Source organism: Falco punctatus, assembly GCF_963210335.1.
Source record: "Falco punctatus genome assembly, chromosome: 3".
In the NCBI taxonomy this organism is placed as follows: Eukaryota; Metazoa; Chordata; class Aves; order Falconiformes; family Falconidae; genus Falco; species Falco punctatus.
The window spans coordinates 12,689,194-12,829,359 of record NC_137582.1 but is presented as its reverse complement, the minus strand read 5'-3'; the positions used below and the strand labels follow the sequence as shown (position 1 = coordinate 12,829,359).

Sequence of the window (140,166 nt, the reverse complement as noted above, 5' to 3'; positions counted from 1 at the left end):
TTGTTCTTGACAGGTGATCTTTAAGAAACCAACTGGGCTGCTCTGACAGCTTACAACAAGCATCCTGGTGCCCTAGAAAGGGTGTGCTTGGTGAGGGGACCCCAAGGTGCTGCACCCACCCAAGCATTGCTCTTTGCTACCATAGCATGGTGTTGGGGCTCAATCAATATCTCTGGATATAAAGAGCCGCAGCATCAGCATCAGCGTGGGCTTGGGCAGGGTAATGGATGGGAAAAGCCAGTTCAGTGAGAGGGGAAAAAAAAAAAAGAAGAAAAAAAAATCAATTGGCAGGATTGAGATGACATCATATCGCCATTATTATATCATCAGCTCCTCGCTGCTGATTTATCGCTTGGGCAATCACTCTCTTTCTACACCCTCCAGCCTCAGCTCAGCATCTCCTGCCCTACTTACACCAGAGCTCTCAAAAATCAGCTCTTGGGTTAAAAATCAGAGACCAGGGCCATTACGTGACCTGTGACATCCCTCTGGCCTCCTCATCCTCTGCAGGTGTCCCCAGAGGGATTTGGGGAAAACAATGCTGCTGATTCTTCACTATTTGTCTTTTCTCCCGGGCGTGCTGGTGCTTCCTTTAGGGATGAGCCTCTGCCTGAAGGCTTCCTGAGCCTGTGTTGATCTCTTTGCCCTAATCATGTGTTCACCCTTTGCCTTTCTTTCTGTGGAGGGTAACACAGAAAGAAGAGCCCAGCCCCCTTTGAATGGCCAGATCTTTGGTGGTGGGATCAAAAACCTTCTTTCAGATCTTCTGATGCATCATCTGTTACACCTGTCCTGGTACCAGGACAGAAATTCAGCTTGTTGGCTTCCCCAGCCTCCTTTCCCATCCCCTTCTATTGAGTGTTGGTGGAGGTGACATCAGCACAGAACACCACCTGCAACATTTCACTGTGTATATCATAAAAACAAAGAATCATAGAGTGGTTTTTGTTGGAAGGGACCTTTAAGATTACCCAGTTCCAACCCCCTGCCATGGCCAGGGACACCTTCCACTAGACCAGGTTGCTCAAAGACACATCCAATATGAATGGGAATATGGAAGGAAAAAGGCCACGGTGCAGATGCCACCTCTAGCTACAGTTTTCTCTTAAATCACATAAATAATCACCAGTGTGATTTAAATAAAAGGGGGAAAAAAAAAACCCAACACACCCACCACCCTCAGGAGAAAATAAACATGCCTCAAATCAGGTAATTAAGAAGTTCAAGTCTCTGTACAAACATTAGCTCAGTAGCATGACACGTGTGGCAATTTTTAATGCTGTTCAAGCAATTTAATACGCATTTTAATATATCTGTGTTCTGTACAATATGGGGCCTGGGCAGGGAGGCTGATTTCGGCTCAGCAAGGATTAAATGATTTGGTTATATCGCATAAGCAGCTGAGGAAATGCCACCTCCCATCCCTCAGCCTGGCGATTAGAGAAGATAAGGGCCAGCAGCAGACCCAACCCAGCCATCTGACCCCACGTGCCTCAGTTTCCCCTCTCTGGAGAACAGACCGCTCCAAGAAAACAACAGCACGAGAGATCTGGGGGGCCTGTCTGCAGGGCCAAGCCAACTTGACGTGGGAAAATTCAAATTTTCATGCAGGGCTGAACTGAGTCCGAGCAAAGTCCCCTTAGCCCCAGGTCCTTGCAAGCCATGTAACCCTCCTCCCTGTATTTTGCAGAGCTCAGAGGCACCCTCCCAGCCTGACTGGCTGTTCCCTCTGTGGGGACAGGCACTGAAACCCCCAACCCTCCCAGTCCTGCCACTTGCTATTAATTTTTGAGCTTTGCCAGGCAGTGACTCACGGGGTTTTGCTCACGTCCCACTGTAGCCTTGGTGCAGCCATCACTTTCCCTCTGCTGCTAATTTTGTTGCTTTGTTCACAATAAAAACAAAAGGGTAGCAGTCGTGTTTGTTTTGGCAGGACTGATTTCCCTGTGAAGTCCCTCGGCCGTTTTTATTGCGGTGACTGCGCTGCAGGAACAGCCCCCCTGCCTCACCACTAAACCCAGGTTCCTTATCCCATCCCCAGAGCTCAGCACTTCCAGGCTGCAGCGGCGCTGAGGCTGCACAATCTCATTGCACCTGTCTTCCTCCCAGGTTGTGCAGCATCCAGATGTGCAGGGCTCAGTTTTCAGCTGTGCTGTATTCGGTATACAGCTGTGCCAGGCTCCGAGTTCTCATAGAGAGCTCAGCATCCGGGTGTGCTGGATTCACTATCCAGCTGTGCCAGGCTCCTTGTGCCTGTGTGGGGCTCCGCACCAGCTCACACAGAGCTCAGAATCAGTCCTCAGAACATCCAGATGTGCACACCTCAGCATCCAGCTGTGCCAGGGTCATATCCAGCTGTGCAAGGCTCCTCATCTCTGTATAGGACACATCACCAGCCTAGCACAGCTCAGCATCCAGCTGTGCAGAGTATCAGAGCACAGCAAGCAGCGAGTAGGATTCAGCATCCAGCTGTGCGGGGCTCAGTGCTGGGCTGCCCTGGGGCATCCTGGCCCTGGCGATGAAACAGGCTCGGCCACACGCTGGACATCCCCACAAAAGGCAGGAGTTCAGGGAGAGGCAGAGACAGTTCATAGCCAGCAGCTGACAACAGGGACTTGCCACAGGGAAAGGGCAGGGAAAGTTTGGGCAGAATGGAAATTTCATCAAATTCAGTTTCATCACTGAAATATCATCAGGCTGAGATCTTTCCTCAGGGATTTTTAATTTTTTTTTTAACAAAACATTTCCAGTGAGTGTTTCCATGACTGAAAGAGCTACCTGTGTGTTATTGGGGGTTGCAGTTTGGTTTTCTTTCAAAAGTCAAGGACCTTACAATCCTGGATCTTATGGCACGGGAAGTGCTGCACATCAGTGTATTCACTAACCATGGTTGCAGCATCCGTGTGTCTCCTCTTGGCACCTTGCAGCATCATCAAGGGGTTAATGAGGGATGCAGGGGAGGCAGAGGGGGCCTTTGAGACCCCACCAACTTGCTGGCTGTGTGCCAGCAGCCTGGACCATGCTCCTCAGCTGAGCTGGTGGCTGGAGGTGGCAGATGCCACCACCCTGCCCTGCCACACGGCTCTGGAGGCAGCCGTTTCCCCAGGGCTTGGCAGCGCAAGGTTATGGACTCTCCGATTTTTAATTAATGTGATTGACTCAGTGCATGTTGAGAAAGGGGAGGGTTGGGGACGGGAAATTGTCCCTTTGAGGGACAAACCCTGACAACCTTGTCATCCCCAATTAGCAGGTAATTACCTCAATGACGTACATCTTTATTAATCCAATTAATAGAGCGGGTGGCGTGACCTCAGCAGATCTGCTGACTCAGGGTGATGCTCGCCAGGAGGGGATGCAGGAAGGGGGTGAAGGAAGGAGTGAATTCCTACTCTTCTGACCCCTCTTCTTCATCACTAATTAGACTGGCTATTTGCAAGCCCACATGCTGGCGTGGTTCAAGCAGACAGGGATGTCTCCCAGCCTGATCCCAACCGTTTCTTCTTTCATTCCCCCTTTCCCTACCTGCCATCCATCTGCCTTCTTGTGTTTGTCCCTTCATCCATCCACCTTCCAACAGACACTTCTCTGGGGAGAAATAACCGTATTTCAGGGTGTCTAGCCCCAAATAGTGGTGATCCAAGACATGGGGATATCTCCCAGTCTGGAGTGTTGAGCTCATCCCTGGTGACTTCTTTAAAGGGCTGCAAAGGCCTCAATGTACAAAGCTTCCCTTGATGGAGAAAAGCTCAGTGCTGGATGACAGGATAGATGGAGAAACAGATGGATGGACAGATGGATCAATGGAAGGATAGAGGTGGGTAGATATATGGATAGATAGAGTGATAGGTAGATAGATGGGTAGATAGGTGGATAGATGGACTGGTAGATAGATGAATGGATAGATGGATGGAGAGATAGACAGAGAGATGGATAGGCTGACACGGGTAGGTGGATGGATAGATAGACAGATGGATAAATAGGTAGGTAGATAGGCGAAGAGTCAGTCTGATAGAGGTGAACGAATAGATGGATGGATGTGTGGATGGATATTGATGGGGCTGAAGCAAATGGATTGATGATGCCAGTGTGTATGTATATTTACATGGGACCAGGTGTCTAGGAACCTATGGGAATAGCTGGACAGACTGATGGGTCACTGGAGGGCCACTTGCAGGCTGGACGGGTGGGGAGACACTCAGATCAATTGCCCAGGCCATACCTCTGGTGAGGCCACCGTGGAGTGCAGGCAGCTGATGCCGCTCAGTATAGATGGCAGTGCAGCCTGCACGTGCTGATGGACTTTGTGGACCGTAGCCACTTGTCCTGGCCAATTGTAAAGGGGACACCTTTGCAAAGCCAGCGGAGGTACACCACAAATGGGGATGCCCCCTCTCATGCAAGGGATAGTCCCAGGGATCTGGTGGTCTCACCCAGGGAGGAAACACTGTGACAGTCCCATGTCCCTAGGGTCACCAGCTAGGGTGGGATTTGCTGCTGGGCACTAACCAGGCAGGGCAGGGGCAGGGGAAGGCAGAGTGAGCTCTTTTTTTTTCATAGCTCTCTTGTGGAGCGACCTCTCCTCTGTCTTTCCCCACAGATGGAGCCTCAATTAAATTCGGAAATACATTTTTTAATAGGACTTTCACCTCAGCTCCCTCCCGGGCTATTAAAGCCATTATGGCAGAGTTAAGTAAAGAACTAGCGGCCAGGCAATAAGCTTGAGAGCCTCTGTTGCTGTCATCATATGTTTATGGCCCAGGCAATGTTTGCTTTATTAAAGATTCAGGAGCCATTTCCGAACGGCTCAGTTCTGTCCTTCCCATTAAAGACTGGGCCTAGGTGAAGGAGGCTTTTTGTGACTGCAGGGAAAAAGAGGACTGTTCCTGAGACGGGGAAAAAACCAAGATGAGTTTGTTGGGAGAGTCTAGGGACATGGCAGGAGTTGCTCCGTGACAGGAGAGAAAGAGGGAAGAGGCAGAGCAGAGAGATGCACCCCACAGCACTGCTTTACATTTATTGCCTCAGGGTGCTGCGGATACTGGACCCTCCATATGCTGCAGGGTTTATTTGCCCCTGGCCCCCAGGAGCTGAGCAGGACCCACAGGTCTTGCAGGGTCATGCAGGCTGCTGGCTTTGCTCAAAGCAAGGGCAAATCCCTGCCTGGCCCAGCCACTGCCTCCAGCCATGCAGAGGGAGGTCACACCAGCTGGGCTTGCTCCAGGCTGTTGAGGGATCCCCACTGAGTACCAGGACCCTGAAAGCCCCCTTTCCTCACACCATGACCATCTTGCTCCATAGCGCAACACCCCTGACCTGCAGCATGATCCTCTTTCTCAATAGCATAACTCCATTGTGCTATAGCATGATCTCCTTGCCCCACAGCATGGCCCTCTTGCCCTTGGTGCTTGGTGTAGACCTGGACTTTCTCCCAGTGTATCCCAGAGCCCGTGAAAGCCCCACATCTCTGGTCCAGCCTCCGTCTCCTACACCAGTGGAGTTTGTGCCACAGTGGCAACTTGTCCATGTCTTGTTGCTGCTATTGCAAAAAGATGGTCAGAGGCAGCTCCTCAAGTTGGGATGCAAATCCTGAAGTGGAGCAGCTTTGTACTAGGTCTAGAGTAAAAATTTTGCAGATTAAAATAAGAAATGGGAGCTGTGTGGAAGCTATCAACGTGGAAAAGGTGACCCATAATGCCACAGGACAAGTTCCGGGGATGACTCCAGTAGAGGACCAGAATCCTCCCCCACCCTCTTTTGGACTACAGAGTACAGACTCTTCAGAAACATTCATGTCCCACAGAAAACAGGGCACAAGGGATCAAAGGAGGTTCCTCCTCTACTCCTGTCCTGCTGCCAGACCATGTCCACCTGGGCCAGGTATGAACTTCCTCTGTGCACAGAAAGGTGGTCAAGCACGCAGGGATGGGGAGGTTTCCCCAGCCACTGCTTTTGTCCCTGGTAGGAAGCAGTTGAGGATGACAGGGCCTGGGGACAGGCAGGTACCTGGCAGGTCCCTGCTCATGGCAGCTTGCTTTCCCTCCTCTCCCAGCAGCACTTTGCCCACCGGGCAGATGCAAGAAGACTTGCTGTCCGGCAGCATTAAGGCAATTGCTAAAGCAAGAGCTGACTTGGGTGCAAGTGCGTAGATCACTTTGCGCAGTCATGTGCACGGAGCTACATGCGTGGGAGTATGGGGCAATCTGGGACTCAAGCACCGTTCCACCCTGTGCTGGGCTGGCTTGGGATGATGATGGGCTGGCTGGGCTGTGGGGAGCAGGATTCAGCGTGTACTGACTCTGCCCTCTAGTGCAGCGCTGCCAGTTTACAGAATCACAGACTGGTCAGGGTTGGAAGAGATCTCTGGAGATCATCTAGTCCAACCCCCTGCTAAAGCAGGTTCTCCCAGAGCAGGTTGCACAGTCACGTCCAGGCGGGTTTGGAATGTCTCCGGAGGAGACCCCACGGACTCTCGGGGCAGCCTGCTCCCGTGCTTTGTCACCCTCAAAGGAAAAAAGTTCTTCCTCATATTCAGATGGAACCTCCTGTGTTGCAGTTTGTGCCTGTTGCTCCCTGTCCTGTCAGCGGGCACCACTGGAAAGAGCCTGGCCCCATCCTCCTGATGCTCACCATTAAGGTATTTGTATGCATGGATGAGGTCCCCTCTCAATCTTCTCCAGGATGAACAGGCCCAGCTCTCCCAGCCTTTCCTCATAAGGGAAAGATATCTGCTCCATCCCCTCACTGTCTTTGTAGCCCCTCCACTGGACCCTCCTCAGCAGTTCCCTGTCTCTCTTGAACTGGGGAGCCCAGAACTGGATACAGAATTCCAGGTGCTCCACCAGCTCCTGAACCTGCTGGTCTCTCCCCTGCAGCCTCCAGTGCCTTGACCTGAAGTCCAGCCTTGACCTACCTGGCTCTGCTACCCTGCTGGTGGCTTCGCACCCCTGTGGCACAGCCCCTCTCCTTTGACCTCATGCCTGATGAGCCTCCCAGTGCTGTTCGCTGCCAAAGCTTTAGCACCTCCAGGCTGCTGGGGAGCCCCGGCCAAAACGGGACCTTGTAAATCTCAGACAGCACCTTGAAAAAGCTTTTAGGATCGGCCAGGGGAGCAAGGCCCACACTTCAGCCCCAGCAGGGCCCAAGGGCCAGCTTGTAGGAGCAGGATGGGTGCTCCTAGTACTCCCAGAAAAATTTCACCCTTTCCTTTACAGGATGAATGGAGCTTGCTATGAATTCAGGGTGCTCTACCAGAGGATGCTGCACTGCAATACTTGGCTTTATTTCTTGCATACTTCCCCTGTAAGGACTTCACAGGATATATGGTTTAAAACTACTTTTTTTATGCCATGCTTCGCAATGCCCTGGTTTCCAAAGCGCCCCAGGGACACCCCTACTCACCCTCGGGTGGCAGGTGTGGGGTGCGGGTGCTGCGAGGAGCGGGCGCGTTGGACAGGGTGCTGCTGCCCTCCAGCGGGCTCGGGCTGGAGAGGAGGGTGGCAGCGGGCACCCCGCTCCGCACCCAGCACAGGGTGCTCGGGACGGCCAAGGTGGGATGTGGGGCTGAGGATGACACCTTCCATGGAATGGAGTGAGGGCCGGACAAGGGACCAAGTGGGCACAGCGTCTCTCCTCTTCCTAGGAGCTGGAGAAAGCATGCTCTGCCCAGTCCTTCTGAGATGACCCCGCTGATGCGTTCCTGGCCCAGCACTGTTTGAAAGCAGCACCAGATGCTGCTGAAGGGCCTGATCCCACTAGAAAAATTGCAAATTCAGTGTAGCAAGTAGCGAGAGCACCTTGTATGGCTGCAGCATCCCAGCACCAAACCACTCTGGACTGGGGGCTGCCAGCCCAGTAGCTGCTTTCGCTCTGTTACGCCCAGGAACATTCATTTGTAGCCAGTGACAGCTCCAGAGGAGCCATTATGGGTTATGGTGCCAACAAGCCATGAAGCGAGGAGGCAGAGGCCACAGCTCCAGACACTGCAGGTACCTTCTCTTCTATTAAGAGAGCTGTTGCATACTTACTGGAGGGGAAAATCAAAACACCTTCCCACTACTCTGGAAGGGCTGATATATGGGCTGGGAGATTTTTATTGTTGAGTGTGAAGCTCCAAGAGGAGGAAAATTCAATCTGAAAGGCAGTGAACTCTGCCAAATCCCCGTGGATTTGCTGAGCTCTCCCTGATGGGATTTCCAGGGTGGTGGGCACCAGTGTTTTCTGTCTCAAGGGCTCCAGAAATCAACAAGGGATAAAAACCAAACCAAACCCCTCTTTGCATCCTCTTTCTGGTCATAAGATGCCCCTAAGATTTACATTAATTGGTACCAGCCCAGGATGCCCAGACGGAGGAGCATTGCACATGGCCTCAGCTCCCAAGCTCCCCTGGAGCTCCTCTCTGCAGGGACAGAGGTTGAAGAAACCTCAAGTTTTGGTTACTGTAAAGCTGTTTTTGCAACGGTTCTTGTGCTTTCTACCCATGTTGCCCCCCACCCTGCCCGGATCCTACAGGACCCCTTCACCAGGTCCAGGATGGTCAAGATGGAGAAGACAAGCACTGAAAGATCTAGTTCCACAGTCTCTTGGCAAAGAGGGAGGGAGCAACAGGCTCTTGCTGATGGAACACACATCTCATCTGAAAGCATGTCATCAGAGGGGGAGGCAATCTCGGCTGTGGAGTCATGAGTTTCCCACATCCACTGAATGTAGGTGGGAAAAGGATCTACTGCAGCAGAAGAACTTACTGTGGGTGGCTTGAAAATCTTAGTAGTGCTTTGAGGTTGGTGCTGGGTACAGGAGCTCTGAGGAAAGGGGAAACACTTTAAATTACAAAATTATGTCATAAAAAGTCAGATGCTGTTTTAACCCTGGCTTGGTAGGCAGGAGAAATACAGGCTCCCCACCACCCTTTTAATACACTAACCCGATGCTGAAAGCATTGGCCCTGGTTTATTCCCATCTAAGGGTGTTTAAACCCACCTCTGTGTCTCTGAAGACGAGCTACTCACTCCTTTCACCTCCTGTGGGGTGCACGTTCCCTGAGCGAGCAACTTGTCTGGCTGCCAGGACCTATAGTCCAGCCCCACAGCCATGGGCTTGGTCATCCTCCCAGGATGGCAGGGGGGTGGCATCCAGTGAAACACAGATCCCCAAGGGAAAGTAGAGGGAGTTGTCCCATGTCAAGTCTTTGCTGCTTACCACACCAATGAGCTCCTCCAGCACGAGTGATGCCTTCATTCCCATTGATGGCCTCTTCCAAAAACAAAGGGTTTGGAAACTCTTTTAGAAATCCAAAACCAGCAGATCAAAATATGCTGTCTGAAGCCAAGATGACTTTCTTGAATGATTTCCTTCTTTTTTCCCCACAGGATCCAGCCTGAGCCTTGCTCCTCACCTCCCACATTACTTCCGTGAAATAACTCCTGCGACAAAGCCACCAACTCCTGTTACACCACACTGGAGATGGGGACAATTGGCTCACCAAGGGTTTAATCTGGATGCTTAGGAGCTTGGTTTGCCTTGCGTCAGGCTGAACTAAAGCCAAATGATCTCCCCCAACCTCAACAGCTCCAGGTTTATGTAAAAATGACCCAAAACTGACCCATTCTGGAGCTCAACCAGGGCTTGTTTCCCACCACAGCTGGTGCACCCAGTCCATCTGTAATCTGAAACAGAGATGCTACGCTAGAGTGTTTTCGCATCAGTGCTTTTTAATCCATAAAAGGTGAGTCCATGTACAAATTAAAAAAAAAAAGAAAAAAAAACAAAACAACAAACCAAACCACCGGTGTTAGGGAAATTATCCAACTTGCACAGAACACAACCCCTCCCTCCGCCAGTGCCAACAGAGGAGTTGGGTGACGCAGGTGGAAATGCGACACGCAGGCTCACCGCTTGTGCAGGCTTCTAAATAAATACATCTCCAGCTCGGAGACGTCCATGTTGGCAACACGTTTAGGACCGGGGGAAGATGCTGCTGGGATGCTTTAATGGCAAGGTGGCCTTTTCTGTGAACCTACCCCCTTTCCTTAGCACTCCCGCGCCAAGCAGCTGGCAAGATTACGTAGAAAATCTGACTGCACCAGATGGCCTCGGGGTGGCAGCCAGATCTGTAATCCGGTTTGGTGATGTCTCTGTCTATGGAGAGACCTCTCAGTCAATACTGCAGAGCTAGAAGCTCTCCTTTAGTTCTCCTTAAATAAAACTAGGGCCAAAAGCCTGGCATGTGGGCATTGAACCACCTAGAAGTACTCACAGTACAACCCTGGGGGGATGCTTTTGTGATGATATCCCGCTGCCAGTACATGTTTGCTTCTTTAAACTACTGCTACAAATTTGTCACGACTTAAAAAGTACAAAAATACAATTGCATCTCTGAAGGGTATTTTATACCTACCAAGATCATCCAAGCACTGAAGACCAGACAGCTCTTTAGCCTTCAGAAAAATAATGCACAAGGAAGAAATGGGATTGAGAAAATTTTGCCAATATATCTAAGTGTGTATTTGGAGTCTCCCAGCATTTCCAGTACAATTACCAAGATGCATGTATCCATCAGCCCAGCTCGGGTATGAATGCTGACAGCATAGTGTTAGGGTATTAGCAACGTGTGCAAGATCCAATACTAGCACAAATTTAGTAGTTTAATAATCTGGAGGAGCTATCTTCCTGGAATTTTAATCTCATACCAAGAAAGAAACAAGGCTCTTAGCTATTAATCTACTCACATATTTAGGGCAATCCACCTCTACTGATTAAAAACAGCGAGACAACAAATGCACATTAGAGTCTTTCCCTTTTCTTCCAAAGAAGCAGGCTGTGCAGCTGGGCTGTATTTGCTGGGACAACCTGGGCGTTCATTTAAAAAAAAGAAAAAGCACTAAAAAAATGGTCAAACCCATTCTAACTTCAACCCCTTTCACTGGGACACCCCTAATTGGTACCACGGCAGAGATGCACAGCCCGGTGCTGTCTGGGCTGGGCTAGACCCCATGATGGGATCACCATAGGTCGTCGATGCCAATGCTATCCTCTCTCCCAAAAAAAGGGGCATTGAAGGTAGAGCTGCTGAATGATTTGGCTCTGCCAGCAGCTCTTGGTGAGCAGTAGCAGTGGTGCCGCCTTCTACCTTGCAGAGAAAGCCTAGGAGATGCTAAAGAGGGTTACAGCTTTTGCTTTAATGGCTGGGGTTTGGTTTGGCTGCTCCTCGACCTGAGCAGAAGACACAAACCAGTCCCTGCTTTACATCGAAGCACAGCTCCCCCCAAACCCCTTAAGAGCAGAAAGAAAAACAACAAACCCTTAAGAATAAATCAGTGTTTCCCCATATTGTTTAGCTGAGGATCGTTTAACGCAGGAGCTGGGAGATGGAGGAGTCCGGTGCTGTGCATCACTTGCCTCTTCGGAGAGGATCCGACCAGCGGCATGTCCCCGGGGCAGGGGGGTCCCTGCAGCACTGACACCAGCGCAGCCTGGACAGGCCACTGGTGCTTGCGAAGGTTCACAGACAGCGAGCCCCAGAGCTCGCGGGACACAACCTAGCCCAGAGGCCAATTCAGTACATGGCCTCATTGTCTCCCACCGCAGTGAAGGGGACACCATAGGTGCTCTTCTTGCTCCGCTTGCTCTTCTTGCTCCAGACCAGCAGTGTGCTAGCACTCTTGCTGTTCATCAGGCTCTTTCGGCTGTTCTCCTTGTTGCTCTTCAACATCCCGCTGCCCGAGGACATTGCTGCTGCCTTCTTGTCTGCCTGTATGGGAAGGGGAGCGGAGAGGGGTGTGAAGCCAGGGCAGCACCTGGGCTGCAAGTGTGATGCCCGGCTTCAGCCCTGCACCTCCAGCCTGGGAGCAAGACACTTGGGAACCTCTTCTGCAGTTTCCCACCTGAGGCTTGGGATGTGACTTACGGCTTTTGGTCCCTCCGAACCCTGCAGGGTTATCACACCAATCTCCACTCCCTCCTCCCCGGTGCTCTTCAGCAACTGCACCACCTCAGCGTGCTTGGACCACCTGCAGTCCTTGCCATTCACCAAGATGATGTAGTCTCCCTCCTTCAGCCCTGCTTCCTGCAGGGGAAGAGATAAGATGCACATGTGTGAGCTCATGGATACCACTGCACAGGGTCTGCTCGCTGTCCCCCCCCACTCCTTAGGTACCATTCCTTCAGAGATATGGGCCACAGGGAGGGGAGGGGTTCACCCTTCACCTACAGCACAAGACAGATGATGCCCTCACCATCCTAAAGATTTTACATCTGCTTTGCAGTGTGCACACAAAAGTAGGATGCTTTAAAGACTAAGCATCTCTTTTGCAGCTGCTGGAGATGGCCATGCTGGACATCCAGCATGTTATAAAATCCCAGCCCCGTGACTTGTTGCAGCCTTGCAAGAAGTGCATCTAGCTCTGACTCTTTAATAAAGGTTAAATGCTACAGGTCTCCAGAAAAGAAAAAAAAAAATTAAAATACTGCCTGCTAGCCTTGATCCTAGAGAAAACAGAGCAAGATCAGCAAGGTTCTTTGTATATCCTTCGCCCATATCAACACATCAACAAGACTCTTGACATGCTTAAAGGAAAGCACGTGCCAGCTCAGGGCTGTGGGCACAGCATCAGAGGTAGGAGAAACTCGGCCAGCACATGCAGGTTTAAAACCTTGTCCACACAGGGACACCTGCATTTCTGTGGCTGTCTGGAGTCCAATCCCACCCCAGCTGAGTGCAGTGACGCCCAGGGGACACAACTGTGGTCTAGATATGAACCATAAACAGTCTTGGAGAAGATTTTAGTCTCCCAAAAAGGGATTTGATTCTGCTGCTAAGGAGCATGTTGTTACAGAGATGCTGGGCTCTGGATGGTAGGGTTGATGCTGAATAGTGCTGAAGGAGGGGGATCACTTGCAGGCATCCCACCAGGATGCTCCAGCAAGCTTCTGCTGGAAAAGAGTTGCCTCTGATACATCAGAAAGCTCACACAGTGAGTTTTCACTGAGATAACTTGTGTTTCAGACTTTCCATCTTGTTCCATCCACTGTCACGCCCCAAAAATGGGGAAGAAGGGAGCTGGGTGCTTGCCAAAAAGAGGCTGCTAGCGTTTAAAAACTAAGCTAACCTCCATTTTTTTTCTTAGCTGTCTCCTAAAACAAACAAACAAACAAAAAAGCACCTCAATTCTTTTGTGACACCCACCCGCAAAGCCCTGGGCTGAGGTCTGGCAGGGATAAGTCTCCACCTGAGGATACCAATGCAATTACCAACTGAGCGTTAAGACCTAAAACCACCTGGGTACCCCTCTCAAGGCAACCCCTGACACCTCACTTCCAGCATCCCCATGGGGACAGCAAGAGCCTGGGGTACTCACGGCTGCGCAGCCCCCCGGGATGACACCAGCAATGAGGACGGGGGAGTCTCCTCGCAGTGTGAACCCAAAACCATTCTCTCCTCTCATCAGGTGGACTCGCCGCACTGGGTACCACTTGTTTTTGGCCGAGAAGACCGAAAGGGGCCCCTGGGGTAAGGCAGAAACACAGAAAGCACCTTTCTGTGCAAGAACAACTCCCTGGGGATGTGCAACCTTGCAAATGCCTGCTGATAGGGAGGAGGCACAGCAAGAAAGCCCGTCTTGCATTTCTTTAGGGATGTGATTTTGAGCCTGCTCTGTGATTTACCCTGCCTGCATACCCAAAAATGCAATTTATGCACCATAAAGCTAGCAGTACTTAAAAGCCCATGTCAGATGTTGACTTTTATGAGATGCAGCAGCAGTCTTGTGCAGGTTAGGAAGGACCTCGGGAGGTCTCTGGTCCAACTCTCTGCCCAGAGCTTAGGTCTGGACATCCTCCTGGCACTGCCCCACTCCTATAATGCAGGAGGAGGTGGTCTCGGCACAGTCAGTGAGCCGGCATCAGTTTAGACACTATAATCCTGGAGCAAACAAAACAGAAAGCCCTGGTGGGCAAGAGCTGGCTCCTTAATTCCCCACTTCAGGGGAAAAACCCCATCACCCAAGGAGGGGCGATGGGGGTTCAGGTTTTTCCCTGCTGCCGCAGAGATACCCTATTTCTCCCTGGAGTGCTATGCAGCCCTTGGGGTGCCTGGGGGACAGGGACAGCACAGCCAGGTCTCACAGCAGCCCCAAAGCTCAGCCCTTCTCCCTGGGACCCTGTCAGCCTAAAGACGGTAGGGATAAAGATTCTTTGGGATTTTCCTGGTGCCTCCCAGCTGGCATCATCCTGTCCCCAAAAAGCTTCCTCTAAAAGGTCCCTTCGGTCCTTGCCCACCCAAAACACCTGTGCCCACTCCCTCGTGCCCTGGAGGAGATTTGCAACCCATTTAGGTCTTGCACCGACAGATCTGCACCCTCCCAGCCCCCCTCCGGCACAGGTCCCTGCCTGCAAGAAGACAACTCATCCTCCTTGGAAAGCCGCCTGCAAGTGCAGCGGCTGCACCAGGAGAGGGAGAGGAGGCTGTGGGGAGGAAGGAAATCAGGCAAGCAGAGCATGCAGGGGAGGAGGAGATGTCTGCTCCCTTGGGGCAACCTCCATCCCGTAGCTGTACGTACCAGCCTGTGGAAGATGTCAGTCACCTTCACCTGGGAGAAGTTGGGGGATTTTATCTCTGGTTTCTGGTGCGTTTTGGCTAGTGGTAGGGAGACAAAAGCACATGCACAGGGGTCAGGTAGTTGCAGCAGCTGCTGCATCTATATTGTGCTCCCTGATGAGGGGTGGTATGACCCACAAGAGCCAGGACCTGCTCAGGTAGCTGCCAGACATGCAAACCAGAGCCCTTACTCCCACCTGTGACACTCCACCACTCTGTGCAGGTAGCTCTGGTCCACAGCGACATGCCATGAACTCCCCGTGGAGTTTGCCTACCCCATGCAACCTGCCACAAATCCCCTTCCCAGCTGCACCCCCAAAAAACCACTTACGGTGAACGTCCGGAGCATCTCCAGTTTCAAAGAAGTCCTCTTCGTGGTCAATTTCTGAGTATTTGCTCAGTGAGCGTTTGTGGGCAAAGGAGAGGACCTCCTGGAGAATATCCATCTTCCGCAGGATCTTGCACAAGCCGTGAATCCTCATGGCTTCCTCGTGCTTCATGATGGCTTTCTTCAGATGAGCCTTGCCTGCAAGGGAGCAGAAAGATCGCAGCCCAAGTGGAGCGGAGCAGCCCCGCCGCCGTTCCCTCTCCTCCCGCTCGGCTGCCCACGGATGACAGCAGCCCTGCGGCTGTATCACCCGATGTGACTCAGGGACAGCCCAGTCACATTCGCAGCCTGCCAGGCATTCAACACTCGCTAAATGGAGTAGGTCCCAGTCGTCAGCTCGAGCCCTCGAAGTAGGGCTGGGAAGGGACCTTGAAGGGTGACCTACTTCACTCCCCCGGCGCCAGTGGCAGAGCTGGCAGATGTTCCCAAAAAGCGCCAGCGAGGGAGCTGCCACCACGTTGCGCTGCCCCCGAAGTCCCTCCTAATGCTTAACCTCAATCTCCTCCACAAATTAACTTCTCTCCATTGCTTTGCATCCCCCGGGGGGACGCACAGAGAGGACAATCGAGCCCTGTCCTCCTAGTGACAGCCTTTTAGCTTCAGAAAGATGCAACACGTCTCCCTCTTTTCTGGGCTACGCAAAGCCTTCTCCTTGCCCCGCAGGTCCTGCTTTCCATCTTCAGCATCCCTTCTTGCTTTGCTCCTCTCAACTTGCCTTCAACGTGTTTCCACCCTCGTGAAAACGGAGCAGATGAAAAATGGCCAGAAGAGACGAAATCACGATGACCCACGGATATCAATGCGAACATCTCCTTTGCGAGAGACTGCAACCAAGATACCCGTATCCAATGCTAAACTACCGAAAAAGCTCGCTCTATATATGTACACGTCTCATAGAAACACGTGTGCCTGTAGCATTTCCAATTTTAGGACACACGGTGGCAACCTAACCCAGGGAGATGATCGGGATTCGCTCCAGACTTGGGAGGACCACAGCCAGCGGCCTGAAGGCCCTCCACTTTGCCCTGTGAGAAGTTGCAATCCAGGAAAGATTTTGAGGCTGGATGGAAAACAGAGAGGAAGAGACTCCTCCACAAAAACCGTATCAAATGCATCAACTATATTTTATCAAAGCACCCACTGTCAGCAGGAAAAAAAAAACAAACAACTAGATTTTAACGACTGTCAACGACTCCTGCTATTTCCAAGAGATTATGGGGAACACAGATTGGGCATGGAAATTGTGCAAGCTTATGTCTCCTCTGTTGAAGGTGGTGGAATATATTATGTCTGATAAAACGATGCTGTAAGACAAATAAGGAGACAAGGGAAGGGGGAAAAAACACCCTTCCAGGGGGATAATTTTATTGCTGCAAGCTTCTTCCCTTCCTGTAAGCCAAAACCACAGCTTCAGCTGGCATTTGCATGTTCATTTATCACCAGCAGACGCTGAATGGATCCCACTCCCCAAGAAGAGCAGGCAGAGCTCTGGGCTGATGCAAATTGTGAAACCAGATGACTGCAGCTGAGTGTGTCAGGGTGGTGTTACTGGTTCTGGGGCTTATTTAAGGAGTCTCCTCATGCACATCCTCCACCTCCTGTCACCAGCAGTGAAACCTGACCGAGCAGCTAGGACTTCGCTGGGGCCAGTGATACTACAAACTCATTCCTGGTGGGACCTGTCTCCTTTCACATGTGTGCAATGAGGGGAAAGAGCACCAGGAGGCAGCTCGTGGGGGAGGCAAATGGGAGACAACACCCCAAAATCAGGGTGCTGAGTCTGCTCTCACTTGGGGAGAGGCTGCCAAAACATGATTTCAGCTGAATAAGCAACGCTTTGTTTTTCCCCTGAAGCTGAAAATCCACATGGGAGGAAGTTCTCATTTCCCAAGCATTTTGATACAGCTAAAAATGCCACCCCCTGGCATCTGCTGTGTCTTCTTGTTATCAAGCCAAGTCAGGGACAAGCCCAAGCCAAAGAGCTTTCAGGATCTCTGCGTCCCTACGGATTTCTCCATGCTGCATTGGGTGATGCTACCTGGCTCAGGAAGCCTCATCGCCTGAGGTTTTACTGTCAAATTTGGCTGGACAGGTTGGTGCAAGCTGTGAGTTGGTCCTCAACATGCTAATAGGGAACTGTGATGTTTTCCTGCCTTCCTAAGAGAGGCTCTTTTCAAAGAAAGCCCCCCAAAAAGGTGTCTTTGCATGGTGGAGAACCTCCCCCAGCAGCTCATCATACATCTTCATGGAGACCATGCCTACAAGGCTACGGTTACAATGGGGCTCGCTGCCTGCGCATTGAGGTTTCATTCCAAGAACTGGGGGCTTTGCCCCCACTGATGTGCTTACCCAGCTTCCTCCTCTCCTCGGGGTCCTGCAGCAGGACATGGAGCGATGGCCCCTCTGGCATGGTGACGTGGAACTGGATAAAAGCCTTCTCCTGCTCTGGCAGTTCAGCATCAGATGCCACTGTGTAAAACAAACGGGTGGGGATGGGCTTTGAGAGAAGTCAGGGCGCTGCTTGGCCACCCAGACCCCCATGGCAGTGGGGACAAGGGGACCAGGAAGCCACATCCACATTCCCATGGCCCCAGTAACTTTAGCAGCAGCTTCCTCTCACCCAATCACACCCTGCAACAACCAAGACCTCACTGATGGGGAAAGGGATGAGTGATCACATTCAAGGCTGCACCAGGCTTTGAAACTAAGTGCAGGATTTGTTCTGTGCACAAGCAGAGGTATCCAGTTCTTGCTTCCTTCCCTCTGTTGCTCCGGTCTGGAAGCAGCATTGGAAATAAAGAGCTCTGGGGTTTCCCCACCTGGAGGGTAGTGACACAGAGCCAAGTCAGACAACTAAAACACAAGAGCAGAGCAGATTAAAGCGTAATTTGGGAGATGAGCCCTCCTTGCTGTGCCTGGGACCCCTGCGTGGGCAGGGAGCTTGCAGTACAATCAAGTGGGTCCTTCAACGGAGAAACCAAGATGAATACAGCTTGCACAGGTGCTCCAAGCACCATGCTGGGCTCTGTACATGTGCTTTTTACACCTTTATTTCCAGCCAAAGTTGTTCCTAATCCCCTTTCGCTCACAGGGAGCTCAGGGTTGCTTGGTAGCCTCCTTCTCTGGGTGCAGAATGCAGTAAGAAGCAACTCAGAGGGTTCCAGGGAGCTCTGTGGACTTGTTGGTCCAAATGGAAGATCCCAAAGCCTGGTAAGCACCCTGGCATTAGCATCCAGTGCGCTGGGAACCTGGCAGCTCCAGGGCTGGCTCTCCCCATGCCAGCCCTGTCTGTGCCAGCATCCCTAAGGGATTAAACTGCAGCATAAGGAATTTATTGCCGGCTGGTTACAAGAGCAAAAGATTTGTTATTCTGAACAAGGTGGTCAGGGAGAGGCAGCAAGCAGAAATGTGGGTTCTCAACAGTATGCTCTGGATAGAGCAAAAAAAAAAAAAAAAACACCTGAACACCTAAATCAGGCATCTCTTGAAGATTTGTTTCCTTCAGCACCTAAGGTTACCAGGACAAACAGCCTCAAAACATTAGGGGAAAAGTTTGTCCTGTCCCCTGTAACCGCATTCAAACACAGCTGCATCCCCATCCTCTGCTGTTTTCTGTCTTTAAGCTGCTCCAGCCCCATGACACCCTACTCTCTCCTGTCACAGCCCCAGCAGCTCTCCTTGCTCAATCCTGCTTCTGCAACGCCCACACAGCACAAGCCTGGCAGCAAGATTTAGGGCAGGCTCCGGAGTCGGGGGAGGATGCTGGGACAGTCTGGCAGCCATCACCGTCGGTGGCACAGCACTGCTTTCAGCAGCCATCCCCCAGAAAGGCTCCCAGCCTGTCCTCAGCCACCCCACCAAGCGACGGGTCAGCACCGCAGGACACAGCACGCATTGGCTGCCTGCCCCCAGATCCTCTGCCTGACCCGAAATTGCTTGCATGGGTGCCAGTGATGGCACAGATCGAGATCACAGGTCACATCCCACATCCACACTCCAGCTGGCTCCACAGATTCACGTCAGCCAGGCTCTGGCACAGCCACGTGTACCCTGCTGCAAGCACCCCACCACCCTGGGATTCCCAGAGCAGCCAGCCACAAGGCTGGCAATTAAATTTGAGGGGGTTGGGGTTTTTTTGTTTTTGTTTTTTTTTAAGCCCCCAGCTGGCCCACCTGCATTGGAGGATGCCTGGCTGAGGACATCAGCGCATGCATGGCCAGCAGGTAGCTGACCTTCTGTTTACCCTCCCAGTCTCAAAAGGGGACAGCAGATGACATCCCTACAGCACCTTTTTGCTAACCTTCTTAAAAGGACTTTGCTACCACTGTGCAAACCAGAAATATGGGGGAAATATGCCCTGTGCATGAATCACTGAGTCAATAAGCAAGATCAGCAGCTCAGAGAGTCCCCAAAACTTTAGGGTTTATATCCATCTACCCTATGGAAGCCTCCCTTCTCTTTTTTTGCAGTCCCTCCCAAACACCAGGCTACCATGTGCAGCCAGCACTTATCTGAGCAAGCAGCTGCCTCTGAGGCACTACACTCACCAGGACAGTCACAAAGAGCAATGGCAGCGAAGTAGTGAGAGAGGGCTTTGAAATGCTCTGACTTGACGTGGACCATGGTGGTCCAAGAGAAAGGAACGTAATCCTTCACATGGGCTTGGGTCATCGTCTGGTGCACCAGCGAGTAGACATCTTCCACCTGTGTGGCATCAAGAGACAAACTTCTAAGCCATGGGTTGAGATGTAGGACACCCATCAGGAGACAGTGATGGCAGGCTGTCCTTTCCTGGGCAGTTTGGCTGACCACAGAAGGAGCCTCTCCAGTGGTAACAGCCCCACAAAGTCTTCTCCTCCCCAAGGTGCTCACCCTTGCTGCCTCCTGGGCGAGCTGCAGCCGGGCAAGGAAGTCATGTTGGGCACGCAGCAAGGTCATCTTCTCAAAGACACACTCCTGGACCTGGGCAACCATCAGTCGCACCAGCATGTTCAAGGAGGCGGCACTCATATCCAGGCTGGGAGCGTTGGAGAAGTTTTCCTTCAAGTAGTTAAAGGCACCTGCACACGGGAGAAGCTCCTGGTAGCCACTGGGCTTGTAAGCACGAGGGTCAGACTTTTGGACCACCAGTGGTGCAAGAGGAAAAGAGCTGGCAACACAGCTTGCACATCAAACATCTCACCATACCTGGTGGGTACACAGGTCAGGGCTCCCTCCCTTGCTATCTGAACCATCCTTGTGCCCACAGCTTTCTTCTCCAAAGCCCTTGGATGACTGCAGTGCCAGGGTCCCTTTTTAGCTCAGCTGCTCACAGGGTCTCTCCTCAGATGAGATGCTCACAGCATCTCTCCTCTCCCCAGCTAGGACACCCCTACTGCTGTGTACCAACAGAGAGCCCTCTGGGTGTCTGTTGGGTCGTCCCAGCTCCTCTTCATAACCTACAGGAGCAGCACAGTGCCAACTTGCACTTAGTTTGGGGGCCCCTTGGAGATGACCTGTATTCATCCCTCTTTGCACAACTGCTCCCTCGCCTTCTTGCACTGGTGTGGACTATTCCCACCCCAGGGAAATGCTGCCTGCATGCCCCCGGGAAGCTGGAGAAGGGGGGAACCCACGTACCGGCCGCCTTCTGAAAGGCATCGATGGCCTGGTTGAGCCCCGGCAGGGATGCACGGTCCTGCCGCGCTCCGATCTGGGTGTGCAAGGCTCCGATGTTGAAGAGCACGCTGCCCTTCTCAAAGGCCAGTGCCCGCTGGTGGGATGGGACCCCCGTCAGGGAGTCATACCTGGGGAAGGGAAGAGTCAAGAGCTGCCCATGCCCGGTCCTCACCCACAGATGCAGGAGGATCCTGAAGGGTTTTCAGCGCTCCACATGGGCTTGCGGCTACTGTCTCCGTCATGACTCAACCCCATGGGGTAATTGCTTTCCCCTGACTCCCTTAATTAACCCACCCAGGGCAACAGCAAACCCAACTCCTCTTGTCTACCAGCCCCAACTTCGCTGCAGAGGGAGTGAACCCACTCGTGGAGGCTTGGTCCCAACTCCCTCCCAACTCATGATGCCCCAGGTGGGACAGGGAAAGCTGCACCAACCAGTGGAAGAAGACACCCAGGCTTTTGGTGGGAGGGAAGAAACGGCTATCAAGGAAGTACAGCTGGTTGTAATACTCCATCAAGAGCTCGAGCCCAGCTTCATTGCGGCTCGGGGTGCGCATCGCCTGCAGGGATGGGAGAGGAGACACATGGGTAGGAAGAGGGGGAAAACAGAAGGGGAAATGACAGATTTATGGAGCTGCACATGCTGGGCAACCCAGGGGAGAGAAATCCACCTGAGTTATTAGATCAATAGGATCGGATCAGTAGTAGACGAGATGCTGTGCAGCAGTGGGAGGCAGCCCCCTGGCACCAGTTCAGCCACAGAAAAGGTTGGGGAGGCACCAATTTGGTGCTGGGGCACCCAAATCCAGAGCCAGCAGCTTGGTAACCATGCTGGAGGCAATGCTCATCTAAACCAAGCTGGAATATTTATTTTATTTTATGGTTTTTTTTAAGAAAAACTCATGCAAAGTCTGATGAAAGAAATGCTAGGGAAGAAATAAGATTTTTTGCTCTTAATAAAAAAGTTCTTGAGCTTCTGACCTGGCACAGTGAGGAGGGTCAGAGCTCTCCTAATGCCTAATTTTAACCACGAGCCTTTTCCCATCTTCTGGCTTTGCAGGGCTCCTTTCCCACAGCCTGAAAAGCAGGATCAGGCCCTTCACAAGGGCTTGAGGAAGCTTCTTTCTTTCCGCTCTCCTGGATCAAAGCTTCGCAGCAAGGCAAAACATGAAGTTACTTATGAGAGCTGTTTTGTAGGAGAGGAGAAAATTCACCTTTACTGGACTGCTTTATATTTCCTCTTCTCCAAGCGCTAGCTGGAGCGAGAGCAGTTATTTAGCTTTGCTGGAGGTGAACTAATATTCATAAACCGGCAATAGATAACAACTTTTACTGCTGTTATTGTTCAGTTCTAGGTCAGCAGGGACAAGCACAGGGAAAAAGAACAATTACTGAATTGTCTGTAATATTTTGCAACCTATGAACCAAATTCCTAGTGTGGGAATCCCGCATCCTGAGACACAAGCATAAGGGTGCAGTTTGGAGACAGGATGAGGGAACCCCCAAAGCAAGACGCGGCACCTCCAATGAGTGTTTCTGGACAAGCCAAAGCCAGACTTTGCAATCAAGAGACACATACCTGCCGCAGCTCCATGAACTCTTTGATTTCTTTTTCAAATAAGATGCCCTCCTCTCCATAGTGTTCGCTGATGAAATCCTGGATGCAGAAACAAGAAAAGAAAAACCCAAGTAACGCTTCAAGACAGATTTTCACAATTTAAAGGGTGATTTTAAGTGACTCTGTTCAAGCAACTTGCCAGCTCTCACCACAAGGAAAGCTGCACCAGGGAAAACCATCTCCCCATTGCCCAGCTCTTGCTCTCCAGCATCTCCAGACCCTCATCTCTTGCTTTCCCCATGTTTTAAGTCCAGCTCCTCCCCATAAATTTATGTTTTGCAGTTCTTCCAAAACAGAAGGTGTTTCGCAGTTGCTGCAGCACCCAACCATACCCACCGGCTGAAAATCTCCCACAGTGCCTGGTCCCTTCCCTCCATTGATCACACCAAGTGTGCAAAACCCCAATGCTCACCTTCAGTGGTGCCAGCAAATCCAGCTCCTTTGTCTCCTTCAAGCCCAAAGGGATCATGGGGACGCTGATGGACTCACTGGAAGAAGACAGCAACCTATTTGGTGGTTGGTTTAAAAGCCTTGGAAAGACCCTGTGTGTCAGGGACTAAAATGAAGCAGCTTTTTACCCTGGGCTTGTGCTGCCCCTATTAAAGGGTAAAACTAGAACAGGACCGAAGCACACACAGCAGAAGGATGCTCTTTCCAATGTGATGTTGGGAATGGCAGTGCAAAAGAAAAGGTGCAAAGAAAATAACCTGAAACCTTCACCCATATTCCATGGGCTTCTGTTTTTCTCTCCATAACAAATTCAGTAGTAACAAAATAAGCTCCAGCAACGAAATTACTTTAATTACCCTTGCGAACTGGGCGTGATATGTGCACAGGTCATGGATTCACCCACTTCCTATGTGCTAATCTGGGCTTTGGTGCTGACAAGGACTTCCTTGGGCTGCAGCGCTGCACCTGATATTGAAATTCTCTACCTCTATGAAAAGCAGTTATCTAATAATAGCTCCTATCGCAGAACCCGTTTGATATTGTAACAAGCTCATGATGACTCTGGGAACGCCCAGCTGGGAGTGGTTTGTTTTTCAACATTAAAACCAGGGCAGTTGTGCAGCACTGAGGAAGAAGTGCTGCAGGATGACAGCCAGGAAAGACCACCTTTTGGGGGATTTAGCAGGCAATTTAATTATCTGCTGCCAAGAAGTAAAGAAACTGTCTGTATAAGCAGTAGAGCCTGGAGCATGCAGAAAATTACAGCCCTGCGAAGAACCCCAAAGCTGGACCCATCATCCAGCTCCTGTATACAGAGATGGGGAACACGAACCGGCCGTGGCACCTGCAGGTCACATCAGCTCTGCAAACGCTTTCCCTGATACCCAGCTATCCCTCGGGGAAGTCCCCAGCCCTGGCACAGAGCCATGTGATCATGTCCTTGGACACTTGGCCTCCCAGGGGACTGGTTTAAAGAGACAAGAAAGTTTGGCAGTGAGCGAGATGGAAGGCTGATCAGGCAGGACCAAGCCAGGTTTGCAAAACAGCCACCGCTTGTTACCCTCCAGAAACCGCTGATAGCGCACCACTCATTACTCCAAGGATGCAAAGAGGCAAAGAAAGTTGCAGGAACCTGGGGAGCAGGGCAGAGAGGTTGCACCCACATTTTCATCTGTTCATACTGAATAAACAGCTTCAAGAACTATAATTGGTGCAGAAAAGCCATTACTGCTCGTTCCCTAACAAGATTTCTGCTTGAATCCAATGCCTAGAGCAAACAAAGGGGCTTTTGTGTGGCCTGGGCAGGGTTTTGGGGTTTCTGCTGCTGCTGTTTTCTTTTTTAAACCAGGGCAAACAAGTGGCAGGTTAGAAAAGCCGAGCCACCCTGACAGGGAAAAACTTGGGGAGGATGCACACAACACAGGAAATGTTGCATGCATCCCTACTTCTAGCACAGAAGGATCAACACCCAGGATTACATTCAGAGACTGTAACAGGCCCTCTGAATGCAGCAAACACCCAAGGGTGGTGGAGATATGGGCTCCCTTAGCTTTCTCCCCATAGGGGATGCCACAAACCTATACCCACATCATCTTGCTCTGACATTTAATATTGAAGCAACCCACAGGATGGAGTCACTGATGCTCTCCTGGTCTTCGCATATCTGTGCGCCCCCAACAGCACAGCAATCCTCCCTCAAGGAGAACCATGCGCTAGGAAAAGCATGTGGATGGACATAGAACCACAGAATCTAGTCTGACCCCCCATCATAGGCAGGGACATCTCCCACCAGACCACGTTGCTCGGAGCCTGGTCCAGCCTGGCCTTGAATGTTTTCAGGGACTGGGCTTCTACAACTTCTCTGGGCAACCTGGCCCAGTGTCTCACAGCCCTCATTGTAACAGATTTCTTCCTCACATCCAGTCTGGATCTACCATCTTTTACTTGAAAACCATCACCCCTTGTCCTGTCACTACAGGCCCTGCTGAAGAGTCTGTCCCCATCTTTCTTATAAGCCCCTTTAAGTATTGAAAGGCTGCAAGAAGGTATCCCCTGAGCCTTCTCTTCTCCAGCCTGAACAATCCCCAACTCTTTCAGCATTTCTTCACAGGAGAGGTGTTCCAGCCCTTCCGTGGCCGCCTCTGGCCCCACTCCAACAGGTCACTGTCTGTCTTGTGTTGAGGACCCCAAAGTTCAAGGACGGGACATGCTCCAATGCAGTGCTCCACGGGGGAACACTCCCAGAGTGAAGCAGAAGGGCAGAATCTCCTCCCTCGCCCTGCTGGCCACACTGCTCAGGATGCAGCCCAGGACACAACTGGCTTTCTGGGCTGTAAGTTCACATTGCCAGCTCGTGTCCAGCTTCTCCTCCACCAGTACCCTCAAGTCCTTCTCCACAGGGCTGCTCTCAATCCCTTCATCCCCCAGCCTGTATTGATACCAGGGGTTGCCCTGACCCAAGCACAGGGCTTTGCACTTGGCCTTGCTGAATCTCATGAGGTTCACGTGGGCCCACTTCTCCAGCTTTTCAGGTCCCTCTGGATAGCATCCCATCCCTCAGGCATGGCAACCGCACCACTCTGCTTGGTGTCATCCACCCATCCATCTCAGGAAGGCAAGGAGAGGCACTGGCTCCCACGTTGCTGCAGCATCCCGGGTATGTTCTGCCTCAGGGATTTCTGCTTTTCTCACCCAGCAAAATGGCATGGCTGAGCCAGTCTGGCATACTGGTTTGCTGCTGGTGAGCATGCTAGGATTATTGCACCAGTGAGTCAAGATCAAGGTGACTGGGTAAGCATTTCAAAGCAACACAGCATTTCAATTAACAAAAGGTCTAACCTCAGAAAGAGAGAAAAATAACCCAATACCCTCGATGCGAAAATAATTCAGGGAGTAGCCTGCTCTGAGAACAGCCAAAGCAGAAGGCTGGGCACCTGAGCAGCCACACTTTCAATTTCTTCCACGAAATACCTTATTTTACCTCCTGGAAAAAACTCATGCTCCGGTGGGATGCTCAGGAAAGGGGGGTGATGCAAGTGAAGATGATTCCTGCTATTCCTCCTGCTTTGGGACACCAGTGTCCAAAGGGTGTACCCATTCATTCCCAAATATCTAAGTATCTGCTAGGAAAAGCTGTTGAGTTAGCTCTCCTTGCAGCTCTATAAATGAAACACCGATGTTCCCAGAATGAAAAACTTTTTCCAGCAAGCCTAGCCCATGCCCAAGTCCTCTCCTATTCTCCAGCCACCACCTTGTGGTCCCTGCCAGAGGCCAAACCCTCTGCAGAGCAGGAAGGCAAAACAACGGGTGCAAGTTGAAAGGCTGCCTTGCTCTCAGAAAGAGCAAAAAAGTAGTAATAACGACAACAACAGTACTAATAATCAAATCCCAACCGAGCAAGCTGCTCTTCCAACACCACAAGCAGCTGCCTGCCTGGCTTGGCTGCCTGGTGTACCTGTCATTCTGGTACACATCCATGCTGCTGTTCAGCTCCTCCAGCTCCTCCTTCAGCAGCTGCAGGTTGGAGTTCACGTAGCTCAGCTCCAGGGCAACAGTCTCTTTGACCTTGTTGTTACTGGTGGCCCTGCAAGACGAAACCATGGGGATCAAACCTCTCCCATTTCATCAATGCCTTTATTTATCACCACTTGATTGCACCGATAGAGATTAAGTTATCCAGCAGCGCAATACCGTGTGCATCTATCCAAATCTTCCCACAGAACCATGCTTCTTGCTCTGCACTTGATCATAGAATGGTTTGGGTTGGAAAGGAGCTTTGAAGGTCATCTAGTCCAAAACTTCTGCCATGGGCAGGGACATCTCCCACTAGACCAGGTTGCTCAGAGCCCCACCCAACCTGACCTTGAACATTTCCAGGGATGGGGCACCTACCACCTCTCTGGGCAACCAGGTCCAGTGTCTCACAGCCCTCATTGTAACAGATTTCTCCCTTATATCTAGTCTGAATCTACCCTCTTTTAGTTTAAAGCCATTAGCCCTTGTCCTACCACTAAAGGCCCTGCTAAAAGGCCTGTCCCTGTCTTTCTTGTAAGTGCCCTTTAGGTACTGGAAGGCTGCAAGGTCTCTCTGGAGCCTTCTCTTCTCCAGCCTGAACCACCCCATCTCTCTCAGACTTTTAGGATCGGGGAATTCAGAGCATCCAGATCACTGTGCCGTGGAGGTCAAGGCCAGGCAAATCTCATTACAGTGCTGCACCCTGCTCAGATGAGCCTGTTATTTCTGCCCCAGAGCGGCCTTCCCCTTGCCCATCCATGCACCCACCCTCCAGTGCAGCTTCAGATTTGGCTATGAGCACTCAAGGTCCTCACCCACATCAAATAAAAGTGGTTTATAGTTGGGTCTGAGGAAGAAAAAAAAAACCCAACTTATTTTGGGTGCAAACAACCCCTCTGCAAGAGAGGTTTCTGGTGCTCACCCATTGGTAGAGCTGGACCCTTCCGGGCTCATGCATGTCAGGAGATGTAAACATCAAGGATTGATTTCAGCTGCCTGCTGGAGCAAGACAAGCTCCCAGGCTGATTATACCCCTCTTATCTGCTCTGAAGGAAAGTAGGGAGAGATAACCCAGAGCTGAAAGGGGCTTTGGCTGCTCATGCTAAATCACATCAGGCTCCAGGAAAAACACCACATGCACAAGGTCTGCTTGGCCAGGGCACCACTTTCCCCCAGCTTTTGCAGAGGATGTTGCCTTGGACTTTTTTTTTTTTTTTTTTGTGGATAGCATCCCATCAGGGCTTTGCCCTGACCTGGCTCAGGGTAGTAGAAGGAGCTATGCTGTTTTCTTTTTAAGATGCTGGTCCTTCAGCATCAACTGTCCTGAGTACCCTTTGCTGGGATTTCCCAAGACCAATGCTTTTTTTTATTTATTCTAAACAACAAAAGCAAAACCACAGCAGGTCCCAAGATCTCTGCGGCTGCTTCCAATGAAACATCCTTCAGCACTTTTGCTATTCTGCTATCAGCACAGTAATCACCTTCTTTCCACATAAACCAATGTTTAGTTGCTATTCTAGTCCTCCACACATCACAACACCTCCAAGACATGGGTGCATCACTACTGTTGCTACAATTTTCCTTCAACATGAACTAAAGAATTTCCCTGTCTTGCCCCTAGCTGGCAACAGTAATTTTTTAATTTCTTATATTACTGAAAGCTGATTTGTGCTGATTTGCAACCCAGCAACACCAAGGCAACACTTGCACATACATGATATGTTTCTGACCAGTGTTTTCACCCCTGCTCTGCAGTAGAAAGGACATAGCACTTAGTCAAGCCCAATTTTGCTCTGCAGGATTTTGCATGCACATGCAAGTGTTTCCACGACTTGCCACCAGGTTAAGGCTGTAAAGCCCAAAGTCACATTGGGGCACTCAGTTTGCACTGTACAAGAGCCACACGCAGCAATTAAGAGCATAGTACCTCTCAGAGAGGTAATTTAGGGAATCACTCAATTGTTTCTGTGAGCAAACCTGCAGTGAGGCTTTCACGGCCCGGCCCGTGCCCGGAGCAAGGAGCAAGAGCTGAGGCTACGTGTCTCCATCAGCCTCCTCGGTGAAGTTATCAGCTGTTTGCTTAGTTAACACCAAAGAGATTTCTGATCTATTTTTTTGCTTTCTTTTAAAGAAACTGGTTAGTTGGCAACACCTTTATCTCCCAGATTGCTTTGCTCAGCACCAGTATTTGAACAAGAAAGGAAAAGGTTTCCGCTGCCTCTACCCATTTATTTATCCAGCAAACAAACCCTCTTAACTGAGCAAACACCACATGCGTTTTTTCCAACACACCATTCACGACAACCTCTCCAGGAAAGGAGACTGATACGCTGAACAGAACAGTTTGGGAGATTATTTTTTTAAAGCATTCAGAGTTGGGTTTGGGGTTTGTTTTTTTGTGGGTTTTTTTGGTTGTTTTTTTTTTTTTTTTCAGAGGCAAAGAAACCAACAAGTTCAGCTGCAAACACTACTCCAGGCTGGACAACCCGCAGCTTTTATCCCCCTGTTTGCATTTAGCACTAGCCTAGAGAGACATAAAGGAAGTTTCTCCTTGCAACTCAAGTCTTTAATTTTTAAGCAATAACCTTTAGACTTACAACATACCATCCCCCCCAACCTTTAATCTCATGCACAAGCTTGATTCCTGCCTCCCCCCCAGATTTCCTGTTTCATAAGCTCTGAGAACCATAGCGCCCAGAAACCCACATTATTACTTTACCCAGCTGCAAAGTGGACTTGTGGGAGGGAGGAAAATTGGCTGCTATGAAAGGACATTCAAACTGCTCATCCAACAACAACAAGAAAAAAAAGCCCCATCAGTGCATTTCCCTGGCCGAGTAATTAAGATGTGTTTTGCATCACATTTTTGCTCACTCCCCTGCACGTGGCTCTGATTCCCGCTGTTCACACTAAAACTGCAGCCGGGCACATTTCTGCTGAGCCAGCACATTTTCTCCTAATTTTTTATAATAAAAGGGAGTCACATGGAGCAGCAGACATTGGGATTTCATGACTTTTTTTAAATTAGATGAGGCACGGCAGCCTGGTTGAAGCAGTAGAGTATGGGAGTTGTAACATTGCCTCCCCTAGGAAGCCACACTGTCCTCACCCACCAGTAAAATACCATTTCTTCCTATAGTTTGGTGGAGCAACTATTACTCCCTTCTTCCAGGTGCAACATGAACATGCAACTGATTAAAACATTCACATTCAGAAGTAAAATATCAATTTTATTTTATTGGGGAAAAACAAAAATATCAAACAGGCAAAACAGGCCAAAAAACTATTTTAGGGAAGCCTTATATGTTCTTATATTAACAGACCTGCCCACTCTGCACGTGTTCCAGTATCCTACAGGAACATGAGATACACACAAGAGCTACAAAAGAAAGATCATCCTTGGGTTAACAAGAAAATAAAATAGCACACAATTGCATGCAAAAAATGTAAATAATAATGCAATTGCATCATGAACACCCTGCTGGGGAAGACAGTAATGCACTGGCTCCATTTCGGCTGGACCAGCTGCTATCTAAAAGCCATGCAAAGGTGCCATCCCATAAATGCATCTTTCAACAGGGTGAAGACCCACTGGACTGTGCCCATCTGCAAAGACATACTTGAATTTTCAGATTCTGCTCCAGTGGAAGCACTGCAACTGTGCTTTTTTATAGATTTTTAGAACTAAAGCTGGATTTGATCTACTTGCTGGGGTTATCAGACAGGAGCTCAGGTGTCTAAACTCAATCCTAGTTAAACATTTATTTCCGTTATTCCACCTGCTCACATCCTGCTTTGTACCAGTCTTTCAGGGCATTGAAGTCATCATTTTTCATGAAAATGCAGAGCATTAGCATTGCACCAGATGGAGAGCAGGCATTTCTAGCATGAATACTGCAAAGTCAAGAGAGGGCTCAGCAAACCCCAACCATAGCCAAGGGAGTACCAGCATCACCTGCCTCCTAGACATCAAGGCCATATTTTCACCTCCAGCCAGATCCCTGGGCCAGAGGGATGCTCTGGGGACCAGGACTCACCGGAAGAGGTTTTCTGCCCCCGCTCGCATCCTCATCTCCTTGTTGATCTGCTGGTTAATCCGTGCCCGGCGATGCTGCAGTTTGCTGCGCTGGGTCTGGGCAAAGGGATCACAGCCCTGCTGAGAGAGAGGGGCAGGGTCTCACCAACGAATTAAAAAAAAAAGCAAACAACCACCATTTGGGGATTAAAACTGGCACTTTCAGCATTTCGTTTGAAATAAAGGGTTTACTATCTAATACCACATGTTGCTTACAGCGATTTATTTTCTAAGCAAGGCTTCCCAAACGCAGCTGTGAACAGGAACTAAGCATCTCCTTCCCAGGGTCTCGCCATCCAGACACAAGATAAGACCCAAGGGGCTGCAGATGAGCTCAATATAACCCTCAAGCTCAGGAACAGATGTGACCCTATGTCTATATGTGCTCACATCTCCTGCTGGCTCTAGGGGATTGAGTGCAGGCAGCAAGTCAAGAGTTCATGGGGGTGGAGAAATGAGTTGTACAAAGCAGTAAATTAATTCCATCCCTGCCTCCCTCCTTGGCTTTGGCTTGGACTTTCTGCAGACAGGGAAACATTTAATCTCCGACTTCAGGAAATAACAGACAGCAATATCCCTCTGTCTCACAAGGGCAAGAGGTTATTATGGGATGCCCAAAGCAGTGAGGTTGCCACAAGGAGGGTCTCCGAATCCAGGGCCACAAAAGCTCTGTCCAAGAAGATGTGCGAGGAGAGGTTCAAATGGATGAAATGAGCCTCTAAAAGACCCCTGGATAAAAAAAAAAAAAAACCAAAACAACAACACAGCACCTGTTTGGGATGGCACAAGGTTGGGTAGTTTAAGAGGATGAAGACCTCCAAGCCTGCTCTTCATACACCAGTGCAAAGCACAGGCAGATCCCTCCAAGAACGTATCAAGATCCACTGTAGCACTAAAAGAAATCCCTCAAAGCCACTATTTCACACTCTTGCTTCCCTTAGAAAACCTGTTAGCTAAGCATATCAGTCTTACCCTTCTCCCCAGTGCTTTCCCTCCACTGCTACTGGTGGGCCTCTTGCCTCCACAGCAAGAAAGGGTTTCACCACTCAAGAGACTCTACAGAGCTCCAACAGTGCCTGCTCTCATTCTGTCCAAAACACCTTCTCAGCTAATTTCATCCATGTAGAGATCTGTGGGCTTCACCAGGTATCACCTCATCCTCCAAGATGGGTCACAAAAGTCTCAAATCCAACAAGCCATGGCAACACTTGGTTACCTCTTCAGAGGACACTGTAGAGTCCCAGTGTTACTCTGGGAAAATTTGCTTTTAGCAGATTATTTGATTTTTCTGAGGAAGTACGAATGGGAAAAAAAACCCTTTTTTTTTTTTTCCTCTGTTTGCATTTAGCACTAGCCTAGAGAGACGCAAAGGAAGTTTCTCCTTGCAACTCAAGTCTAATTTTTAAGCAACAACCTTTAGACTTACAACAAAAGAAAAAAAATCCTTGCTCAAAAAAGTATGCAACTAGCTTTGATTAGCAAGTAGGGAATGGAAAATTTTGTATTTTCATGGACTTCAGCTTTCTGAAAATTAATTTCTCATATTTGAAGACCACTAAGTGGTGCCCCCTTTAAAAAGGGTCTGGGATTAACATTAGCATTTTCATTTAAGTGAAAGATTTGAGGTCTTAATTGGTACATTGGAGACTGAGGAATCAGGGTCACTTCATCTGGTCCATAAATCTGCAGGCTTAGTGCTTTACAGTAATCCATAATTTGTTTAAATTACTGAAGGAAGAAGCTGGAAGCATGAGACTGACTATTCTGGAAATGCAATTAAGTGGGATGTTAATGAAAACACTCCAACAGCTGCACAAATCTTGTGTCTGAGACACTCAGGAGCAAATACATGAAAGGCTGATCCAGAAGCGCCGCTTCTGGATTTGTGTTGGGGTAACACACCCATCCCGCACACATTGTTGGCTTGCCAGGGAAAAAATCCAGAAGTTGGAAGAAAAAGGGAAAGGATGAGGAATCCCACACCTTGACGCCCAAGAAGGGACCATGCCAGGTTTTCTCTAGCAAGAAAGAGCTGGGTCATCACTGTAAACGGTCCTTGAAAAAAACCCAACCCAACCACATCTGCACTATTCAAATCTGAGCACCCAGAGGCTCTCAAAGCAAAGATGACAGCATCAAATTCTTGTTTAGAAAGGAGCTTCTTGTGTAGATGTAGTTTAAGGTACTACACAAGTATTTCTTTTATTGAAGGCTGATTACAAACATTGTGCCTTCAATGATGTTTCTTCATACAGTGCAGGACATTAACCTACACATGGGAGTTAAAGCTTAAGGAAGGAGAAGGAGCAGTAAAGAAAAAAAATGGAGTTTATTAAAATTTCAACAGCCTCTCAGGTTTACAGACAAAAGCTGTGTGTGCTTGTCAGCTCGAGAGACATGTGAGCCGAATGCTTATGCAAATATGTCCAAATACATGTAAGCAAGCAGGATCGAGGCCCCCTCTTTCTGCCTCCAGAGCCACAAAAACCCATCCAAAACTCAACAACCCTGGTAGCAACTGCTGGAGGTGGAAAGCACCTTTTCTCTGCCTCCAGCTCTTCCTACGGGAGCTTTCATCACCTTTGAGACCTTCACACTTCCTGCAAAGGTTTGCTTGAAAGCAGTCAGAGGATTTGAAGATAGTTTGTTGGTTTTTTTTTTTTGTTTGTTTGGTTTGTTGGTTGTTTTTTTTTTTGTTTTGGGGTGGTGTTTTTTTGTTGGTTTTGGTGGGGTTTTTTTTGTGGTTTTTTTTTTTTTTTTGGGGGGGGGGGGGGGGCGGAGCAGGGGCAGCAGGTGGCAAAGACTACCTGAATACATGGGCAGGAGGCCAGAGGAAGCTGCAGGTAAGAGATGATGGAAGAGGCACATGGATGGAAAGACTATCTAAAGCCATAGAGAAGGTCCATGAATACTGCCTTGTTGGGTGACAAGACAAGAAGAAATTAAGAAAGAAGATGCAGAGTGGTATGAAAAGATGCTAGGATGGCTCCTCAAGATATTCAGTGTTAAAACCTCTTCACTGCAAAACCAATTCTGGGGTTTATTTAATTGACTTGGCCGCTCCCCACTTCTCCCATGCCTAGCTTCAGACAACACCAAGAGGCAAAATTCAAGGCACCACCAGCGTCAAAGCTAATGAACACGAACCCTCTCAAGCATGCAAACAGAGCAGCTTTGATAACTGTTAATCACCTCATCTTTCTTCAGGGCCACAGAGGAGCTACCTTCCAGGAACACTTGCAAGCCCTGAGGTAGCTGGGGACCAAACATGATTTGACAACATCCAGGCCGTCATGGCATTTGGATTTGCCTAAACATCTTCCTCTAGGAGACACTAAGCCATCTGTAAAGCTGCAAGGTTCCCCCCTGCCCCCACCCCATTCTGAACAGTGTTTTCTCAATCTGATTTAATGAGATAGTTATCAATTCCCATGCAGGCTCCTAAGCCAACAGCAAAAAGGTACCAGAAAGTCAGGTATTAGAGCACCTAATGTAATACCAAAGCCTCGTGAGGATGTCAAGTCAGGATCTTGAGACTTGCTGCCCTTAGGGACTTCATGTGATCTCCCCGCACCTTGCTTTGCTCCTCACCCCTTATGAAGTTGGGGAAGTGCAGTAACCCATGGGACTGCAGCATATCTCTCCAAAAGAAGATCTGCCATCAGTCCCAAAGCATCATCCCTGGCTGCCATGGACCAATGCCAAGGCCACCATGGGGAACAATCAAGCCTAGGCTGCACCTGCTCCTGAAGCATTGCAGAAATGATGTTATTTCACAAATATAGGAGCAAGAAGAAAATTCAGCTCCAGAATAACATGCTTAGCCAAGGCTAACTTACATATGAAAGTAAACACCACCACAAGCAAAAAAAGAGCCATATTTAAATCAAAAGGTAGACAGGGGAGATGGAGTCAAGAGGCAAGCATGCCCATCCTCCAACAGCTTATGTTTAAAGGAAGCCAACACTTGGCCTGTACCCATACTCTCCAAGTTGCACTCAAAAGCTAAAAACTACAGCACAGTTTCTAAAGTGGTGACAGATATAAGCATGCCTTACGTAGGGGGTGCGAAGGGAAAAAGCCCCACCAAAACCTAGTGTTCATTTTTAAAAGGCATCTTCCTTGCTTAACTCTTCTTTGCACAAGTTTTTGAGGTCAACCCATTGAGAGCTGACCTCAAAGAGGTGTTATTTCAACAGCCTCTTGGGCTTTGGGGTGCGCATAGGGAAATCAGCGGAAGAGTAGAGTTGGGTGCTTAAGGAGCTGGCAGGTCAAACATGAGATTTCTTAACCTTCCTAGTTTAAAGCTTTTACAAAAGGAAAGCAAGGACCTAAGTCTTCCAGTAAGGGGCCATAAATTGTGCAGCAGACAGGGAACAGCACAACTTGTATGTACACAGAGGACAGCATATGTTAAGAAAGCCATGAAAATGAATGAGGTGTGCATCATTAAGTTATACGAGTTGTGTCCGGTTCTGAAGTTTATTGCCTCTGACAAAGCAGGATTACAGCCAGTATTATTGTAGCAAGGCCATTTTATGCTCAAAGACATTTGCCAAATAACCTTGTGTTCAACCCTCTGCACAGGCAGATGAGAGAGTTACAGAAAGTGCTCAGCCAATGCTTCCACATAAGGAAGAAAAGGGAAAAGGCCAGAAGACCCTTTCCGGAGGAGGCCAAGACAAACAGATCCCCTTTAAGGGATGTCAAGGCTTCTGCCAACTCAAAGTCTATCTTCGCAGAGAACACAATGACGTAATGGTGGTGCCAGCTCCCCAACACCTCTTCCAGTTCAAGAGCACCCATCTGTGCTGTTAAATAGGGCAATTACATGGTTACATTTCCTTCTATAAGCAAGTCCTCAGGCAGCAAGTGTTTAGAGATGATCACCAAGTGTACTTTGCACTTCACATCTCCAGGAAATGAAGCCTGGATATGTCTTGGGAGACAAGGCACACCTATACCATTATTTGTGACCCTGGTGCCAAAACAAGGCCACTGCCTCCCAGCCCTAGTGACAGAAAAACCTAATCACCTGTCAGGAGAGGTGTATGCCAGCAAGTCCAAAGGGCAAAGCCATGCATAAAGGGACTGATTTCTGCTCTTTGGTTTCTGCTAGAACTGCAGTTGCTTCCAGCAACTGAGCAAAAGCAAAACTTAAGTGTATGAAGCAATCTAAGGATGACTGTGAGCTGTTACTGTGATAAGGGAAAACACAATCCTAGAACATGCTGGTAAAGCCATAAGCAAGAGAGAAACAGAGATGCAGATCCAATTGCTTAAGGGGCTCCTGCATCCCTGCCCAGAGGAACAGGCATAGACCAGGAGCGTGCTGGTAGGAGCCAGGCATAGCTCTCTTCAGAGAAATGAGAAAGGGGTCTGTAGCTGGGAGTTAAATTATAGCCTCAATGGGCATTGCAGCAAAAGCTCCTATATACTTGCAGGGCTTGGCTGGATCACAGGAGGTGCTCCACAGCCCACCTGCTGTAGCACAGACCAAGCTGCGTCATCTCCAAGACCAGCTTTAGCCACAAAACAGTCACCAGAACTCCTGCCAATTAGAGCAGCTGGAAAGTGCCCACAGAATAGCAGGAGAAACGAAAGAAGTTTAATTTACACAGAGACTGGAGACACCCATAATACGGCAGTGGTGAGATGAATCATCACCTGGTGCTGACACAGGCTCTACAGCCAGCCTCACCACCAAGGAGACAACCTTCACATCCCCAAGTACAGGGAAGTTCAAGGAGAAAGTTGCAAAGGGAACAGGGCACCAGCCAGCCCTGCATCACTGCCATGTGCATATACAAACACGCAGACTCCTGGTGCCAGGCAATGCAATATGTAAGGGATGAGCTGCTGCTTTGGACAGTCAGGCATTTTTACACACAATTCCCTCTTTCTCAGTGAGGGTATAACTTTATTTCCATCACAGCAGGTTATCTGCCCCAAGATTTGTCATTAAGACCATTCACTGCACACGGGCAGCAGCACATCTGCACCGCAGTCCTGGTACCTCGTGTCAGACAACACAGGCTCAGACCCAGTCTCACAACACAGAGCGACGTGCTAGATACCAGACAACCAGAGCTCATGGATATAGCTGAGGTCTCATGGCAGGATTAGGCCCATCACAGCTTTCACTGCTCAGACCAACTTGGAGGATGGTGGACACCACAAACATGTTAAGTGTAGCCCAGCTGCATTTGGCAAAGGTGCCCAGACTGCTGCGTATGTTCCGTAAAGCCTTAAGGATCATTTTGTTTTAATTTTATGTTATGCCTCCTAGGGAATTGACAGCTTACTGCTTTTTAAGGGAAGGGAGTCAAAAGACATCAAAAGTACTACTATTTAACGCTTTCCCAGGGAAGGAAGATGATATTGTTCAAGCCTTTTGTTGGACAACCCATTGGGATTTCTCTCATCTGACCTCTCCAGTGCTGCCTTGTTCCCTCCTCACAGCAATCAGTTGCTGGTGTTGGTTTATCAGGGCATAAATACACTCCTCAAGAGGAAGTGGCAGGAGCTCTGCTGGAGCCTGGCTCCCTATGTCTCTCACCTCCACTTCATCTCCTCCTACCCCAGCAGTTCCCAGAAAAGACACCCCAGGTGCTGCTTCCATGCACAGAGAGAACTGACAGAATGAATAATAAAAATCCTCTGAAGCCAAAGACAAAGCCAAGCAAGGCTACAAGAGAAGCCCAAGATCTCAGTTTGACACCTGATAGCCACAAGGGCCACACTTGCAGACAGAGCCACAGCAACCTTTGGACATCAGGACTCATCTCATCTGCAAACTGTTTTCTCATTCAGAGGACAATTCCTCTAGGTAGGACCAGGATTCACAAGCACTGTTAAAATCCACACCAGTGCTAGATACGGTTTCTTGTTAACCCTAAAGGCGCCCAGTCTTCAGAGCTGTCTGCTAAGTGGGTTCTGGGTGATGAGCTCCTGCACCAAGTCAGGGATCAACCAACCTGTCCAGCACTACCCGTCTACACTCACAATGCAATGAAAGAAAACAGCACACTAAGGAGTATGAGGTGCTAAAGTGCAAGGAAATCATACGGCTTGCACCCAGGAAGCCTTCAACCCCAGCAGGGATGGTGAATGAAGAGCCAAAGATCAGTGCTTGGGAGGGTCAAGGACCAACCATCAAGCACAATTCAAGCAGAGGTGGGCAACTGCATAAAAGCTGGTCAAGTCCAAGCTGTGTTTAGCCACTCAAGTCTGCATCAAGGCATGCACCGGAATATCAAGATTTTCTCAATAGTAAAAGCTAGGGCAAAATTCTTGCACCAGAACAAAGAACAGATGAAGATTACAACAATTTCCACAGCTCTAGGAAGCGCTGACACTGCTTTTAACAGAGATACCCTTGATCCATGGTCCCAACTCTATGCATTGAGTACATGGTCTCTAGGTACAACCTCAGCCCTGCAGGTTTTACCTGGTAAATGTTTACACCTCCCACTCAAAAAAAAAAAAAAAAAAAAAAAAGCAAGTGCCTATTTTCATCCACACTCAGGCTCAGTATTTCCTAACACAGCTTTGTCCCCAAAAAGGGATGTTTCCCAGTGCACAGATGATCCAGCACCTGGAAAAAAAAAAATCACTGTAGAAATAAGGTAACTGAAACATCAAGCTCTCAGCACCCGTTTTATTTCCAGAACCATGCTGGTCTATAAGCTATTTTGATAGAATCAGAGCTGTCGACTGGGATTATTATTCCTCTTCGCAACCTACAAGTTTGAGTCAGGCCAGCACAGGACAAGTGGCCAAGTGACCCTCGTTTAGCTGCATTAGCCTGTGGGATAGAGAGCAAAACAAAAGCTGGAGAACTACCCCACACACAAAAGCAGGCTTTAACATTCTCCTTCATAAAAGATTATCAACAATTTCCTTCTCCTCCCAAACAAGGGCATTTCAGAAAGTAATATGGGCTGTTACTGGAAGACAACCAGTAGGTCACAACAAACATTTTTGCTCCCTGAACATCTATTTATATATAAAGTCCCTATCATGAAACTAATCTCATGAAGCACTCCGGCTGCAAGCTGTTTTTCTGTGGGAGACATTACCAGCTAAAACCTCTAAAACCTTTTATTGAGAATATGGTTACATCACACAGCCTTTTAACAAATGAGTGGAGGATTAAGGTTTTAAATTTCCCAGCGAAGTGCCCTCACTGTTGGCTAATGCACTCAGTAAGAGGAAGGAAAAATAAAATGGGGGGGGTGAGAAATAAAAATATGGGGGATTGGGGGTTTTAAGCAGCAAAACCTGCATCTATAGCTTGAATTTTAGTAGTGTGAAACTGCTCCAGGGAGCTGGGGGAGGCATAGGGCATCATGAAAGCTGGGGCAGGGCGCCAGCCGGAAACAGATGTATTAAATCTTCAGCCCCGGTACATGAACCTTGGCAAAAAAAAAAATAAAGAATCACTATTGCAGCAGCATTCAGGATCCCCTGCGAGGGAGCAAACATACAGTGGTCCCATCCACAGCCCCTGATGCTCTCGGGGTAAAACAAAAAAACCCACAAACCAAAACCACAAAACCAAACCCACAACTAGAAGGCTATATTGATAGTTTCTTTTAAATTAAAAACTGATCTCATTAATAGGAAGTCTAATCAGGTGCTTTTTTTAATTAAAAAATAACCATGTTATGACAGATGCTACATATCCCCTGCCAGCCCCCCTCCCACCCCCCGCCAAAAGTTTTGCAATATTTTCCTATGTTATTCTCTGTGCTAGAGATCCATCAGACAGGGTAAACCAATTGCTTATATAAGGGAACAGTTCATCCATAAAATATATAAACTTTATGTTCATATAAAGCAGAAGAGAACTCCAGCTAATCTTCCTTTACAAGCAGCACCTGCTATTTAGACAAGACCCTGAGTAAACTCCAACCTGGTTTAAGGTTGCAACCTCTTTAGCTGCAGTCAGAGGCCAGGCTCAAGTGACTCAAGATCAGATTGATCCTTGTTCAGCCAGGGCTGCAATCTCAGCCCTCATTCAGGAAAAAAACACCTCTAAAGAGAGCCTGGATGAGTTCTGCTTTTTTGATTGCTGGGTTTTGGGGTGTTTTAGGTGTTTGGGTTTGTGGGTTTTTTGCCAAAGGGCTGCAGAAATGCAGTGCTCTGCTGAAGAGCAAGTTTTGAAAATTACATACTTGTGAGAAGAGCTCAGATTACAGGGCAAACTCACAGCAGGTTTGTAAAGCTGGCTCCCAGGGGACAAACCTAACGGGAGGCACACTTAAACAGCCCCAAAAACTCATGTTTACTCATCTTTTCCTGCGAAAAGCAACACTTGACCCCAGGAACATGCATGCACTGATACCCAAGGGACAGCATGGAAAGCTGAGCAGCTGGGACAGTGGCAGCCTGAGGACAAGCCCCACTGGTTTCACCCTGCTGTTACTAATTAAAGAAGTGATGCCAGCGGAGCTACTGGCCCCATCTCACAGGCATGGCCAGGCTGCTGTTGTACCGACTTTCCTTATGGACAGCACCTGGGGAAAAAATTAATCAGTGAGCAACACCCTGTCGGGTACCTCCGACAACAACAGGAGGGACAGGCAGTGCTGGAAGGAGAAAAAAGCCAAAATCCAGGAGATTTTGGTTAAAAGTAGCTGCTGGGAAGCTTGCAGACTGAGCCAGCGGAGGAAGATGTGATAAAGGAGTGGCACTGAAGAATGATGAGCCATGAGATAGTTGTGTAGGGCTGCTTAGGGATGAGCTACTTGCCACATTTCATTTGCCCATCAAGCCCTTCCTCAACCAGGTCCTAGCTGTGCCCCAATACCCCCAGCACCACCTGATGGCCAGGACAGACCTGCACCCCCACCCACATGGACCACCATCCCCACAGAGCATCAGCTGGGTGCTTTGCCACCCTGCACATCCCCCACAGCACCCCATGGCCGTGCCTCACCTTCCGGGTGCTGCCGCTCTTCAGGCCTTGCAGGAGGACGAGGCCACCATCCCTGTCCCCGCCACCATCCAAGCTCTCCTCCTCAGGTGGCATCATCTCCAGGGACGCCGCATCCACAGGTGGGGTGGGGGGTGGGCCCACACTGGGGGCTCCTGCCTGACCTCACCGGCTGGCTCTGGGGCTTGGTGTCCCTACCTGGGGCCGCTCCGCTTCTCCCGGCCTAGCCCCACACCCTGCCAGCCCCCAGGGGCTCCTGAGCCCAGCTCTGGCCTGGCTGGGGGCTTCAACACCCGCTAGCCCCCGCTTGCTGCGGCCCCCCCCCACACCCAACAGCCTGCCACCCCGGAGGACAGGGGGCAAACCCCACAGACCCCCAACGCCCTCGAACTGACTCAGAGAGATGCCTCAACTGGGGGGGCAAACCCCACAGCTCTACCAACCCACCCCCACTTCGCGGAGCAAGCCCCGGCAGACCGGGCCGAGCCGCCCCCCTGCCCAACTCGACCCCGCCGTTGGGCGCTGCCGGCCGAGAACAACCGCGGCGCCGGGCATAAGCAGGGTGGTGGGGCGGGGCGGAGCCAGGCTTCGACCAATGGGAAAGAGGGATGGCACGGATCGGCGGCGGCGCTGGCCAATGGGAGCGCGCGACAGGAAGTAGCGGCGGGGGAGGAACGGAGCGGCGCGGGGAGGGGAGGGGCGGAGGGTCTGTCGCCCGTGGCAACGGTGGGAATTAGAACGCCGGTGACGTCACGGGCGGGGCGGGGGCTCTCGCCCCTCCCATGAGCACAGCTGGGCGCGCGCCCCCCTCCCCCGTACCACGGCTGGGCGCGCGGCCGCTCCCATCCCCGCCACATCTGGACGACCCCACTTACAACCGCGCACACGCCCCTACCCCGGCCACATCTGGGCGCCCCCCCATAATTCAACCCGTGCAAGCCCCGGGCTCCCCCCCCCGCCCCTCCCGCAACACCTGGGCTGCTGTGGAGGGGGTGGGAGCGCCACAAGGCGGCACCCATCGTGCACCCACACACACTCACCCAGCTCCGGCTGCCTTCTGCCCCAGCGCTGGGTCCCGGGTGCTCCCCTGCGTGTGGCTCCTGGGCTGCATCCCCCTCCCCCCCCTCAAAAAAACCCAAACATCTGGGTGGTGACACCGCAGCTCGCACAGCTGCTGGAGCGACTGTGCAACATCTGGGAATGCCATACCCTTGCATTGTTATAACCGTTCGACTCCACTCGTGCACAAAACTCAGTATCGTAGAAAATGCAATGCAAAAAATAATAAAGAAATAAAATCAAATTTATTTTTTACCTTTTCCAGCCAGATACAGGCAAATCGTACCCTTTCCCCGCCACCCCACCCCCCACCGAGCTATACTGTTGAACCACAGGAGGGTTTTCCTCTCAGTCATGCTCGTAAAATAAGAGCCGGACTAGGCAACAGCATTAAGTCCAGCAAAATTTTTCAGAAAAGTGTCCAGGGGTTGGAAAAATCCAATTCCCAAGCTGTGCATGGGTTCAGTAGGACACGGGGAGTCACGTGCAGATTCGGCTGTTTAACAAGGGGGCGGGGGGGAATTAGCCTGGCATACATTAAACCTTTCATATTGCATGAATTTATTTTATAGCTGAATATATTCAACCATTTCCACCTTTCCCAGCCAATTTTTCCTTCTCAGGGTTTCAAGGAGTGTGCCATCCCAGGGAAGGGAGTACATTAGGAAGGGCTTTTCTCTCCCTCCTGGACTTCCTAATCTGAAAGAAGCCGCTGGACTAGAAAAGTGGAATTACTGTTTAATCTGTAATGGCAGCAATGCTTTTCCAGATTATATATATATTTATATTTATACTTATATATATATATAAATATATAAAAATACTGGAGTGGTTTGCAAGGGAAAGCGTTTTAACCGTGTGGCTGCAACTGTCTGCACACCAGGGAACGTGTAGGGAGAGGCATCTATTCCTCTGCTGACAAGGGAGCTGCCTTCAGCCCAATTACGATCGGCAGCTCACAGGATATCGTCACCAAACCGTGCAGGGACCCCCTTTGCAGTCTGGTTTTCCCAAAGGATGAGTGGTACCCGTTTCCCCACTGCAGAGCCCTGCGTGGAGCCATCCTGCTCCTGTCTCCCTCACTGCGAAGAGCATCTGCAAAGGAAAAATATATAAAAATACATACAACTCCTGTCAATTATTAAGAAGTTTAACCCAGGTTGTGCTTTGGTAGGATGGATAAGTGAACTGGAGGTGGTCTAGGCTAGGACAGCTTTCTCTCACCTCACCCCACCATGTGAACTCCATCATTTCCCATCATGGGCATCCCAACCAGCATAGAGGGCTTAGGAGAAACCTTCATCAAGCATCAGAGCTGAATAAACATATATGGGTCACAGCGTAAAAATGGAAGAAAATCAAATATACACCAGTCCCTGGCTCGACAGAAGGCAGCCAAGAGTGAACAAGCCCCAGCATGAAGTTGTCCTCTCCTGTTCCCTGCCCCAGGGCTGGCTCCTATTCCTTGACAACTTTTACTCATCCAGCAAGAAAGGTGGCTTGGATGTTTTTTCCCCGGGTGGCACAACAGGGATCAAAGGGGCTTGCCTAGAGCCAGCCCTGCCTCTGAGCGTTTCCACTCCTGGCCATGAACCAGGCAGCATCTTCACAGGGGAACGTGTGGCCCCGCTACTTACCCTGGCCAGGGATTCCAACATGGGGCAATGCCTTTTTTTGCCCCCAAACCCAATATTTTAGGGGAAAGCTTTGCTCTGCAAAGTCCCCGTGGCCCCTTTGCACTAGACCCTTTCCAGCAGCGTTGCTTACACCAGGTTGAGGGTGGTTGAGGTCATTTTGAGGCTCAGCTGTGACAAGGTGCTTGATGGCCAGGTGAAAGCAATAGACTAACGTGCATTAATAGGGCTGGAGAAGAGGGGGAGGGGGTGAATGCTTAGTGCAAGGGTTACAGGCAGTAGCATGCAACACTCTGTAGGATATTGGCCTTCTACACCAAGTATCTTGGCTCAAAGACCTTTCTAACTCCAACAGTAAGGCTCTGATGGGCACCTAAGAAAGGCTAGGTTTGGGGAACTAACATAATAAAATAATTGAAGAGGGGTTATCTGCTGGAAGGTAGACTTCCCTAAGCTGATTTTAATGTGTTTAGTCTAACCCAACAAGCAGCATAAAGTATTTTCGCCCAGCAGGTACCCTTATTAAGAAGATGCTGGCTAGGGCTTCTCCTTGAATTCAGTTGTTGAGCTAAAACTTCATTTCCCAGGGTGCATTTTGGGGCAGGACCCTCCAATTGGCGCTGAGGGAGTCTTTAAATCAGCTGCCTGTAGCGAGGCGTTGCTTTTAGGGAGGCAGCTGGGCAAGGGGTAAGGTCTTCTCCAGTCTGCAAGGCTTTGAGGGGAGCATGTCACCACGTACTGAGTGAGGTCCTATCAGCAGCTGCAAGTGCTCATGGCTCACCAAAGGCTGGTAAAATATGGATGTTTTTCAATGTGTTTTCTTCTTGAAAAGTTTGTGGGATGTCTTCTGGTGCTCTGTAGTTTGTTCTCCCCTTGGGAAGTCCACTTTTTTTGTCTCACTGGTGAGGGTCCTTCATGGCTAGGGACTGCTTTGGTGCTGTGTGAATATGGTCCTTATTTCTTGCATCCTCTGAGGCTTTGAGTTTCCAGGGGGAGCAGGGATTTGGGGAGGTCTGGCTGCTCTATCCATGAGAAAAAGAGGACAGGTGATAGCTGGGTGATGGTGGCTTAGCTGCCTGCTTTGGTGGGGAGAGCTATTATCTCAATTGTGCTCCTGTCTCTCTGCTGTGTTTTATTGTTTTTGTTGTGGTGGTTTTCTGTGTGTAATTAGGGCCCAAATAATATTTGCCGTGTACCCTGGGCTGTTCTGAGGGTGTAAATCCAGCCCAATGTGCAATCCCCATCCACCTGCCTGGTGCTGTGAATTCCTATGCTGTTTGGGGGGGGTCTTTCCTTCTATTTTGGTAGCCATGTTATATGTGCCATCTCCAGCAACAGCTCAGGGTCTGAGCTCAAGGCTTTTCTATTTGATGTTTTAGTTGGATCCTTGTTAAAGCTGAGCTTGGCCCTGTGGGTAGCTGCATGCTTCAGGGTTAAGCTGTGGAGTGAGTACCTGTTGGGGTTTCCTCTTAAGAGCAAAACTGGGGTGCTATCAGCTACACAACTGTCACATCTTGTTGCAGTGACCATCCTCGGGGATGCTGCTTTAACCCTGTATCACGTCTTGAAGAGCCAATAGGTGCCTGTCCCATTAGGGTCTCAAAGGCCACTGAGATGAAGAATGCCAGCAGGTGGGTACCATGGGGTGTGGAAGGGAATTTTGAGGGGCTTCCAGCATCATGTTATCATGCTTGCTGCAGCTGGTCCTGTTGGGCAGCTCAGCCCTGAAATGGTCAGTGGGGAAAGCCCTCCAAACTTCTTTTTGGGAGACCTTTTTTGGTGCTGCTAGACATGGAGGTTAAGCAGTGTGGTATCATGCCATGGCTTATTTCTGCTGCCGAGGGGTTTGCTGCAGGCATTGCCTGCTTGGCCTTGGTGGCATGAATTTGTCCTTATCCTCAGGAAGCAAAAGAGCCAGTCAGGGAAGGGGCAGGAGGTGCTGAAGGTGCTCAGGGGAAAGGCTGTGAAGAAGAAGCCAAAGGAAACGCTATGCATGGTGCAGGTACCAGCCAGCCTGTGCCTGGATGTTGAGATGACCCTTGTGACTGTCTCCAGTGTTTTGTGGGCATCAAAGCCACTGTGTGAATTTCTTTCTCTCTTGCACTGTTCTGTCCTGGTGCACAGCCCTCTATGGTAAAAGGGAAGAAGAAATCACCAGAGGTCAAGGAGAAGCCACTGCAGGAAAACATCATCAGCAGGTAACCCTTTGGCTGGATGGGTGTGTTGATGGTGGCAGCTGGGGAGGAGATGGGACCTGTAGGGCTTTGCGCCCCTGTGTGTTGGGGTTCCCCAGCTGGGTTCACCTCAGAGTAGTGCACAGGAGCACCATGCCCAACTCTGCTCTTCTTGGGCTGCTTTATCAAAAAGCTTTTTTATTAAGGAAAAAACTTGTGTTCCTTTTCTGTCTCCTTTTTGGCCAAGAAGTTCTCTAAAGCAAGAGGCTGCAAAAGGGACAAGTCTTGGCTTGAGCCTACAGGATGAGATCCAAGCAGAGGAGGGAGCTGCATCTGGGTTGGTACGTGGTGGTGTCTGTGCTTAATTAAGTATTAAGGATTAAGTAGCACTCATGGTTTGCTCTCAAGGGAGCTGTGAGGATGGTGTCCTACAACTTGTCGTTGTGTATGAGCCCCTGAAAGGGATCCTTGGAGCATCTTGAATTGAATTACAGAGTAAACTGCCTGAAGCTGAGATGCATGTGACGTTGGGGTTGAATCAGTCACATTTGGGTGTTGGACCAAGAGTGTGAACTGGCACTAATGGGGAGCACCAGGACATGGGTGTCTCCAACAGTTTCCAAGCTTGAGGCTGGGATTGGTCTCATCCTGGTAGCATCCCTTTCTGAGGCATTTGGTCTTCACTGCTCTTCTTGGATGATGCTGGAGAGCACAGATTGTAGCTGATACCCCCCTACGTTTTGCTTTGCCCACATTAACATATCGTACTTGTCCTCTTAGTATGTAAAACCAGCAGAGATGTTCTTTCTCTTCCCCATGGTGAGTCTCCATTGCTTTTCCAAACAGGGCCTTAAAATGCCAGCAACCACTCCTGAATGGATGAAATTGAAGCTGCAGCCTTGAAACACCACCAAGGGTGCCTGTGGTTGGTGTCCTGGTGGTGTTGGTGTTCCTGGTGCAAGCGTCAGGCATTTGCATGCAGAATTTCTTTGTAAGATCGTGACTGTCTGCTCCTGAATTTACCAACCTGATTTCTGACAGGAGCTGAAGGATTGTGAATTTGAGAGCAGGTGTATTCCCAGGGAACGGAAGTTTATATTGCCATAACTAACCTATAATTAACTGGGTTGTTTTTTTTCCCTTAATGAGTTAACCTAGCAGCTTCTCAGCAGCAGCTTTCAAGAAAAATCCTTGTGTGGTTTTGGCCTCCCTTGAAAGCCTTCGAAAGAGAAACTTGGGGAAGTCAGAATTCATAACGAGAGCCTTAATACTTGGCAAGCATCAGATTAAGCTGGGACAGGTTTCAGGGCACTGCATGGTTAGACATAGCCTTGCACGGTCAGGAGCAAAACCACCTGGCTTCAGCTTTGAGAACGAGTGTGCCAAGTGTGATAACATTTCTGGTGGCCTCCATGAGTCAGCTCTTAGGGCTTTGTTTGAGTCTCCTCTGAGCTCATTTTCTTCTAGGTCCTGTCCCTGCTTTCCCTATATTTTGCTTTTTCGCTTTTTTCCTTCTGCTTGCCCTTCTCTTCCTTGTCCTCTGTTCACCCTTGTTGTATTTCCCACCCTATGTCTCCCCCCCCTTTCCCTCTTGCCACCTGCTACAAGGGTCATTTAATCTTCTAAGGACTAAGCTGGCATGGATGTCTGTAAGCTGTCACTTGATGCTTCATGGTTTTGGAGACCTTCCACCCCTTCTGCTGTTTTGGACTCCTGTCCCTGATAGCAGAAACACATCTAATTAGCAGGTGGTTGAGGAAGAAGGGTGATAGTTTTCATGTTTTTGCTCTATAAAATACCTTTTCAGTGTTGTTGGAATTAAGACGGGGATTTCCTAACCCCGTGAAACCTCAAAGCTGTCCTTACACTTGTTGGAAAAGCCTGCTGTTTTGGGCTCCTGGTTTCTAGCCAAGATGGCTGAGGAAGAGCAAGGTGAAGTCAATGACACATGGGTACTGTGGCCTGGCTGGCTGCCATTGTAGAGGCTGAGTGATTGCTTGGGGGTGGTGTTGCTGTTGGGGTACCCATGCCAGCTAACCTTCTCCCAGATCAACACTTTGTGTCTTTCAGGTGGAGACCAAATTGACCTTCCACCAAGGGCCATCAGTGGGGCTGAAAGACTCCTCAAGGTAAGCTGGGTCACTTTCTGAATGCTTTTTGCCCAGAGAACTTTAAGTTTGTCCTTTCTCTCCTTGCCATGGGGTCGCACAGCTCTGGTTTTTCCTCCTGTATCACTGAGACCACTCTGCTGCTGATGCCTTCACTGGGCAGCTTGACTGTGTCCTGGCGTCTTCACATCACAAGTGGAATATGAGGCCCCATCCTGGGATTTGAGGGTGGAATGAGAGGCTCCTGGCCCCATCCAAGCACCCCAAGGTTGCTAGAGTCAGCAGGGCGCGATTGCTCTGATGCACATACCTACATAAATACAGAGGTAGGTGGTGGGGAAATGCTAATGGGAACAACCAGCCTTGCAAAGCCTGGGAAAAGGGTGTTTCTTTCCCTCGCCCCATCCTAGATCTGGGCAGAGATAGGCAGCTGAACTCATAAAGCTGGCCCTTAGCAGGTTAATCCTCTCTGCGTCTTACAGGCAGGGGCTTTCATGTCCGGTGAGAGGCTGCTAATAAGACCTTCTGGGGAAGGAGCCGATCCCAAAAGGTGGCAAGACTTCACCTTCTGAGTCATGAATCTGCTTGGCTACTAATGAGATTGGAGGGGCTGAGTGTGTTTTGCTGGGCCATTTGCCCTAATGAGTTTAGTGGCGATTGTGTAACATGTTCTAGCTGTGTGGAAAAAGCATTTGGCCCCTCGTTTCTTTGAGAACTTCTTGCCTCCATCCCAAGCAGGCTCGAAGGCTTAGCCCTGTATCACACTGATGTCCCACAGTTTGGTAATTTAGCATCAACGTAAATGAACTTTTAGAAATGGGCCAAAAATCTCACTTTCCATTGCAGAAACCATGTCTGCAGGATGTTTTGGCTAAAAGCAGAAACTGTGGCTCATCTTTCCATGCTCTTACCTGGATGTGCAGGGGAGGCACCACCATCCTCATCGGGAGGAGAAACCTGGCTTCTAAGCTCCTTCCTAGGTAGCAGCTGGCCATGCCGAGGGATGCCAGAAGGGATAAAGACAGGCGATGGGTCTGACCTGTAGACTGGTACAAGGGTACTCAGCTCCAAGCTCACCTAGCATGGACTGGAGGAATGTGGCTTTGGTTGCTTTTCACCTCCTTGCTTGGATAAGTTGGGTTTTTGATGGTGGTGCCAATTACAAGCTGGGGATATGATGCTCTGCAGCCTAGTGGGCATCTCACTCAGTTGGGTGGCAGTAATGACCCAGCAGAGACAGACCTAAGTTTCCCTGTGGGCAAGGAGACATCATCACCTCAACCCTTGGACATACAGGCTCAAGCTACAAGATGTAAGGTTGGTTTAGGCTGTGCTTGCTACTCTCTTGTTCATCTCTTGCTTTGGTTTTTTTGGAACGTGAGGAACATGAGCAACTCAGAGGTTTATGATGTTCCCAACTCCCTGCCTGTCTTGGAGAAGTCTTGTGAGAAAGTATTTTACAGGGGCAGGGTGGTGATTTATAATGCTTGCAAATCCTGCAGAAAGCTCCAAAATTCACCTGACTTCTCTGCTGACCAGGAAAATGCTCCTGGATTCCCCAACTATATTGCTGATGGTGGACATCATGGATCCTGACACTCCTTCTCCTGCAGTGTGTTGCACTGATGAGGCTGTGTCCTTCCTTGTTGTGCCAGTGCTCAGGCTGCCTTCTTGGGAGGGGAGTGGGAGAGCCTGTCCCCCACAGTCGCAGGAGATGTGTCCCATCACAAGGTCTCGTCCTCCTGTGTGTCAGCAATGCTCAGCCTGATGTCATCCCTGTCCTCTTCTGTGATGCTGCCAAACCTTGTAAACCTGTCACCTTCTCTGGGCAGAGATGTCGCTGGGGGCATTTCCTTGGGACCTCCCCTGTTTGGTCTGGAGAACCTGTGTTCCTGCTTGTTTGAGCATCCTTATGCCATGAGCTGCAAACTGGTGCCAGTTCCTATGGGGGCCAGCCACTGCTGTTTTGGGATATCTCCACCTGCTGCAGCACCTGTGTTGCTGCTGTGCTTGAAGGGGAAACAAAGGGCTAATTTGGGAGCAACCCCCTAATTCTGCATGTAGGGAGGCTACTGCTCACCAAAGCAGTGAGAAGTGGCTGTGCTTTTGTTGTAGGTTGCAGTGCAAACCCCAGAGAGGAAGTTGTGCAGTGGGAAGAACGACCAAGGCTGGAGTTGAGGTAGGAAACCTGCGGGGACTGTCAACCCCTGGACCCAAACCTGCATGGGGCCCATCCCTTAGCACCTCCTCCATTCACCTGGGCTTTGGGATAAGGTCTCTCCTTTCCCAGTCTCAGCATTTCTTCCCTTATGGCTGCTTCCCACAGGTCCCAAACCCAAGTGATGGTGTTGCTGGTGGGGCTGCATACCCCTCTGGAGAGCCTGGGGTTTTGAAGATGGATGTGGGGCTTGCGGCTATGAGGGAGGGTGAGGAGGAGGAGCTGAACCTCCTTGTCCCACAGCAACAAGGGGATGCCCAAGACCTGAAAAGAAAAAAAGAAAGCGAGAAGAAGCGAGAGCAAAGGAAGCACCAGGGAAGGGAGCTGGGGAGAAAAGGAGGGAGGAGGAAGGATGAGTTTGAGGAAAGTCCCAGGGAGGTGATGGAGGGTGCTGAGGAGGAGTGTGTTGATGGGGGCAGGAATTGGGGAAGGGGACAGCACAGAGTCAAGCAAGGAAGCAGCAGCACCCAGGGATGGGGTGACTGGAGGGAAAAGCAGGAGAAGGGGAAGGTAGAGAAGCGCAAGAAGGTGAAAATGGAGGGGGTGGAGAAGATGGGGAAGAAGAAAGTAAAGAAGGAAAAAACGTTGGAAGAGGAGGAAAAACTGAAGAAGACAGATGAGGAGGAAGGAGAGAAAGGGGTGGGAGATGGAGTGGCAAAGCAAAGTGAAGATGAAAAAGGAGTAAAGGAGCAGGAAGAGAAGGTGCATGAGAAAGGGTGGAGAGAGATGCAGAGTGCAAAGATTGGGCAGGAGGTGAAGGAGGAGGAGGCAGCAAGGAAGCGAGATGTGCCAGGGAAAAAGAAAAAGCAGAAAATCAAGGAGAAAAAGCCAGAGGGGGAACTGAAAGAGAAGGGCAACAAGAGCAAAGAGAAAAGTGAAGTGGACACGACCACAGGGAAAACTCGGAAAAGGAAATTTAAGGAAGAAGGAGAAGAAAAGAAAAACAAAAAGGCTAAAAAGAAGGAGAAAGAAGAAAAAAATGCAGAGGCAGAAAAGAAGTGGAAATGGCAAGTGTTCTGCATGCCTTTGGCCTGTGGGCAGGTCTAATGCTAATGCAATTGGGGTTTTAGTTTTATTTCTTAGGATGAAACTGAAAATTGTTTTTTACTACTATTAGCTGCTCAGCTGTATTAAACTTTAAACTCTGCGCTCTTGGCAACAGAAAGGGGGTGGGAGATAATGAGAGGTTCTAAATACAGAATAGTATTTGAATAATAGTTTTTTTGTTCTTATAACAGTATATACAATATGTATTCTTCCTGAAATGACTTTGCCAGTGCCCAGCCAGGGTGGTTCTCATGGCTGGTGGAAGGAGAGAATTTGTATAATGCCTTGTAATCAAACAGCTTCCAAGACAGCGGGACCTATATCGGGGAGTTGTAGAGGGGCTGCATTTTATTTTATTCCCACTTTTTCAGCAGTTTTTGATTGATCCAGGCAAGCTTTTTGGTGCGAGAGCATTGGGAAAGGATGTAATCCTTTTCAAGAGAGCAGTGGCTTTAGCCACTTGATGTCACAATCTCCCAGAGCACCCCATCACTCTGGGGCAGAGAAGGAACATTTGTGTGTGTGGGGGGGTGCTTTGGAGCCTGTTGCAAACCCCAGCTGCAGGGAGCTGCTGGTGTATTATCCCAGACAGGGATGTCCATTAGTGCTTGGACCTTTGGGACAGCCCCTGTAGAGCACAGTGGCATGAAAAATGGGACTATGAAGGTCTCTTGTTTGTTTGGGGGGGTGGAGCCGGGTATGGAGGCGAGAGGCTGGTACCGAGCATCAGCTTGTTTTGCAGCAGTTTTGGCCCAAAACAGGGGCAGAACTACATTTCCCATAAGGCTTCACCACTCCGGCATGTGGGGAGTGCCACAACGCGGACCGCTTGGGCACGGTGGTGGCCCCTCCGGGTGATGCCGGAGGCACCGGCACCACCGCAGCCCGGTGGGTAGCAGGGTGCTGGGGCAGGATGCTCGGGGTGACCTGGGCATCCACCAGCCTCCGTGTGTCCGTGGGTGGCTCAGGGGCATGTACCGGACTCTCGCCGCCTCGCTGCTCGGCCGCAGGGCCCCTCGCCCCCCGCTGCCCCCCGCTGGGCTCCGGCGGGGCTCGGGGGGCTGCAGCAGGTGAGTGGGCAATGCCGCCAGGGTGGGGGATCGCCTGGCTTTGGGAGGGGAGGTGGAGCCCTTGCGGTGTCCCGCAAACAGCCCTTGCAGCTGCCCGGCTGAGATGCTGTCAGCCACGTTTTCTGTAGCTTAATGGTTATTTCGTTCTTTAGGATCTTTCCTTTTTTTTTTCTTTTTTTTTTTTTTTCCCTATGCTTTCTTGGCACGTTGCACCTTTTGACCTGAGCGATTTATTCTACCCTGCTTCCCGTGGGGAGGAGAAAAGTCAGAAATGCTTCCGGGGCGCTGCTGAGCAAGAAACCCAGGCGGTTTTCTTCCCCTTGCTGGGTTTTCCCAGCAATCCTTCTTCTTTCCAGAGGTGCTGGGGTCCAGGGCCGGTGCCAGCCTGGCTGGTGCTGAGCTGCAGGGTGGTGCAGAGCCCTGCCTGACCCGTGCGCTGCTGTCAGCGATGCTCTTCCAGCGGGCTTCATCCTCCGCCCCTGAGCTGCGTTATCTCTTTAATGCTATTCTTGTAATCTTGAGGGTGGGTTTTTTGACCTTTTTATTTTTTTACTTTTTTCTTTAAAAAAGTCTTCACAACTAAAGCATGCGGTGATTTTAAAATCCTGTTTCCTCTGGAGCGGGTAGAGGTGCATTAAGGTCTTATTTACATTAAAATCATAGGTATAAGTAAGTAGTCATGGACTTTGTGTGTTGCCCATCTCTGGCATGTACACACGAACCTACGCACTTTTTTTGGGGGGTGGTTCCTTAAATAAAGGAGGCAGGGAGGGATGGGGAGGGAAGGGAGGGTACGTTTTTAGTTCTTGCAGCCACCTCTGTGCAAACTGAGCAGCCTTTGTGGCTCCGCAGTGGGGCCTCTCCCTGTGCCCGTGAGTTTGGTTGACTGATCCATCCCTTCACTCCCCCCCTGTGTCCCTCTGTGTCACCACACCATGTGTGTCCTCTTCCTCAAGACACCTTTCCCTGAATTGCGTTGTCTTCTTTGTTTGAAAGAATGGGGAAACTGAGGCAGTAGCAGAGGCAACAGGATTTCACTTGGGTTTTGCAGCAACAGACAGTGCTCATAGACAATCTTCCTAGAGCAACCTTGGGAGAAGGTCCCAGACCCTGGGTTGGTTTGATCTCATGGGTCCCTGTGTCTGTCCCAGGTGGGAAGAGGAGAAGAAAGAAGATGGGGTAAAGTGGACTCAGCTGGAGCACAGAGGACCCTACTTCGCCCCCCTCTATGAGCCGCTGCCTGATAATGTGCAGTTTTACTATGATGGTATGTCTGCCTTGTGGTAGGACATGAGGCATGTCCTCTGCCTGGCCAAAAAGCTGGTATCTTCTCTTATATGGGGGTGGGGCATGGGGGCAGTATTGTAGAACACAGAATAAAAGGCCTAAATATCCCACTGGATAAAGCCTGAACCCTGAGTAAAGCTGGAGGGTTTTGCATGTGGTAGGATTTACAGGGTTCTTGGGCAGCTAACAAGCCCCTGATGGATGCAGTGTGCTTCATTCATCCCCTCCCATGTGGGGCACCCTTATCAGGGTGAGGACCCCTGTGCAGCTGGTTTTAGGGTGTTGTAATGCAACCATGTGTGGATCTGAGTCTTGTGCCTCTGCCCACAGCCCCTCCTGGCTGTGGGATGTGTGTTGGTAGGGCTGGACCTGAAGTTTCTCTAGGGGAAACAATGCATCTTGATGCTGTAGCCTGAAGTCCTTGTATACCTCTTGTGAAGATGGACTGGAGATAAAAAAAAAAAGTCTCATTAAGATGCCTTTTGAGTTTGAGCTTTAAGTCAGCTCATGCATGGTTTCCCCACAAGCTGAGAAAATGTGATTTTTACTTTTGAGAGCTGCAGTTTGCCTGTCCTGTGGTCTCTGTGACTGACACATCACTCACTTGCCCTCTAAGATGTTGCAGGATTTGGCTGGGCTGCTGTGAGCTCTTAGTCACGGCTTCTGATGTTGTCCCCAGAGCCACTATGCCTCTATAGCAACTCAGTGCATCACTGAGGGACTGAAATTGACAGGACAGATCTAGGTCCTAGGTCTCTGCTGTCCCCCTTGGTTTCCTACCGTGCCTGCTGGGCTGTCATCTTCTCCCTGTTCTCAGCTTCATCCCTGAGCAACATGTTCTCTGACAGATCAAGGGAAGGAGGCAGTAAGGACCTTGATCAAGGGATGCCAGAGATGGGAGGGCACCACAGTCCCATGGTGTCTTGGTCCTCCTCAGACCCCTCACTTGGGCTTCCTATACCTTGTGGGTTTGGGTATTTTTTTTTTACAGTAGAAAAAAAGGCCGATTTTGGGAAATGAGGTGTCTGGCAACGCTGTCACCAGAGGGCACTGCTGGGACATCGGTGGGGCTGTCAAACTTTTTTTTGGCTCTGAGAAGTCCTGGCAGCAGCATGTAGTCCTGCATAGGGTTTGTATCTTCTCTGTGGCCTCTCGGCTGTTGGAGATCCATATGTGTTATGTGCACCTAGGCTGGTGGTTTTGGCCTGGGATCTTGGGTGACATTGGCAGGTTTGCTAAAAGGTGTCACCATCCCCTGGATGAAAAAGTGTTTGCAGACAGGCAGGAAGGGACAATGTCTGAGCAAGTGTATGTAGGTTGTCATGAGGCTTCTATAAGACCATGGTGACCCACCATACCCTGCAGTTCAGGAGCACCAGAACTCAGTGTCTAATGCAAGTAGGATTGAACAGTCCCCTGGAGCTCTGCAGGGTACTTTTCCTGCAGCTTGCCTAGAAAAGCTATTTCAAAGCATTGGTTTCCTGGGAAAAGCCAAGATGTTCCTTGGATTCACTAGACTTCATTGCTCTAGCCAGAGAACTCAGGGGAGGATGGTGGCTTTGCCACCTCCAAGAAATTATCAAGATCCACTGGAAAACCATGAGGATCCAGCAGAGGGCTATGAAGATGAAGAGGGGGCTGGAGCATCTCCCTTCTGAGGGAAGCCTGAGAGAGCTGGCCCTGTTCAGCATGGAGAGGAGAAGGCTGAGAGGGGAGCTTATCAATGCATACAAATATCTTAAGGTAGAATGTCAGGAGGATGGGGCCAGGCTCTTTTCAGTGGTGCCCAGTGACAGGACAAGGGGTGACAGGCACAAACTGCAACATGGGAAGTTCCATCTGAAGGTGAGAAGAAACTTTTTTACTTTGAGGTTGATGGAGCACTGGGACGGGCTGCCCAGAGAGGCTGTGGAGTCTGCTTCTCTGGAGATATTCAAAACCTGCCTGGATGTGACTCTGCAACTTGCTTTAGCGGGGGCTGGACTGGATGATCTCCAGAGATCCCTTCCAACCCCAACCATTCTGTGAGAGGCTCTTGCATCTGTAACTGTTGCACAAGTCCCAGCTTTGAGCTTCCCACAATTGCTCCATCCGTGTGGGGAAGTATTGAGACAAAACTTCTCCAAGTGGGGTCCTGGCTATTCAGCGTGGTCCTGGAAGTGATCGTGGTCAGAGAGCAAACTTGTTCTGTGTTGTGCTGGGGAGCCATTAGTTTGGGGCTCATCATTGCTTGGTGGCTGCTGAAAGCCCTGTGGCTCAGTGACCTTAAAACAAATCAGGATTTCCACTCTTGTGGAAAAGGAAATGGAGTGTGTGATTGCAGATGGGCTGCAGCAGCATCCCGCTGTGCCAGGTGCTCTGGGTATTGATCCCCTGGTAATGCTGTGTCGGGGGTGGGGGTGGGGAGGGGCATTGCTGAAGTCGTGCCAGTGTCTTCTCACCTCTTGTCCCTGTTTTGGCACTGTGGTGAGCCTGAGGATTCACTGAACGCCTGCCTGGGGAAGAGGGGTTGGGCTGTCCCTGTAACTGATGTTAAAGGTACTCTCCCTTCCTAGGCAAACCCCTGAAGCTGAGCCTGGCCACGGAGGAAATTGCCACATTCTATGCCAAAATGCTCGATCATGAATACACAACCAAGGAGGTCTTCCAGAACAACTTCTTCAATGACTGGAGGAAGGTACCTTCCCTGTGAGGGCTTCCTTGCTGTCCATCCTCTGCGTTAAACACTTGGAATTAAACCCAGGCAGACACTAGGTGGTGGTATGGGATGGAGGGGATGAGGGTTTTCATGGCTTCGTTCTTTATAATCATATCATATTGTCTATAACCTGGTAATTATTTATTTCCTTGCTTCTTGTGGGTTGGACTGAGGCTTGTTGTCTGCAGCATCCTAGAGGCCGCCACATTGGCAATTGTGCTCCCTCGTGAGTTTTACTGATGCCACCTAAGAAAGCATCACTAGGTGCTGGGTCTTGCAAACATCTTCAAAAATGGTTTGGGGCATATGTCCCTCTAAAGGATTAACCTAGTGGTCCCACAGCACTGCATCTTAGTCCCCAAATAAAAGCAAGACCTGTACTAGGGCAAGTTTGTGCTGCTTCTGCAGTCCCTGCAGGCTGCCTGCGGTCATGCTTGGGGACTGCTCGTTTCCACAGCAGAAGTTAGAGGTTGTTGCACCCCGGAGCTGGTTGGGTTTTGCTTCTCTGTGGGTGCAGGCTGAGGTGTCCAGAGGCAGCCCGGCCTCCTGCCATGGCAGCTTTGTCTGCCCTTGGGTGGATGCAGCTAGGGTAGTTGTAGCTGGGGTGGCCTGCTTCCTTCTGGTTTTTCTGAAGAACTGGCAAGTGGGTGTCTCACTTTCCTTCACAGGAAAGGAAAGATAGGCAGCAGCTCTGTGTGAAGTCAGTTTTGTGTCTTGGCTTTACCTGGTCCCTCTGTCTTGCTCAGGAGATGACCTCAGAGGAGCAAGAGATAATCAAAGACCTGGACAAATGTGACTTCACGAAGATCCACAAGTATTTTGTGGACAAAAACGAGGCGCGGAAAGCACTCTCCAAAGAGGAGAAGCAGGTGAGGCTTGTTTCCTATATCATGCAGTCCCAGATATCATGTTTTGGGACCAGCTCAGAGTATTTTGGCTCCTACTTGTCTCCTTTCTGGTGTTATGCCCTCCTGACCCGGGACCTCTTTGGCCTTTGAACCAGCTCTGTCCCTGTGACCATCACACGCCTATTCATTAAGTTTGTCTGCAGATGCTGCATGTTTCCTGGCTTTGCAGGGTCCAGTCATCCTTCAGGACCATGGTTTGTGGTCCTGCCCTGTCCAGAGGATGGTGGACCTTGCTTAAGGGGCTGGTGGCACATGCTTGTTCACCAGCATGTCCTGGGACAGCATCACTGAGGATTTAAAAAGTGGGTGGAGATGAGCCACTTGTTGGGAATGGACTTGGGCTCATGCTCACTTCTTCCTCCAATCCTTTGAGCTCTGCCTTTCCAGCCTTCCTTTCTCGGTGAAAAGGAGGGTAGTGATAAGCAGGCATGAGTCTGGAATTTCTGTTTCACCCTATGGGATGATGGTGGCATGGTGCTCGTTTCAGAAACTGAAAGAGGAGGCAGATAAGATCCAGGAGGAGTATGGGTACTGCATCCTTGATGGTCACCGGGAGAAGATAGGCAACTTCAAAACTGAACCACCAGGCCTTTTCCGTGGCCGTGGTGACCACCCCAAGATGGGCATGCTGAAGAAGAGGATCATGCCAGAAGATGTTATCATCAACTGCAGCAAGTGAGTTGCCGTGGGAAGAGCTGAATTTGTGGATCTGCTTTTGGGACTGGGGTAAACAGCACATCTCTGCTCAGAGCTGCTGTGTGCTTTTGCTATCTCCTGCAATCACAGCTTTGCACACCCTGAGGCTTGAACTCACTGGAGCCCTTCTATTGCCTCCTGGTCACCTCCAGATATCTGCTTTGCAGTTAGGTCTGACTTTTAGTTTCTCTGTGGATGTACCAGGAAGCCAGGATAGGCAGGAAGCTGGTCAGCAGCTCCCATCTCTCACTGGTGCCCACACTGTTCACCTGACATCAAATACAAACACTGCAATGCTCCTGTGGTCTCTCTGGAGAAGGGGCAACTCTGTCCTCCTGTGCTCCTCTTCCCAGTGAGCCATTCTTCCTCATTTTATGGGTCCCTTGTACTGGTTGGAAGCATCAGGATGCTCACTGGAGGGAGGAAAGGCAGTGATTGGGTTAAGTTAGAGGGCAAACACTCTTACATGAGTTGGATTGATCTGAAAACCATCCGTACAAAGACTTTGTGGTCTTGATGGAAAACATTCCCCACCAGCCCAGCAAGTTCCTATGTTGCCCCCAGCATCCAAATGTTAGAACTGATCACGTTGTGGAGTGATTTTGGGTGGGCTGTATGTTTTCTGTAAGTGATGCCACAATGTGTTGACAGTCCTTGGCTCACTGAAGAAGCAGTTGAGCTGACGGCCTGTTTCTCCTTCATGGTCTGTGGGCTGTAACCCTGCTCTGCCCTCAGGGACTCAAAGATCCCCAAGCCACCGGAAGGGCACAAGTGGAAAGAGGTACGCTTTGACAACACAGTTACCTGGCTGGCCTCGTGGACGGAGAACATCCAGAACTGCTTGAAGTACATCATGCTGAACCCCAGCTCCAAGCTGAAGGTTGGAGTGGTGCTGCTGTTGAGGCAGAGCTGTTGCCTTTTGAGCCGCTGGCTTTTTGCCAGGTGGAAAGATCAGGGGAAAGCAGAGATGTGGCATGTCAATGAAAATGTACTCGCTGCCAAAAAGACAAAAAAAAAAAGCGTGTAAACTAAATTGGTGTGCCAATTCGTAAGATTGTTAAGCATCGAGCCTGTTCTAGGGGTGGATTGCTGCTGGCAGAGCCATCCCTGTGCTGCTCATGTGTGTCCAAGGTTGTTGAAAGCCAGGCAGGGGCTGAGAGGGTCCACAGGGATCAGAGTCTATAAGGCTGAATTAATTTATGCCAGTAAATGGAGGGTAGGGGTAGGTGGGATCACCATCTATAGCGCCTTGGGAAGGAGGGGGTGAACACTGTGGGGAGGGAGAGGTGGCTTAAAGCTATTTCCAGTCCTCAAAGTAAATATGGACACTGCATACAAGTTGGGCACAACTGAGCAAGTGGATTGCATCATCCCATAGGTGGTGTCCCAGCAGCAGTGGCCATGGCCACACAGTGCTTGACCGCTTGGCCCCCCATTTGCTGTGTGCTGGCTGCTAGCAGGTGGAGGATACCTCCAGACTACAAGCAGCTCAGACTTGGCCAGGATTCCAGGTCTAGCACTGCCAGCAGAGGGCATGGAAACACTAGATGAGCTCTTTCTCCTCTGATTTTTCCACTTCATGGACACTTCTCAAGAAAACAATGGGGTCTGAGCAGTATTTAGGTGCTGGAGGTGTTCCCAGAACAGGGTTTAACTGGTAGGGTGGAAGGAAGATGGGGCAATGGGTGAAAATGTCTGTGCCCCTCTTTCCAGGGGGAGAAGGACTGGCAGAAATATGAGATAGCTCGGCGCCTAAAGGATGTTGTCCACAAAATCCGTGCTCAGTACCAAGCTGATTGGAAGTCCAAGGAGATGAAGAAGCGACAAAGAGCGGTGGCCCTCTACTTCATTGATAAGGTATCTGCAGTCTCAGCTTGGCCCCCGGGTCTCCCATCCATGGAGGTTGTGGTTTAGCTTAGCTGGTCCACCTGATGCTGGTGTGGATGGGTGTTTGCTGGTTGTGGTAGCCAGGGTTGCTGCACGAGAGGGATCTGGCAGTGATTGTGAAGGATGGTGACTTCTACTATCTGCTGATGCTTGTGTGAGGATGCAGTTGTGTAGCAGTGCAGGAGCTGTGCTGTCCTTCCTGGACTTTAACAGGACATGTGTGTCTGTGTGATGGCAAAGACCCCACTGGAGAGCTGGGTGACTTTATTCTGGAGGGATATTTTAGGGTTCTTAAAGCAGTGAAACAATCTGCTGGAAGCAGTCACTGGTTTCCACCATGGTCCCAGCAGCTCTTCAGTGAGGCACTGTCCTGGGAAAGTTTTCTCTCTACTTTATATCTACTTTATCTCTACATATCTACTTTAATAATCTTGGAAAGGGGGAACTGAAGTGGGCTGGGATGGATGACTCGCTGTCTCCTTCCAGCTGGCCCTGCGAGCCGGCAATGAGAAGGAGGAAGGGGAGACCGCAGACACGGTTGGCTGCTGCTCCCTGCGCGTGGAGCACATCAAACTGCACCCCAATCTGGATGGGCAGGAGTATGTGGTAGAATTTGACTTCCTTGGGAAAGACTCAATCCGTTACTACAACAAAGTGTCGGTGGAGAAGCTGGTGAGTGGGGCAGAAATGGAGGCAGCGGCCAGCATGGCAGTATGGTGCAGGGTTAGCCGGTTGCCTTGGTTCACTTGGTGGTCATCAGTCCCAGATGTGCATCTGAAACCTGCTGCAAAGATGCCTCTGTGCTTTAACGCCACAGTTGGCAGCATGTGCATGAGATGCAATAGCGCTGGGTGGCAACTGACCCTGTCCTGGAGAAGGGGGGGAAATTTTGGGGTAGGGCTTTCAAGGTTGTTTTAGCCTATGAACCAGAAGAGAAATTGTGCCTCCTGCTGGAGCATCTTCCATTGACTGGTAGGCATCGGGCCTTGAACTGTTTTCATTGATACTTTATTTTTCACTTTGCCTGTGGGATCGATGGCGTTAATGGTGTCTGTGGGGAAACTGGAGTGCCTGGGGTAATAGCAGAGATGGGAGAAAACAGCCTGTGGCACTAGTGGCTTTGAGGTCCCAGTGCCAGCCCTTGAAGTTGAGAAGGCTGGTGGTATGGTAGGATGTGTGCTACGCAAGTCTGAATCAGAGTCCATCTGGATGATGAGGGAGATGTCTAGGAGCAATTTGCTCCACGTCCCTGACCAGGGCCATCCTTTTCTCTTCTTTAGGTGTTCAAGAACCTGCAGCTGTTCACAAAGAACAAGGACCCGGAAGATGACCTCTTTGATAGGCTCAATGTGCGTTGTTACCTCTAAGCTTTTGAAACTGCACTGATAGCCCAGAGGGAGTAGAAGCAAACCCGTGACACCCCTGTCCAACCTGCAGGCTCCTAGGCTGTGGTGCTGCATCACTGTCATCCCTTACTCTGGTTCTGGCTCTCTCCCCTCCAGAGACACGACTGTAACTGTTTGAGCACCCTGTTGGGATGCTGTGGTACTTTTTCCCATCCTCTTTCTGCACTAGTAGCATCTCTGCTTTGCTGAACACAGGCTTCATTGCCTGCCTGCACTCATCAGTAACCTGTGTCCCTGCTAAGGAGATGTCTTTTTGTTCCTTCCATCCTCTAACTTATCTGCTTAGGCCTTTTTCTTGTAGCCTGGGAAGGCCTGCCCACACACGTGTTGCTTGAGGCATTGCTGGAGGTGTCAAACCTCAGCTGTCTGATGCTTTTCCACCTTGCCAGGGCTTGGCGGAAGTGTGAGATGCTGCTGGAGAGATGTGCTGCAGCCTTCCCTCCCAAGATACTCCCCAAGAAAAACCTCCCCCCTCTTGGTATAGGATATGGGGTGCTGCCACCCATGATCCCCCTCTGCCTGCATCCCCTATAACCCACTCGCCCATCTTTCCTCTGAAGAGGCTGCTTCTTTCTGGTTATATAGGATTTTTCTGGTATAGTCTTTCTTGGTACAAGTAAGGCTTCCTCCAAACCCCAGTTTATTCTTTTTAGCATCTTTTGTTTCCAGTTCAACTGCAGTCCCATGTGCTCTGTAGAAGAGAGATATCAGATGTGATATATGTAAGATGTGATACTGGATGTAAGATGTGTCCTCTTGGACACAGATGGGCAGAAATTTTTGACTTTGAGAGAAATTCGTTGTGGGTTTGAGTAGAGTTTGTGCCAGTTTTTGATAGATGAGGGCCTGACATAACAAGCAGATCTGCAAACTACAGATTATATTTTTAATGCCTAACGTGGTCGTTTAGACAGGAAAAGGTCTGAGAAACCAGTGCTTTATTGTCCTGACTTCTGCTTGTTGTCTTCCTTCCTTTTCCCCCACACTTTATTGTACTTTCTTTCCTTCAGACATCCATCTTGAACAGACATCTGCAGAGTCTGATGGATGGTTTGAGTGCCAAAGTGTTCAGAACCTACAATGCCTCCATTACCCTGCAGGAACAGCTCAAGGCCCTCACTAACTGTGAGTTACTGACAGTGTTTGTGGTATTACCAGCCACATAATGTGGCCAGTGGGCTCAGCAATGTCTGTCCATTGCCTTGGGGTCCCTAGAACTGCCTGCCCCTCCTTGGCTGGTGATGCACACAATGTTGTAGTGTGGCATGTAACTTATGGGGGCATGCAGCAGGTTGGGAACCATGTTAAGTGAGAAATAGTTACCCACTAGTGATAGTCTGACTATTTAATAGCCAAGATGGGAGTATTTTTTCCTCTTCTTCCTTCCTTGCACTGCTGGTTGGTTGCGTTATTTTTTGCCTGCCTTGGATATATGGGTGATGAGGCACAGTATCAGTGATGCTCAAGTGTCCTTCACCAATTTCCACAACCAGTATTGCTCTCTCCTGAGAAAGGATGGAGAACAGCTTGCTGCTGCTCTGGCCTGTTTCCTGTCTTCCTCTGCTCCCAGAAAGGAGACATGGTGATGCTTCTATTTCCAGCTGAGGACAATGTTGCAGGAAAGCTCCTTTCCTACAACCGAGCTAACCGAGCTGTGGCCATCCTGTGCAACCATCAGAGGTCTACACCCAAAACCTTTGAGAAGTCGATGCAAAAACTCCAGACCAAGGTGAGGCAGACCAAACTGAGAGCTCCTGGACCTGATCTGTTGTTGAGGGGGGATACGAGGAGAGGGAGGGTAAATAAGCTGATGCCTAAGGAGATCATAGTGGTAGCGTGGCAGGGAATGAACCAGGAATAGTGGCTTTCTTAATCAGTGCAGAGACATCAGCAACCTAGGAGTGGAGAGGAAAGTTCAAATGCTGGATGAAGCACGTGGCACAGTTTAGGATGTTTTTTCATAACTTGGTGCCTTTTGTGATGGCACAGCTTTGACACAGTTGTTTCAGGACTAGGGAAACTGGTTTTCCTGTCTGGCTGTTTGCAGGAGGACCAGCTGAAAACTTCGTGGGTCTGCTATGGAGATAACTTGAACTACCACTTTTAATTTTTCTCACCTTACTGGTGAGCTTGGGATTTTGCAGAGGGCTCCAGCGCTGCCACAAGCCAGTTGGTTCTCAGGCAGTTGCCCAAGATGAACAGATAAGAGCTGAGTTTCTGGCATCCGTGCTGTGAGGTTCTTTTGCAAGATGCTGAGGAATGCTTGAGCTCCAGCAGGTGATACAGGGGCAAGCTGTTGGGGTTGGAAAGAAGTTAAGGAGTGGTGTGGCAAATAAAAGAGAAAGAGGGAGATAGCTGAAACCTCCAGGGAGGATGGGAGCATGGGCTGATTTCATATTTACCTTCACAGATTGATGCCAAGAAGCAACAGGTGGAAGAAGCCCAGCAAGAGCTGAAAAAAGCTGAAGATGAGTTCAAAGACACAAAAGATGCCAAAGCAGAAGTGTAAGTGACAATCCCTTACAATCCTCTTTTGCAGAGGGTCTCCATATGGGAATGGTGTGGTCCAACACTGTGCAGTACATCAGAACAGAAATGTGTGTGTTGGGTTTTGGATGCCTCTTGTTCTATGGCAGCCTGGCAGATGGGTGGAGGTCTTGTGGATGGTTCCTTGCGATGGTAGGAATGCAAAGAGTTCCTTCAGGGGCATTTCTTTGTGTTTAGGGTACACCTCAGTGAATACTGAGATTTCAACCCAAGCTGCTGGCTTGGAGTTATCCTACAAAATGCCATGGTGCAAAGTATGCCTAGCTTGAGGTTGGAGCTGGGGATGTACAGACTGGCCTTGATGCATGGTTTTCTTGGGGGACACTTGAGTAGTGGGTTGTGACCTATCTGATCTCTGCAGTAGTCATTGCATGCGGTCTATCCCAAATTTGCTCCCTTGGCCCAGAGTACAAAGGTGACTTGTTGCCCAGAGATGGGAGAGGGGTGGAGGAGAGCAGTGAGGCTTGTATTTTATGCTTTACTCTAGGGTTTCTTGTTTTCTGCTTCTCTGTGTTGGTGAGATGCAAAGCAGGTTGCTGGGGATGGTCCTTGCTCGTGGAGCCAGGATCTGTGGGAGATGGTGTTTGCTGGATGCTGGGTTCCGTGCTTGCCTGACCTTGGTGGTAGTAACATTTTTGTAAAAGTGTCTTATCAGGTCAAAGTACTTCAGAAATAGGTTGGTGCTGAATGGCATCTTTGACTGCCATTCTGGAGTATTTCTAGTCTCAGCTCTTACAGGACTTAAAGCGAGGGTAGAGACTACTCTGATCTAAGTTCAAGCTCATTGGCTCCCCGTCATACTCCTAGGCAACAGCAGACGAGAGCTGCTCTGTGTCTTACCTCTGCTGCTGCTTTTCTCCTTGAACATGCTGTCTGTGATGTTCTTCCTCTGCCCTCAGCAATGTGGAGAAGAAAAAGAAACTGTTGAAACGGCTGGAAGAGCAGCTGGCAAAGTTGAATGTCCAGGCAACAGATAAGGAGGAGAACAAGCAGATAGCTCTGGGCACGTCCAAACTGAACTACCTGGACCCCAGGATTAGCGTAGCTTGGTAAGTTTGGGGCATGCTATGGGGCAGCTGTTCCTTTAGAGACATGCCGGTCACCTAGCCCTGCCTGGGGAGGGGGATAAACATATGCCTTAGCCTGTGGGGGAATGGAATAAACTTTGCTTCTGCCCAGAGGAACATGCCCATGCCCTGGAGATGTTGGGGAGGCCAGCAAAATCCAAATATAAGGTTTCCCTTCCTGAAAATAACTGTTTGCAGGGTGTTCCTTCTGGATTTAGGGCAAGAAAAAGTCACTTTGCATGTCTTTCTCAGCAGTGGTACAAAGTTGATTTATTAAGCACCTTGGGGCTAAGGGGGTTGCATGGATGGAAGAGGACTGCTGTGGTGGGAGCAGAGCAGGACAGGGTAGCGCATACCCACTGCTATCCTGTGGTCTGTACAGGTGCAAGAAGTTTGGTGTGCCCATCGAGAAGATCTACAACAAGACTCAAAGGGAGAAGTTTGCCTGGGCGATCGACATGGCTGATGAGGACTTTGAATTCTGAGACAGTGCCTTTAATGTTACATCATTTTTGTTTGGTGCTGTTGTGAAATGTTTTGTGGGTTTTGTTGTTTTTTTTTTTTTCTTTACATGCTGCTGCAGTTGTTGCAGGGATGGGGCTGGGGGCTATCTAATGAAAGAGTTTGATATGGGTGTTTTGTGCCTTTTTTTGTATACAAAAGAACACCCAGTTTCTAGTTGAAACAGGTATTGCTGACTTGTGACACTCATCCTGACTGCAGTGACTTTGGTGTGAACTTTTAATTCCTCTTCGGAGTTGCCAGGTGCTTTGGATCTTTTCTTTCTTCTGGAGTCTGGGAAGAAGATTGAATGAGAGCCTTAATTGTGCTGATAAACAAGATTAGATCTAATCCTATTGCCTTGGTGTAGCGAGCTGTGCTGCCCTTTTTAGACTGTCTGAATTGGCTTGATGGGGAAACACAAGGCAATGACAGCACTGAAACAGGCAGCTGCACTGTAAGACCTGGGCTTGAGTCAAGGATGCACTGGGAGGAAGGGAAAAATCTCAGGGTTTTACATGTCAGGATATATTGTGCCCTTTTACCTCCAAGAGAAGAGAAAATTATGCAATTACACAAATGTAATCAAAATGGGAAAACGTTGTGGGAGGGAGTGAATGGCATGGCAGGAGAAGGTGGGGAGAAGAAGATGCTAGACTAAAGAGCAGGCTGAGGGATGAAATTTACTTTGGCATGAGCAAAGTGTACTTTAATCACCCCTGTGTGGGTTAAATCTTGGTCTGGGAGAGGACATCTCATGTGGGGCCATACTTTTATACTTTCCCCTACTTGCTTCAGTTGGCTCTGGCTCAGCTCACTGTATCAGTAACAGAAACTAAACTGTCCAGCCACCGGTTTTAGCAATGGGAGAGGGTGATGGTGCCTGTGGGGCTGGACCAGGCTCTGGTGAGATGTGAATGCGCTGAGGCGTGGTACCAGTCTTACTGGAGCTGTGCCTATATTGGGATGACAGCTTTGTCATCAGGCTGTAGCCTCCCCAGTCTGCTCCTGCTGGGCATGGAGCAGGCAGGGACCGACAGCATAAACTGCTGGTGCTTGCTGCCTAATTGGCTGCTTTTGGGGGGAGGGGGTGGGGGGTGGGGGTGGTGGTGGAGTGATATCAGGATATCAGCATGTACCTGGCAACAGTGAGCCTGCCTGCTGGTGAATCTCAGGTGTGAGTGAGCTGTTGCATTGGCAATAAATCCTTCTGGCTTCTCAGGGCTGATGTTCAGGTTGCTGTAGTCCAAAGCTCTTCGTGCTTCCCATGTGTTCATTTACAGCCACTTGTTCTTGTGTGTAAATGATTACTATTTTGGTTGGAAGTCAGGTGCTTGAAATGAATTTCATTAAAACTGGAAGTGTTGTTTTTTTCTAAGTATTGGTGACTGCAAGCTTTTTGTAGCTCATCCAAGATGAGCTTCTGCTGTGAGCTGATGTGCAGAGCTCTGAGCCAGGGCTCAGTCTCTGTAATGGGGTCTCTGTATGCTCCGTTGTCTGCAGGGGATTAAGCTTGATAGGAAATTCTTTGTCTTAAAGCAAAGAGCCTGCCTGCAGATCTCAAAACCTGTGTGTGCTTTGTCCCAAAGGGCCCGCATGCAAAACTGAGCCGTGGAAATTGAATTGCTGCGTGATAATAGAGTTGTGACAAATGTAAAAAGAAAACGCATGGGTGAAGCCAAAGCTGGTCTAACTCACATCTGCACTGGGGTGTGCTCCACCACTTGGCTGCGACATGACAGCTTGTGAGACTAACTGGACCCTCTCCAAGCCCCAAGAGCTCACGTTGGTTTTAATGAGGTAACTGACTCCTAAAAGAGGGATCTAAATCAATGTGAATGATGGCAAGACTTAATTTTCTGGCAAAGTTAGACTAGTTATCAGCTGGGCAAGTAACAGGCAGGAGCTGCCAAGTGTGCCTTGACCCCTGTGTTGGATTTGTACCTCTGGAACAGAGGCAACCAGTTTGGTCTCGATGGATGGAGATGTTTTTATGCCCATCCTGCCAAAAATTTTCAGGCATTCAAAATGGGTTAAAGGGAATGTTCACCCCTAGCTGTGGTGGAAATTTTGTTGCATCCCACGTAAGGGAGCAATTCTAGCCAAGCCTCCAGTGAAAGAGTGCTCCTCTTTTCCAGTAGCAGGAAAAAAAGGAGCAAGGTGCAATTGGATGAGCACTGTGGGTGTTTCCATTGAACCAATAGACTTCAATCTTTTTTTAAGTGTTTCCTAGACGAAAAATTCTCTCAACCACTGTGTGAGAGGAAAGAACTGCATTAGTAAGAGCAGCTGTAGCAGCTTGAACAGCTGCTGGGGGAACGGGGGGTGGGAAGTCACCCCAGAAAGCAAATCCTACTCCAGCTTTGGGGGAGAAATGAGTAGCTTTGTCCTTGGCCTCTCCTCCAGCAGGTTCACATCAGTGCTGTGATCCTTTGCTGGGTTAATGAGGTGGAAAGGTTGGGTAATTGCTGTCCCACATGTTTCTGTCCATCCTCACCTCATTTTTGCTGGAGCAGTGGATCCGCAAAACGGACACTGGCAATATTTCATACCTACAAAGTTGTGATTTCCTCAACAGCTCCCCCATCTCTATCGGAGCATCCTGCTTCTCTCCAAAAGGCCATGCTTGGGGGGAAATTGAAGTGGCTGAAAGCCAGTGAGAGCTCAGCTAATCAAGCCTGGAGGCCTTGTGTTTGCCTGCTGTGCTGCAGCAAATGAGGAGGGCCAGGCTGGCAGATGGGCTCTGTGCAATAAGTACCGTAGGGCTACTCTGCCACGCTTAGATGCTCTGCAAGTCAGGGCTACAAAGATCTGCCAGCATCAGCTAAACAGTAATTACTGGCTATTCTTTAGGAGCTTAAATGAAGCACCTCTTCCCCAAAGGGTGTTACCCTGGATTGTATTGCCCTATGAACCAGTTCTATGGGGCTTGACCATTTCTGTCAAAAAAGCTGGGTGAAATCAAGCCTGCAAGCTGAAGTGCATATGGGTGGTGTGAAGCAAAAGAAAGGTGGAGAGTTCAGTGTGCTTGGTTTGCCAGGTATCAAATGACCCATACTGGGGAGTGTATTGCAACATGTCTGAAACAGCTAAGCTTTACGGAGAGGCTCGTAATTTCTGGGAAGTGTCTTCCTGGCCCTTGGCCATAAGCAAGTGTGATACATGTTGGAGAAGTCGGGCTACTTGCTGTTGACATCACAGTGGCACAAAGCAGCAGTCTGGCCTAATGCCCAGCCTGACAGGGATTTTCTGCTTCTCAGGACCCTGTGGAGCAGGATTGTGCCCCAACACAGGCACCCTTGAGAGTAGGATCCCTCTCCCAGACCAGCAGCTTGGGGTTATTTGGTGACTCAAATACTGGCATGCTCAGCTGAACCCTATCTGTCTTGAACCCTCCAGAAATGTTTTCAGCTTGGCTTCTCCAACGAAGTTCCTTTTCTGTAGGCACAGAAAAGCCTGTGCTTTGATGCCTAAGACACTTGGTAACCCAAAATCAAAGTATTAGCATTTTTTGCCAGTATTTTACTAGTGAAATGCAAAGTCAAAAGTTTAACTTTTTTCCCTTGTAATTACTTCCTCATTTTTTATTTTAAAACAAAAAGCAAAAAGGGAAGATCTAGTTTCAGGCAAAACCAGAAGTGGTACCTTCCTCTGTAACTTCTTGGGTTACTAATGTGCTTTTCATAAGTCTGTTGTTCATATTGGTTGGGAGGAGACTTCAAGTAGTACTTCTCTGTGTGTGAGAAGTTGCTTGAGCAGCTGGAGGATCCACCGGGGCTCTGTTCCTGCCTATTATTTCTGCATCAGCATTCTAGAGAGATGGGAACATAAAGCCTGCACATGGGCACCTTTTGCAGATGCTGAAGCCTTTGGACCAAGCAGTGCTCATCAGAAACCTTCCCATGTCATGCTTTCTCCTGGGGATAAGTCAAGCTCTTGATGTCTGGCCAACAGATTATTGATCCTCATTGATGAAAGAAAAGTACATCAGCATCCTGTTTTTCCTAGAGCTGCTTTCTGTAGCATTCAGGCCTGGCTTTGCGATTGGCAGCACTGCTCTCCTGCCCATCAGGGCTGTGTGGGGTGGAGAAGGGGTCCTGGCAGGTGATCTGAGGAAGGACAGTCATCAAAGCTGCTTATCTGCTCTTTTATTTGCTTAATAACAGGGTCTTTGCTTACCTGTAGGTGGTTCAGAGATGGACTTTTGGCTGATTCATCTTAATTGATGCACAGGGGGAGGTGGGTGTGATAAACTCTTGGGCAAGGAGAATTTGCTGTTGAATTGCTGCTTATGCTCTGCATCTGCTCCCTGGTGAGTGATCAGACTAAGGGGAACACAAAACAGCTGTAGTCTGGCAGACATGTGAGAGGTGGGAAACCCCTGTGGGGATGTGAGGAATAGAAATGTGAAGGGTTTCCAGAGGGTTTTTGCTCCTCTCCCTTCTTCCCTTGAGTTCTGGTTTTACAAAACTGGAAAAAAAAATGGGAAAAATAGGACACAAACTTTAAAGGGGAATGCTTATGTTGGTACGAGAGGAAAAGGGCAGAACAACATTTAAGTTGAGACTACCACAGCTGTGCTTCAGGCCCTCTGTCTCTGAACACAGTGAATGGAATTTCCTTTTCCAATGTGGTTTAGCAGAAAAGATCATGTCTGTGGTTTGGCATAAATGAAACACGTGCTTTAAGGAGCTCCCTGGGTTTTTTTACAGTTGTAGTCTGTGTCCATCAACAGTCAGCCAAGTTCAAACTGTTGTAAAATAAGCTCAAATTGGACAGATATTAGCCTTTGCCACGTGTTCGTAACTGCGGTGCTGCTGATGCAGAGGAGTGTGGCTGCAGAGGAAAGCAAACAACTAACCGATGAGAAATTAGATCCCTGTGATAAAATGAAGGGTGGCCTAACGAGGGGCAGGAGAAGGGCTTTTGAGGCAAGGATAAAACTCCAGGTTGTCAGGTTTGTGCCCCATGAAGAACTGGGCACTTGCTCTGTGCAGCTGTGGAAGAGGGATGGCTGCCCTTCATGGGTGTCCCACAGGGAATGAGTAGATAACACATAGGTTAGTTGTTCTTGCAGCTGCTTTTAGCCATAGTAGTGATATTCTTGATCAGCTGAACACGTATTATTCAAAATTAAAAAAAGGATCAGGAAGGCCTCAGCTAAGCTTGTCCCAGGCTCTGAGAATGGCTCCCCTAGACATCAATCGTGAGCCACTGTAAGATGGGGCATGAGGAATTCCAATAAACTACTTAATTAATATTCTTAAGACAAGTCTGGATTAAGCTGCCATTATGAGTGATGGTCTTGACTCAGAAATAAACCTTTGAGTAACTGCTTGCACAGCTGCAGGAGGGCTCAGAAGTTCCTTCTGCTGCCATGAGCCTAGAAGAGCCACTGAGGCAGCTTCCTGCATTGCTGTGTGTTGCATGGGGGGTGGGGAGGCGGGGAGCTGACGCACGTCAAAAATGCTGTGTTTCTAGCTTGGGGGGTTGCACACAGACTGTCCCTTCTCTTGTAAACAGGGCAGGTTATTTATCTGCCAAGATGGGCTAGACAAGGAAGTCTCTAACCCCTTCCCAGAGGTCATCTATACTTGAGTGAGCTCTTTGAGGTTTATTTTTCCTTTATTTCTTTGTTTATTTTGGGAGGTTTTGCTGTGTTGTTTTGTTTTGTTTTTTTAAGCTGTTCTGTGTAATCTCTTCTGTCTATTTCTCAAGCTATAGTTGGACTTCTCAACTCCTGAAGGCTTAGTTTGCTGAAGTAGAAGAGAATGGGGTGCCAATTATCACAACTGGTTTTAATTAGGGCTCGTGTTTCATTCTTGGTAGTCCCCCAGGCAGAAACAGATCCTGACTTCCCATAGTTTACTCCTAGTGCTGCAAACAGTTTCTGTTGGAAGGAAGTCTTGGAGGTGTTAAATCACCACCACCTGTTCCCCCCACCTCTGTGCATCCTTGGACCCAGTACTGTTCCCATTTATTTATGCAGAAGGTTTCTCAACACAAATAGGCAGGGGATGAACTCACATGCCTGCAAAGGCAAATTCTGCTGCTGCCTTTCTAGTGGTGTGATTTCAAGGCAGTGAGGGGAGATGAAGAACTGGGCCCAGCAGTTCTGGCCTCTCTTCCTAGCCCAGGAACTTTACACAGTCTTTTTCTGTTGGTTTTTTTTTTTAATTAGTTTTGATTTTAATTAGTCTTCTCTTCCTTCTCCCCTTCTCCCCTGGGACTTAAATGGCTATAGCCTCATGTCTCATCCAGCTCTCTGCTTCATCCCTGTGTCTTTCATGAGGGGTCACCAACCCCAGCTTTGTAGCGATGGGTGTCATTTGAGCATGCAATAAGGTCTTGGCAACACTGGCAGAGAGTTGAGTGTCTTTGTAATTTGGCACATGGCCTGTGCTGTAACAGGCTGTGGTTCAGATAGGACTCCTTCCATGATGTCCTCTTTCATTGCTTTTAGTTATGTCTGATATAGTTCCACTTTCCCTACAGCCAGCTGGGCAGGCTTTGCAGTGTGGCCCCTTAAGCAAGCAACATGCCTGGACTGTGGCTGCACAACCCCTGGCTCCCTTGCTGGGCAACTAAGACCTTTCTCTTTTCTTTTCTTTTCTTTTCTTTTTTTTTTTAATTGTTTTCATCTCCCTATTGTCACCTTTGAAAAAAGCTTTTATAAGGGGCTGTACTGGGTTGTTCTCATAGTGCCTTCCTGTGTGCTGGGGCCGGGGGTGGGGTGGGTGGGTGGGGAGGAACCAAAACCCAAAAAGAACCCAAACCAGGAGATATAATTCCAAAAATAAAACAGAATAGCTCCGTCCAGTTTTTCCCCTTTGAAAGTCTAAGACAAGATGGTTTGTTATCCCTTAGCACTTTAATTTGGCATTGCTATTGCTAGTAATGGGCTGTGAGCTTTGCACCAAGTTTGAAAAACATCTGAATTGAGGCTTGTTAGGTTTGCTCTGACTGAGCTTGTTTTGACTTGCCTGAGGCTTTTTTTTTTTTTAACTTGGCTGAGTGGTAAGAGCCATCTTTTTGATTGACCAAGTGGCTACAGATAATTTGTTTTACTTTTGTGTATCTTTGTATAGTGCAGCTGTCAGTTTATATAGACAGCAGTAACAAGCTTTTATTCTGTGTAGGATGAGTTATTTATGGCTCTGACCCAAGGACACAGTGTAGAGAAATGCAGGCTTGGTACAACAGCAAAGGTCTTGAAAAGTGGACATGTGGGATGTGCTGCAGAGGAGCGCAGGCATGGGGTGATGAGATGAGGTCTGGGCTAGAACTGGAGACCCCTTGGCTATAAACACTCACTGAAGGAATGCAGACCTGGAGCTGGACTAGGCAGGTTTTAGGGGTAACAAACAGTACAAAAGTAGTAGCCAAGGTAAGTAAAAAGCACTACATACAGTAAATTTAAACATCACACAGCTGCAGAACAATTAAAAAAGCATGTTTGAAAAAAAAGTTACTAATCATAATTGGAATGTCTCTGAGTGGATCCTGGGGAGAAGAAGATGGAACCATCAACATGAACATCTTATTTTGCCTGGCTCAGGGCTCCAGATGCTGAGGACTCACTGTAGTGCCACCAGCGTGAAACACCCAAGAATGGGAAGGGTGAGCATAACACCAAGAAAAGGGGTAGAAGCCACTAAGTGTGTGCAATAATTTCAATAATTTCATTCTACATAGGATTATTCTTTGTTTTCCTCTAGTAGTTAAATCCAGACCAACAACCATTCTTGGATAAAAGCCTGTTAAGATTTCAAGTATAGTAATAATTTACATACACGTACATGATGTGCTTTCTTTTTGCCCATAAGATGAGATACTGAGGCTGTAGCAGTGGTGTGGCATCTTTCTCCTGGTCTTTCTCTGGTTCTTTTGTGCTCCCCTGATCTTGCTGGTGCCACTCTAAGCTTAGACTTGTGGTAACAGGGCTGGTAAAGCTGCACTTGTCCCAAGTCATGGGAAGGAAATCTACACAGTCCCAGGGGGAACAAGCTTTCCTAGTGCTAACCCAAGGCTCCAGGTTTGACTCTGATCAAGCAACCAAATATGGGTTCTGGTCCTCAAAAAGTAGCTCCTCCTTGCTGGACCCAGCACATATATCCCCTTTTTACTGAGCAGTGCACAGTGTGCAAGTCCAAGAGCCTACACCCCCCTTCTAGTGGCTTTGCTTCCCCCTTGGCTGGTAAGTTTCCTACCCACCTTTTATCTCCTGCTTTCTTTCAAAGAGGAACTACTGCTATTGGTAGCAGCTGCTTTCCTTCTGGCTTATTCTGAAATATTCAGTAATGTGCTCGGGCAAAGGCAGTGCACAAAACTTGGACAGCAGGTGTGGGCGCTGAGTTCCTGCAAGGCTCTGTAAGCAGGTGTCAGGCTTCTGGTCTGTGTGTGCTGTGCAATGAGTGGGCTGATGTCCTTGGTCACCCTCCCAGCTAGGACTCCACCGAGGGCTGGGAGCTGCTTCTCCTGAAGACTGTGCAGGCAGAGAAGAGCAAATGAAGATAAGGGCTCTCCTCATGGCGTGTCTGTCTGTCCTCTGCATGGACATTGGTGAGTTGCTCAGGATTGCTGCGAGGCTTGGGCTGGGATGGCATTTTTCAGGAGAAGCCACATCCATAACTTCTAAGTCCTGAGGCCTTTAAGAAGTCAGTAGATAGCGATAGATGAAGAGCTGGTCTGCACGGTCAGCTTTGCCTTTCTTTTGTGCTGTCACTGCTGCTAAAGGACTTGGGCTGCCCCCAGAGCAACCCAAAATCTGTCACCTTCCCCTGCTCTCATGATGCGCTACCAGAAAGAGCCCTTTGGGTTTTTTCTGCAAACTCGATCACATCTTGAGATCTGCAGGTAATACTACACTTCTTGGACGGGGGTGCAATTAAGCTTTGAGCTAAAAATTGAGTGAATTCAGTGCTCTTCTGGGCCTGTGACCATTTGCTAAATGCTGTGATGGTGTTGTTGAATATCAGCACCTGCAGAAAGCCTCTGCTGCCCACTCACCTGGAAGGAGGGCTTTTCTACAGGGAAGTGTGTGTTTAGCAATTTTGGATATGTGATAGTAGAAAGGTAAAACTGTCTCAGCCAAATAGTTCTGTTATGTCTTATTCTATCTCCTGTGGCCCGTGTGAGGATGGGAACTGATCCAGCTGGGAAAGGGGTTTCTTGTTTTGACTTCATGCAAATAATTTCTGTTCCTCTCCTGCAGCCGACTTGCTGACATACTACACCTGCACCAACCAGAGCAGCAATGGTCAGTGCCTGATGACTTCCCTGTGTACTAAAAATGAGACAGCCTGCTTGACTATGGTTGATAAGATAGGTGCTGGTGAGTCCTACTGCCATGAACTGCCTGAGTTGTGACATCCCAAGCCTGCTGCCCAACGTTCCTGAGTGTCCCAGCCCAAGCCCTGCTCTCAGTGGGTCTGTGTCCTTCCCCCCTTTTTCTGCTCCAGCACACCTGGGTCTGAAACATTCCCCTTCCATGGGGCTTTGGGAGAATTTGGATAGCACTGGGTTACAGGTGAAGCTCAGTTATTTCTTTGCTTGAATGGTGAGGCAGAGTAGTTAAATGAACACTATAACCTGTATAGTCTTGGGTGATTTTGTGTGCTTCTTAGTAAAGTCAGGATTTACTCCTGGGAGAAAGATTCATGCTTTGGTTTTATTTGATTTTGTTTATCCAGGCACTCACCAACAGAAGTTGACAGCAAAACCTGCATTTCAGCTTGCAGTATGTTTTGAGACCCTTACAAATGCTGCAGTCAGGACAACAGCAATCACGAGGCATCTGGGGTGAGACCTCCCACAGCGCTGGTGGGAACTGCGATTCTGGTCAGTGTTAGCAGGCCTTTTCTCTGGACTGGACTGTGATGAAGTTCCTGTTGAATAACCCGTACAAGCTGCTTAACCCATCCTGGTTCCTGAGCACCTGCAGTCATTTTGTCCATCTGTCCCCAGGACATCTTCTGAACATCTGATGTTCAGCCATGGAAAGACCGGTCTGAAGCTAGCTTGAGCTTGATGGAGAAGAGATCCATCAGTTATTCTTTTATAGCTTTTCATGCAACAGTGCTTTGCAGCTACCATTAAAAAAAAAAAGTTTCCAAGATGCTTATTATTTATTCTCTTTTTTAATTGAGTGCTGGCTCACAGCAGGGATGGGGTTTTGCAAGCAGCAGGGTCAGGTTGTTCATGTAAGTACACGGGCAGTGAAACAAATGGATGTGAGCGGGGGGAGGATACAATCCCGATCAGCGCAGCCCGAGATCAGAGTGTGTCTCTTACTGTTTCAGCCACACAGGAACTTCTGAAGGCTTATAGAAAAATGTCTGGAAAAATAATGGATTTGCATCTCCAATGGTATAGTTCTAGTATGCTGTCAAGATTCTGATCTTGACAAGGTCTGGGACAGCATGGGGAAGGCAGAGAAGCAAATGGAACACCCTGTGTCAGTTCCTGGCTCTGGGGTCAGCTGGTGCCCATCTGCACAGCCTGGCGCTCTCTCTCCAAAGTAAAGAGGCTGAATCTGAAATACCAGTTGGAAAGTAGATCTGGAATTGTCAGGGATGGTCCTAGCTGGTCAGGCCAAAACCACGCTGAGGAGCATGCTAACAATTAAACAGTGCAGACAACTGTGGGACAGTCCCTGAAACTGTGCATGGGCTCTCCATGTATTACTGGTATAGACACAGCTGCCTCCATGACTGCCCTTCTGCAATGTGGTTCCGGCCTCAGGGCAGCTGGAAGGGTGGTGACCTCCTCTGGAGCTTGTGACACCTGGACATGACTGCTGGATACCCCTATTAATGCCCCCAAGTACAGGTTATGGTCCTGAATGTAACTTAATCCAGACCCAGCTGGGATTTGGGCAATACAGGAGTCCCAGAGACACCATAAAATCAGGTAAACTGAGATTTGGGATGCCTCTGGGGCATCATTTCCCTGCCCGGCCTGAAAGAGTGGAAGTCAGCTGGCAATCTCAGAAGAATTTCAACACCTTGTTGTAACCTGGCCCTAGGCTGTCCACGCTGTGTTGTTGAACCCGTGTATCTGCCCCACAGCGGGACTCCCATAATGAGTACCCAGGAATAGGGAGTGCATAGGAGGCTGGGTAGGAGCAGCCACAGGGTGTGAGTCCTTCAGTACTTTGGGATGTAAGGGTTTAAGCCCATGTTAGTTTGCAGTAAACCCATGGGTGAGGTTAGGTCCAAACTGTCCTTGGCTTCCTTGGGAGTTAAGAACTGAAACATCTGTGAAGGTCTGAGGTGAGGACAGATCTGTGTCAGGGGGAGGGTGGTGACAACCCACCTTCCTGTCCTGATTTTGAGGAGGTCACTACCAGGAAGGATACAAAGAATGAGCCCTGCCGGATCAAGAACAAGTAAATCCCCCAGGAGGAAGAGAAAGATGTAGAGAAAGAGCCAGAAGGAAAAATCACTTTTTGTCCACAGTCATCGGACTTCAAGGATGGGAAGAGCTGGTGCTTGCCCTCACTCACTGTGTGCTCAACACACACAGCTGCCTCTTGTCCTCCCAGGGCAATGCATGCTTTAAACTGTTGTCTTCACTGCCAAAAACAAGTGGTACCATGCTGACCTGGCCTCTTCCTTCCCTACAACCCCACCCAAAATGAAGAATGGGGAACAAGACAGTGTTAGATTCTGCAATTGCTTCAATGGATTTTATTCAGGGCTGCAAAATCCCAGGTGGTGCAATAATACCAGGTGCTGAGAAACAATTCTGTCCTGCAGCCCCTGGTGCACTAGCCACTGAGTGGGAAATGGCAGTACATACAGATTAAGATGATGCTGGGATAGATGGAAATATCTGGAACCCTTGTGAGATACCACCTAAGAAGTGATGAGGCAGACTTCTTTCTCTGACCACAGGGAAGGTGAATAGTTAAAATCTTCAGGGCAAATAAAAAGAAGAGATCCCATGAGACCACGCCATGGTGTATCTGTTCCTCGTTACTGTGGTTCCATGTGTGGGCACTTGTCCCAAGGCCTTTTGTGAGAAGACCCTGGTATGAGGCTCCCAGAAGATGAGCAGATCCCTGGCTGACTTCGTTTGTTGACTGCTGATCTCTGTTCTACAGCCAGGAAGACCCAATGGCCAGAACGTTTCGGAGGGCAGCCAAATAAAGCTGTGTTTACTAGCCAACTCCAACACAGTTGCGTAGTGATGTGGCACAGCCAAGAGTAAATCAGGGACCAAGGTCTCATCCTGAAGGATGTGATTCACATGCCTGCAAGGGTCTGATCTCCAAGGCTGAACCCAAGCTAGGGGAATAAACAGTTCCTGGGAACATCTGTGGTCTGGCATGCAATCATCCACAACATTTAATTAATCATTTTAATTGTTTGTGTGTTCCCTGGCAAGTTTTTAAGATGGACCAAGCACCACTGTTGCATGCAATGTCTGGAAAAAAAACGAGGAGAAGCACAAAGGAAGGACTATTTGCAAGAGGCCTTGTTGATGTGCACCTCTTGGTCTCCATGCTGGAGATGGTCCTGGACATGTTTAATTTACTGTTATAGCTGTAACCTCATTTCTGCTGTGTGCTGCTGGATACTGGGACAACTTTTTTTTTTTTTTTTTTTCAGCTTTCTGCCCTGACCTAGCCAAGCACTACCTTCCATGCTGCAGTCATACTACTTCCATGTGTTGGCCACCCAGCGTGACAGCACCATCCTCAGTATCCCATGCACCTCTGCAAAAATGCCAACTGTGGCAGTCCCACACATCACACATATACATCAGACATACCTGAGGCTAGAAAGGTAATGTCCCAGCTATCTGTCTCGATGGGCCACTGAGAATTCTCAAAATGCCAAACAGCCCATCACGCACCTTTGTCCATCATCATGCTTGTCCAAACCACTCCTGCCAGCAGATGCGTGGTGGACCACTTCCTGTGGCCTTGCAGATCATCTTCCTGCTGTTAGTAAGGAACAGATTTGAACCCCTGGACCAGGTGACACTTCTCGAGTTCTGTGTCAGAGGGGAGATGTTCATACCATCCGTTCTTGGAAGTGGAGGAATAAACTGAGTCAGACACATTTCTTTGTTTTTTTTTAAAAAAATAATAATCAAGAACACACCATGTTTGTCACACTGAAGAGTAACACAACTATTTTCCCCTCCCTCAAAAAACTAAATCTGGTTAAAGTAAACTACTTTATCAGTGCAGACCTTTGCCAGGGTGCTCCCGCCACTATGGGACACTGAGCCTTGGCTTCCCAGGCTCACTTCCAGACTCCCCTGAAGAGTCATCCCTGCGAGAGGACACCACGCAGTGAATCACGCTGGGCAATCCTTATTCCCTGGAATAGGTCTAGCTCTTTGGTTGCTACCTCGTGACATCTGGGAGTCCTCGTGACATCTGGGAGGACTGACACACCTTCTCTGGCATCCACAGTGGCATGCAGTCCCTGAGTCTGGTAGATTTTCATCTGTTGGGCAAGCAATGTGGCTTGTCCTCTCCACACCCAGAAGGTGTACGTCCATCGCAGAGGAACGGTTAGGGCTCATGGGGTTATCAGGGCTGACTTCACCATCCTGTTGATCCTGCTTTATGGCAGCTGTATTGGCAGACCAGTGGTTTAACACCAGTGTCAGAAACCTCAAAAATATCTCTAAATCAACCAAAAAAAGCTTACCCCAATAATTCCCCATCTTTTTTTTTTTTTTTTTTAAAGAAGATGCTATGCATTTTTGTGTCACATTGAACTTCCTCTGGCCATTGCCTTCACTGTGATGAGCACTAATTAGTCCCATCAGATGCTCTAAATGTCTCTGATGAGCATGACCACTGCTTCAGGGACTCTTGCTCATCTGACTGATCTCCTGCCCAGAAACTAACGGTGGCCCCGTCATTTTAGCCCTCCCTCTGGCCACCTAATCTCTTTCTTCCACATGTTTTCTGAGCCTCTGCCTCTTCTCCTTCTGTATCTCCATCTTCTAAACCCCAGGCTGTGTAGCTACAACTGGGTCTCTGTTCTCTTTTGTGCAGACCAAGCCTTGCAGGGTGGAGAAGGAAGAGGTGAACAGACAGCTGATGGCCCAGGTGGCTTCATTCAAAGGTGCTGCTCCTGCTTCATCCTCTCTGCTCTTTGATGGCTTGCTAAGAGGTGACTCATGGAGATGCTGGCCGATATGCAGCATCAAACTTCCATGTAACTCTTTCCTTGGAAGCAGAAGTGGGACAGGCCGTCAAATGGAGGCCCCAGAAGGGCTGAAAATATCAGCTCCAGCTCCACCCAAATTGTAAGCATGCAGAGAAATCACAAAGGCTGAGGACATCACATCTGAGTGGTATCTAGCAGGACTCTCAGTCAGATGCTTTGTGTCCTAAGGGGGACAAAGATATTTTTACCCTTTGCTCAGATGTAGCAAAAGAAAGCTGTTGCAAAGCTGGAAACCAACCTCCAGTGCTCTGGCTTCTCCATTTGAACCACAAAGCCATTGCTCTCTTGCAGCAGCTGCTCTCCAAATCAGGATGCAGAACATTTAGGACTCTGTCAGTAACCAGCAGCTTTTATAGGCAAACAGGAAATTGTAAGACATTTCCTGTTTATATTGCCACCCATGAGTATACAGCTAGATCTGCCCTGACTCCAGATACTGGGGGTTCTCCACTTCTAACCTGGGAAGGCACTTGGCAGTAAACCCAGATGAAGCCATTAATTTATGCCATTTATTATCATTTTTCTTTGAGTATCTGCCTTCACTGAACTATGTGGCCACAGATGTGATGATCAAATTGGAACTAAACAGCACAAACCCCAGGCTCAGACATCAGCAGCACTCCTAGCCTGACCATAGATAAATTAAAGTATTAAAAGCAATAAATGGAATGAATTGCCTTAGTGCTTTCACTCCCCTCCAGACCCATCAGACCAGCCTGAAGGCAATGGTGAGGTGAGAAAACAACCCACATGCATTCCTACCCTCTCAAATAATACATGATCCCTGCCCACTCTTTCCAAATTGTTGGCTTCATCATCACTCAGTCCAAACGCGGGGAAGATATATATCCTGTCCCCAGGTGAGGGTGCTTTTCCTGGGCTGCAGAGACGACTGAGAGAAGATGAAGGCCGCCCTCCTTGCTGTGCTGGTTTTGATCCTATGTGCAGATCAAGGTGAGGTGTCACGGTTCACTACTAGACAAAGAATAGTTGTGTGTTTGGAAGTCAGGGAGGTCTCATAGCCAGGGAAAAGAAATAATGGGAGAAAGTACTTTGGCTCTGACAGTGGTGCAGCTGAAGGACATGCTGCTCCTCTTTGGGTTTCTTATCTGTAGCCTGGATGTATGAAAGGTTTATTTTCTGCAGGGAAATTTCCTGACAGATGCAGGTACTACTGGAATTTTATGAAAGTGAGACCAAAAAAAGGGGGCATTTGCCACTGTTCTGCCTTTGTTAAGAGACTTGCCAGTGATTTTGTCCGTTGAGATGATGCAAGACTGTGGTTATTTCTAAATCTTGATGAAGAATTGCTTCAGCATATGATAGCACAATACATCAGCAATTCTGTGCACCTGGTTCCTACTGCAGTCAGTGATGCCGGTTTTAGCAGCAGCATGGGACAGGGCCAGACCTACAACATCTGGCCTTGTGCAGCTGCCTGCTGAATGCCCCTGATTTCTGCCCATCTCAGAGACCCACCAAACTTGCTGATTTCAGAGATTTTGGGGCAAAGTTGGGGAACTGGGAGAAGCTGGGTTGTGGACTAAATGGGTTAAACAGTCTTATGCTGGGGTATTGGGTGGATATGTATATTTGTGTATTATTTGCATTATAGATTATGTGTTTTATTTCACAGAGATACTGAAAATGAAGTCAGAGCCCCCTTGAAAGATATGATCTTGTAGCCTCTACAGACAAGACAATTAAGCAACCAGAGAGAATAAATATTATCCTCATTTAGTAAAAAGGAACAGGGTTTGCCAGCGCTTTGAAATTTGCCACGTTGTCTGGGGAAGAAAAATAATTTATTGGAATAGTTATTTCTGTCTCATTGTGGCCTAAGAATACCTTTCTGCTATTTAGCTTTGTTCTCTTACCAGAATAGCGATTCTGACAGATTTCCAAGTGTCAACAAGGCCCCAGGGACAGAAAGATTGTCTTCAGTGCCAGAACGAAGACTGCCCTAATCCATGTTAGATGACCTAGGCAGTCAAGATGAAGTGTTAGACTGCATGTGTCTTAGGACTGAATTCACACAGCAAAAAGCCCTTCTCCTCACCTTTTTTTTTTTAACCCAAGTAATGGATATACGTTTGAGGGCGTTGAAGTCCCACACAAAGACACAGGTGTGAGAGACTGGCGACTTTAGGCTGTGAGGTCCCAATTAACCGTATTTGACTGCTAGTGCTTATTGCCCAATAAGGCTATAGCCTAATAGTCTCCAGCAACTAGAAAGGATGACCCCAAGCCTTGGGACATCCTTGTAGACTCCTGCAGCGGACCCTGACCTTCCCTGCTCCCTGTGTCACATCAAACTCAGTACCCTTGTCCCATTGTGCTGTTATTAAAAGGGCAGGGCAGGAAGGGAAGACTTGCACTGTTGGTGCATGTGTTGGGTCTAAATGTGCAAGTGTGTGGACTCCAGAGTGGGTTGGGTCTGAGTCTTGCAGCTCCATCACTTTCAGCAAACCTGCACTTCATACATTTGAGAGTCAAGAGGAAGAAGGCAGTGTTTTTTGCTGCCAGTACTAGTGGCATTTTGTCCCCATCTTCCATATTTTGTGTCTCCTCCTGCAGCAAATGCCCTGTATTGCTACACCTGCAACTGGGAACAAAGCAACTGGAGCTGCCTGAAGGCCAAGAAGTGCTCGGACAAGGATGAATACTGTGTGACCAATGTTGCCTCTGTAGGAATTGGTATGTACTGGCTGTATTTCCTCTGGTTAGGACTCAGGAATGGGATGTGGGGTTTTGACTGAATTTGGTATGGTTGCCCTTTGTTGATGGATGGGCTGAGGAGTCATGGGGAAGCACATGTGGGAGGTGGAGCCTTTGCTAGCCCAGCCTGGCAATGCTAAAATTTGCAGTTTGAAATCCTCCTCCCCATCACACATTGAGATTGTCCTCTTTAGCCTTTGTTTTATGCCTGCATGGAAAGGCAGGGGACACTGAAAGAAGAGGTAGGATAAAGAGAGAATCTTTCAGAGGAAAAATAAATAAATTTGAGCCTTGATTAGATAAGGAGATGAAAAGAAGCAGGTAGCCAGCGTGGATGAGAAGGTCTAGAGAGATACAGAGGGGAGTAAAATTATTTCCTCCAAGCAGAGAAACCTGGAAGTGTGCTTTCAATCCAGGCATGAACATTGTCTCATGGATGCCATTGTACACCTTAAAAAGCCTTGACATGAGGGTCCATGCTGGGAGGTGCCAGATACCCAGCAGGGATATTGAATGCCTTGTGTAGCTGGTCACCAGAAATTGTTGGGCTGTGGTGGGTTGGTCCTCATTTACCATGCTGGTCCCTGGGGCTGTGGGGGACAGTGGGACTCATTAACCCATCTCCCTCCTGTACGAGATTGGGGAGCTCTCAACAAACTCCCATTGTTAATGCTGCTCTCTCCCTTCTTTGGGCAAGGCTTTTTGTCTTTGTGGAAGAGGATCACCAAGAAGTGCTCTGAGACCTGCCCACACCACAACTTCAGCCTGGGCCTGGCTTCCTACACCTCATATTGCTGCCAAACCTTCTTGTGCAACCTGCGTGCGTGCCCAGGACCCAGACTTGCTCGGCCGTGAGGTGGCAGAGAGTCCTAGCCAGTGTCCTTCTTTACCTACTCAGCAGTGGTGGGAGAAAGGGGCTCCTGAAGGCCTGAAGAGCATAGTCAGAATCATGGAGGAGGGTATGGACATCGAACATGCTGCACAGTAGATAAAGTATTATGCTCATCATTTCCTGCCCTGTGTTGCTTCCCAACCTGTAACTTCTCACTTGCTTCTTGTGCCCCAGCTCTGTTGCCCCAGCAGCTTGATGGTGAAGTGTCTGTTCTGTGTCCTACAGCCTGGGGGAGAGAGATGCTGCTTCTGCTTGTCCTGCAAATCTCTAGAGGGGTTCCTCCTGCAATCTTACCTTATCTTGGGTGCAGCTGGGAGCTACACAGTGGCAGCTTGCAGACTCAGGGAGGTGGGTGGGCAAAAATAACAACCCCTCTGCACCAATTCAGAAGTGAAACCATACGAACTCATAGGGTTGCTGCTGGGGCAGGGGAAAAGGCAGTTCTGTGTATAAAAGCCTGCGACGGGTGCTAACTGCAACTCTCCTCCCTTGCACTACTCACCCGCTTCGTCCAGCCTCTCCCAGCCCCCAGGTAGGAACGATGACATCCCCCTGTGCCCCATTAACAGTCGGACACATCAGCCACATACCTCTTCCTGTTGGCTCTGCATCAAAACAATGCTTATCTGAACAGCCTGCACATCTGTGCACATCTGCTTATCTTTGCCTCCACCTCCACTTCTAGCAGCTGTCCTCAGTCATCCCTTTCTTCTCCGTGGCTTGCTTGCTTGTGGCTGTTGTTTGAGCCAAGCAACCTTACCCAGGGCTAGCGCTGCCCTGGACCTACCACTCGGCATTGTGTCTTCCAGCAAGCCATTCATTTACCTGTCCCTCGTAACACCCCCCAAAGCAACCGCAGGGTAATGAAAAGTATTTGTAGCATTTGGGTCAAGTTGCTGAGGAACGATGGAGGGGTTTGTAAGAGACGAATACAGATTTCAGAGAGGCCAAACATTTCATGTAGCGCTTTCCAGAGGCTGCAGAGAAATGAAGGTCAAAGGAAGCTGAAAAAATGAACAATGATGAGAGGTTAGAGATTTTGCATTACCAGAGATGCTGCTGGATGCCTCTCCCTTCTCCCAAGCAACACTTTGTGGAGGAGTTTTGCCCTGGCAATAGCATGGAAATGCTTAAACTCGGGTCAGCCTGGGATCCCAATTCTGCAAAACATTGCTCAGCCAAGGGATGATGCTCTGTGCTCTGCTTTGAACCCAGCCCTGGTAAACAAGGGGGACAAAAGGGGCTTTGAGCTGTGCTGAGCGTGTCTGCCTTGGGCTGGTGCCCATGGCTGCTCTGGATGAATGCCTTCATCTGAAGTGCTGCATAACGGGAGTCTTCAGAGATGTGTGCTCTCTTTTATTAATCGACTTCTACTCTCCTCTACCCCCTCCTTCTCACAGTTACGCCATGCTGCGAGGGCAGCCCTCCATGCTGAAGGAGCCATGCTGGGTGATGCACCTCCCTGTATCCCTTCATTAGACCTCTTTCATACCCGATTTAGGAATTTGCATTTTTCGCCCTGAAGCAATCCAAGCCCCCTCCTGTCCCTCAGCCTGAATGCTCAAAAGCTCTAATTTACTCCTCACACGATATTTTCTAATAAAAAAAGGGACTTGCGTGGTTTTTCTGCTGTGTGCCAGAATTATTCAGCTCTCTGAAAGCACTGAGGAATCCCAGTTGGACAGACTCTAATAATTAATATTTCATTGTGTTGGATTTACACGTCCTGCAGTAGCGAAGACAGAGTCCCCCACAGCCTGCAGGAAAACAGAGTCAGGGGGGTTTTTTGCTGCTTTAAAGCAAAACTGGCAGATTTTTTGCTTGTTTTGGTCTGCCTTTGCTGCAGAAAAGCATTCTTGTATCCCATGGCTAATATAAAGGGAAATAAATAATCTCGGGCATAGCTGAAGAGCAAAGGGTTATTTCCCTTACTGAAAGGGCACTGCAGCTCAAGGGCATCGAAATCTGCCCTCTTCCCATGGGGCAAAGCTACTGCGGTGGCAATTAATCCTCTCCAATACATCTGAGGTGTATGGGGAGGAAGAAGAGGGTGTGATTCCTAACTATTAATTTTGACCAGGAGTTAGAGCCAATCAGGACCACAGAGAGACGGCAGTCATTAACACACGTATGGGGCTGTCCAGAAAACTCCCCTGAGCCTGTGCTGCTTGCTGTGTCATTGTGGAAGGCAGCACTCACCCCTTGGGTTTGGAGGTTGCTTGGAGGACCCTAAACAGATAGGAGTTGTGCACTGGGTGGAAAGGAGCTAGTTCTTAACATCACTACAGACTGCACTGAGCTTCTCCGACCATACTCAAAGATGTGATGGTAATGGGAGAGGTGGGAGAGAGGTGAAGGAGCCCTTCTGCTCTCCCCAGCAGAAGGCAGGACTCAGGTGCAACATCAGAGTACTTCGGGGCATTGCACAGTGCAAAGGAGACAGTTCAGCTGGAGATGGTCCAGAGTGTGGGAGGAGGATGCTACAGACACTTGGCACAGCATTAATGTAGGCATTTGGGGAGGAGATACCCAACCAGCCAGACATGGGGAGAGAGGGAAGAAAAGGCTGTTGTCCTCCAGAGGGGCTAACAGACCCCAGAGCAAGGCATGGAGAAAGATGCATGGAGAAAGAAGTGCCTAAGTATGGTACTTAGAAGAGGCAGCACAAAGCAAACACCGAGTCCTTTCAGTGTCTGGAGCTGGCAGGCTTATGCAGCATTGAGATGAAGCAACAAACAATTGCAAATGCCGTAATGAATGCTTGGGTGTAGATAATAACAAGCACTTTAAATACCTAAGGGACTGGTTGGATGGACGTCAGGGGGAGTTGTGACGTGCCTCCTTTGGGTCCAGGTGGTAGGACAGTTGGACTCACTGTGTGTGGCTGTCACCCTTCCCCTCTGCTATCAGAGCTACCCGCTTACAGCCTCAAACAGCCAGACCCACGGGATAAATTTAGCCCTGTGCCAAGCTGTTGTGTGTGGGCAAGGCTAGAAGAGTGCTGGGAGGGAGGCTGGAAGGGGGATGGAGCCATCAAGCCTTGCAAAAAGGGGAGCAGCAGTGCCCTACGCAGCGGTACCTGGAGGAGGGGACATCAGATGAGGGGCCCCAAGCCCTTCTGTGGCCAGCATCCACCCCATCTGTCCCACTGCCACCCACACCACCAAATGAGTATCATGCCAGGCAGGAAAACACCAAACCACCATCCTGAAGCACAGCAGCCCCTGATGTGTTGCCTAAATCTTCACAGGGCTCAGAGCAGGGGGGGAGGTCCTAGTTTGGTTTGTGGGGCGGACAGCATCATCTGGATGATGGTGAGACCTGCTGCGTCATGCAACCTGGGGAGGAGCACCAGTGGAGAAGTGACCTGGCTGTCCCCAACAGGTACTAGGCTGTGCTGCAGGATGGACAAAACTACTCTCAGGACTCGTGACACCTCCCTGCTGAGGGCTTGGGTGGAAATGCTGCAGGAAATTCAGCTCTGGGGGAAATTCCAGCTCTTTGGGAAAACCAAGAGCTCTCCAAATCAAAGCTAGAAATCTAGCCATTTTTTTATTATGATTATTTTTTTATGTGGTACAAATCAAAAGAGGTTTTATTACTGTTTTTATTCTCCTTTCCTTTCTTAACTTTTGACTTCATAAAACATACTTGATTTCGAGCACTGCAAACTGAAATGGCCATTGGGCACTCATGCCGTGGCCTTCATTGACTTACCTAAATGCTGGATGCCTCAGTCTGTGCCTGCCCCACAAATTGGGGTGACTGCCCCCTCCTGGGACAGGCACCGAAGATGGTGCTTGGAGAGCTCAGTGTGGTGACCCCCAACTCTTTTCAGAGGCCCAGGGCAAGTGAATCAGAGAGACCTACCATTCATATGCCTGAAATAGTTGCTTCAAATCCCAGCCTCAGTGAGAAAGAAAAAAAAAAAGAAAGAAAAAAAAAAGGAAAATGTGACAACTCCCCCCCCCCGCCATGTTTATGAGAGGAAACTTGATGGCAGTTAGTTGGCACATTTCCATAAAATTTCCGTGTCTGGCGCACTAATGAATATTATGAACTGGGGGAAGGTGGGGACACACACCATGTAACAACAACCACACACACACACACACACCATTTTCCTGGGACATGCTGGACAGTGCAGAGAGCCAGACCAAGCCCACGAGAGGGAGCTGATGCCTTTGCACGGCGCCGGCCCGGCCCGCGGTGCTGCCGGGATGAGGATGCAGAGCACCTTTGGCATGAGGATACACAGCACCCGTTGTAGACAACAAAAGTTATGATGTTTAAAAATTCTGAATCCTTGGCTTTTTTATTCTTAATAAGATCTGACACAGTCCAGCAATGTCATAGGAAAGCTTTAAAGTAAATAGATCTTAAGTTGCAAAGAAATATGCAGCCCAGATGACTCCTGCGGGACCACCCAGCGGGAAAACCAGCAGCCATGCGAGGGATGAGGTGGTGGCCGGACTGGAAGCAGCCCAGGGAAGGATGGCTGTGGGGCTGTGCTGCCGAGGCCAGCGAGCTCTGCTCGCTGACAGCAGACCCCGGCCAGCCTCCAGTACCTGCTGGCTCCTGCGCTGGCGGCAGCCAGGGACGTGCCTCAGTTTGGCTGTTCGAGACAATTCTGGTGCGTCTAATATCAGCTCCTGAGGTGCCTGGGCTAGGAGAGGAGGGCGTTTGCATCAGAACCCCAAAGCTGGTACCAAGCCCTGCAAGGTTTCAGTCCAGAGCCTGGGGCCATGGGTTGCTTGGAAGTGGGGTGCCACCCTCTGTCCCTCCATCTCCTGTGGCTGCAGTGCTCTTGGTGTCCCCAGAACTGCTAGACTGATGTTGGGCTGGGTCTGGACAGCAGGAAGAGTGTTGACATCTATGAGGTCCTGGGAAGTAAAGAGGGGATCGAATTGGATGGTGTTGCACCTTTCTGTTCCATTATGGGTGACTCCGTCCCCTCTTTCTGATTTTCTTTCACATTCACTCTTTGCAATGACTCCTTGAACATCTTCCTGTCCCTCTAATTCTAAACTATGCTTATTCCCTCCATTCCTCTCATAAATGGCCACAGCCAAAAAATAAGACTGGCACCCGCAACCCACCATGCATACACATTATAAAAATTCCACCTTTTAACTCCTCACCTGTGGGTTTTAACCCTGCCTGCAACCCACCACTTGATGCCTTCAGCAACTATGTGAAAGTAGAGAAAGGAAGAAGTCCATGAAGGTCTTTGGGGAGAAGGTGGCCTAGGCAAGACTTCAAACCAAGCTCTACCACTGCTTCCCCATATCTGACCTTGGCAGAGTCATTTGGTGTCTCTGATTCACGTGCTTAAGACGGAGATAACAATGCAGAGCTGCTCACCCTGACCTGGAGGGCTCTTTGGATCTTGGCACTCAGTATCTTAGTGATGTTTCATCTAGCTGGTCCAGGGATGTCCTTACACAGGGACCAGGATGGGTCAGCCTGCCCACTGACTGCAGATGTCTGTGCACTCAGAGCTTGCCTCTTGGAGGCCCCTGCAGCGCTGTGCTGCTATAACTGGTGTGAACACTCATCCTCTCCATAATGCAATGCAGAAACCTGTCATGGCAAAGCTGAGGCTGCTCCCACGTTGCTCACTCCTCCAGGAATGCTGTTCTTTGACTCACTGTGGTGCCAAGGAGCTTTTGTTAGGAGCTGGGCATGCAAAGAGCTCAGAAAGACATCTCTCCCCCACTTCCCTATCACACAGAAGATTTTACAATGGATGGATGTAGACACTGAGGTAAAGGCAAGGGTTTGGGCATTGCTCAGTGCATCAGTCGCTTGGCTACTGCCTGATTTATTGTCAGTAGTGTGACAGGTTGCATGATGGGCTGAGGCTGCTCTGTAGGTCTGATAGGGTCCAGGACCCCTTGTTCAACTTCCAGTCTCCTGACAGTGCAATCAGAGAAGCTCCAGGGTCAGGACTTGGTCCCTGGAATAAGCCCAATGTCAGGTTGAGATGCAGAGCCCTGTCTTCAGAAAGCCTTGAAAAGCAGCAGGAGGGCTACATGCTGCTGCTGACCTGCCTCTCCCTTCAGCAGGCTGCCCTCCCCAGCACTGGCACTGGTGAGAAGAAGGGCTGAGCCCAGCACAGCCCATGCTACGACAGACAGGAGAGCAAGGTAGTGCCTTGGGGATGAGCCCTGCCTTGCAAAAGTTGGAGGACTGGCTTGTCTGCTCATCACTCAGCTCCCAGCTGGATGTCAGCTGTGGTGAGAAGGGAGGGTGGTGCTTCACCCCCTCCCTACAGCAATAAAACCTTCCCAGGCTGCTCTGTGTCTCTTTTCCCCATGCTTAGATCCATGCAAAGCTTTCCCTGGGTACGTGGACCTTGGGCTGTGGTGAATGTATCTGGAGGCAGATGCTCTCCTTGGGATTTGCTGCCTGCTGTGGGGCTGAAGGATTTGGAGGAAGCAGAGCCTGATGAATATCTAGTCTGATCATGTTTCATTTCCCAAAATACCCACAGTCGCCAAGGCTTGGTGGCAGAATCCTAGTGCTTCTCCTAGATGCTGTCCTGCTTCCAAGGAAACCAGCAGGAGTGGTGCTCAGCATGTCCCAGGCATTACTGAAATGGTACTGCCTGTGTGGTACCTTCCACTTATTTGGAGCATGGGGGAGCTGGGTCGGAGGCTGTCACAGCAGCATCCCTGCAGATAATCTCACCTCCCACTCCAGACCCTCCATGCTAAATGCTGTACCACACGCGTTGGCAGGAGTGTGAAGAAGTAAACGGGTGAAATCAAGCTCCTGAGGTTAAATGCTACAGGGAGAGGCTCTATCCAGACAGATAAACAGCACAGGGCGGGTCTGTTCTCCAGCCATGAGGCCATGGTGGCATGCCTGTGGCACCCTTTCCATCCCCAAAACAGGGTGGTCACATCCAAATGGCCCTCTGGCCCTGGGCTGTCTCCTGGGTGCGGTCTGGGAGGCGTCTTTTGGCATGACTGAGTGTTGATAGTGGGCGAATGTGCGAGCCTGTGCTCTGTCCTTGGCTTTTTTACCAGTGTAGAAGTAGGTTCAAAGCTCTTTTTTGTTATCAGAGCACTCTGTGGGTCTGACCAGAACCCCACTGTGCTGTACAACTAGCATGAGAAACCCCAAGGAAGCAATGGCTGACTCCAGCACATGCAATGACTGATTGCTTGGGATGGCACGTTGCATCCTGCCCCTCCAGGCCACCGTGCCCCAGGAAAATGAAATGGGACCAGAGCAGGTGGGCAGGACCCATCCCACCATCAGGACCAGGTGGCAGTGAGGGCACCAGAGATGTTGTGGCTTGCTTTTGCCTGTGGAAGTGACACCAGAGGCATTGCCTGGTGCTGTGGACATGTCAAAGGAGAGGAGAGGAGATACCCAGTATGTCTGCCATGAAAGCCACGTCTGGAGGACAAGGGGGTGAGCTTTTGGTTGCAGAGCAGTTTCCCGGTGCTAAGACCTTCGCAGCTTTGTTTCTGTTGGCACTTCCTTCATCCCATCTCCCTTTCAGCTTGAATGAAAGTGGATTTTCCTCCACGTGTGGAGGCAGGAGAGAGCAGCTGTGTGTAAGCAAAACCAGGGCCTGATGCCAAGTGCTGTATTTACAGCCCAGAAAGGGGAGGTCACATCCCTGGGCTGTACTTTCAGAGGAAGGAAAGCTTCATGGACCTCTTCTCCTGTCAGAGAGCTTGTTTCCTTTCTGGTTTCCCACTCCGGTCCTGCAGCAGTGGTCAGTTTGCAAAGAAATGCTGGTGGAAGCACCAACTGCAGGTGCTGTGGGCTGATGAGCAAAAGCCACTGTTCTCCCACACCTGGGACACTGAGCATCACTCTTCTCACTCAGACTCAATTTTGAGGCTCTGGAAGCCTTTGCTGAAACACTGTAAAAGCCCTGCAAGTCGTGGCTGTCTTTTTCACGACATTTTAACAAGTTGGGAATGGGTCAAAGCCTAGTACATGGTGGATACAATCAAGATGGGGCAAGTTGTTCCTCCTATGCCCTTTCCTTGGCAAGAAGGAGGGTGTCTGCAGACAGGGTAGCTTTTCCACCCTGGTATTGCTCCCTGAATCAGTGTGGATGGCTTTTGGTTCCCATATCCCTCCCAGGCTGTCATCTGTTGAGGTTTACAAGCGGTTGTTTGCACTGAGTGGTTGGCGACTGGTCTCAGAAGAGCTGCTCTGCCAGTGGATGGGATCAATTACGGCATGTGAGCTGCTCTCACAGTACCCCCCAAGCAGTGGGGATGTGGTCAGAGAAGCCAAAGCCCAGCTGCAGTGTGCAGGGATGCTCTTGAGGTGGACAGATGCCTTTCCCTCCTTCTGCCCTACCACCAGGGCAAACACATCCCAGCAAAACCATGCCCTGCTTTTCCAAAATCACCGCAATTTAGAAAACCCAAACAACACACAGCCTCGAATTTTTTACTAACCCTCCTGGGAAAACACCCTTCTCTCATCCAGTGAGGAATATGATTGCATTCCCAGATATCATCCTGTTTGTTTCTCTGCCCTGCTGAACACACCCGTCAGGCTGGGATGGTTTCTGCCAGGACATTTCCTTGACCTGTAGTTCCTCTGCCTGCCATGGCCTCCCCTCTGGGGACAGCCCTGCTCTCCTCGCCCTCCTTGGCTGCATTTGTGAAGGTTTCAGCACGGCTATTACCTGAGGTGTGACAAGTTTCTAGACGTAAGGAGGGATGGTCCAAACTCTTGTTCTCACCATGCAACTGGAGTTTTGATGCCATACCTGACTGGGTCAGCAGGAGCAGGTCAGGAGAGAAACTGAAACATCCTGATCTTCCCACACATAGGCCAAGTTTTTCTGCTCTCATTGAGTTTTTCCACTCTCAGTTGGGAGCCTCTTGTAAAAAATCAGACCCAGAGACCCTAAAACAAATTAAGAGTAGAGAGGTTGTCTGTGGAGCTCATCATAGCTTTTCTACAGATAATGAAACATGTATTTCTCATTTTAATCTCAGCTTTCACCTAACCTTGGAAATTTCAGCTATAAGGTTTCAGTGCAGAGGATCACTGGTGGGCCTGAAATACCAATCATGTAAAAGATGAATCAAGAACCTAAAGCAAATATTTAAAGAAAAAAAAAAAAAGGAGGAAAGCAATTTTGAAAACTGTGACTGTTGCCTTGCCTTCTGGGTCAGGGTGTGTGTGTCTACCCTTTATAGCGGAAAATTTTGTTTCTTACAGAAGCAAAATGGACGAGCAGACTAAGGCTTTCTTGTTGTCCCTGCGGACAGCTGTGGAGGCTCTCACAAGGCCAGCTGCTACCACAGCTGTGTTCTCATGAGTTTCTCTCACATATCACTAGCCTGGCAGGTTCAAATGACTGCTCCCTACACCACTGTGTAACTCTAGGATCTTAAAAGTTTCAATTAAAAAAACCCACAAAAGAAACACAAAAACCCCACAGTGATCAGACAGACAGTTGTGAAGACAAGCACGATAGCTGTCACCTACTTTTGTTCCTGGAGAGGCTGGCCAAAATCTTCCGTGGTAAAGCTTTTGATCAGCCTTTCATTAGTGTGTTGGCATGGTTCAGATATCTATCACAGCCCAAGATTTCTGAAAAAGTATCAGAGCCTTGCTTGTCAGCACCTGTGTGAACATACAGCAGAGGGGACGGTCCCATTTCAGTGCCTGCACATTGTCTGCTCATATCAGGAAAGAGGATCAGGAGAGCTGGACCTTGGACAAGAGGAAATTCCCACTTCCAGTGAAAAAGCAAGGACAGACGTGGGAATTACCAGCTGAGCTGTGTAACAAGTGCAAACTTAAATAAACCTGTGAGGATCATTGCTCCCCAAGCAGTTGTGGCCAGTGGTGTCCTCCATGGACATTAACTCTTTTAAGGGAATCCCAAGAGGGTACTGGATTCTTCTCTCTCCTTCTTTCTCCCAAACATCATTCACCACCCTTTTTCTTTCAGATCCCACAGGTCCCCAGTATCCCCACCCCTGGCTGCAGAGATGCCACCACAGAATAAAACACCATGGCCCTGGCTCCAAGAAGGATGATTCACATCCATAACTCTAACCTCTTTCCTCTGTAAACAGGGTGGTTACACCCAAGTTGCTTGCAAGGAGCATCCCCATGTCAGGGCTCTGTCTGAGACAATGCCAGTTGGGGTGTGCCCAAGCCATGTTGATGGTCTGATGGCATGGATGGCATTGGGGCTGGGCTTATGCCCTGTTTGGTGATCTAGTCCAGACCTGGCCCTTCAGGCAGGGCACTGGAAGACATGTGAATCACAGTGGATGACTCCATGTACGATAACGCTGTTTGGTATCTCCCCATGAGCCTCCAAGCTGGTGGGATTGAGTTATCTCTTAGGACCTTGGAGGTTAAGGGAATGTGACAAAATGGCTTTGGTTCCCTGTTGGCTGGGAGCTGTGACCCCAAAGGAATCAGGTTTGCCACCCATTGTGACTGACACCAAGGCTCCTGGCGACCATCACAGCTGTCACACTGAGATGGAAGTCTACCTGGATCACCTTGTATTTCAGCCAGACATGGTGGGTCTGGGCTACCCCTGTCCTTCCTAGCTGGAGGTCTGGTAGCCTCTGTCATCTGCCATGGGGCTGACCTGGAGAGCTCTGTCCTGTTGTTTGGAGCTTACCAAGTCACCTACAGATCCAGGTGTGCTTCAGGAAAGGGAAGAATAGAGCAGGCTGCCTGCAACAATCAGGCCTTAGGTGGAAAGGGCAAAGTATGACACACGGTTCTACCTTTTCCCCTCGGGTTTCTGGATTCCATGATCTCCCACCTTCTGGTCTCTCACCTAACCCTGTTGCCCTTGCACAGCCAGATGAAGAAACCCAACCTTCCCTAACCTGCCAGGGAAGGAGAGGACACGACCAGATCAGCCTGATGCTGTCCGGGGCTGGGCTGGGCTGGACTGCTTGCCCTGCATGCACCACCTGTGTGACTCAGGGACACTGGGAGCACTACTCATGGCTGCCTTCTCACCTTGTCCCATGGCATCTCCTTTCCCTGTTGAAGCTGCAGCTTAAAACCCTGATCTGAAACGGTTTCCTCCCTACACCATAGAGCGGAGCTGCAACTGGAGCCACCTTCCAGAACAAAAAAAGGGGAAAGTGGGGAGAGATGACATTAAAGTGTCCCCAGAGCGGGCAGTTTGCTCCACCTCACTGCTCCATCACTGGCTGAAAACACACTTGGTCTGGCTCCAGTTGCACAAAAGGGACAGGCCTTGTACAATGCTCTCCCAAGGTCTGGCACAAACACAAGTTGTTGGCTGCCAAGACTGAAGTGGGTTAAAGTTTCTTCCTTAGCGCTCCCAGGCTCTGTTAACTGTTTAATACCCTTCATGACATCGGGTTAACACCCACCTAGCCCAGTTTCAGCAGCAAGATTCATCCTGCTGCCCTCCTCTCTTTGATGCCCTCCTCTTTTTTTTACGTCTCTGGGAAAGTAGTTTTAACACCTCCACACGGTGTTCTCCTGACACCATCTGCACTTCCCACTACCCTAGTTGTCTTTGCTGTTTTTTCTTCCAGATCTTTTCACCTCTTGCTTGAAAAAAAACAGGGCTGCTCTCTACTTCAAAGGATACCCATCCCCCACCCCACAGCTGTGGTGCTGGTTGGAGCCCAGAGCCCTCGCAGTGGCCCTGGGCATGATTGCAATACCAACAGTACACAAGAATAGTGGGGTTTGGGACATGGCCAGACCGCAGTCTGGGTCCCAAAGCTTTTGCAGTCTTCTCCTTCGGGGGCACAAGGAAAGGGGTCAGGTGATGCCCCAGGGGTTTTCCCCATCCATCCAGGTCTCATAGGACACCCCACAGTTTGACACTAGTGACTGGTTAAACTGGGATTTGGAGAACTGCAGAAAATGTTCTTCAGACCCTAAAGGGCTGTGGTTAATACCTGAACAGTGTCTACATATAGCAACATGTACGTTTTGCAGAGTGCTAAGTAATGCCACCATAGAAGAAACAGTGAAGCATCGAAACTTCCCTCCCATCCCATCTTACTTCTTACCCTCACTTTTTCTGTCTTTAATTATTTTCCCCTGAGCTTTTTGTGTTTGCTTTGATTTATTTTGCTTTACACCACTATTTTTCAGCTCCCTTGTTCTCTCTTCCCAGTTCTGGGTGAAATATTAATCTTGTTTATTATTATTAACCTTCCCTCTCTCTAATCTATTTAAATGCTTTCTCACATTTCCACTTCCTACAGCCCATTTCTCACTTGCAGATTTTCTATTCAGCTGCACTTTCCTTTAACAGTCTCATTTATTTACTGTTCATTTATTTGTTTTAATTTCAAAGCCTTTCTTCTTTCTTGTTTTGGGCTGTGTTCACGCGTTGCTCCCTTCCTTCTGCTGAGGAGCTGCATTTTTCTGCTCGGTTGGCTCCAAGATAAGCTGAATTCAGTGCCATAATTCAGTTTTGTTTCTGAATTTTCAATGTGGATGGAGGGAAGAAAGTTTTGTTTTCCATTTCTCCAGCTGGCTGAGAGAAGCCTGGCTATTATACATAAAACAAACATGTAGAATAATACCTACTATTTCCTCCCATGCCCAGTTGATCAAGTTTCCTGCTTGATCTCGTTCATGCATGTATTTATATGAAGTCTTGTTTGGAGAGTATGACTTTTTCACAGATTATTTCCGAAGTACAGTTGCTACATTAGCTGTCACGTGGGTCTTTCACATCCTTGCTAAAAAAAGGAGGTAATTAAAGATTCATGCTCAAGGTCAGGGAAAATCCAAAGAACAGAGTGGAAGACTGAAAACTGGATACTCATCTCTTCCACCCTGCTCTGGGCACAGGCAGAGATAGAAATCATTGGGGGCTGAAGCTGCTGTAGAAAAGGAGGCACTGGGTGAGGGAAGAATGACTGGAAGCAAAAGCCTCATCGCAGGGGTTGAGCATGGGGCCATCTGCCCAGGATCTTGCAGACAGGTGATCAGAAGACCCTATGAACCAAATCCTTGGAGAGTAATTTGGGGAAGACAAAGAGCAACTGGATGTTCTTTATTCTGTTTGCATGCCATTTGTGACCTTACAAACCTTGACTCTGAGCTCCCCTTGGTCATTTCTCTCTCTAAAGATGGTAGGTCCTGGTCTGCTGAGATGTCTTTTGACCAGGACTTGTTTTATTTTTCAGTTATTTTTGCTCCCATTTGGAGCTTAACTCCTGCAGCCATTTCCATGCACTTTGTGCTTCTGCTGCATACTGAATCATTTGGCAAGAGGTGATGAAGTAGTTGTGGGAGCAGAAGGAGGGAGTCCAGAAGGACTGGAAAGGTCATGAGGGACTGGAAAAACCTGACAGAGTTCAGAGTTGGTCTACAGGTAGCAACAAACATTGTCACTTGGAAACCCTGGATGCTTCTGGAGGACAGAGAAGCAGAGCAAAACAAAAGCATCAGATCCTGTCCCTGCCTGGACCATGGGAGCCTCTGAGTGACAGTCCTCAAGGCACAAATAGTGTTGTTGCAGGAATGATGCAAGCCGGATTTCTGCTTAAAGCACGTTTCTTAGTAAAAGTGAAATAATTCTGAATGATTGCAGGCAATCCAGCAAAAAAATTTTCTTTATTGCCTGCTCTCCCACTTCCCACAGATATGAAGTGCTCATATATAGAGAGCAGAGAGAAAATATGGTGAATGTCAGATGACACCTACTATCTTGCAAGTGATAAGCTGTCCCAGACTGGTGCAGCTGCCTCTGCTTTGCTCCAAGTTTTGCAGTTCAGCCCAACAGGATAAGGAGGGACTCCCATGTTTGAATCAGATAAATTGTTCCCCAAATTAGCAATGTGGACATGGTCAGCAGGAGTAGGCCTTGGAAAAAAAGATTGGATCTGAATAAGATGCAAAAAAAATTGCTACCTGGAGCCTCATAATAGGTTCCTACACACAAACACACCCATCACTGAGCACATCTTATGTGCTGTCACTCCCAAAACCTCAAATTACTGTAATCAAAGGAAGTCAAAGTAAACGCAGTCCCAGTATAAAACCTTACCGTGGTGCACCATTCCACATTGTTCAGGTGCTGAGGGCACAACAACCATGAAGACTTTTCTGATTGCCCTGCTGGTGACAGCCCTATGTGCCGAGCGAGGTAAGGCTTTGCAAAGGCTGGGAGAGCCAGATGGAGAGGATGAAAATACCAGAAGAGAAATCAGAGATAACGCAGGGACACGAATGTTTGACAGCTTTTATTGCAATTGGTGAGGTCTTGGTAGTGCAGGTTTTCTTTGGCATCAGCTGCATCGAGCAATATTTAGTGTGGTTGAGCTTTAGCTTCTGAGTGCATTCTGTTGAGGTACCCATAACCCAAAGAAGATGAGCTAACTGCCCTGGTTTCTCACACCTCCAAGTAGCAAGCTCTGACCACTCACATCTGAAGGTAGACATGTGGACTGAAAAATGCTGATATGAATTTGGCTGGACTCACTGCTTTGCCTTTGGTTTTATTTTTGCTCCTGAATGAAACTTGAGGAGTTGTTGATAAGGGTAAATACAGCTGGTATTGACATGACATCTTCTGCCAGTGTTTCACTTTATATCACACAATGAAATTACAGTCAAGAAACTAGATTGCTGGCAGGTATTTGAAAGCCTAAGAGCCCTTTGCTCGTAGGTTTGAAGAGCTTTTTTAAGTGTCTGGGGGTGAATGTGTTTGTAATGGGGGTCCACAATGCTCTGTGCTTGTCTTGCAAAAGGAGGTGCAGATGTGACTACATAGGAATGTGCAGTTGAGAAACATTGGCACTGTGCATGGATTTGAAATCCCAAGGAGTCCTGCAAGCCTTTTTGCACCGTTAAGGCTATTTCTGGCTGCATTTGCAAAACTAGAGCTAATGGAGGGTGGAGGCCAGAGGCAGGGAAGGCTTTATAACAGTTACAATGGTTTAAGCTGTTATTGTTTCCCGACTGGGAGAGATTTTCCTTGCATCAGTCGGTGAACATGAGTTCACTTCAGTTGCTTTTGCACACATGCTGGGGTCTGGGCTCCTACTGCATCAGGAAGTGGTTTGAACAGCTTTGTGAGATGTGGAAGAAAAGCAGATCAGAGAGAGCTACAGGGTCTGTAAAGTGCCGTAACACTTGCTAGGCAGCGTGGCTGGGATTGCTTTGCCATGGTCTGCAGAAGAATGGTAGCCCACAGCTCTGGTTGGTGAACCTCCACTGGAGAGGTGAGAGGCTTGACTTATGCAAGTGGTGGAGAAACAGCAGGTGTTGAGTAGTCAGTTAAAGAGAAATTAAAACCAGGATGCCACAAGAATGTTTTTATCTGCTGTTTTGGAGAACACCTGCGCTTGCAACACCTGACACTAGGAAAAGAGCAACTGCGTAGGTTTCAGAGCAAGATGGTCAGTCATATGCTGAGGCACGCAGAGCTGTACCCAAGGCACCTGAGCTCCCCACATCACAGAGGGGAGGCCTTTTATTCACCTACCTGGGGCAGTTAGGGCATAAAATGGCTTTTAATTCTCTTTTAAGACTGCTTCTGGAATTGTCTAACCAAGCGTCACAGGCAGGTTCAACTTCAGAGATGAATGTAAATCAGCAGAAGCTGGGCTTTGGAGACTCCGTGAGAGGAGTTTCGTTGTGGAAAATGGGTACAAATTCAATTGAAAGGGGCTATTCTGTGCAGAAATGAGAGCCTTCCTAGGTTAAGAAGGCCAAGAGGAGCTGAGCAAGCAAAATTACGGCTTAACAATGGAGGACCCTGGTGTGCAATTTGGTCACCTACAGCCAAGAGCTGCCCACCACTGGTGACAACGGAGCAGGCTTTCCTGAGAGCAGCTCAGCTGCCTCTGTCACCCCTGCTCAGACATGAGGAGCACTTCATGGGACTCTGCACAGGAGAGAAACAGCTTCCATCAATTGTGAATCCACCTCCAGGGAATGAGATGGCACATGCATATGTTTCTAGCATGGCCTGCTGGCCAGCCTGGAAGTTTGACTCAATTTCTTTCAGTTTTGCTCAGAAATGCATTTCCCATCTCCTTCTGGCTTTGTGATAGAGCTGGCTCAGCCCTGCTAATAATATCACTGAGAACATGTTGTTCCAGGCGCTGGTAGAAATAATCTCTCTATTGTCCAGAGCAACCTCTCCCAGGGAACTCCCTTTAATGTGGCTCCATGCTCAGTAATTTAGCTCACAGGGGTGTCGTAGGCTCTAATTAATTAATGTCTGTATGGTGTTTTGCAGATGCAGTCTGAAAATACTAAAAAACTAAGCTCTCACCTGAGAACAGTGCCAGTTCATCCTTTCCTTGCCAGAACTATACTAGACCCAGCTGGGCAGGTTGTGAGTTCTGCTTTTCAAGGTTGGCTGTCAACCAGGCCAATGTGGACCTGGGTGAGAAAGAAAGGTCACCTGAGAGTGCTGCTCAGGCTGAAGAACGTGTTTTCAAATTTAATCACTGAAAATCTCAAGTAAAGAAAGGAAATTGTTTTGTTCTGGTTGTTTCCTTTTTCAGCTTCATTAATCAAACCCAACCTCTTATTTCCCTTGCTGTGAAAACTTGTCGTAACATATTTTTCACTTTGTATTTTCCAAGAAGGGACATGGCTTTTGACACTTTCTTCCCAGGAGGACATTGCTGGAAACCACTAACAGGTGTCATGTGCGCTTTTTCCAGCTTCCTCACTGTTTTGCTACACATGTGACAACGAGCACTCGAACTGGAACTGCCTTAAAACCTATAAGTGTGAAGACCATGAGAAATACTGTGTAACCACATACAGCTCTGCTGGGTTTGGTGAGTACCAGCAATGTGTCAAGTTTTGTTTTTTTTTTTTGCTTTGTTTTTTTGTTTTTTCTTTTTCTCCTCCTTTTTTCCCTCCAAAGACACTGATGGGCAATAGATTTTTTAGGGCACTAGTTGGTCTTGTTGGAAAATCACTGAGGTTTAAGAATCGCAGCAGGTGTGAATCCCTCAGCAGTGCTCTGTGATCCACCACCTGGGGTACACTCCTCACCACCTTGTGGCAGGGCTGGCTGGAGCACACAGATTTTCATGAGCAGACTCTGTTGCTTCATCTGAGAGCTCACACACATGCTTCGTGATAGAGGATGGAAAGGGTTTGTGTGTAAATAATGGGGTTTAGAAACCAAAAATGCATTGGCAGTGATTTTTTGCTGTCCCATAGGAAGCATGGTGTGCTTCCAGGACTTTCTAGTGTCATGCATTTGATCCAGGTTGTGTGGATACTCACCCAGCCGTCATCAAATCTGCTGATAGCTGTTATTGCTGCACTGCAAATTAGGCATAGTGCAATACACCTCCTCCTATTGTTCTCTGGTCAGCTCTTGCAAAAGAATCTTAAATCACAGTTCTCCTTTCTTATCTATTCTCCATCCAGGCAAGGACATCGGACACCGCATCACCAAGAAATGTTCTGTAGACTGCCCTGAGACGAATGTGAACTTCGGTATGGCAGCTTATTCTACCAAATGCTGTAGTACCTCCCTGTGCAATTTCAGTGGTGCCAACAGCATAAAAATCAGCTATGCTGTAATGTTCCTGGGAGTTGTGGCCAGCCTGATATGTGTCATCAGGGCAGGATTGTGATGAGGTGTGGAAGAAGATGTGACGACCCAACAAGGTATTCCCTAACTGAGAAACCAACATCCTCTGTCAAGTGTCTCCAACAGGGTCTATGGTACCCTGTTTTTTCCAAGATATTGCTTCAGATCCCATCCACAAAATGGCACAGCAGTATAGCTCCTATTTTTTCCCCTGTATCATTTGTTGTTTTGTACTGATTTTCCCTGGGAAAGCTCTTTTGATAACATGTGTGTGACAATTGTCAGGCAAAATAAAGATTTATGTTATTCTAGAGTGTATTTGCTATATCCACACTAAGATCAGCCTGAGAAAACAGCTCTGCCAGAAAAGGCTGTTGTCTGAATCTCTACTTCACATTGAATTCCTCTTTTTAGTGCCTGGGAGTCTTCTCCTGGCTACTTTTCTCAATTGACTCAGATGCATCCAGCAGCTCAAGGCAGACACTCCATAAAGCCAGATGTTCTGCCTGATCACTCAGTGCTAACGAATCAAGGTGTCAGTCTGGAAAGGTCCAAGATGTTCATGTGGTTCCCATTGCAAGCAACAGCAAGAATTGTTTTTGTAACGGCTGACACCCGAGGCTGGGGGTTTGGCAGGTACTGGTTGTGCTTCTGGTAGTGCTGCAAAGTTCTCATGTGATCTCTGCAGGGTGGGTGGTTTCAGCTTTTAGAATAGGTAAAGGCCCCACCCTAAGATGCTATAGATCTCCAAGATGAGGATGATGATGCTGGAATCTGTCCTAATGGAAAAGGGATCTCTGTGCCTGCCTAGAAAAGATGCTGCTTGTCTGAGTGATTGCTCATGACTTCCCAGCAGGGACAGGGGAAACGAGCAGAAAGAGCCTGGCAGAGGTGACCCGTGTCTGATCTGTTGGGGAGGTCTCTGCTCCTTCTCTTTCCTCTGTCACTGCTGCATTTCTGGGCTTGGAGATGGAGGAGATGGGGTGGAGATGCCCCACAGCTCTTGGGGAGGAGATCTCCTGCAGTTCTTGAGGGTGGAGATGCCCTGCAGCTCTTGGAGGAGTGGAACTGTAGCTGAAATGGGCAAAATACATCCACTCTTGGAACTGGACGAGCAGCTTACAAGTGCAGTGCTATGTTTTGGGAGGGCCTGTGTAAAGGGGCACCTGAAAAAAAAGACCTCATATTTGCAGCCCAGCTGGATTTGATGGGAGTCCTGCTCAACCAGCACTCCAGACAAGGCTGAGGAACACGTGTGTTTCTGTGCAACGGGGAGAAACCGCAGTGCTGGCTGAAGGCTGTGAAGATGTGATTAGGTTCAGTCATCCTATAAAGATTTAATTTCTGGGCAAGGAGAGTGTTCTGGCATTTATTTAAATATGAGATGGGCTAACTGAAGAATGGTAGCGTTGTAGCATTTCTGTGCTGAGGGACCAACAGAAACTTGGATTTTTGCACTGGTTTTTAACCACTTCTTCTATATGTTATTCACAATAATTTCTGAAATGATTCTCAAAGCTTTTGGCCAACTTGAAAATCCACATTTAGTGAAAAAATCTGAATTACACGGTTACTTTTAAATTTCATCTTTTGTTTCATGAAAACTACATGTTTTCACTAAAATAAAGAAGTCATTTGTCCTTCTCACGTGACAATTTCAACCAGGTTTAGAACAAGATGAATGAAAACACTCTCCTTCCTTCTCCACTCAGCAACTGTGTGAAGGGAAGTATGTCTTTCCACTCCACCCTCCAATTCCAGCTAAATACCCTGTTACTCTTTCCAAAATCTTCTTGAAGTTCCTAACTTCCAAATACTTGTAAACTGCAATGTTATCTTCTCCTTTGCTTTGGTCCCTCTGGTGTCCTAATCATCCCTGTCCTTTCTACCCTTCTAAGTCTTTTTCAATTTCTCTCACCTGGCACTGGTGAGGGACAAAGATAACACTAGTATCAGAGGGACATATGGGACCAGTTGGAAGAGTGCAGGACCATCTAATGGAAAATCTCACTGTCAGAAATCCTGCAATAATTCCTTTACAAAATACAGCCTTGCTGTTTCAAAATCTCAGCAGCTTCTAGGAGACAAGAGATATTTTAGTTTTTGCTTGGATGAGACTACTGAGGCGGGGATGGGGGGGAGTGCTTGGATGAGCTGCTATTTCTGTACCTGTTAATGGATGCTGTTGGCTGAAATAAATCTGAGTGTGGGCTGCCTCTGCAGTGCACAACGTACCGGCTGCAGAACGGCATCACCTTGTGACTAGAGCCCCCTTTGCTGCTATTACCCAAAACAGTCAGAAATAAAAGTTGATTTTCCAATAAAGATTCATGAAACCTCTTCTGGAGTGGGGAGAAGAAAGTATTTGACAGTAGAGGGTTGCACTACCTGGTATGGAGGGTGACAGCTTCTGTTTTGCTCCTGCCTGGTGCCTTGTGAAGCCAAACAGCTCCCCTCCTTTGAGCTCTCTTGGTTAATTGCCACCTCTGTTCCAACTGAGTTTCATGACCTACCTATTGAGAAAGCAGAAATTTCCTCACCTTAGTCACACAGGTCTCCATACTAACAATATTTATATGTCCAATTTAGAGGTGTTGGAAAGACTTACATCACCTCAAGAGCGAGGTGTGCCTTTTCAATGAGATTGATGACTGTAGGTGGGTCATATCTGAAGCCCAAATTTTTAATGGGAGATGGAAATCTAAGCAACTTTGAGATTAAGAAAAAAAGGAAATAAAACAGATGGAGAGCAGCAAGGGGCAGAGTCACTGGCAGAGGCTTGGGGCATGCAGGTTGCTCCTGCAGCTCTGAGTGTCATGTGAAAGGGATCCAGCTGGACTATTTCTGGGACTGTGCCTCCACCCCCATGACCAGACTGCAGAAAGAAAACTGTGGGAGGAAAAGGCAACAGCGATCAGAAGATGGGAAAGATTTCGATTTTTATGCAGGGAGGTAGGATGAAACATGATCAAAAAGGAGGAATAAAGAGCACCGTATGGAAATCCAGTGGAGTACTCCTATTTGGCATTTCACAGAATTTTGGCTGGCTATAATTATTTTTTTTTTCTGAAGGCTTAATGAGTCTTTTATCAGGCAATCCCGCATTCTCCATGCTTTAACTGGTTTGGTTATTTCCTCCCTGACATTTATTTTTTGTAATCTGTGAAAAAAAAATCACAGCTTGTTCAATGTGATGGGAGGGGGTGTTATTTCTATTTTTTAATTTAAGTGGTCATTCTCATTGCTCAGTGGAATTTATTTTCTAATAAGACAACATTTTCCCTCATATAAAGCATCCATTTTTTTTAACAGAAACATTTATGATTTTGAACTTCTGTCTTAAAAAGGCCCACAGAAAATGATGTCTGGTCCCCTATGAAATGCAGTGGAAGGATACTGCTCTTCTGATCTAGCTGTATTGACAATCCTGGGAGACATTTTGTAGAAGTTTCAATCCTGATTTCAATTTTAAATTCAACCAATTTACATATGCACTAAAACAGTGTGGGAGTACGCGATCTTTAAGGATGCAGTCTGTTCTGAGACCTAGGCTGGCCTGGAAAGAAAACATTCCTCTTCTCACATGGACACTGTTTTGTTTTTGTCTTTTCCTTTTCCTCCACTTATCCAGAATTAGAAACTGTTGCATTCTTAATACCAGATGAACAAGCTGCATTGTGAAACAACTAGGAAAAGAAAAGTGGGGAGGAATGTATGCCTGTTTCCAGAGTAGCATACTTCCACACACAAGCACTGACACGTTACTCTCAATTACCCCGTCTGACACAGCAACCCTATAGTTATTATCCTAGCATCAAAGCAAACACTGTGGAGCTATAAAACCTGCCCTGGGTGAGTTCTCCTTGTTTTGGAGGCTGCAAGACCTATAAAGGATGAAGACTTCTCTTCTTGTCGTGCTCGTCATAGCCCTGTGCACGGAGAGTGGTGAGTCTCCAAGGATTGCTTTGCACTAGGAAGACCCCCAGAGCTGGGGCATGTCTTTGATATTGCAGGATGACAAGGGCATTTTGCAGCATGAATGGTAAAGCTGAAGGGTCATTAGGGTCTAGACAACATCACAGTCCTCAGGATAAGAAGGCAAGGGACGTATCCCCAACAGAAGTTGGAAGGAAGCTGAGGAGCTGAGGTAGGGGATAAGATACCCAACTCGCTTGACTCATGCAGTCCCAGCCCAGCTCTCGAGCGGCTCAGTGTAGGCAGCTGGGAGCCCTTGGTGCAGCTCCATGAGAAGGGAGTTAGCTGAGGGATATACAGAGCTGGACAGGGAGAGGGCAGTATGTGCAATAAAGCTGCAGATCTGACATATAACTAACTATAGCCTGATTATTTTTTATTCACTTGCTTGTTTATTGCTTGCAATTACAAATCACCACTGCCTAAATTGTCAGAGATGTCACACCACAAGAAGATGCTCTGGCTCCTTCTGGCAGCTTGTTGCTTTGAGGTGCAACTTTGCTGATGTTGATCCCAGGTCTGGGCTGGAGTTGTAGGGTCCTATTCTCATTCTGATAACTGTATTTTTTGGGAAGGGTGCACTGGGAACCTGTGCTTTTACTTGGCCTGATTGGGCTCTACCAAAGATCGTTGCCTGTGCCACTGGGAGAGGTCCTGTTTGCACAGGGGTGGGCTGTGGGTCAGGCAAGGAACAGCTCAGGGGCCTTTTGCATTATTGCAAACTGAAATTTTCTCAGGTTCTACTGTAGGGTTTTACCTGCAAATTACTAGCCGTTCTGGTCCTGATCTAGCAGAGCATTTAGGCTCATGCTTAATTTGAAGCTGTAAATATTCTTGCTATGGGACTTCACAGGCTTTAACCTTGGCATGTGCTAAACCATTGTGCTCAATGGGTTTGAGAAAGTTGAGGGCAATACATAAAATGATTCTTTCCTGCAGCTTATCAACTGTAATCACATTTTTTAAAAAGATCAGGTAATGAGACAGCGAACTTATCAAAGGAGTCAGTGAAAATTAACACATACACAGTGCTGCTTCGCTGTGCAATCTAGCCAGAAGGCTGGTTGCTGTTCCAGTTAATCCTGGACCTGACTGATTTTAATGGTGTAAATCCTACATCTGCCAGTACTTGCACTTGCTAATGCTTTACCCATGTAAGTTGTTTATCTGGGTGGCTGGAATTATTCACATGAAAATCTTCCTTGAGGAATGTTCTTTTTCAATCAGGGAAGAGTCTTGCTGGCTGCAGTCAGGAGACCTCCAAAGGCAGCCTGGTTTAACCCCGGGTTTGCATCCTGAGTGGGGCACACTTGAAAAGAAATACTGTTCCCTTCCCCACTTAGCCCTCATTGCAACAGATATTTCAACAGGCACAATAAAACCAGAAGTGTTTTTCAGTAGCATGAGGAAAATTGTTCTACCTGACTTCAGGGTCTTAGCTACCAGGTTAGGAGCCCCTGTGCCTCCAGGGTCCTACATAGTAAATGGTGAGAGAGAAACCTCTTGAGAACAGAGAGAGGTTGGCAAAATCAACCTTGCAGGGTGCTTTCCCCCACCCCCCAGCTAGAAGGGTCCCAAGGCAACTGGAATCTGAAATTAGCAGCTTTGGGAGGTTGTGATGAAACAACACTTGCACATGCAACAAGCTCCACTGTTTCCTGCTTAGGTTCAGGAAGTTTTTCTTTGGAATGGGCTTGATTAAAGAAGCTGCATTAATTAAGGGATAAAATGAGCTACATGTCTGGAAAACCCAGTCTGGGGACTCTGCTCTAGCGTACGGTTATTCTGGGAGGAAAGGGTGGTTCCCAGCGGGGTGGAGCAGAAATGTACCTATACAGGGTTTGCACAAGAAAAGAGAATGAAACCATACCACTTTGTGTGGAGATGCTCTGAAGGAGGGTCCCAGCCTTGGGAAAAAAAAAGAAAAAAAAATTAGCCTGCAGTGTCAGGACAATAATGAATGCAAGAGAAAGGCAGGACAGCTGAAAGGTTCTGGAGATGAAAATGAGCAAGGTAGGAAGCAAATTTCAATAGTCTGGGTATCATGTCAGGACGAGCCAGGTACCAGGTCTGAGGCTTTGACAATCAATCATAAGGGCGTTGAGCATGGGAACACAGGGAGATGGGATGTGAGTCACTGGAAGCCCAGTTGCCTGGCCTCTGTGTGCTCTGCCAGCTGCTCTCCAGGGAGAGGGAAAAGGGACAGTAGGAACTCTAAGGGCTACAGACTACAAGAGGAAAGTGAAGGTCAGTGCTGGGTGGCCATGGAAAGGGAGAAGGGGCTGTTAGCTGGACCAGGAAGAGAAGACAGTTTCCACAGAGACACAAAAGGATGAATAGTACCCTAAAAAGCATTTTTGTGGCTTCCTATGAAATACAGTGATCCTGGTCACCTGGGGTCACAGTCTGAGCTGCGGCCAGGTCTGGGCTAGTAGGATGTTAAGGAGCAGAGATCCTGTTTAAGTTAGATGAGCTTGTCTAAGGCCAAACAAGGGCAGCAATGAGGTTGGGACATTGCTGGCAAAGGCACTAAAAACAGAAAAGAAGCTTCAACAAAAGAGAAGAAGGGAGAGGGAGACAAAGAACAAGGAAGACAAAGCTAAAGGACAAGAATAAGATGGGTATTAACCGGCCATATATACGGACATCCTGGAAATGAGGAGAGCGAGTCTAATTCCTGGTGGGTGACATTACTGCTGGAGTGTTTGCTCGAGATAAACAGATGAGTAGGAAATTCCCCTTATCATGCAATGAAACCTTCCCCAAGGATCTCTTTGCTATGAATGACTGCTTTGGTTTACTGAAGTGCAAGCTGTTCTCATTCGTTTGTATTAGCACAGCGCTTTGCAGATGCAATGTTACAGATGTACACATTTTGTAGTGTGACTCAGTCATCACCCGTGAACGGCTGTAAAAAGGAATCTGCTGCAGCCAAGGGGGCGGTTTGCTAAGCCCTGCCTTCTACAGGTCCAAGATTGCCTCCTGACACAAGAGAGCTCTAAAAGTGAACCAGCCAAATGCATCCATCTTTCCAGCAAACACTAAGAAGCAGATCTAGGTCACTTGTCCCTCATTTGAGATATGTTGGAGGGGCATGCAGCAAAATATTCATGCCTAGTACAGCCAGGGGGGTTACTCAACAGGTGTGTATCTCCCTTTCTGTATTCAAAAAGATTTGTTAAATAGTTCACTGTTGGTTTGTGTGCTCCTTGAAAGGGTGTGTAAGCCAGGACACTTCAGATGACTTGAGGATGTGAAAGAGTGTGGACAGGAATCGTAGAATCATAGAATGGTTTGAGTTGGAAGGGACCTTAAAGATCACCTAGTTCCAACCCCCTGTTATGTGCAAGGCCACCTTCCACTAGAACAGTTTGCTCAAAGCTCCATCCAATCCATAGGTCTCTTTCCATACAAGAACTAGTGGCCAGCAACCAAGACTTGGAGGAGCCAGGTTGGAAAGAAACCACAAGAGCTTCAAGCTGCAAGTGGTAGTAGGCTGGGGTGCTCTTGGCAAAAGCACACTGGGAATGTGAGATGTTTAAATGGATTCAAGGGAGACTCAAGTATTAACATCCAAAAGGGAGGTCCCTTGAGGCTTACTAAATGAACAAACCACACCAGTGTCAGGAATCTGAGCTTAAAGTAATTTGGGTCCAGGAGAGTCGCTGGGGCCAAGTTTCACACACTCAGGAGTTTTTTTGCTTCTGACTGCTGGGCTTGACAGATCTTCCATCTGGACCAGCACCACCAGTTTTGTGCTTCTACAGATATTTCTAGAGGTGATCGATGTGTGTTGTGTGCTTCTTTTGCAGCTTTCTCCTTGATGTGTTTCACATGCAAAGATGCATCCTCCAATATGCATTGTCTCAGTACAACCACATGCTCTGAGCATGAGAAGTACTGTCTCACAACGTATTCTACCACGGGACTTGGTGAGTGTGAAGCTTTTCTAAGGCTCTGATGACAAGATGGAGTTCAGGTTAGGCTGACTGTAGAGCCTCCTCCTACCGGGATGTGTAGGGAAAGAATTGATGAGGATTGTAGCACACAGAGGGCAAACCTTGCAGCAGCTGGGAGCTCAGCATAGCCCATCTCTGTTGCAATATATTGTAACATTACCGCACTGCTGATTAAATGCACTCAGGAAAGGGAGACATGGGAAGAGAGGAGATTCCTCTGCACAAATTGCTTGCCTCATCTCCAAGATTAAATATATGCTCATGAGGTGGTGGAATTGGAAAGGGCCAGGTAGTGTGGAAGGAGCAATCCCAAGGCATGGTGACGATTATGTCTTGCAATCTTGCACTGTACAAATGCATTAGATCTCCAGACTCTTGCCCTAGGTTGCACTCATCTGGCCCTGAAAACAACAGAGGTGTAGTAAGGCCTGGAGATGGTCTCCATAGGTCACATATATGCAAATATTGACATAGTGTGAGGAAGCCCAAGGGAAAACCAACAGCTTTAAGTACAGAACAACATATTCCCAGTGGATGTTGCACAGCCAGCCTATCATTGAAGTATGTAAAAACTCTACAAGATAAAAAATCTGACTTTTCTCTTTTCTCTCTGTCCCACTTCAGGCGATAACCGTAACCAGCGTATTACCAAGAAATGTTCTGCATTTTGCCCAACAATTGACGTGAATATTGGCATAGCTGGTGTTGCTACCAGCTGCTGCGAGACTTCCTTGTGCAACATCAGTGGTGCCAGCAGTGTGAAAACCAGCTACACTATTATAGCTCTGGGCATCTTGGCCAGTCTCACCTGCATCCTCCGGCTGGGTTTTTAAAGGGGCTGGGGGGAAATGTAGCTGCTTGGGCTTGTATTGCAAGGGATCAAATTCTCATCTGTACAGTGTGAATGCTGCCCTGCTTCTCCTACCTGGAAGGTCACATCTCATCAGCAAATATTTTTGCTTTTTCTTTACTCTGATAACAATGCGCAAGAGCACAGCTCTACCTCAAAATGGTGTTTGGAAGAGAAAAGCATGATACGGAGCCCTGCACTTGCAGAAGGGCACCGTATAGTCACCATCTCTCCTACTACTGGCCTTTTTAACTCCTTGCATTTTTTCCCCCTTCATTTTATCCCTGCCATTCTTTTGTGTCATTTTTCTCTTTATACCATTTTCTGTTCTGTATCATTTTACTCTGAGGAAGCCTTTAATATTACAGTTGTTAAACAGAAACCGGGCACAATAAAGTGCTATTTTATTCTATTGTATGACTGTGTGGTATGGTACATCGGGTGTAGCGGCTGGATGCATCCATGTTAGCAGCAACAAAAGCGGAGGCGTTGGTCTGCAAGTTGAATTGAAATAACACTGAAATATATTGCCATTGCTTTGCATTCACTTCAGGAAGTCTCTCCCAGATTTTTTTTTTTTTTTTTTTCCCCTGCAATGGCAGAAGTGTCATTTTTGTGACTCCATTTCAGAGTAAACTGTATTCTCTTTAACTTGCTTTCAATTTCTCTTCTGGGTCAGCTGGCTGAAAGGAAAAGGCTGTTGAGCTCTCCAGCAGGCAAACAGAGGGGACAAGGCGGGACCCAATGTGAAGGGATCTTGAGCATTAAGTTTACTTTAAACTGATTTAAGATCTTCCAGCGGAAATTGCTTTATAAGCATTACGGATTATTTTGAAAGAGGAAAAAAGTATCTTGCATGGTGCTTAAAGAAAAATCATCAGAAAAGACAGATGGCTTCTACCGTGTGTCTGCTGGCATCTGGATATTTCAGCTTCATCTTTGACCAAATATTAACTTTGAAAATAAATCTTTTATGTTTGCTAGTCAAGTTTCCTCTCATGGTTAAAATTGAAGGAGCTCATTCCCCTGAACTGATCTTCCTTGTGGATAATCTTAGGAATGGGAGATTTGCTCACTCATGCCCTTCCGTAGTGAGTCACAGGAGGCTGAAATGCTTTCTCCTGAGCTGAAGAAGTTCTCCACTAGGATTACCCCAAGGAAGATCTCCCAGGGTAATTAGTTGGGTGCAGCTCACCCAGCTGGTTTTCTCTCTGTAGACTCATCGCATAGGGAGAGCAGCTCTATGCTTTGCTCACTGCTGGGCATTTGCCGAGAGCAGAGGAACAACAACACTCAGAAACAGCTGGATCTTTTTAACAGGTTTGTAAACGAAATGTGGTCTCATTGCTCCAGCTCACCCTGACCTGCTCTTATCCCTTCTTGTGTGCCATTTCTCCCATCCACATCCTACCCCCAGCTATGCAATCCCTGACTGTCTTCTCTCCCAACCTTCCTAGTTGGCTTCTTCATCCAGTCTTAGTCTGGGCTTTACTTCCAACCTCTATTTTCTTGCTACAGCCTCACTTCATCTTTTTCCTCCCCAGTGCAAATGCAAGGTTGCCCAAGGATATTCCATCTTTAGCCATCAGATTCTCCACTGTCCCCACAGTTTCTATTGCACTGCCATCCCCCAGCTGAGCTGGCTCCAGTCTTCTGCCCAATCTACTCCGTTCAACTTTCTTCCCCTCCTGCCAGAATTGGAGATATTCAAGTGGCACACATATTTGAACACCTGGAATGAGCCAAGAACTGTACTGTGGTCTTGGATAGCCATACTCTGCTCCACACCCAGATCATAAGGTGGTAACAACTGAACTATTTAAAGTAGTCTTCAGACTTTTCTACCCACAGGCTTAGGATTTCTTAGGGACCATGCTGTCTGGCACAGGCAAAGGCCAAGCTGGGGCAACTACTGCCACAGATCTTGTCCTTCTGAGCTTGTGAACAGTCCTGCTCTTGGCATCCAGGTTTAAAATAAGGTTCAGTTTTGTGCTGCCTGAACTTGGCGGGTGCCTCCATTTTTGGGTTGGGAGGGAACCTGGCATGTGAAGGAAGGTATGAAAATGTGTGGGCAAAGGGGGTGAAGGCACGTGGTAGAGCCTGCTTCTGCTGTGGAGGTTTTCATGGTCTGCTTATGGCTGTTGCATGGAGAAGTTATGAACAGCACTGGGAAGCCAGGAGTCCCATCCCTAAGGGAGCAGCTCCCTCCATGGGCCCCAGCCTGCCTCCCTCTTGCCCCGTTTCTCCCTGATCCCATAGGTTTTGCATTTCCTCCTGCCCAGAAAAACAACCCACGCATGTGGGCCAAAGGCTGACCCACATCTCAAGTTACATAAAAACAGTCCTTAACTGAAGGTGGGAGCAGCGACTGCCTTGAGGCACAGGAGGTCCTAAAACCATGAAAGCTCCCTTAGTGAACCCTCCCTTGGCAATGGGTGTTGTGTAAGAGGAGACTTCTCTCTGCCAGCCTCCCTGAGAAATCCCTGTGTGACATCTCCCACACAGGTGCTGCTGCCTAATTCCACATCCTTCCACCCGGGGTTTCTTATTCTCTGGCTCCCATGGTTGCATACTCCTTGCATGAAAGCTGCCCTGCAGAGACATCTGTGATGCCTGTAGGGCTTTCAGGAAAAAGATGGGTGTCTCATTGAAATACTTGGGATTGCTCCTCGGAGGTAGCTGGCGCTCTCTGTATGGATTATCTAACAGCTCACTTTTCAGTGCTCTGAGTCACTGGGCCAGGACCTGAATCAGCCAAGGAGGCCTCCCCCTGCCTACATTAGGCACCTGTGGGAGGTGGTTTAACCTTAGTCCTTCTTTTCACATAATCACAGAATGGTCAGGGTTGGAAGGGACCTCTGGAGATCATCTAGTCCAACCCATGTCTAAAGTAGGTTCTCCTGGAGCAGGTTGCACAGGTTCACACCCAGGCAGAATTTGAATATCTCCAGAGGATACTCCGCAGCCTCTCTGGGCAGCCTGTGCCAGTGTTCTATCAACTTCAAAGGAAAAAAAATCTTCCTTATGTTCAGATGGAACCTCCTGTGTTGCTGTTTATGCCCATTGCCCCTTGTCCTGTCGCTGGTCACCACTGGAAAGAGCCTGGCCCCATCCTCCTGACACTCACCCTTAAGGTATTTGTATGGATAGATGAGGTCCCCTCTCAGCCTTCTCCAGGCTGAACAGGCCCAGCTCTCTCAGCCTTTCCTCATAAGGGAGATGTCTGCTCCAGTCCCCTTATCATCTTTGTAGCCCCTCCGCTGGACCCTCCTCAGCAGTTCTCTGTCTCTCTTGAACTGGGGAGCCCAGAACTGGATACGACACTCCAGGTGCGGTCTCACCAGGGCAGAGTACAGGGACTTTTTTTTCCTCTCATTCAGGGTTTTATCACTGTTGATTCTGAATGACATGTGTTGCCTTCTGCTCTCCTTGAATAATTTTTCTTCCCCCCCCCCCCCCCACTTGAATTTTCTTCCCCTTCTCTCTGCTTATTTGCCCAGATCTGATTAACACCAAGTGAATCAATGACAAAGCAAAAGATCAAAGCAAGGTCTTCACTGCATTTTAAAAGCTTCTGGAAGCCATGGAAAGTGACAAAAGTGTCCATTTCTCAAAATTATCTGCTTCTCTGATGCCATACAGACAACTCATGGCTTCATTTTGAGGTCCATTTTAGTTTTCCTGAATGGGTAGCGATGAGATTACAGAGGTGACTCAGCTTCCGTGAGTTTTTTGCAGTCGCAGTCCTCCTCAGTCTCACTTCTCACTTGGTATCCCTGGATTTCCTGCTCCAGGCCCTCCTCCAGGCTGAAGGCTGTGATGCCAGGCAGCAGGAAACACCGTCCTCAAGCTAGCTGCTTAAGTGTTGCCTTTGACTGCTTTTGAGTTTTGTAATCTGTCCTCTTGAGAAAGAACAAATTTCTGTGACCCAGTCAATGTGGTGCAAAATTATTGCTCTCCAGATGCTGGGAAGACGGCATGCTCCACTGTTAGTATGCCTAGCTGCTAATGAAGACATTAACGCCCCGGGGACAGCTCCCACATAACTCTTTGACGTAGAAAAGCTTGTTTCCTACTCAAATTTTTCTCCTTAGTAGACATTTGTTGGCAGTGCTGGTGATGTTTTAGCCTCACCAGTCTTTCAAAGCTGACTTGCACTGAGCCAACATCTTATTGCAAGAAGGTTCATGTAGGAACAAATGGCTGTTGGCAAAGTCAGTATGAGGGGCGATGCAGCAATAATTAAAGCACTTTCATTCGAGGAGAAAGGGAAAAGAATATACATAACAGAAGTCTATGGGATAATTAATAAGATCAAAAAAAGGAAAAAATTGTTGCCCCCTTTTACCCTCATTGCAAAGTACCAGTGAGGAGACACACCCACTAATTATGAAGAACAACCTGTTTATTAACACATGTGGGCAGTAAACCGAATTACCCTCTGCAAAGGGCAGATGAGAAGCAGATGGTTTGATCATCACTAGTATGTCCCCTGCTGACCTCACAAGCCTCCAGAAACAAGAGCGGCGTTATCTGTTTTCACATCAGGCTTGAACAACTCTGGAATTCACCGCTAGATGATGTCATTCTAGGAGCAGGTCAGGAGGGCCTGAAAAGGTGTCAGAAACTCACACGGATAAGGAAACCATCCAGTCTTGGAGTCATCCATATTAGAAGCAGACAAAAATATCCTACTGATAGCTACTTCTAGGGAACTGCCTGCTAAGTTTTCCATAATTGCCAGCGAAAGGTGGCGTTGGCAATACTTTATTTTGCACATTCTGCTACCTGCTGTCCAAGATTAATCTCACTTTGGAAGAAGCTCTACTGAGATGGCAGCTCGAGCTTTTACAAGATGCGTCTTGTATTAAGGTCTATTTTCCCGAATGTCAGAAACAGATTTTAAGAAATTCAGGAGAGCAACACAGAGGAGTAGAAGAAAAAGGATTGATTTAAGAGAAGAGATTGAAAAAGAGACAGTTTGCAAAATGGCTTTTCTCAAAGTACAGCAGCAATTCCAGGATGCCAGTTTGTGGTATCATAAATGGAGGTCTGAATTCCAGAAACTGTTGGGCATGGAGAAAAGCAAACCATCTAAAGGATCCTTGAAATAGAAGCAAAAGATCATTGAATAAAAAGTGTATAAGGTAGTTGAATATTACAACCGGGAGAGGAGCAAGCAGCGGGTTTAATTACAGGTAATGGAAAATTGATAAAGAAATGAAGACTGACATGAAAATTTGAGGAAATTCTTCCTTTTAACTAGCCATTAGCTAATTTAATTTAGCATAAAACACTGATTTTATTAGCGGTAAGCCAGTGTAGGCCAGTTGAGAGTCTGAGCTTCTGGTACTGTGGAATAATTAAAGAAAATTAACGGTATGAACCCTGGTACATCACATGCTGACTGTCCAAAGGGATTAGAAAAATGCACTGCTAGGACTATCTCCCCGTGCCTCCGGGCTCTGCTATTTCATCAGTGCAGCTGCTGCTTCTGCTGGGAGGAAGGAAAGGAAGAAACTTGAAGGAGAGCAAATCCTCATTTCCTATCACTCATGTGACTGGAAGAGCAAGAAATGTGTTGCCAAAAGGGCTTTTTCCCAAGGTGCCAGCCTCTTCCATAGGATCCAGCATGGAGAACTCCCACATGAACATTACACACCCTTAGGTTGATTTCATGTCCACCCGCGAGCCATCTGGAACCTGTAAAACTGCTGCCATTCAACAGGTATATAACCTGCCCTCCAAACATCTTCCCAGTCCAGCTGAGAAGATCTGGTGGAGATGAAGACTACTCTTGTCACCTTACTGGCTACTGTCCTGTGTGTGGAGCAAGGTGAGCCTGTAATGTTGCTATGATAAGGCTTATAGAGCAGATGGTGAAAACTTTTCATGGCAAAAATCTGGGGGCTATCAACAACTTTGCAGTATTGCCATGTTGCAGCCATATTGCCACCAACTCCCTTCTGCACCTTGATTAACGATTTACTGCAGAAATCAGATCCCGATAAACTAACTCTTCTTTTCATCAGGCAAGATTGAATGATAGAGCTCTAATTGTGTGACTCTGGATGCCAGGTTATATCCATGCAGCAATCTATGGGATCTTCCCAAATGATGCAAGTTGGAAGTGCTGGAAAGCATAACAAAACATGTAATTTTTTTATCCATATCAGTGTTTCAGTATTTTACAGGCTTTTCTGTACTGCTGCTTCCTCCACTATAGCGAGCCACGTGGTCTGCCATGTGTCTTGCTCCCTAGGAAATGCACCAGTGAGAATTCTTATTGATTAAATCAGAGACAGATGTGAAAGAGCTTTTCTGTGCATATGTCATGTTAAAGGCATCCTTCTCCCAAAGGGAAGTCTGAGGGACTCTGGATGTGTGTCCTCCTTCTGGACCTGATACACATGTGTTGCTACATCGCTACTTGCATGTAGGAATAATGACCTGATTGCCAATATTTCCCCCACACCTGGTAGTTTCCCAGAAACCATGATACATATCTAGCAGGGGTTGAGAAAGAGGCCTCTAATTAATTCTTGCTCTCTGATGTATCAACCCCCTACTCCTACATTTTTTGGACAGATGGTTCTGCAGCATGCCTGGAAGACCAGAAGTCTCGACCAGTTTTGGGGTAGGAAAAGGAGTATTAAATTCTAACAAAAGGAAGGGGGTTATGCCCATAATTCCTAAACGCAGTGACACAACAAGGACAGAGGAGAGTAATTATCAAAGGCAACATCCTCAGTGTTACGCAGGATGAAGTGGAAAGCTAATAGAGACCCGAGATTCTGGTAGCACACATTCATGGTGGGAAACCTTATTGTTGTAGTAGGCTGACAACATTTTATATTGGCATCAGCTTCCAAATGGACTTAAAGACAGGGGTTTCATACAGCACCTTTCTGTAGCCCAGTCTAGATCAGAGAAAGCTAATAATTCTATTTGAAGGCTTTCACATTCAAGAGTAAGAGACTGCAGCTTTCTGGCTTGATAGAGGGCAGAGGGAAACTTGGAGATAACTGTTTTTTGATCCTTCTCATGTACCTGGGGTCCCATTCAAGACCCTAATAAGCAACTTTTGATCAAAACTGTTGATCTCTCAGCCCACCAAAGAGGATCTGTTGCCATTTCCATCCATGAACTCACTGTTCTAGATATAGTATGTCCAGAAGAAATCTTAAAAGGTCATGATTCTTTTCCCTGCTCCAATGCCAGATCAAACCAGGTAGATGTTTGCCTAACATGACCTTGAAAGTTTTCAACAAAGAAGATTCCACAGCCTGGAACTGTGCAGGCTCTCATCCTTTCAGAAAGATAGTCTTAATATCTCTTAATATCTATTTTTTTATTGTTCCTCTGTATTTTTACCATAGGATGTGTAGAACAGTTCATTACTTTCTTCTTTGCATCTTCTTTTGCTTGCATGAAGGTTACTGTGTTTTTCCTCAGCATTTCCTCATTTTCAATACACAAACTAAATACTTCAAATCTTTTCTATGAGGTCATGTTTTCAGGATCTTTGACCATTTCTCCTTCCTCTCCTCTGGTTTTGCTCCAAAAGCTTTGCATATTTTTTGAAGTACTGCATACAGATTTGGTCATCGGTGTTCCAGCTGAGGCCTTGCCAGAGTGGAAAGGCCACTTTGCATATCTTGCAGATGACATTGCTGCCTGTGTTCCCTTGGGTGACATTTGTTTTCATTGCTGTAGTGTGACACGGTTGACTCCTGCTGTTTACACTGCAATCCTTAATTGTAACTCCACCACTTGTTCCTCATCCTACATTTAAGTGGCTAATTTTTATCTTGATGTAATATAATTCTCTTTTTTTGACTGCATTCATTCTTTTTTTCATTATTTTATTACATCCATCTGTCAAAATCATTTAGAACTCTACTTACAGGGTTTTCAGCTGTTTTGTCCTTGACATCATCTGAAAATGGGATATGCATCCTCTGTCCCATCCTGTCTGTCATTGGTGATGATACTGTACAGATCTGAGCGCACAGCTGGAGAACCTTATGCTTGTTAAACCTTATGAGCAAACAGTGCTCCAGTTGGTTTGACCAATAACTGACGCGTGGAATTAGACTCTATAACTTGAAAGTTATAAAGTAGGTATGTTTATTGCAGATGCACGGGGGATCGCTCCTCCACAAGCGTGCATGCCCGAAGTGACGAACCATCTCACATTTATACAATAAAACAAATGAATATTCAATTAATGCCTATACATATTCGTTACCTAAACCCGCTTACTCTCGCTTCGTATGTTAATTAGCTTATCAGTCCTTTGCCTGGAATGTGGTGGTCTTGCAGGTTTGTAGGTAATTCATGTTCTTGTGACCATCCGATCTTCTCCAGCAAGGAGACTTAGCACTCCCTCCCTCTAGATAGCATTTGAATGTCTCTCATCCTTTTCTCATTCTCTTTTAAATAGCCCCTTTGTTAGAGGAAGAGGGGCAGGCGTCTCCTCAAAACTGTGTGCCTATGTGACCAGACACCGCACCCATGACTAGTCACCATACCCACATTCCTGAGTAGACATATACAATCACAGTCGGTGTCCATTGTCCCCATTTCACACTATTTCTCCATATCATAACCATTGTGAACTACCCTGTGAGGGTTTTTTCATGTCTGGCTTGTCACCCATCCTGTTGCATTTTCACTAGCCTATGTTTCCCAGGCTTGCTCATAACAACATCATTTGAGATTGTGCCAAAAATTTTGGTAAAACCTTATTGCATCTCCTTTAGTCTGTACATGAAGATTCAACTTTTTTAGTGATGGATGAAGCAAAAAAGCTATATAGTGTTATGGCCCTCTTAGCATCAACAGTCAATAACTTTTTCCTTTCCTTTCCTTTCCTTTCCTTTCCTTTCCTTTCCTTTCCTTTCCTTTCCTTTCCTTTCCTTTCCTTTCCTTTCCTTGCCTTTCCTTTCCTTGCCTTTCCTTTCCTTGCCTTTCCTTTCCTTGCCTTTCCTTTCCTTGCCTTTCCTTTCCTTGCCTTTCCTTTCCTTGCCTTTCCTTTCCTTGCCTTTCCTTTCCTTGCCTTGCCTTGCCTTGCCTTGCCTTGCCTTGCCTTGCCTTGCCTTTCATTTCCTTGCCTTCCCTTCTCTTCCCTTCTCTTTCCTTTCATTAGGAACTTCTCATTTAATGGTGTCTCTGACCTACACTGCCCTTCCACTTTCTTACTGCCAACCTCTTATCAGGCAAAACTGCACTTACAGGAATGTGTCCTCTAGATCCTTTCTGCTCTTTCCATACTGATAGACTGTCCCCAGACTTACCAGGAACTTAGCCAGCATTCTGCACTGTGTTTGCTTCCCTTTCAAAAAATGTCTATGCTTTTAAAGTAACTCATCTCCTCCCCTACACACAAAACCACGTAGTTTGCTCTGGGTGATTTTGCAAGCTCAGAACCCAATCACCACCATAAAACCTATAAATCAATCTGCCTAGCTGGGTGCTGTTCTGCAGACACTTTGGTGTGGTCTCTTACCCAGGCTGTGGTTCCCAGGCTCTTCTTTTTACCATTACCTTACAGTGGCTTTCCAGAGGGCTGTCCTACCATCTTCTGGATTTGAGGGCAAGTATGTACAGTCTTGACAGGAGAGACAACTCCTCGCTGCCTGCCCTTCCTGCCAGTCATCTTTTATATCTGTATTGCAGATGTATGAGTTATCTCACCAAATCTGTGCTTACCAGTTTAAACTACTCTTTTGGTCAAGACTTCCCATTTATTCTCGATTTTACAGCAGTATGCAGAAGTTCAACAGAGCATCTAACTACTTTCACCAGACTTTCTAGGACTGGGGTTAGGCCAGTTCAGTTAGTGGCGTCTGACCACAAAAAAGGATACCATACGTGATAGTAGTCTCTGAGCTAGATGAAGGAGTAGGACACTGGGCATTGCCCGCCTCCTCAAAACGCTCCAGGCATCCTCAAGTTCTCCCCGGGAAGCCTTGCCTACGCTTGCCCAGGAGAAGTGACTGAGCAGTAATTGGCAATTCATGTAGCAGAGCCCTCAGGACAGAGAAGCTGTTGCTCAGCAATCATCTCCATCATAAAAGACCCCAAATCCTTGAATTCTACTCACATCTACTGCTGCCAGAGATTGCAAACAGATCGATAACACTTTGCAGTCTGAGACATATGAGACAGAGAGGGATTTAACATTGCTGCCACGGGTCAGGGGATAAAGAAAGTCACTGGTCATTCACACACAAGCATTCATCAGGCTGTAACTAGGAAATGGAGATATCTGGATTGTAGGTATTGTGGTGCCTACACCATGTAAGGTGCTTTTTCTTTTTTTTTCCCCCACTAGCTTATCCATTTATGTGCTACGTGTGCCAAGAACAAGAGTCCAACAAGAACTGTTTGTCCATTTCCATGTGTGCAAAGGAAGATAAATACTGCGTGACTGTCCGTAACAACATTGGAACAAGTACGTTTCTGAATAACACCTTGTTTTTGCTGTAGAAGAGCAGTCCCAGGAATGGGCTTTCATCCCAGCCATGACCGCATATGGAAAAATATAGAAAAAATAGCCCCCCCATCACCAATTGTTAAGAAACACCAACATAAACACTATTGCAGTCACTGCAGTGTCAACACACGCTTGATATTGTTACCAGGTGTTAGGGAAATGCTGAAGATACATATAGCAGCCCCAGTGAGTGAACCCGAGCCTGGGGCTGTGTGCACATGTTACTTCACGGTGGGCTTCCCCAGCTAGCTCCTGCTATGGCAATATTCACTCCCAGGGTTGTTTTTAAAAATGTTTGGGCAAAACTGCGCCATGGCTGACTCCTACTGCCATGCACAATCCTTCAGGTTTGTCTTTGGGACTCTGTACCCTTAAACATCTCCACATGCTCTCAGACCAAATCTTAGGTCATACAGTGCATTCCCCCTGGGTTTTATGCTGTAGGGAAACCATCTTGGTGGACAGCAACCCAGCCAGAGCATTGCTTCAGGCATCTTGAAATGAAAGCCACCAATACATGCTAATTCTACTTTAGGGACAGATGAAACACGGAGCCCAGAGAAGATCAGCACAGCATCATGTTGCAGCAGTGTGGACATGGCCAGACTTGCTAGCCCTGAGCAGAGGACATATTTGCCTTGTGGGACTAGTGCCTGGTCTTCTTTTATTCACCAATGCAGATTTAGCCATGGAAACATTTTAACAATGATTCTTACATTCTACTCTTTCTTTTTCCCTGTCCCCCCTTCTCTTCTGCATTAGAGCCCAACCAGCCTAAATATGTCATCTCTAAGATGTGTTCTCCAACGTGTCCTGCATCAAGTCATCAGCAAAACCAAACCTATCAGAGGGTTTCTTGCTGTGAGAAACCATTATGCAATGTGAATGGAGTCAGTAGCAAGCAAAGCAGCTATGGAGCGATATCCCTGGGTGTACTAGCCAGTATCACTTACATCTTTGCATGTGGACTGTGATGGGTTAGCAAAAGCTCCCTGTGATGGCATTGCCGGCTGAAATAAAAGTCTGTTCCTCTGGGTTAATTACTGCTCTCAAAGAGTCATGCTTTGCAGTTGAGCTTCCCCTGGGATTTTTGAGAACATCTAAATAAGTTAGGTGCTGAACTCCCATTGATTTCCTAAGCCTACTTGAATCCTAAATGTCCCCAGACATTCGAGTCACCTAAGAAAACACATAAAAGGCAGCCCTTTTGACATGCTCAGGCTTCAGATCCTTACAGCTCTGAAGAGATCCTTGAAGATATATTTTTGTCTCTTTGAGTTTCAAAGCACTTTGAGGAATAACAACCCACCCTGCCTGAAACACAGGTAAAACTCAATAGTTGTGTCAGCACAGAGGGGATGTTCAGTATCTTCTCTTTGCAGTTAAGTTGGTTATCACACATCAGTCAAGCAGTTTGTAAACAAGTAAGCAGAGGTAAAGCTTATTTCTGGCAACATTTTGGACATTCCTTCAGCCTCATTGGTGAACAATTTCTGACTCCTCTGGCTCTTTGCTCTTGTAGGGGTATCACATTTTGAAATTAGCATCCTTTATCACCCAGCTCAGATGTGTTGGCTGAGCTGGGGGAAAAGGTGGAGAGGAGACAACGTGGCTGAGAGAGGAAAGGCAGAAGCAGGGTAGAAGCAGTGTGGAGGTGGGAAGGAGAAGGGAAGGGGGGGGTCAACATGATGAGCACTGTGCTGGGTATTGCCCTCACACTGCCTACTCATGGACCTGGTCTAGCTGGAAAAGAAGATGTCCCCATACCGATTTCCCCTTTTTTTTTTTTTTTTTTCCAGGGCCAAACCAATCTGACAGCTGTTGCCAACCCCAGCCATTTAGAGATTGTGAGATGGTTTCTATAAAACCATGTTCTTGGCATAGAAAGGATTGATTGTGCTGGGCTTTGTTTTGCTTTGCACTCCAGGCTCTCTGTTCCCTCCTCTCCGTGAGAGCTGCAGCTGAGGGGAGACAGAAAAGCTCTGTAGGAGGCTTGTGTGTGTCTACACAGAAGAGGAAGGGCAGGCAGCCAGAGACTAACACAAACAGCCCAGAGCTTCTTGGTCATAGCCAGTGCTGCAAGCTCAGTTTTCTGGAAAACAAAATACAAAAGAAAAAGGAAGACTTGGCAGCATCACCAGCTCAGCTGTGTGCTGGGGGAAACCAGAGCTCATCCAAACAATTGAAGGGTGGTTGTTTCATTGGGTTTTTTTTGGATGAGATGTAGTATTTGACAGCTAAATGAGATCTTTGGTTTGTCTGAAGTATGTGGGAAGATGCACATTTTTGAGATGTTTCACACTGCCTGGATTACAAAGCAACTGATTTCCCAAGATGATGACCAGCCCAAGATTCACCATCAGCTTCATGTTTTGTACCATGAACTCTGAAGGCCAGTGACTGGTTTTAAACATTTTATTTAACAGACACAGGAATGAAACAAAGCAAATGAAGGAGGTGACACCACAGTGCTGGGCAGGGACAAGAAGACATTGATGCCCATTGAGCTGAGCATACTGGTGAGCCTGGGGATGACAGATGTCAAAATGTGAACTTGCCAGCAGAACGTACTGTTACATTTATCTCACCAAAGAGAACCACAGAAGGGAAGGAAGGCTATGATGGAGAAGGGGAAGAGAAGGACCAAAAGAAGGAAGAGATGTCCAGCTGCTAACGGCAGGGGCTGGCAGCACTGGTAGAAACTGTGGTGGCCGTACTTCATCCCAATGCCTTGAGCACATATGCTCCAGGAATACCCTGCACAGAGGGAAGAACCTGCAATACATTGCGTGCTTTCAAAAAACTCCAGGAAAGCTGGGCTATGGGCCAAAGCCATTGCTGTCTTTACCACCAGGCAAGCTGGCACAGGAAAAGGGAAGCAGAAGGAGCAATTTATATCTCAACCAGTTTCACTGGACATGAGAAGGCAAAGACCTGGTGGGTCAGACCAGCTGGTAGGGAGGGAACAAGTCAAGGGTTGAGACAAGTCCACCAAGGCTGGTGGCATGCGGGCAACCAGGATGGGTAGAGTGAAGGAAAGAGAGCAAACCTCATCTAGATTTTTTTTTTTAGACCAGTAGAGTGGAGTGGCTGCAGGTTCTGGAGGAGGAGGTGGCCCACTCAGAGCCTAGCTGAGCCCAGCAACCACTACTGACTCCCTTTTGTGGCCTTCCACTTCGGCACTGGGATCCCTGGCTATCAGACACTCTTTAAAAACGCTGCTTGGTTCTGCTTATGGGGACTTTCTCCTTCTGGCAGACTTCTGCATGCATTGTGTCCCATTGCAGGCCCTTATTGCCTTCCTAGCTCTTCCCCTACTTTTCACGACACCAGTTTAAGTGCTGCCTGCTGGTAGCACACAAATGGATGATGCGTCCAACAAGATAAAATGGACAGAGGTGTTTCTAGATCTCCTTGTCTACAAATTTAGAGGAGCTCCTTCTTTTCTTGAAATTTCTGAATGCCAGAGCACCTGACCATGCCAAGATTACACTGATTGATCCTTTGCAGGTGAAGTGCCTTAAGGTTTTCACTGTGTTTACTGGTTGCATTGCCAGTCATAACACCACCCACCTGGTTCCTGGATTGAAAGCCCACAGCTGTAAACAAGGAGAAGGTCTCTGAAAAGTGAGCATGGAGGTTGGATTTATGAATGGACTTTGTCAGAGATGGTGCTTTGTGTGGGAAATCACTGAAACTCTTTCATAAAGAAGAAAGAGGGACACTTAAAATCTGTCCTTGGTTGGGGTGAGAAATGGGGTACATGTTGGTCTGCCTAATGATAAGGTCACAGCTCCCTTCACACCAGTACCTGCCTTCCCTGGGCTGGAAGAAGGTGCAGGTAGAAGATCAGGGCTCCTGTGGTCCAGGAGTTTAGGCACAGACAGCCAAGTCTCCTCTTCCTCCATGGAAGAACTAGTCACATTTGCCTTTTCAAATGAAGCTGCAGCGTGACATTTGGTAGGTGGTGCTCTCCAGGTTTAGCTGTGCTTGCTGGGAGAAGGCATCCAGGTGCCACTTCAATGTTAGAAGTTGTTTTGCAATCTTACAACAACTTGAGTTGCACATCCAGAGTCAGGAGATGTGGCTTTGCTTCTAGCCCGCAGTACGTGCAGCATAAGAGGAAAGACGGGTGTGGAGACACTAACCACATCTAACACAAGAGTAGCACAGCCATTTTGCTGCTGCAGATGTTCATGAGATTAACATGAATTAGCCAACTAACACATCAAAACAAGAACATTAAAATGAAGCAGGGCACAGGTCTAAGCAAATAAAAAGTGATGTTTTCAATATACACATCAGTGAGGGACAGGAGCCAAACTAAGTGGTGTCCAGGCCAAAGACACTGAGAAAAGAAATCTTTGGTATCCATTGCAACTACCAAACCCAGCCTGTTTGACTTGCTCCTGTTTCTTCACAGTAGGGAAACCTGGGTATTTCAGAAGACTGGATACCACCAAATGCAGCATCCATCATTTTAAAGGGCATGGAGGACATTCAGGGGACATACAGAACAGTCAACCCAGACCCCAGCCTTGGAACAGAACTCTGATATAAATCATAAAAAAATTTGCAGTGATGTAGGGGTTATCAAGGAGATGGGTATGAACAGCAAGAACATTGTGACAGATGGGTGTTATTCCCACCTGTGTCAAGATGGCAAAATCTGTAGTTAGTGTAAAAGTGATACCTGTCACATAGCTCAGTGTTAATAAGGCTTTTGGCAGCATATCACATGACAAGTCTCATAAGCAGAACTAAGAAAACACAATCTAGCTAAAATCATGAGCAAATAACTGTCAACAGTCTGCTATCAAACGGGAATGATCTATTAAACAGGGTCATCTGTGGCTTGCCTGGGCTCTGGTGTGATGCGGTGCTTTAATTACTGGTTTGAATGATGGATTAGAGAGTAAGCCCATTGAGTTTGTAGATGGCAAAATGAGAGAACCTGGAAACAGGAGAATTCTGGGTGACTCCAATAAATCTAAGCAGTAGTCTGAGAAAGGGGATGTCATTTAGTGGGGACAAGCACAAAGCTCTACAGTTACTGTGGACCTGTCATCTGCACAAATACAGGATGAGAAGGTAATCTCCCTTGCAGCAATCTGGCAGAAAAAGAAGTTGTGGTGGGTGTTATAACAGATCACAAGTTTAATGTGTCAAACTTGTAGGGAAAATTATGAAAAAGAAGGCAGCCTTGCTGGAACTTTGCAATCTATTGAAAAGTCTTACACATTGCGCTGGGAGGTGTGAACTGGTCTGTGACAGGATAAGATCCTCCCAGTCTGTCCTCCAAAGGGAGGACCTGGGCTGCTACATTCTCCCTACTTTTTGCTTATGAGTTCACACAGCAGCCAAGGGGCTTTTTGATAGAATCAGAAGATGTATAGTGAAGAGCTGGAGAACTGCCTCCAGCATCAGCAGCTTTAGCATCATTATCAAGATGCATCAAAGCACGATAGAAAAATACTGTCCTCAGCATCTCATTGGTGTCTCACTGGGGCTGGAGAATGAACTCAGTTGCCTTTCCCGATTCTCTCCATCTCCTTTCTGTCATTCCCGTGTACCTCTTGTGGGTGTTGGTTCCCTTCACTAAAGCAGAATTGTGATGTTCAGGCTCGACTTTGCTTTATCAAAGAATCACAGAATGGTTTGGGTTGGAAGGGACCTTAAAGACATCTAGTTCCAACCCCTCTGCCATGGACAGGGCCACCTTCCACTAGACCAGGTTGCTCAAAGCCAAATACATAGCAATGTCTAGCAGCAAAGGTGACCCAAAGATGCTCCTTCCACTGACATCATGTAGGAACTTTACTCCAAAGGGTGTTTAACCCTCAAAACACCTCCAGGGCCCCCAGGATTTCAGTCAACAGTAAAAGCAATAGTAGTGCTGAGGCAGTGAGTGGAGATACAACCCTGCAGAATATGAATTACATACAATTTTCACCTCTTCCAGCTGATTTCTCACCTAGACAAATCCCTAAGCACCACACAAAGCACTGTCATCGTGCATGGGGGTGACAGGGGTTCAGTCTTCCTTGATCCAGCAAGGCCAGGAAACAGGCACTGGCTCTGTGCCAGATGCTCACAATAGCTCATCTGGGACCTACCTCCAGCTCCAGGGCCTGCTCCAGTATTAGATGTTAATCAGCAATTAGATAACGTGCAGACACTGCTCCTGGGAACAAGAAACTCCCTTCTGCACATGCAGTCTTCAGGAAATTAGTGTAATAAAACTTATCCCGGAGAAGAAAGCAATTTTATCATAAAAAATCTCTAACAAAATTGATTTTGCCCTCTCACGCACATTCTTCCAGTTTTAGTTTGATCACTGTCTCACAAGCACCAACATGTGCGTGCTTGGGTGATCTGGCCAGTGTCACTGCTGTGCCACAGGTAGCCAAGAGATGACAGCTATGCAGCTCTCACCATGCCTCTGAGGTTCTTGGCAGAGCACGACAGACTGATTTTGGACTTGCCTTTTACAGCCTTTGGAGAAAGAAAGCCGGTTTAGCTCCATTTTCCTTTTATTTTGCCTCTCTTAGGTGAAATTCCTGAAGCTCCCAGTTCTTTTGTTTTCTTTATCTGGGTGTTTTATGGCTCCTACCCAGTTCTTCCTCCTCTGGAGACTCTTATCTAAGGTCAGTTTATTCCTCCTTTTCATCTGAATGAAGTCAAACACAGGGTGCTCTAGAGCATGCTTTTGTCTAGTCAGCACACGCCTTTCCCTTTAACCCTTGCTCTGCTGTTTCTTTTAGGTGCTTTCACAAACTTGCACATTCCAACTCCTATGTCTTTCATATCAAACTTAACATTTCTACTGCAAAGCTCCACAAGCCCAGCACCTTGTCTACAGCTTTGGCACCGTTTGTGCAGTCTCCCTGAAGCCTTGTGAATTCCTTTTTTACAGAGAGGCAAATCGTTGGTGGAAGAGATGGGGAAGGGCTTGAAAAGCCTCTCTCTCCCCAAAACCACCAGGTGATGAGGTCCATGCTGTGGGAAAGGAGATGCTCTCAGGCACAGGAACCTTTGCAGGTTGCTGCAGAACCTTACTGATGGTTCAAAAGAGGCCAAGACCGGAAACAAGGTTACAACATGTGTCCAAAGTGTTCCCAGGAGATGGAGACAGGGCTGGAGACAGGCATACCTACTACATAGGTGAAGGGCCATCCAGCGGCTGAGTTAGGGACAAGGTCACAACCTGAGCCCTGTGGCCAACACAAGGCCAGGAACAGAGCTGGAGACAAACTACCTACAGCATCCAGGTGATGGCTGGAGATAGGCACACTTATGGCATAGTCCTGGCAAGGATGAAAGGCTCAGGCTTGAGCTTAAATGGGGCTCCTGGACCTACAGGCACAGGCTGAATAGAGGTCCTTGGTGAGACTGGTCAGGACAGTTAAGGCCTATGCATGCACAGAGGGCATGACAACGTGAGCCCATTTGTAGAGGAGTCAGTTTATAATGCTGGAGCACTTTGGAACAACCTTTCTTCAGAGGTACCCTGGTTGCTCCAGACATGGATGTATCTTCCAGCACACTTCCAGTAGCCTGGAGACATCACAGCAGCAATCACAGTTGAACTTTTTGCCTGAGTAATGGCCCCTGCTTAAAGCTTCACAACTGTTTTGCTGTCAAAAGCCTGGAACAAACAAGCAAGACAAAGGGTGAGTCATGCAGACTCTGGAAGGAGGAGGTGTGAGAATGCCGATTTCTCAAATACCAACTGAGCATGCACCAGCCAGCAAACCACCTTCACCTTAACCACTCCAGGAAAGAAGGAAAACGGAAATGTTGACATCAACCAGAAATAAAAGTTCATAAATCTGACAGCCTGATTGTGACTGCAGGTTGTGGTTTGAGTGGGCAGATGAAGGTCCTGTTCCAGTAAATATTGCAGTCCAAAAAGGTGCCTGGTTATGCACCCATTTTCAGGAAACTCAGTAGCTAACTAAGAGCTATCTCAGGTCTGTTCCCACAGGTTGCAGCAGAGGGTGCCTGTCAGAGTGCCAGAGGACAGTCATGCCTGTCAAGGTGACAGAGGACAGTGAGCTGTTTGGCCCTGTAGACAGCAAGAAGACTCAAAGAAGCAATTGTGGATTGGTTTGCCCCTGAAAAACTTGTGTCTGGAGCATCCTTGGATGATCCAAGAATGTTTCTGAAAGTCTTCTGGGCAGCTCTGATGCAAAGCAACCAGAATGGGCTTCAGGAGGAGAAAAATCCAGAAATGGAATACTGGGGAAGGGCTGGTGTATGAAGTCAACCCCTCTCATTCAGTCAGGTGGAGCAAGACAACATGAACAGGAGCCTTGGGGATGCTGCATCATGGCTTCAGCACTCTTTGCAGTGTAGGAGGCTATGCCAGCACTTGGGGCAGTGACGGCCTTTATGGCATGACTACGTTGCAGCAGACTGCTCTGGGAAAAAAACCTTGTTTGTCTGAGGGGAAACATGCCTTGCAGCAAGGATGGAGATCTTGGCTCCTGTTCTTTCAGGCCAGAGGACAGATCATGTCTTTGCAGTCCTCCGCCGTGCCAAACTGATACTCTACATTTTACAGTACCAGTTATCAGTATCAGTATACAGAGAAAGCTTTGGCAGGTGGGACAGGGCTCTTCCATAGAGCAGTCTCTATCCTTTCCCTCAGAAGAGAAGACTGAGCACTTCTCGTCTCTGGAAATCAAAGGAAAGGACTTTGTCCACTTTCTGTGGCATCTATGCAAAGTGATTTTAGCAGGTTTGCTCCACAAAACAACTCTGCTTCACTAACTGGGGAAACATTTCATTTGCAAATTGGACTGGGGCTTAGGTGCCTCACAGCGACCCACAAGCACAGCCCTGATCAGGCTCAGAAAGTCTTGCCCAAGCCCTGAAACAGAAGTGCGATGGTGAAGGAAACTCTCTGCGTGCCACAGAAGATGAGTGAAGAAAACTGTCTAGCTGCACAGAAGATGAGCAAGCTTTTAGCAGGCCCACATTTTAAGCTCAATTTCCTAAAGTGCCAGTTCAGCACCAAAACCTTGCAGACCTAGTAATTCTAGTTTTAATTGCTGCACCCATCCCTGCTACCCTGCTCCCTTGACCCATGAAGGCAGCTGCCATACTCTTCATTTTTCCCGGTTTTAAAACTAGCCATTCATCCCCATCATGCAAGTAGACCTTTAAATATTTACTCTAGCACCAGTTCACTTTATGACCCAACTGCTTCCATATCTCCTTTTCCCTTAAGTGTATTTTTTGTATCTTTATCCACCTTTCCCCAATACAGACCACATTCCTGTTGCTAGACTTTACCCATGCTGCCTTTCTTATCATCTCCTTCTTGTGAAGAGACTTTTTTTTTTTTTTTGCCTTGCATTCACAGTATGAACCCAACAGTTCAATGAAGCCCTCCAACAACTTGCAAAAGGAGGCTGGAACCTTCAGTGTGGTGTTTTGCTGTGTGCTGGTCTAGAACAGAAAGTCCTGCCATCAGAGCTGCTGCACTGAGCTTTGAAGTCTGCTGGCCCACATTGTAGCCTTGGTGAGGAGGTGGGAGACGTGGGCTTAGACCAGCAGGCTTTCAGAAGGGCTTCCTCACCTGGCGTATCTTCCACCATAGCAAATTCATCCCCAGTCGCTCTGCCAAGCTCTGTCATTTGCAGCATCCTGTAATTAAAGCTGTCCTGTCCCCCGCAGCCATTTCAGTGTTACCAAAATCTTGGAATGAAGAACTTATTGACACCAATGTGATGTAGATAAGCAGACACTTATTTATTGATGGCCGGGTGCATGAGTGAGTCCTCTCACGATCAATGCACACCAAGCTTCAAAATCATACACCATATATAGAACTTATCCATACATATTCATTAAGTATGCATGCATAAACATAATATTTCCTGAAAATCATTAACATACTCTCCTCCCATATCCGATTCTGTGCAGTAAAGGTTAGAAAGATCTAGAAATGGTCTGGGGTACTATTGGGTAGGCGGTACATGAGTTGGTGGTTGCGATCTCCCCCTGCCGGAATTACCTTTTACTTAAGGTAACTGTTTCTTGGCAGGTATCTGCGGGTTGTTCCAGTTGACTCTCCCCAGTTCCCATTAATTCTACATTTTGACATCTCAATGCATTCTCCTAGTCTACACGTAAAAAATTTATCCAGTCATCTTGAATCTTAAGTCTGCTATCTGAGTTCTAATCATTCCTACTAGGTGATTCTGACCTAGTGTACAGGGCTGTACAAAGGATTTCATAGTAGCTGTTGGTTGTTGTGCAAACACAAACTCCACTAAAATATTTCTTATAATTCTATATTCCTATTAAAATAACTCTATAAGATCAAATGTGTTTCAATATAAACAAATATGGTTGCTAATTCTAACAACAAATTTGTAACATCAGTTGTATTGGGATAACTCCAGATCCCATGGTGACTTGTCCCCTGTGTGATTCTTAGGTCCTCTCTCTTCCTTCCTAGCAGCAGGCAGGTCCTCTCCATGAAACAGTGGAACCGATAATGTTAAAGTTGTATGAGGGACAAACCCAGAAAGCTGTAGGCCCTTGTAGACTTCTGGTGGGGATAAGGGGAGCATGCAAGACATCAAAGGAACAGGAGAGCTGAAGGAATGTGCTGTGCCTTCCTGATACACAGAAATTAAATCTCAGGTGCTTCATCTCAAAACTGAGATAAATGCTGTGAGACTGCTCAGATGTAGGCTACAAAAAAACCAGACCGACTCTCACATGCACAACCTGAACTTGGTCTGTATGAGACAGGGGTCTTGTGAGTGCATCTGAACTACAGTTGCACAGGCTACCACAAAACTGAAACTTCCCATTTTTAAAGTATTTAATTTGTAAACCAGAGAATGAAACAGTCCCAGCAGCTCATTTCAGTGGAAGATATTAGACCACAGAAACACACTGCTCACAGTCAGTTCCTCCTAAAATAACTGGCAATGATTAGGAAAAAAAAAAAAAAAAAAGAGCCACAGAAAAGAACAGGGAAGTGGGGGTTTGCAGGCATGGATTTGTTTTCCAAGAAGAGGACTCTGAATGCACTCTGACAAGACAGAAGCTGGAATTTCTTCTGGCAGATGCATTTGCCAGGAAATGCTGATTCTGCAGAATTAAACCCATCAGTGGCATACAGAGTTTGTCAGACCTGCTTGTTTCTTGCTGGCTCACCAACCATCTCCTCCACCCCAGACTTCCTTGACAGCCAGCTTCACGCAGTGCCTCCCCCAGCGCCCTTGCTGCAGCTTATTTCCTGGAGGACACAGCTATTTCTGTGGGATCTACTGAACCTGGGCCACTCCAACAAATCTTTCTGGTGGGCTGTCCTATGCTCTGAAGACACAATCCTGCCAAGCAGCCCAGGCTGTCCTGTGTCACACCAGCTGCTGGGCCCTCCTACCTTCAAGCTTCCCAACCCCATATGTGTCATCCCATTTAGGGTCTGGTAAACGGCTAGGGAAGTTGGTTCTCTATGTGCTTGGGTCTTGCATGGGGGCTGTGCAGGTGGAGGGGTTATACATGGAAAGAGGGTGTCATGCAGGCTTGGGCATTCAGAGGGCCTTACATGCAGGAGGTCCATGCCTGAAGGGAACCCTGCACACAGGAGTTTGCACAGGCAGGGCAGGTGTGTTTACAGGGTGGTGGTGGGTGTATGGGTGTGTGTCTGTGCTCAGGGAATCTGTGAGTGAAGATGAGCGGAGGAGAGGAGGGAGACACGAACACAGCAGGTCCTCGTGGGTGGAGGAAGTCGTGGATGCAGGGGGTTGCACTTGAAAAGGGCTGTGCATGAGTGGGGTCCGGTAGGAGTAGGTAGGAGCCCTCCTACTCCCGTCTGTTCCCTCAGGCACATAGAAGGGACCCGAAAGGCGGATGGAGAAAGCCATTGCGGCAGGGCCAGAGGCTAGCTGGCTCTGCTCCCGCAAGGCATTAAGCACCCTCGGCGGGCCAGGCGCTGTCCAGCCGAGAAGCCGCGGAGGCGCAGCCCTCCCCTTTCCCCGGCCCCGGCTCCCCGGAGCGGAGAAACGAAACCAGGCGGGGCCGGGGAAGCGCTGCGGGAGGCGGCGCGGGGCACGGGCCGGCCCGCGGGGCGGGGCTTCTGGCCTTTCCCCACCCCCGGCGCCCGGCCCTGCCGCCAGCTCTGCGCGCCGCCAGCCGCCCTGCGCAACTCCTGGCCCCACCGCCGCACCATGAAGGCGCTCCTGTTCGCTGTTCTGGCTGCGGTGCTGTGCGTGGAGAGAGGTAATGGGGGATGGGGGGGGGATGCCCTCGTCACCCAGCCACCACCACCTCTCCCCAGTCGCTCCCCAGCCCTGGGTTTGGGTGCAAATTGCGGTGTGTGCGTGCGTGCGTGCGTGTGCGCGCTGCGTCTTGCAAGGTGGGCTCTGGAAGTTGGAGCTTTGCAGGGAGCGGGGGTGAGGGTTGTAAAGGGGTTTGGGGGACAGAGCTGAGCCGTGCCGGGCTTTGGCGCGGGGCGTGTGTGTGGGTGGCTCTCCAAAACCTACCTCGCAGCAGGATCCCTCTCGGAGCAGGAACTTCAGTGCCTGTATGTATAGGTGTGCATCTCCAGCCGTGCATGTGGGTATTTTGTTGGAGCTTTTCCCAGTTGCAGCTCGAACAAAGCCCAGGGCCGGCCCCGCTCCCCCTTTCTGGTGCAGCGAGCCGGGATAACGGCGCCGAAATGGGTTGAGATGCAGCCGAGGGGAAGGAGGGTGGAGGGGAGATGGAGCCCAGCCTGGCAATGGCTGATGGAGCAAAGTCTGGGCAGAGGCGCTCGTGATTCTGCCTCCTGCTGTCGCCCCCCAGCATCCGTCAGGGAAGGCTGCGGTGGCCGACGTGTGGGTGGTGACCCTCAAGGGACCGTACCCCATGGAGTGCATCTTGGGGCTGCCACCGAAGCAGGGGAGAGAGCACGCTTCGTGTTGTTGGGTGTTAAAACTGCAAGTTGTGGCCAAGTCGCAGGGTCTGCAATCCCCGCCTTCCCGGCGACTCCATTTCTGACTATCCAAACTCCATGGGGCCGTGCAGAGCCCTGTATTGTTTCCATATGTTGATGCTTAGAGAAGCCAAACAAAGAGCAAACAGGAGAGTTCTGGGCCCTGTGAGGCTCTGCTCAGGAATCGCGGGCTCTTCTTGTCTCCAGAGGACACCGGTGAAAAGAAACTAGTTGGTTGCTGCTCTTTCTATGCCCCCTTCCCCCCATGACTTCCAGGAAGCAACTGGCAATTCAAGCCTTGGCTCTCCATCAGAGCCCAGCTGACTTATGCTCCATTCCAGCTGGGAGGATGGGTTGTCCAGGCCAAGGCAATAAGAGGTTTCATTTCCTCCCTCCTCCAAAAAACCGTTCAGCTTTAAAGTAAGTTCTTAGTCTTGTTGCAGGTAGCTTTATCCCCAAATGCTTCCAGCGCATCCGAGGGAGTCTTTTGCAGAAAAGCTTTACTACCTGCTCAAAGTCCCCTTAAGATCTTGCATATGGTGTATAAATAAGGATCTCGTCTAAGTGCAGTGGAAAAGGAAAGAGCGTTGGGCATAGGAACCGAATGAAAGCTGCTGAAGCAGCAGCATTTTCCACTGGTGCTGCTGAGTTTCAGAGTGGGCTTTTACAGGCTGCTCCCCCCCCCCACTTGCTCTTTGCAAGAATGGATTCAGCCTCTTACCTGAGGAATTCCCCCAAATGGTCTGCTCTGTTTTGGGAGCTCTTTGTTCCTCCAAGGAGCTGACAGCAAACAAATAAACACATAAATTCTTCCTGTGCAAGAACGCTGCATTTTCTAGTTGGTGAAAACGAGGCTTCCCTTTTGCATTGTTCAGTCTTGGGCTTTTTTTTTTTTTTTTTTGTAGCCTTGAGCTCCAACTCTTTGCTCTGTCTCCAGCTGCATAAAATAATTATGCCACTCCTCTTGTGCCTTTTGTTTAAAACACTGAGCCTGCTTGCTCTCTTAACTCTGCAGTGGATTTTTCAGTTATCTGTTTTGGTGGGGCAGAAAGTGGCACTAGTTACGACTGTGTATTTCTTCTCCTAAACTATGTTAAAAGACTTGCCTCTTCTGGAAGGATTTTGTCTATATTAAGACAAGGGGTAATACGTAGATGTGACAAAGAAAAACATGGGGACAGGTAGGAGCTGCTGTGGTAGGAGCATAGATTTAGTCACGTGGTAGAGAATTTCATGCCTAAGGGCACTTTCATGTGCATGTGCAAATATTTGTGATGTGTTTGTATCTGGAACCTCTTAAGCCTTAATGAATAGCACTGCACCACTCGACTCACGTGTTCAGCATAGTGAGCAAATAGATATGAGGACATATGTCCTGCCATCATGCCCACAGGAAGCCTGTAATCCACTTCATTCCTGGTTGCAGACAATTCCTGTGAAATGGGATGAGTCAATTTGCCTCCTCAGTTTGCCCTTGGGTGGTTGCAAGGCAAAGGCTTTGGGACAGGTCGCCTGAGACTTGAGAGCAGAAACATGCTGGGAACAAGGGAGCAGGAGAGAGCTGGATTTCTCTCTGAGGTCCCACACTGAGGTTTGGCCAACCCATGGAAACGCTCTGAGGGCTCAGCAAGGGACAATGACAGGCTGCAGACTCAATGGCTGGCATCATCCTCCTCCCTGTCTCCTAGATCTAGAAGCAAGGTCCACTGACGAATCTCTCCTGGGGCTTTTGACTCAACTGGTGGCCCTGTAATCCTGGGTGCTGTGTATCTGTTGTGGCTGCTGCACTGGCATACTTTAGGTAACTTGGTTTTGTTGCAGGGATCGTTTGCAGACTGATTGTTGGAAGATGTATGACACAATCCATGGCATTCTTGCTCAGGGGGTTGTGGTGTTGGCTTTGTCTCCAAAGCAGAGTCAATGGCTGCCCTGATGTGACATTCAGGATCTCCCGCTAACCCACTTTAATCTGTTTTCCTGAGGTTATGCTTTTGTTTTCTTTCCCTGCCTTGGCTGTGGCTGCTCAAAAGTAATTTGTCTGACAACAATTGTTATTTTTTCACCAATTTTCTCATAAAAAGCTTTTCAATTCCTGAGAGAAACAGGACTGAGAAGAACCACAAGAAGTCATGCAGTCCCATGGAAGAGCGGGACAGCTGCTTACCAATATTTATCCAACTTAGTCTTCAAAACACTCCATGAAGGGGCTGCTGAGCCTCAGCAAGCTCTCCCAGGGCTTCACCAACTTCATGTCCTTAGGATAATCTGCTTGTGGTGGGGCTGAAAGTGGTAGGAACAGGAATGATGCTGTTGCACTTCCCATCCTGAATCAGCTCCCACTCCATTTTGCATCCTGTAAAACAGAAGAGAAGGGCAGTGCCTCATGGAAGGAATTGCTGTTGGAGTGCTCAAAAATCAGAGTCCGTGAAACATCAGGAACAGACCTGATCTGTCTGTGTATACAGGTCAACAATTGCAGTGTGGATATGATGTTCTTATATGTAAAGTACAGGGAGGATCATCTGTCCACAGCAAAGTGCATATGTCCCTGCTGAGTCACTGGTCCAGGCTGTTTCTGCAACCATTTCCCACAACTGAATGCTATTTTCCGATCTTTCCTCTTTCTTGGGCAGATCTGAAGGATGAGGGATGGGAGCCAGCTGGTGCAGTCCATCCTGCTGGTGTAGGATAAACCATTTTAGGGGACCTGCCATGAAGGAAGGCATGCTTTTTTTGCTATACCCCTGCTCCAGATTAAAAAGGTTGGTTGCATATGCTGCCTTCATAGTGCTGTGACTCCCTGGGTAGTGGGACAGTGCAAGTCCTTGCAGGTCTTGCTGCAATGCTGGGCTTGCTCTAGCTGAGAAATCATTTCCACCACATGTGCTAGCACAAGTGTAGCCTGAGCTTTGTGCCCTGCTGCCAAAGGCCAGGTCACAGAAGGCTCAAACCCATGTGCATGCCTGGAGCATTTCCCATCAGTGTCCACAGTAGCTGAGCTGAATAAGCCCAAATCTCAGGCTCCAGGCTGCAGGTTTGAACATGCTTCTATTGTTTTGTTTCAAGTTGGCGGCTGTAGCTTGAACCCGCTCTTGGTGCAAACAGGAGCATGCCATAAAGTACTGGGTTGACCTGTGGTTGTATTGAGGCTTTAGCTGACAGTTGATCCTGCCAAGAGCTCAAAATGTATCCCTTATGCTTGAACACTTCATCTGGCCAATTTTTTTGGAAAAAACCTGTCACAGGCTGATACAGCTGAAATAGCAAGGGTGGCTGTGGCCAGATGCAGTGCGTGCCATTTGCTAGAGGTGGGGACCACCAAGCGAGGAGATCTTCCCACCAGCCCTTAACCGATGTATGCCTTTCTCTTGCAGCCCACACGCTGATCTGCTTTTCTTGCTCGGATGCGTCCTCCAACTGGGCCTGCCTGAAGCCTGTCAAGTGTGGGGAGAATGAAAACCACTGTGTGACGACGTATGTTGGAATGGGAATTGGTGAGTGGTGACAGGACCTTCTGCTGCCCCTCTTGGCTGCTCTCCTGGGTCACCTGCTGAGCTGCAGGAAGGCTTTCCTTCCTTTGGCTGAAAAAAAGGGAAAGTTCTGCTTAGCAGCTGAATGTTGGACCATCCCAAGGGAATTTTTATGAGGGACGTGCTGCCAGACAGAGTCACGTTAAAGCCCACGTGCTTGCAGTGATGCTGGGAGTCTGAAGGGAATTTCTGGTTGGGGGCGGGGAGGTTGCGGATGAGTAAGTGGAAGCGTGGAGGATGCTGCAGGCTTCCTCTGTAGGAAACTCCAGGGTTGCCCTTCCTACTTTTGCCCTGCATTTGGGTTATTCGTTCCTGAGTCGCACATTTGCTGCTTTGCTCTCCGTGGACAAAGTGGGGTTGCCAGGAAGGGAGAATTTGCAGTTTTCCTCCCTAAGTTCCAGGAAAGATATGGGTGGCTCTGTGCTTCCTGGCTGCTGCTCCAAGGGAAGCAGGCTGCTCTGGCAAGTCTCCTAGTGCCATTACAGAGCCCAGAGCCCAGCCTGGCTTGCCTTGCTCTCCCTTGCAGGAGGGGAGGGGTGTTGCATGCCTGAGTTGCACGGTCTGTGATGTGGGTGGGTTGTGGGTGCACAAATGGAGGCTGGGAGCTTTTACAAACCTCTGGTCTTAGCACAGTGCTAACGGTTTCCAATTTCCTGCTGCTAAATGCTTGCTGCGCCTCTTGCAGCCAGCGCTTGAAACACAGACTTTGCTCACGAGTGCCTCCCTGGTGCTCTGTACACCCCGTGCTCCCTGTCTCGCTTGAGGAGTCCCAGGGTCAAGCTTGAGTGGGATTTTTGAGATTCTTCACTGGAGCCATGGCGGCCAGACTTTGGCTGATGGCCTGGAAGTAGTGTCTCTGGGTTGTTGCATGATCTCTAGGGTCTGTGTGGGAGGTTATCATGGGTGTTTCTTGAAATGTGTGGGCTGGCTGAGATTACTCTCCGTAGGTTGACGCTGAGAAGTACTTCATCCTCTCTGTGCCACCTGTGATACTTCATCTATTTCAGTTCTGTTATTTCCTTTGCAGAACAGGTGATCAGAAAGCCAAGAAACATTCTAAACCCATTTCTTTTTGCTTTTCTTCCTTTCCGCCCATCCCAACCTAAATTCAGGCAGCAAGTCTGGCCAGTCCATCTCCAAAGGATGCTCTCCCATTTGCCCCAGCGCTGGGATTAACCTCGGCATAGCGGCTGCCTCTGTTTACTGCTGCGACTCTTTCCTCTGCAACATCAGTGGTTCCAGCAGCGTGAAAGCCAGCTACACGGTACTGGCCTTGGGAGTCCTCATTAGCTTCATCTACATCCTCAGGGCTCGTGAGTGATGGGGCTGGCTGAGGAAGAGCCATCTTTCACGGGCTGTTGCAGGTCTCATTAGCCAATATCTTCTCTGTTGCTGTCTGCAAGGAGATCCTCTACTTTTCAGCAGGCTTCCAAGGTGGTTGTTTCCCAGACTTTATGCTCTTCGAGCATTGGAGACCTGGGTGGTTTGGCCAAGCTGTTCTTCTCCTTCTGTGGATATACCCCATTGCACTCTCACACCTCCTTGGCAAAGGTGGATCATTTTGGAAGGGTTTCTGCTTTTATACCTAATACCCTCCCCCTCATTGCTAAGGTTGGTTAAAACAAGGCTGGGACTCGCCGAGAACCAATTAACCCCAGACACCACCTGGTCAAGTGTTCAGACGTTCCTGCCTCTCGCTCCACGTAGGTGCCTGGCACCGGCGTGCTCCAGCCCATGGGTGGTCTGGGCATCGGAATGCATGACCCGAAAGGAGACACATTCCTGACCCCTTGCAGCTGCAGTCTCTTTTTATAAAATCGTTTTGTTTCTTCTGATCCTGGGCTGACTTTTCTGGAAAACAAATGATGTGTACCTTGTCCTTCCGAGCTCTGTAAGTGCCAGACCTGAATAAACATGCTCCTGTTGTTACCTGAGATGGAACGTGTGCTGTGTGTGTTTCCTTGCTCCAGACAGAGACATTTGAAATGCTGTTATGGAAAACCCAAATATTATGCCCGGCACATGGGCCTCTTACCCTCTCCAGCAGCTTTTGAGTGCTTCACCTCAGCATTCCTTCCAGTTCACCTCTGAGCAGCAAGTCCATCTCCTCCCTGTTGCTGTCCTTTCTGACAAACATCCCTGAGCCAGCTTGTGTCACCTTTCTTGGGAATCACCTTTTCCAGGTGCATTTTAGTGAAAAATGCCAGTTGTTGGGGTCTGAGGCAACCTCGTTACTCCTAATGGAGCAAGCGCACAGGGAACAGGACTGCTAAAAATTAGCCTGCATGATGCAAAGACTTGATGTCTCAATTTCCCCACTTTGGACAATAACATCGATACGTAAATGATCCAGGGCAACAGGTGTGTTTGCAAAATTTAGTGAAGTCAAAAGCAAAGATATCAATACTCAGATCTTTAGGTTCCACCTGCAATCCCTGGTTGATGGGTTGATGGTCACGTGGACTGCAGAAGGTGACTTCACCACCACATCTGCCACTCCTGCTGTCCCTCAGATCCCAGGATCTTCCAGCAACGTTGCTTCTGGAAGTTGTCAGCCATCCCATGGGAGATGTGTCCACCTACCATCTGCATCAAGCTGGTTTCCTACCTGCTTTGCCTACCTGTGGACTTACTAGACACAAAAAAACCCCAAAACTGAGCCTTAAACTGTCTGGCGAAAGCTTGCTGTCACTTCCACTGATTGATCAGAGGTGCACTGCACTTTTTTTCTCTTCTAGCAGCAAAAAACCGGTGTAGCATTGACACTCTAGCCATAACCTCCTTGTGTGTGGTTCTCTGATTTTGTGTCAAAACCAAAAGCTTCTCAAGCTGCACGCACTGTTCAGTTACACCTCTGTCCCCACTTAAATGTGTGATAAACAGCTGCTTTTGAAAGATGGTGTGCAGATGTTTAGAAATATTTACAACAAAAAGGGTTATGCGTTTTTTCCTCTTCCTTCTCCCCATCTTTTAATTAAAATGACACAGATGCTAATGACAGCCTTTACAACAGGAGGGACTGGTCTTTGTGACATGACCTACAATTAGGTGATGAGTTTGGTAAGAATGCATCGCTTGTCTCATTGGTCCTCAGATGTGCCTTCCTCTGGTTAATGCATCCTCCCTTGCCTGCTGGGACCACAGGGCTTGAGGTACACTGCAAACCTCTGCTATGCACATATAGCACAGAGAAAACGGGAAAAAATTACTAGAAATGGGGTAAATATTCCCTAGCTTCCCTGTGCCTGAGCCTTCCTCCCAAGAGGGTTAGAAACCTCATTTGCAGGGTTAATTTGTTCCTCACCACTTGCTGTGAGTAGATACTGTAGTGAGACCAAGGCAGCACCCAGAGTACGCTACCTTGCAAGTAGTGAGGCTGTGACTCTTCTAGCCACCTGGTAAAAGGCATCTTGGTTTTGAACTCGGTTGCCCTCACACCTCTGCTGTGAGCAAAGAGCTAAACTTAAAAGCCATTAGCATAGTTGTGTTCTAACGCCTGTTCGAGCCCGTATGAGGCTCTTGAGGATGCTGCACTGGACGACCCCGTGGGCTAAAGCTATGAGCAGAGTTGTGAGACCTGGTTGCCTCTTCCAGTGACCACCATCTCCCTCCCTCAGCATTTCAGAGTTTGCTTATGTCGAGTAGTTGATTATGCAAGGGAGCAGCGGCTGGCAGAAAGAGCATTCAGCAGGCTACTTACCTTATACAAATAACAAGTTATATTAATGGCATTGCCAGGGGACAGATCTGAAGGTCAGTTCATGTGTGTTCTTGAGCCTATAGATGATGAATAGATTGTGTATGGAGATGCTTTTTTCTCCTCTTTACTCTCCCTTTGTCTTTGTCTCCTCCTCATGTGCTGTATGCCTGTATGCTTATTATATGGAAGGTGAGATATTTACGGTTTCTCCTTTCAGGCACCTGTGGCAAAGATTTCTTTGATAGATATACAAGAGATGTTATTCAACAGTTTAATCCCGAGCATCATGTGACCAGTTTGCCAACTCTCACGATTTTTGGTCCTACTGTAGAATTTATTTTTGCCTCCAAATCCTTAGCACAAGAAATCATGTGAAAACCTCAACTACTGTAAAGCCCAGGAGAGAAAGGTGTGAAAATACGCAGCTGTAATAATAAATATTAATAACAGAAAGAAAATACCTAGCAAGAACCTGGCATTTATAGAGCATTAAAAGTGGTGGCTTGTTAAACCAAATGCCTGATTTGGAGCTTTAGGGCAGTGGTGGGACAACCTTTAAGTGCTCTGAATGTGTTTACTTGGACTATGGAATCAGAGATCGAAATCTCAGCAGAAAACTCAGATCTTCACCTTTTCTGACAGGATGAGAGGTGATGAGGGGAGGCAGCTTTGCTCTGTACAAGCATAAAATATCCTGGAACAGTTTTCACTGGAAAATAAAAGAACGGCTGAAGTCAAATACCTGCACATTTTGGAGCGTGCTGATGAGAAAATGGTTTCCGTGCTTCCTTCCTAGAAATGGCTGTAATTCAGTGGCAG

General features: G+C 48.3%; 6 protein-coding genes across 9 annotated transcripts in view; 5 read left to right on the top strand and 1 right to left on the bottom strand.

Moving 5' to 3' along the window:
• Positions 1–40,724, bottom strand: part of RHPN1 (rhophilin Rho GTPase binding protein 1) — a 42,274-nt gene extending 1,550 nt beyond the window's left edge. The window contains exons 1-15 of one of the 4 annotated variants that reach the window (XM_080381111.1): positions 40,236–40,718; positions 30,255–30,373; positions 26,159–26,287; positions 22,667–22,742; positions 22,216–22,293; positions 21,072–21,196; positions 20,598–20,764; positions 19,851–20,038; positions 19,526–19,682; positions 17,328–17,447; positions 14,922–15,116; positions 14,553–14,629; positions 13,353–13,499; positions 11,903–12,061; positions 1–11,746 (exon numbers count right to left, since the gene is read on the bottom strand). The exon at positions 1–11,746 is cut by the window's left edge and continues 1,550 nt beyond it. In XM_080381111.1, the coding sequence (XP_080237237.1) occupies positions 11,552–11,746; positions 11,903–12,061; positions 13,353–13,499; positions 14,553–14,629; positions 14,922–15,116; positions 17,328–17,447; positions 19,526–19,682; positions 19,851–20,038; positions 20,598–20,764; positions 21,072–21,196; positions 22,216–22,293; positions 22,667–22,742; positions 26,159–26,287; positions 30,255–30,373; positions 40,236–40,331 (2,028 nt within the window). In that variant the 5' untranslated portion in view covers positions 40,332–40,718 and the 3' untranslated portion in view covers positions 1–11,551. The other 3 variants (XM_080381112.1, XM_080381113.1, XM_080381114.1) reach the window with 3 other exon arrangements.
• A 10,565-nt stretch (positions 40,725–51,289) lies between these two features.
• Positions 51,290–65,637, top strand: TOP1MT (DNA topoisomerase I mitochondrial). Its single transcript, XM_080381115.1, has 14 exons — positions 51,290–51,542; positions 52,694–52,809; positions 55,385–55,506; positions 56,274–56,396; positions 56,923–57,110; positions 57,867–58,011; positions 58,845–58,988; positions 59,505–59,690; positions 60,299–60,367; positions 61,435–61,549; positions 62,026–62,153; positions 62,835–62,929; positions 63,871–64,020; positions 64,421–65,637. The coding sequence occupies exons 1-14, from the start codon at positions 51,445–51,447 to the stop codon at positions 64,521–64,523; spliced, it is 1,782 nt and encodes a 593-aa protein (XP_080237241.1). The 5' UTR covers positions 51,290–51,444; the 3' UTR covers positions 64,524–65,637.
• Positions 65,638–79,626: 13,989 nt separating this feature from the next.
• Positions 79,627–84,854, top strand: LOC308061319 (lymphocyte antigen 6E-like). Its single transcript, XM_080381126.1, has 3 exons — positions 79,627–79,691; positions 81,315–81,434; positions 82,153–84,854. The coding sequence occupies exons 1-3, from the start codon at positions 79,640–79,642 to the stop codon at positions 82,308–82,310; spliced, it is 330 nt and encodes a 109-aa protein (XP_080237252.1). The 5' UTR covers positions 79,627–79,639; the 3' UTR covers positions 82,311–84,854.
• Positions 84,855–96,329: 11,475 nt separating this feature from the next.
• On the top strand, positions 96,330–109,090 carry GPIHBP1 (glycosylphosphatidylinositol anchored high density lipoprotein binding protein 1). The gene is made up of 6 exons (XM_080378690.1): positions 96,330–96,466; positions 99,000–99,119; positions 99,724–99,928; positions 103,782–103,834; positions 107,677–107,796; positions 108,448–109,090. The coding sequence occupies exons 1-6, from the start codon at positions 96,415–96,417 to the stop codon at positions 108,654–108,656; spliced, it is 759 nt and encodes a 252-aa protein (XP_080234816.1). The 5' UTR covers positions 96,330–96,414; the 3' UTR covers positions 108,657–109,090.
• A 141-nt stretch (positions 109,091–109,231) lies between these two features.
• On the top strand, positions 109,232–131,120 carry LOC308061318 (lymphocyte antigen 6E-like). The gene is made up of 3 exons (XM_080381125.1): positions 109,232–114,509; positions 119,013–119,132; positions 119,937–131,120. The coding sequence occupies exons 1-3, from the start codon at positions 114,458–114,460 to the stop codon at positions 120,146–120,148; spliced, it is 384 nt and encodes a 127-aa protein (XP_080237251.1). The 5' UTR covers positions 109,232–114,457; the 3' UTR covers positions 120,149–131,120.
• A 143-nt stretch (positions 131,121–131,263) lies between these two features.
• LOC308061315 (lymphocyte antigen 6E) lies at positions 131,264–137,581 on the top strand. The gene is made up of 3 exons (XM_080381122.1): positions 131,264–131,423; positions 135,492–135,611; positions 136,760–137,581. The coding sequence occupies exons 1-3, from the start codon at positions 131,372–131,374 to the stop codon at positions 136,966–136,968; spliced, it is 381 nt and encodes a 126-aa protein (XP_080237248.1). The 5' UTR covers positions 131,264–131,371; the 3' UTR covers positions 136,969–137,581.
• The last annotated feature ends 2,585 nt before the right edge of the window (positions 137,582–140,166 follow it).

Coding starts and splice junctions, on each gene's coding strand:
- TOP1MT (XM_080381115.1), top strand. CDS start 51,445: ATGTACCGGACTCTCGCCGCCTCGCTGCTCGGCCGCAGGGCCCCTCGC. Junction 57,111..57,866: donor GTTATCATCAACTGCAGCAA/GTGAGTTGCCGT, acceptor CTCTGCCCTCAG/GGACTCAAAGATCCCCAAGC. Junction 59,691..60,298: donor AAGTGTCGGTGGAGAAGCTG/GTGAGTGGGGCA, acceptor TCTCTTCTTTAG/GTGTTCAAGAACCTGCAGCT.
- LOC308061319 (XM_080381126.1), top strand. CDS start 79,640: ATGAAGGCCGCCCTCCTTGCTGTGCTGGTTTTGATCCTATGTGCAGAT. Junction 79,692..81,314: donor GATCCTATGTGCAGATCAAG/GTGAGGTGTCAC, acceptor CTCCTCCTGCAG/CAAATGCCCTGTATTGCTAC. Junction 81,435..82,152: donor TGTTGCCTCTGTAGGAATTG/GTATGTACTGGC, acceptor TCTTTGGGCAAG/GCTTTTTGTCTTTGTGGAAG.
- GPIHBP1 (XM_080378690.1), top strand. CDS start 96,415: ATGAAGACTTTTCTGATTGCCCTGCTGGTGACAGCCCTATGTGCCGAG. Junction 96,467..98,999: donor AGCCCTATGTGCCGAGCGAG/GTAAGGCTTTGC, acceptor CGCTTTTTCCAG/CTTCCTCACTGTTTTGCTAC. Junction 99,120..99,723: donor ATACAGCTCTGCTGGGTTTG/GTGAGTACCAGC, acceptor TTCTCCATCCAG/GCAAGGACATCGGACACCGC.
- LOC308061318 (XM_080381125.1), top strand. CDS start 114,458: ATGAAGACTACTCTTGTCACCTTACTGGCTACTGTCCTGTGTGTGGAG. Junction 114,510..119,012: donor TGTCCTGTGTGTGGAGCAAG/GTGAGCCTGTAA, acceptor TTCCCCCACTAG/CTTATCCATTTATGTGCTAC. Junction 119,133..119,936: donor CCGTAACAACATTGGAACAA/GTACGTTTCTGA, acceptor CTTCTGCATTAG/AGCCCAACCAGCCTAAATAT.
- LOC308061315 (XM_080381122.1), top strand. CDS start 131,372: ATGAAGGCGCTCCTGTTCGCTGTTCTGGCTGCGGTGCTGTGCGTGGAG. Junction 131,424..135,491: donor GGTGCTGTGCGTGGAGAGAG/GTAATGGGGGAT, acceptor TTTCTCTTGCAG/CCCACACGCTGATCTGCTTT. Junction 135,612..136,759: donor GTATGTTGGAATGGGAATTG/GTGAGTGGTGAC, acceptor ACCTAAATTCAG/GCAGCAAGTCTGGCCAGTCC.